This window comes from Ambystoma mexicanum, chromosome 13, assembly GCF_040938575.1.
Source record: "Ambystoma mexicanum isolate Mex_15411 chromosome 13, UKY_AmexF1_1, whole genome shotgun sequence".
Lineage (NCBI taxonomy): Eukaryota > Metazoa > Chordata > Amphibia > Caudata > Ambystomatidae > Ambystoma > Ambystoma mexicanum.
In genome coordinates this window covers 30,969,360-31,113,538 of record NC_090938.1, presented here as the reverse complement: position 1 = coordinate 31,113,538, position 144,179 = coordinate 30,969,360, and positions in this window count along the sequence as shown.

Sequence of the window (144,179 nt, the reverse complement as noted above, 5' to 3'; positions counted from 1 at the left end):
GGCCCGTAAATATGGCTGTGTGTGTGTCAACATAGGTCACACAATTGCAATCGGCTTGTTCACACTGGTTTCATCTAGTTCCTTTCTGCCAGGATATATGCAGGGCTTTAACTGGGCCATGGCCGGGCCTCGGTAGTCTCCAGAAAGGGCTCCCGAGCCGGGGCCCACCCCCGACTAGTCCCAGCCAGCGGACACCTCAGGCAGCCTGTGTGGAGGCTGCATGGTTACATGAGCTGCCTTCAGAGAAAAGGTACGCCTTTTCTTTTTTCTAAACCGAAGTACTGACACCTGCAAGCAGTGGGTGTAACTGTGCAGTGCAGGCTGCCTGATGGCTATGTACTCGAAACAGGAGGAGGGCTGGACTGCTCAACTCTCCTTTTGTTTTGCGTTACTAGTCATCACTAACTAGTTCCTCAGAAACAAAAGGAGAGACTGGGCTCTCCAGGCCTTCTACTGTTTCACGTACAGCGACACCAACAGCAGGCAGACGTTTCATTCAAGGAGCCCATGGTTAAAGCAGGCTCCTTGAATGGAAGGGCTGCCTGCTGCGTGCATGAGCTGGGGCACACTAGTGTCACACCTTTTGATGCCCCCAGCCCCTTCTTTTGTTTAAAAGGAGGGACTGGGTGCATCTAAGGTAATAGTGCCAGTGTGCCCCAGCTCCACCTACTTTACCAGCCGCCCTCCCACCCCCGCCCTTAATCGAAAGGGGGGGTGCTCTCGTTAGGGGGCATGTGCTTAGGCCACACCCCCAAACTAGAGCCCCCTTTGATTTCCAGTCCCACTTATAGCACGGGATATATGGATGTCTACAACTATATGGACTGCACATTTTGCCCATTATGAAAAGGATTTGGTACCAGCTGCGCACACGTCACCATCTAAGGTCAGGCTGTGAGCACTGTCCTCATTCCTTTTGTGCAGTTAATGCGGTTTGTGTATTTTGTGTTGCTCCTGAGAAGTGCATGCAGACTCGTGTTTCCTTGGGGATTTGCCACCTTTACGAGGCATTCCCAGTTTGCGGGTTTCCTCCTCAGCGGGCAGCTCCTCGCCTCTCTTGTTGAGTGCATCGAAGCTCAACACTGAGTCCACTCCTGGGGATCTCAAGAGGCCTCCTGATGTGCGCCCTCAAGGTAACTTGTTTTATTCCCAGCAGCTTTGTGGGGGCAGGTGGTAGGAAGCTGGAAAGACTTTCTTTATTTGACCGTGTGGCAGCTATTGGCTGTCCCCAAAATAAACAACAGGAGTGTGATGCTGGCACTGGTAATAGTACAGGAATTTTGGAACTTTATTTGGATATCATATTCCATTGGTAATTATTGTTAACCTCCTTTCATAACTAGCTTACATAGACAACCAGGTCAGGTTCCCTTTAATGCGCCCTCTAGTAGGGTCACTGTTAGAAGAAAGGGCTATGCTTTTACCGTCCCTTTACTTGTTTTTAAGGCATGCAACTTTTTGCCAAAGCATTCAGTCTTTCACTCACCGTTCACATTTTTAATAACATAATTTAAAAGAATAGGCTGAAACAATTGTTGACAGCTTAAAATTAAAGAGAGACTTGAAAGCAGCAGCAAAGACTGACCATGCAGTGGGATTCAAGCGTCTTCATAACCTCGGAATTTACTGCCTCTATAGTTATACTGTTTTATTTGAAAAGTCATGCCATATTCACTTTTTATGTAATTGGTTTTCAATTGGAGTACCGTCTGACTACTAGTGACGCCTGCATCGAGTTGCCTTTCTCTGGATGTTTATTCGTTGAAAATAATCAAAAATAAAAAATGTTTTTACTGATGACCATTTTTTTGTTTTATGAAAAGTACAGCTCTACAACCTTGAGCTGGCGTTGGAGATTGATTTAAAAAAGAAATGATGAAGCAAAATCTATTCCGTCTCTCTTTGAAGTCACTATTCGATAATGCAAGTAACTCAGAGGACCAATCAAAGTGAATGCCGGATTGGGTGGGCAGCCCAAGCCATGCTGGGCAGACTCTGTGCTGACCGCAGGAAATGTTGAGGGCTCCGGGTTTGGTGATAGTTTCATTATCAGGGCTGTTGATGCTTTTTGTGGCACTGTGCCTTAGTACTGTAACAGTCCCTTATCCCAGTGTCCCTACTTCCTGCTAAGTGAGGCATACATGCTAGAAACTCGTGACATCAGAATCCACGAAGAGCAACATCAGCAACCAGATCCTGCTTTCTAGAGGTATTCATGCCACATGTCAGGATCTTGACCCAAACCCAAGTCAGCACCTGATTCTACTGAACCTAATGCCAGCCATTCTTCCTCGGCACCTCTACCAACGCAAGTATTTCTGAACCCGGGATGCCTGATATCCCTTCACCGTGTTCTAATCCAGTTGACCTAAATGGGTAACCCGTGGCCCTGGTGTCGATTTGGTACTTGGGGGAATGTTGGCAGCCTGGATGGAGACTGGTCCTTTTGCATCACACTTCGGCCTAAATTCAGCAGTGTCTCCCCCACCATTAACGAGCTAGGACTTCAGTCCTGCTCTCATGTCTGCATAGATATAGGACTTCAGTCCTGCTCTCATGTCTGCATAGATATAGGACTTCAGTCCTGCTCTCATGTCTGCATAGATATAGGACTTCAGTCCTGCTCTCATGTCTGCATAGATATAGGACTTCAGTCCTGCTCTCATGTCTGCATAGATATAGGACTTCAGTCCTGCTCTCATGTCTGCATAGATATAGGACTTCAGTCCTGCTCTCATGTCTGCATAGATATAGGACTTCAGTCCTGCTCTCATGTCTGCATAGATTGTTGGCCGTTTGTACCATGAGGATGTGCTTGGGAGGGTGGGGGGTTTTCTGCATTGAGTAAAGTTGGATTCACTTTTATACCTCATCCATGTAAGAGCTCATTTGAGTCTTGCCCCCTCCCCGGTGTTTCATTCAGGAGATGGGGATATGACGCATTAGCCCTTGATCAAAAATGTGACCTGCAACGATATAAGTATTTGGTATGGTATTGTTTGAATTTTTTTGTTTTAAATAATGTTACTGCCATTAACAGATCATTAACGAGCATTTCTTAAAAGTAATAATGAACACAGGAGTCATAAAGATAGTAAAACAGATTTTTATAGTTTTATTAAAAAAATGAAATGTATAACTATAGAATCGTTCATAGTATCGGGGGATCGAACATGGAAGAGACAGGTAAGGGACGGAAAATAAAATATTACATAAAAGACTAAGGTCTAGGGACATTCATGAAGTTATAGGATTGGAAGGATGTAACAATGAGATAATCGGCATTTTAAAATGAGTACAATTCTGTCTTATATGGTCAATTCCTATCCTTTTCGGCACCTTATTTAAGCAGTACATGTCTCAGTTATGTGTGTGTCTGTAGAGCAGACACAATTCCACCAGCCCTCAATTGACAAATCCCCAGGCATTTCCACTTACATGGAATATCAGAAAAGGACATTCTAATAAACCGATTGAACAGTTTAGGGGATTTAATTGCATTAATGTCAGTTTTACTGAAAGGACCTGGTATACAGTTAGCGAAGGATAAAGGAGTATTGAATGTAAAACCTTTGGTAAAATATTCCATGTTATGGACTAAAAAATATGAACTGGTTTGCAAATCATGTGAAAAAGGTCAGCATTGGGTAAGTGACTTGTCCAACATAGTTTAAAACTTTTTCAGGGGAGAACCTGGATTCTGTAATGGAGAAAGACTTTTTATTGCTGTCATCTCTTGGCTCTCTACAAATTCTCGCCTTTCCTCTGGTCCGAACTCTCCCTCTGCACTGCTCTTCTTTACTTTCCATCACTCCCTCATGTCAGCAGTCTGCCTACCTCCCACAACTCCCTCTCTGTTTGGGTCGTTCTTTAATACGCCATTTACATTTGTAATTGGGTAAGACGTCTGTGCATCATTTAAAAGCAGATGTTCAGATTGGTTGAGATTGCTGCTGGCTAAAATGTTTCCATGTGAAGCTGTTATGAGCTTTGGCACAGGCTCTGCGTAATGGGGTAGTAAAGAAGCCTTCTGCTATCTTATAGTCGGCGTCTTCAATCTATTTCACCAACTTCGCGATGGCAGTGAAGCAAATGCAGTTGCTCACACTTTTAATGTGTATGTATAAAATGTCAACTTCTTAAAAAAGACACAAGCTTCTCCCTGTAACCTCCGTCATGGAGGGCCCAACTTGTGGACTCTTCCAGATACAGTGTTGGCTGCCCCGGAAATCGCAGTGCAGTATCACTGCTCATTGCAAATGCAGATGCAAGGGCAGTATGACCCAGAGGACAGTGATTGGTTTAGAGGAGAAATACAGTTTTTAATTGAAAGTGAAACTTTTTTTTTTTTCCTTTTACCGAGGATTCCCAGCCTACCAACAAGGAATATTCATGAGCATGCCAGGTCCATGCTGGAGAACAATAGTTACAGGTAAGTAACTTAAACCTTGTCTTTTGACTTGCCCACCAATATCCCAAATAGGTCATGTCTCTGGAAGTTACAGGCTTGAAGAGGAAGTGCCAGACATTGTCCGCATGCCAGCCACCCCCTTCGAAGTGTCGGGAACATTCACGCCAAAATACGTGACGTACGGAGAACAGTTAAACCAGCAGAGAGCCCCAGCGGGGCTGTGCCCAGTGCCTTTTCGGAATAACAGCACCCATTGAAGTACCGACACCCAAGCAAACCTGGACAGTAAAGTACCCACTGAGAAATCCATATCTACAGGCATGATAAAAGAAGGTTGTCAGAAGGGAATACCCGAAGAAACCAAGACGATATTAAAAGAAGATGACTAGTAATGTCATGAGAAATCAAACTGATTTTCATATAGAATATAATGACCTAAGAATGCTGATAAAGAGACGAAACCCTGTGGGTAAGTGACATCTGAAGCCTAAGGTGAAACCGGTGATTTCAAGATGAAGAAACTTAGGCCATATGCCCGTTGGAGACATTAAGTCAGTTAAAACGTGTGCATATGCAAGAAACTGCAAGAAGCATAGAAATCGTGGAGCTGGTTTACGCTTAGAAAAATAGATTGCGGCAGGTGCCAACTATACATCTATCTACATCAAAAGCACTTTTAGATGAGCGAAAATCCACTACGCACATGAGCAGAATTGAATAAAGGTTTCTAAAGGCCTCAAGAGGAGAGGGCTGCAGCCACAAATCAAGAAGGAAAGACAGAGAAAAACCCTTGCAGAAGATAACCCTGCAAAGAGGCCAAAGTCGTATCAGGCTGGAACAGGCTCGTAATGCCTACAGTTAAAGAGAAGAATACCAGAGTCTCCTGTTCAGCAAGGTCGAGATAAGCCGCAGATGGTAAACGACTGACAGAACTAAATCAAATACACAAAACTGCATGAAGAAGAGGCCAATTTCACAGTATCCTGGTCACGTGGCGAGACTTTCACCCCTACGCATGGAGCCTCGTTGTTCCAATACTCCTTACACTTTATCAGACCAAGAAGCAGGCTCGAGGCCAAACTACAAAGCAGAAATTGGCACACGGCCACTAAGGTGATCAACGGTTGTACCATAAATTGAAGGGAAGCTGGGGTGCAGGCTTATTCCCTGCACCTGGCTAATTATTCTGTATGCTGCTAAGCGCAAGTGGAAAAGAATGTGTGGGATCAATGCCAACGTAGTCACAGTGGACCATGTAATCTAGGGTCCCATAGAGAGTAGAGCCAATGGGACGTCGTACTTTTAGTTACATTTACAGTAGCCAGTTCGAAGGAAGGGCTTAGTTGCCCCACCTGACATTATTAGTCAATCCCTTCTCCCCGTTACCATATACAGATATAGTACCTATATTAAAGTTACCTTCCTATAACCAATCAAGTTGAATTTTTAAGATTACACATCAATGATGACAAGTTTTTTTATATAAATGTAGTTTTTCTGAAATTAATCGGAGTTTAAGCGAGAAGGAATATCGAGCAGTTGCTGATGTTCATTGACCTCCCCGTTTTTGTACTCGTCATTAAAAGGACTTCCTTTGCCAAACTATAGAGTTGTCATTATTATTTAATGCAAGAGTACAAATCTGCATCCCCATCTATCTCAAGGGTGCTGCTGCTCATCTTAAAGGGCTGTTTGGAAACCCCCAGCATTATGGGCCGGCTGGGGTCCATCCAGTTCACGTGGTAGCAGAGATTAGATGGTTAGATTAGATAAGACATAAGACACCCATTGACCGTCGACATAAGTAACTTCGGGTCCTCGGCAATATCACGAGTCCTTTGCCATCCGGCTGATAGAATGAGAAGCTCCCTGTAGATAGTTGCTAGTTTAATTTAAAAACCTGCAGGTTAGGTCTGAGGGAACCTTTGTTTTCCCCCAAGAATCCCTTCCCACTTCTACGAGTAGCCGATCGGACGAGCAGCATGGAAAGGCGATAACGAAGGCGGTGATCTTGAGCGTCCGCAGAGGAAAAAAATGTGAACGGTGAGTGAAAGACTGAATGCTTTGGCAAAAAGTTGCATGCCTTAAAAACAAGTAAAGGGACGGTAAAAGAGGGAGGCGGGAAGAAAAATAACACCAGAGTAAGAGTATAATGTATATAAGGGGAAAATATTAACTCAAGGGTGGCCGAGTAAGAGAGAGAGATACCAGGAGTAACTGAGGTGGAGAATATATGCCCAGTTTTCTAAGTTTTAAAAGAGCGGTAGAAGAAGCCTTCATTTAAGGTCCTGAATTAATAGGACGACGTAGAAGACCAGAATCGATTAAAGACAATCTGAAAAAAATGGGCTTACATTCCATGTCGGAATACAATTAGGGGCGCAATGCATCTGAGGAAGCAGATGGTATGAGATTTGTGTAGCCGGCCGGAGTCTGTCTTGTCCGTTTTATGTTTTTCTCCTATGACTCTGTAAGGTAAAAAAACTTTTTAAATTGCAGAAAAATTGCGCGATTGTGATGATATGATGTTGCATGGCATGGATTGATGGTTTAAGTTAACAAAAGTAAAAGTGGAATTTTGTTGAAAAAACGGGATTGGAGTTTGCGACGATTGGTGCTCGCTCATATTGTTCTTATTGGTGAAACGTAAAGCATAATAAAGTGTTATATAAGGATAAGATAAACAGGTTAAGAATGGAAGACATTACCCCATTGGCACACATGTGCAAACAGCTCCCAGAACATGCACCTAAGCTTAAACAGTACACTGCAGAATGGGTTGAAGGGGCTGCAGACAAAAGTTTATGCCATGGCCCCAGGGAGGATCGCTCTCAAACGGTCCTGCAGCATATGATGACATATTTGCACGCCACTTACACAGGCAGAAAGTTAGACAAACGCCTAGCTAGTTTAGAACTTTGAAAAATGTACCAACAAGAAAAGGAGGATGAGCCACCGTTTGCACAGAGGGGGGTGAAAAGCCTTCTGCGCCATCCGCCCCGTCTGAAGCGAAAAGCAAAACTAATAAAGACGAAGGATTATACCCATTGAGGGAACTAAAAGCAGCCACAAGATATAGCAACCCAGCATGTGAGTCACCTACGCAAAGTAGTGACGAAAGTCAAGAGAAGGGCAAAGACAGAGATATTACCTCCAAAGTCCCGAGGGACAAGGAGAGATGGGAAAAGGAAAGAGTAGACCAAACACCAGCAAGTACATCTCTAAAAACGGGAAGAGAGGGAAAGAGATGGAAAGGAGATGAGGATAGGACTGATGAGATGGCATTCGCTCGGAACTAATGGATGGGAGGTCAGATCTTATTGAAACTCAATGGCAAAGGCATTGAGGATATGAGACAAAAAGGTGAATGGGACAAATTAGAAAGGAAGGAAAAGGAAAAATGGTTTAGAGACGAAGGGGCTAAGAAAAAGGATAGGCAGAAACAAGAGCAGTTATATCATGATGAACAGGTCAGAAAACAGGAAGAGGCAGAAGAGCAGAGAAAACGCGATCATGAACAGAGAACAGCTGATGATCGCGATAAAACAAAGAAAGATAGAAGAAGAACAAACAATATGGGAGAAGAAAATAAGACGAAGGGAGGAGGAAATGGGAAGGGCAAATGAACAAAGAGATGCGAGGAGACAAGAAGAGGATAGGGCAGAGAGGAAGCGTAGAGAGTTTGATGAAAACATAAAACATAGGCAAAGACAGAGCACAGGATCTTGAATATCTGGAAAGAGAGGTTAAAAAAACAATCCAGTAGTAGACTGGGAAGTTATAGAAGAATTTTTCCCTGAGTACGATTCAGTACCAGGCAAGTGTAGGGCAAATATCGAAGATGACTTTGACACCAGAAGCATCGGAAAGAAGATCGATAGAATATATGATGAGATGGGGCTAGAAGGAGTACCCCAAAGGGAAGGAGAGGATGAGCGTCTGGCGAGCACTCGGTTGTACAATACTGAGGACCTTTCATGAAGTAGCAGATACAGAGAGTTGTCATTAGATAGGCTGGCCCTAACCAGAAATGAGGAGGATGAGAGAAGTTGCACGAGTTGGGCATGAACGATATCAGACGCAGAAAAAGAAGAATGTGAAGAAAGAGAAGACGCAAAAAATGCTTCTCTAGGGGAATGGGAGTAAGATGGTCAGATTCTAGTGGGTCTGCACCTAAGACATCAGAGGCAGCCACACCAGCAGATTGGCATGAAGGAGTGTCATATGGTCAGAGAGGGGGGTCTCTGCCTCCCTATGTGAGTGTCTAAGGACATTGCCAGGTAGACGGCGATGCAGGAATATTACCCCTGTTATAGACAGAAGAATGATGTGAGAGGAAAAGGAGGGTCATGTGTCACAGTTCCCTTTATAAGAAAAAGGAGGTGCAAGGTCACAATATATACCCTGGCTTCACATGGACCGAGAGAATCTGAAAAATAAGCTCCCAACGCTGACCTCGGGAGCCGGAAAATGGATACATGAATTAGAAAAAATGACAAGAGGGACCACGTTAGCAATAGGGAATATTAAGTGTCTTTTAATCGCCATACTTGGTGATAGAGCTGACGATGTGTGGGCACAAACAGGTTACCCTGGAGTGACTACAGTTTATATTGCGCATAACAGAGCGCCGTTTAACAATTGCAGAACTGAGGTATGGAAATCGCTTCGAGTGCTATACCCGGAGAGTTCTGATATGGCAGCTTTAATGTCACGCAAGATGAAGGAGTCAGACGATCCTTGGCTTTACATTCAGAATTTCCAAGACGCCTGGGTGTTGGAAACTCATGAATCTTGGGGAAAATATATACCAGTGTTTTATCATATATTATGCCAAGGGCTGCCAAACTAGGTACAGAAGCAGCTCAAGAAATTGGTAGGGATTGAGGCTAAGCCATGGTCTGAAATTCAGTTGACCATCGTGCACTATTGTAGGCAATTGCAAGAGTAGAATCGCAAAAAGGATGCTGCACAAAAAGGTGAAGAGGCTAAATTAGTGCACACAAAATTATCCAAGTATGCCATTGAGGGGGCAATGATAACTAATACAGATGGACCAAACATGCAGCAGACCAATAGCCAAAGACAGTTTGATCAAAACAATAACAAGCTTTACCCAAGGGGAAGAGGCTTTCGAGGAAGAGGATGGCAGAGTAATCAAGGAGGTTTTCAAAATATGCAACATGGAAACCAGGGTATGCAAAATGGGCAGATAATCAGTCCACCACCACCAACAGGTTGGACGTGTGGAATGACAGGGCATCTAGCACGTACATGCAGAAGTCAAGGCATGGTGCAGAACGACCATGTCACAAGAGGAGGGATGGTGAATCCATTTGTGTTCTTGCAGCAGGGTGGAAATGGAGTTGCGCAGAACCACACAGTGCAGCAGCACGTGCCGAGACTACATCAAAGTCTGCAACCCCCGAATGTGACACATTTTCCACAGGGTCAGTCTCAACAGTCACCAATGCAACTGTCACAAATAACAGGTACCGGACAGATACTGAATTCAGGAATGAAAAATGCCACAAGTGACAGCGAAAATCTGTTCACTCAAAATGGGACAAGACACATACCATAAAATCGGAAGTGATAAAAAGGAAGATGATGTTCATAAACACTTATTGGAATCCAAACGCAACTTTGGATGAAGATTTCGTGAATGCTATGGAAAATGCCATCGAAAACAGCGTCTGAGAAATTTGACATCGATCACATCCTGATCGGAGGTGACTTGAATATAACCTGCGAAGGGACTGACAATCAAAAAATTGTCTATCCGCAAAACACAGATATGGTAAGAAGAGCGCATCTATGGGACTCACTCATAACCTCCATGTAATATTTGAAACAACAACTGAAAAGATACCTACTTGGGAGAGAGAAAATCAATCAGGAACTATAGATCACATCTACGTCTCAAGAAATCTGCTCACAGAAATCAAATCCTTCAATGTAGTAAAAACAACTCATAGCGATCATAACATGCTGCAAATGAAATGGACATCCCCAAAACCATCGACTCAGAAAATCCATCTTGACTTAGAAGCAGATTGCAGTGCAGTCCGCCTTAGAATAATGGCAGTAGGGATTGTGCAGCTAACAAAACCGTATTCTAACACTGGTATGATTAACAAAACAATAGATTATCGTCCACTTCTTTTGACATTCAGGCAGCCAAATGGAAACCCAAAGAACCATACAAAACCTGAAAATCATACATACGACCAAGAATTAGTTGCAAAGCGCAAATGGATGCGCAAACTAAAGAGACAAGCAAAAAAAGACCCTCACCCGATATTATAGTGGACGCCTGCAAAGCAGAAAAAGAATACAAAGCTTGGGTAAGAAATCATAGAAGTAAAATGTATCAGACTAATTCTGAGGAGATGTTGAAAACTCTTTCTGGGAGAAAAACAAGTACTTTTTGGACCTTAGTAAAAACCACTACAAGATCAGAAAATGAGGCATTACAGAATAGTGTGGATTGACCATTTTGAACAACTGTACCAAGCAAGAAATACTTGCGCGCAATTAATATCGAATGAAGTTTCCGAGGCATGGACCATTTCGCATAATCCAGATCAAATAATGATCAAAATAAAGAAACTAAACCAATCCAGAGTCCCAGGACCAGACGTGGTGACCAATTTCGAAGGGAGCATGCAATAATCCCAAACATTACCGCCGTATTGCACTACTTGACACAATAGGAAAGAGCTTTGCCTCTTTTGTATTGGATCAATTTAAAATCTGGACCAATACCAATAAAATCAAGGACCCTCTACAAACCGGATTTGTCAGGGCTACAGGAACAACAGCAAATATTCTCTTGCTAAGTATACTTAAGAACAAAGTGCTGGAAGGCAAGCCAATAGTATTTATGGGATTCATTGACCTTGTACAGGCCTTTGACCAAGTCTGCCGGTCAAAACTGTGGAAAAACTTGTCTCTTGGAAATGCCCACCTCAATTACTGGCGCAAATCCGAGCACTATACTCTGGAACCGCAATCCAAGTACGTCTCAGCAGAGCGGGCCAATTAACAAAACCTATTGAAACAGCCCGAGGAGTAAAACAAGGCTGCGCTTTAGCACCGGTGTTATATAATGCTTACATCGCAGATTATAAGATCAGTGAATCTAAAATTCCAGCTTTCCCTCCAACCTTTGGTGGTGAACCACTACCGCGACTAATTTACGCAGATGACATTATCATCATTGACCAAACACAAGTAGGCCTCCAAAGAAAATTGAACAACTTGGTCTGCTTCATCAAAGAAAATGTTTTGGAAATCAATAACGCCAAAACTAAGATAATGTCTTTTGAATCTGCAAAAAGGAAAAATGAAAATCCGAAGTGGTTCATCGAGGGGAAAAAAGTAGACACAGTTACCAGCTTCAAATATTAAGGTGTGACCCTCAGTTCAAGTGGAAGGGATCTTCCAATGCAAGAGGCATTACAGGAAAAATTGAAACTCCTGATTGTTCAGACTAAAGCCGTAAGCACAAAAAATATGGAAGATTCTCCCTCCTACCGGTTCTGAACTTTTATAAAGCCAAAATCATACCAAGTCTGGTCTACGGTGTAGAAGCAATGCCTAATCTCCCGGAATCTCTGTGGGACATGCTAGAAGGGAAGTTTTGGAGAAAGGTTCTGTCACTCCCGCAATCAACACCCATAGCATTGATCCGGAGAGAGCTAACCATCCAATCAATTTCATCAACTGTAGCTCGAAACAGAATCATGCTATACAGGAAGATAATTGATCCTGCAAGCCCGCATATATTTGGGTTAATTAAAAAAGAACTTCGGGAAAACAGCACCAAGATCATGACAAGATGGGTGATTGATATACAAGAGAAACTTGATCAAATTGGCTGCTCAGAGAAGGAGAAGGATCTTTTGGAAAATACAGTAAAAATAAAAAATAAAAGATACTTATCCAGGATTGGATATTATCTCAAGACTGCGCTAACAGAAATAAATTGACAAAAGACATTCCTGTAATACTAAACAAAATCAACCAGCCACCAAATTACCTTCAAAAATTTCCCAACAAAACTGTAAGAGAAAACTTCATGAGAATAAGACTAAATGTATTAAAGACCAAAGAGGTGAAAGCCATAAGGAGTAAACAAAGTGAAAAATCCTGTCGGTTTTGCCACAACAAGGAGTTAACTGAAAATGTAAGACATCTATTACTAAACTGTAAAGCATTAGAACAGCAGCGTAAAACCTATTTCGGACACATCCTTTTTGACCTCCACTCTTACGATGAAAATGAATGGTGGCTACGCCTGCCGAGTGGGGAAAGAACTACATGGGTGATTGCTGTCACCAAATTCTTTGAGAACTTGAAGCTCGAGACCACTGGGTTGGACTGAAAGCCAGGATGGAAGACTGCATGAGGGGCTGGGGAGAAGAAGTCCTCAATCGACTAAGTGGAACTCTCACCCGGAAAAAGATACGGGATTGGCCGGGTTTTACACCAACAGAGTATCCGCTTTTGTAACTTGAGAAGTGTACCCTCGAACTATCTGTCTTGCCCTACCGTTTGTTCTTCAACCCCTGCCCCCTCCCTAGAATCCCGATATTCTTTTAAAAAAAAAAAAAAGAAAAAATGAAAAACTTCTTCAATTCTTGTAAAAATTGATTTTCAATTAAAACAAGTAACAATAAAAAAGGGACAAGATTATATATAGATTAGGACAGTTTACTGGGAGACCTGATGTGTTCTATCAGTGACACCGGACCCTCACCAGAAACCAAGGGTAGATGTCTGCATAGGGGATAAGGAATATTCTTTCTTAGTTGACACAGATGCGACACGCTCGTGTATACGTGAAGGCAAGTTTTCTTTGTCTGGCGACACCATAAATACTCAGGGCTTCACAGGAGCAACAAGTCGTGTTCCTTTTACAACAGAACTTCCACTCTCCATAGGAGAATGTGATATGAATGTGCCACTGCTATATTCAAGGCAAGCCCTGGTGAATATATTGGGACGAGATCTGATGACAAAGTTAAACATGACAATCTTGTTCACGGAGAAGGGCATCGTATGTTCAACTCCAGGAATGCATTATCTGAACGTGTGCGAAATGATTAAAGCATACGCAGCACAAATGGCTATGAGAGCTATTCCATTGGAACCAGAAATATTTGCTTACAGAGTGCGCGTATTAATGCCATGGCTACCAGGCCTTGCAGACAAAACCATGAACGCCAGATGAGTTTTTATTCAGACCAAGGATACCTATGCATGAGGAAAAGGGACGAGTGTTTCCCTTGACAATACAAGCAGCCATAGTGCGAAGAGAAATGGCTCTGCTTGACGGTTGTGATGATGAAGGCAGACAGTGGTGTGCAAAAATCACCATTGGGGAAGGTTACAGATTGACAGACGTCGCTGATGACGATCTGTTTGAAGAACAATCAGGTGAAGATGAGATGACAGTTTAAGTTAATCTCATCTAGTTGGTGAAAATGATCAACAGATAAGTGCCTCAGAGAATGATGCTGGCACAAAAAAGTCCTGAATATTTTGATGACGACATGGCAAAGGTGCCTGTTTATGGATTACAGGCCCCTATGACGTAGGCTTACTGAAAGGAGTTGGAGAAGTGAAGATTAAATTGAAACCAGGAGCAATTCTACCAAAAGCACGACAGTATCCCATGTCTAGGGAAGCAGATGAAGGGATTTTTAAGACAATTTCTGCCATGATGGAGCAGAGCATCTTAGTGACGTCAGAGTCGTCATGCAATACTGCGGTTTATCCGGTTAAGAAATCAAAGGTAGGGTCTTGGCGTTTAACTCAAGATTTACGACCAATAAACCAGATAGTCGAGGCCGAGGTCCCTCTAGTGCCTAACCTGTCCACGATTTTATGTAATATACCCGTTGAAGCAAGGTATTTCACGGTGATTGACTTGAAAAATGCATTTTTCTCAATCCCATAGCACAAGGACTCAAAAGATTTGACGTTGTTTACGTTCAGACAAGTTTGTCCGAAAAGCACAGGGCCGCCTGCCTCAAGGGTACTGTGAGTCTCTGTCAATTTTCAACAAAGTCGTGCAGATGGACTTGAGCAATATCGCATTAGAGAGTGTTGTCTAACAATAAGTGGATGACATTCTAATTTTCAGCACGACACAGGAAAAGTGCAGACATGATCCTATTCAGCTATTGACTATACTGGCTGAGAAAGGATATAAAGTGGACAAGGATAAGTTACAATATTGTCAACAAGAAGTGCTGTACATAGGCCAGCTAATCTCACATGAGGGGAAAAAGGTTACCTCTGAAGGAGCTGAAGCCATTTTAAGGACAGCCAAACTGCACACGATAAAACAAATGCAGAGCTTTCTCGGATTATGCAACTATGTCAGGGCATGGGTCTTTGACTATAGTTCATATATCAGACCATTGTTACAAGCCTTGAAGAAAGCACAGACAATGAAAGAAAACATTGTGTGGACCAAGACCATGGAAGAAGGGTTTGTTGAACTAAAAAAGGCCATTTGCACGGCACCAGTTTTAGGGATTCACAATTATGCAGAGGAATTCTACCTGTTTTCACACACGAATGGCAGTGTTATGACAGCAGTACTCACACAGAAAACCATGTTGGGGTACAAGCCCCTTGCATACTACAGTGAGAATTTGGACACAGTGATGAGGGGTCACTTCCTGTGCAAACAAAGTCTAGCTGCCGCAAAGTTCGCCATAGAGAAGGCTACAACCATTGTGATGGGATGCCCAATGACATTGTTGAGCACACAATATTTGCCATTTTATTTTTATTTTATTTTTTCATACGGTTTTTACAAACCTTTAAAAAACGTTCTTACATACATCAACGTTCCTCAAAATACTTCATTCGGGATCGCCATCGCCGTCTAACTTTCCCCCAGTTCATCAGCTTTCAAGATGGACAATGGCCCTTTATACATTTCCAAATCATCAACAACCATATTCAGCTGATGTTCAATTATTGCTAGAAATTGTGTCAGCGGAAATAACAGTTTTCAGTCCGTACCATTAAACATATGATCCCACCATTCTTCCGCACACAATGAAGGGTGATTGGCCCCTCCAAGGTCCCAAAAGCAATGTTCTGTTGTCCCGAAAGCTATTACAAAACAACACTAGATGTTTCAGCGTCTCTGCTACTTATTTGCCATTCTAGAGAAACCAAAAGGCACATTGACATCTCGGAGAGCTTCTGCTTATGAAGTGGTCATATCGAATCCAACGATTAAAATAGTTGAATGCAAAATAGCGAACCCGACTATGTTTATAGCAGAGCCAGTCACTGAAGGAGAGCCAATACATGATTGTGCGAACTATGAGGAATTCTATAATGAGATTCCCAGAGTGAAAGAGAATGCATTGGCAGGAAGAGAAATCCTCTTTGCTGATGGTTCTTCGAGGACCGATCAAAATGACGGACAAAGGTATACAGGCGCCACTGTGATGAAACACATGACGAATGGGGAATTTTGAGTCCTCATTAGTGCACGATTAACCTCACACTATTCAGCACAAGCTGCAGAATTATTAGCGTTGATACTCGCACTTGAGAATCACGCAGACCAGGAAGTGACAGTGTACAGTGACTCTGCCTATGTGACGTCAACCGTGCACGCAGGCCTAGCATGCTGGAAAAGGAGGAGCTACCTCCGAGCAGGCGGGACGCTAGTGCAACACGCAGCCTTATTGGACAGGCTTATTAAGGCACTACAGCTTCCAGTGGGCATAGCGGTCGTGAAATGCGCCACCCACAGGAAAGGGACAGATTTGATCTCATGTCAAGCAGCAGATGCTGAAGCCAAGCATGTGGCGACTAAAGACGAAAACAATCATGAGTGTGGAAATAAGTGATGTGCATGAGAAAATAACTGTTCCACGAAGCGAGCCTGAAGGTTATAGCAATCTGGCAAGAACTCAGTTAGTAGAGCTCCAAGGGGAGGCACCACAGGAAGAAAAGAACCTATGGAAGCGACAAGGGTGTTATTTAAACCCCTCCGAGAGCTTGTGGTGACAAAACAGCACTGGTAAACCGGTGATGCCTATAGCCTTAGTAAAGATAGACCTGGAACAGTTACACTATTCAGAGCAGATGACAAAGGAGAATCTAGCGTCGACGATTGCTGAAAACTGGTTTATACCGAACTTGGCAGAACACGTTGCATTTTCTATGGTGAACTGTATAATTTGTCAGCAGTTCACGGCTGGACATACACTACGTGTGATTAGAGGAGTTTTCGCAAGGCCTAATGGGCCTTTTCAGCACTTGCATATCGATTATGGTGATATGATTCAATTATGTAACGGGTACAGGTATCTAATTGTTGTGGTGTGTGCATTCTCTAGATGGAGAGAAGCAGGTCCATGTACACACCCAGACTCTACCTGTGCGGCCAAATTCTTGGTGAGGGAGGTGTTTCCCAGATGGGTAGTGTGTGAAGCATGAGGTCCGACAGTGGTCCTCATTTTGTCAATTCAGTATTTGAACAGATTGGCCTGTTGCTTGGTATAAAGCACACGTTTTCTTCGGCATATCATCCTCAAGGGAATGGCATATGCAAGAAGCCCAACGGCTTGTTAAAGGACAGGATAGCCAGGTTGAAGCTTACTCTGAAGAAGGGATGGCTACACTGTCTTCCACTGGCACTGTATGCACTCAGAAACCAGCCTGGTTCTGATCATCATCTCACGCTGCACAAAATCGTGACAGGCAGAAGGATACACACGCCATTAACACCTCAAAATAGTGCTAGATGTGATGCCCATCTAATAGGAGAAGTGTTAGGATTGGAAATGCAAAACTACTTGAATTGCATGACACCTTGTCTTACTGTAATTTCAGGACAGCTGCAGCGACGACAAGAAGGGTGCAGGGCAGCACAGAAGGAGATCAAGTTCAGAAATTACATGTTCCACCGGTTTTCCCTGGGACACAGTCCTGGTGAGAAACCACACAAGAAAAAAGTGGGACGAGCCAAGGTTCAATGTTCCCTTTAAAGTAGAGGACGTGACATCCTCTGCAGTCAAACTACAGGGAAGAAGAGCTTGGATCTTTCTGGGCGACATCAAGCCGTACATTGGAGAAGACCCTCTGCCCGCACCCCACCACGTAGACTACAGGCAATGGGGAAGAACCACAGCACGTGCAGATGAGATCCATGACGAGGAAGAAGGACGCATGACCAGCAAAACAGAGACACAGAACATTTTGTGCAAGTTGTGGCATGATGTGGACACTTCCTTTTTGTAAAATAAGGGAAAAAGGGACATAAAAACACAGACACTCTGTGCATCCTAGTTGCAGGGTGAAGAAGAAGAATTGCACGTAAGCCACAAAAAGTAGCTTGTTAATTTTGACTTTAGACTGAGGCACAACGAAGCCTTAAAAAAGATATGCCAGATTTTGATCGAGGACACGTAAATTGGAAGCTAATACAGTATCCTGAATCGTGGGATACGGAAGTCTTCTTTGGACTTACTCATTGTGGCACGCAATAGTGACCTCACCCAAGACGTTCTGATCTATTTCGAGTTAGTATTGAGGTGATACCCATCATTGGTGGGAAGAATCACGAGCTTAACAGAGTTTCTTCAAGACCAAGAAAACGAAAAGACAATCCGGAAGCTGCTCACAGTGATTGCAGAACAGTTCCTTCTGCTTCCGGAATGCAGCGAAGAGAAGACAAATGTCCATGTCACAAGAAGATAGCAGACTAGCTAGTAATGTTTTCTTTTGCTTAATTGAAGACTTTCCAGAACTTGTGGGGAGACATGCCAGTGTTGATGTCCTCACTTTCATCGGAGACCCAGCAAACTCTGTACAGATGAGTATAGTCCTGCATGGTATCATAAAGCAGGTCGAACTTTACAACCAGCAGCAGAATCACCGGAGAAGATCGTAAAACTTACCGTCGAGGGACAGATTGTGAAGGTGTTGCCAAGAACTTTGGGTTGTTGTTTATGCTGACAAAAAGGAACAGCATGTCATCCGGAGCGAAACAGAAAAGAGACATTGACTGGGAACTGGTCTATTTTGAACATGCAAATTAAAGGACTAGCTGAATTTAATGCCTCATTTTGGAACTTTCATTTTTAGAAAAGGAACTGTTTCCAGAGACAAGAGACAGTCTATTATTCAGACAAAAAGGATAAAGAATTAGAATCTGTAACCTGCAAACGGTGATTGCAGAATCCAGATAAAAAAGGCAACTATTAGCATGTATTAAAAATTGGGTTTGCTCTTTATGTGATCGCGATGGGAAACCAGAGCAGTAGCCTTGTCCTCCCTCATGAGGAGAGATGTTCATATTGGCAAAGGAACAAATGCTGTAAGCTCAGGTATAAGAGCATTATTTACATGTGTATAATATTAATTATCATAGTACTGTCATTGACGATTAGAACTGCATTTTTCATTGGTACACAGAACCTTCAGGTTCCCGTCCACCCACCTAATGATGTACGCATGCAACCTACAATGGTACCCACACCTTACATAGTAATTCCAGTTCTTAGAAAGAATGACAGAGTGACTGAACTTGAAATGGATGTGATAAATTATGACACACACAAAACTTGGGGTAACAAAAGAATTGCAACGCCAGAGACATGGTCGGCAAAGTAAATCCGAGAAGGGATTGGGGGAAGACACACATACACAAATAATGAGTACATACACACCTGGTCTAGTGTCAACAACTGCAGAATCGCATTCCAGAGAAGGGGAGAAGCTTGGACAAACAACAATGAAAGTTCCACATCAAGAGAAGTTGAGAGACAAATGGAGAAAACTGATCCTTTAAGGAGATAAAAGCCTCTAGAAAATGAACGAGCAGAGATAGCACCGACGAGCACACCTGATCCAGTAATGAAAGGGACGAGCACAAGGCCTACAAGACAATCGCGTGCAGAAATGATAGCAGAATCAATATGGCTGTTTATAGCTATTGCCAGAAAGAGGCAGAAGGATAAAGAAAGACTCGCTGAACTTTCTCCTACTCAAATGATAGAAGAAAAATGCGTGGATCAGTGATGAAGATACGTGAGAATCCTCCAGCAAGAAGAAGCTATACAGATGTGTTTAAGGATGTGATTATAGCAAACTACAGGAAGACCTTAAGAATTAGAAGGAGCACACAAGAAGACAATAATTAATTGAACAATTACTTGGACAGCACAGCACACTTGGGAAACAACATATGGTACCAACACATGAAGGAAGTGGGAAGACTAACTTCAGAGCAAGAATGCTTTGTGTATGCGCTCCTACCTTACAGCATGGGGAAGTCAAAAATCTTTGTGGCTATTGAAATAGATTTGCAGACAACACACTGTCTGCCACACATAGCAATGTGCAAGACCAGAGGTCAGTTCATGAGTAGTGATGCTTCACTCAAATGGGCAACTGAAGCGACTGATCCAAATGAAGATGATTATGTACAAGACATAAAGACAAGAAACAATGGCAAAACAAAGAACATTGTGATAAGATATGAAAAGCCTGGAGTTAAGGGGGCAGAAATCAGAAGAGAAACAAACAAAAACCTGAACGTCGAAGGGAAATCTACAGAAGCGCGAAGATGGAAGAACAGAGATCAGATGCAAATCTGTGCAACAGTGCTTTCATCAGACAGATGGAAGAAAAGAGTAGTGATCTGCAGAGCATGGTTGATCATTGGACACTATAAGGAAACCGTTGAAAATGCACAGAGGGTATTCAAACCATTATGGCCCAGACTGGTCAGACTGCTAACATGGGTCGAAGACAGAGGAGGACCCCTACAGGAGAATTACAAACTGTGCTTCACAAACAATGGTACAAGGAAAATGGGAGAAAACCAGAACTGTGGACGAATATTCAAAGCACCAGGAATGATGCATGGAACAGCAGTAATCATGGATCACTATTGGGCTTGTGAATCAAAAGCCTACATCAGACTGCCTAGAAATTGGGGAAGAATTTGCACATTGGTAAATGTCCATGTTCCAGCGTTGGTGACCCCAAAAGGTGACCTGAATATCGACAGTTTCCCGAAAGCAAATGCTCATATGAGGAAGAAGAGATCTGTGGAACTGATGAGCCGAATGAAGAGGGAAAACAACTTCTCTGCCAAATCAGAAGAAGCCTTTCATGCAATCCTATATGAACACATGTTGTTCAGATGGACCTCATCAGTGTTCACAACAATTCTGATGCCAAGAGTTCAGGTTGGAGCCAATACTAAATGGTTGCAGATAACCAGATGGGAGTTACTGCAGACCATCAACACCACAATAAAGGGATTCAATGCAATCAAAGAAGAGTTAAGAGCGATCTGACTAATGACTCTCCAGAACAGATATGTCCTAGACATGATCACAGCTATGGATGGAGACGTTTGTGCAAAAATCGGAGAATCATGTTGCAAATTTATACCATCTCACGTTGACGAAAATTGAACCTTAACAGAGGCCATAGGTTTGTTGACAAAACTACAGAATCAGATGATTGATGAAGTTGATGATGACAGTTGGTTTGGGTCACTGTTTTTATGGGTTCCGCAATGGATGGCAGATGCATTCAAGTTCCTAGGAGCCCTGTTGGTGATGAGATTTCTTAGCTTCTGTTTTATCAAGATAATAATCTATCAATGCCAGAAAACTGCAAAAAAGGCTATAGGAATGAAAATCATGATCGAAGTCAAGCCAGGATGGAAACCTAAGGACCTGACTGACGAACAAATAAGCGACTTTGTGAAGGCCAGCATTTATGCACCAGAAGGAAAAAAGTTTCGGTATCCAAAGAAACAGAGAAAATATGTGGGAAAAAGGATCTATTGCAATCCAAGTGGAGAATGTCATCTAATGACATAGAACAAAGACGAGCATGTAAGAACAGCAGGATGTTTAAAGGGAGTGATTAAGATATGGACCCCAAAGAAAATTCTCTGCAGACCTAGATGTCTAGATCGCGAGGATGACTGAAAAGGAAATACATTGAAAGAAGTAAGAGTGGTCGATGAATCGCCGAGAGGGGGTAGTGAAGAGGAAGTGCCAGACATAGTCTGCACACCATCCACCCCCTTCGAAGTGCCAGGAATGTTCACGCCAAAATATGTGATGTACAGAGAATAGTTAAACCAGCAGAGAGCCGCAGATGGGCTATGCCCAGTGCCTATCGGAATAACAGCACCCATTGAAGTACCGACACCTAAGCAAACCTGGACAGTAAGGTACCCACTGAGAAATCCATATCTACAGGCACGACAAAAGGATGGTTGTCAGAAGGCAATACCCGAAGAAACCAAGAAGATATTAAAAGAAGACTGGTAACATCATGAGAAATCGAACTGACGCTGACATAGAATATAATAACCTAAGAATGCTGATAAAGAGACGAAACCCTGTGGGTAAGTGACATCTGAAGCCTAAGGTGAAACCGGTGATTTCAAGATGAAGAAACTTAGGACATATGCCCTATGGAGACATTAAGTCAGTTAAAACGTGTACATATGCAAGAAACCGCAAGAAGCAAAGAAATCATGGAGCTTGCTTAACGCTTAGTAGAAAAATAGATTGCGGCAGGTGCCAACTATACATATGTCTACCTCGAAAACACTTTTAGATGAGCGAAAATCCACTATGCACATGAGCAGAATTGAATAAAGGCTTCTACAGGCCTCAAGAGGAGAGGGCTGCAGCCACAAATCAAGAAGGAAAGACGGAGAGAAACCCTGCTGAAGATAACCTGCAAAGAGGCCAAAGTCGTATCAGGCTGGAACAGGCTAGCAATGCCTACCGTTAAAGAGAAGAATAACAGAGTCTCCTGTTCAGGAAGGTCGAGATAAGCCGCAGATGGTAAACAACTGACAGAACTAAATCAAATACACAAAACTGCATGAAGAAGTGGTCGATTTCACAGTGTCCTAGTCACGTGGCAAAGCGGCAGAAAGGGATGAGACTTTCACACCTACGCATGGAGCTTTGTCGTTCCAGTACTCCTTAAACTTTCTCAGGCCAAGAAGCAGACTCAAGGCCAAACTACAAAGCAGAAATTGACACATGGCCACTAAGGTGATCAATGGTTGTACCATAAATTGAAGGGAAGCTTGGGTGCAGGCTTACTCCTTGCACCTGGCTAATTATTCTGCATGCTGGTAAGCGCAAGTGGAAAAGAATGTGTGGGATTAATGCCAACCCAATCATAGTGGACCATGTAATCTAGGGTCCTATAGCGAGTAGAGCCAATGGGACGTCATACTTTTAATGACATTTAAAGTAGCCAGTTTGAAGGAAGGGCTTAGTTGCCCCACCTGATATTGTTATCCATTCCCCTCTACCTGTTACCATATACAGATATAGTACCTATATTAAAGTTACCTTCCTATAACCAATCAAGTTGAATGTTAGATTTTTAAGATTACACGTCAATGATGACGAGTTTTTGGTATAAATGTGTCATGCAGCGCCCCTTCCATGTGAGGTTGTGGGACCGCTGGCGACGCGGCTGCCATGGAATTACTCCATCATGTTAGACCGCAACGCTTTCAGCGGTCTAGTGTTTCTTTCCATCATGGGCGCCGCTGTCTTTTTCAGGTGTTCCCAGCTGGCGGCGATCGCGTTGCAACTGTGTTACTGTTTCTACTTCGTTGCCAGCGCTCGCAGTGAATTTCCCTTGGCTCCGCTGAGCACCGCTGTTCTTCCGCATTCCTGCCCTCCTCTCCTGGTACTGCCTTCTGTTTCTCCTTACCTCTCTCTCCTGGCTTCCCTCCGCAGCTCTCCCTTTCTGGCGTTTCTCTGTTCGCCTTGCTTCCATCTCTTACCAACCCCTCTGGGCTTCATTACACGCTCGTTACCTTTTTCCTCTTTCAGAATACCTTTGGACTTTGCAATCGGGTTTTCCTGGAAACATTGCTCGGATCAGCCACTCACCTGTATATCTGGAGAATCATCGCATCTGTCCTTTGGGAGGCACTTTGGGGTTTTTTTGGCCGTGTGGCTTTTTCCCTTTTCGGTGGCGGCGGATCCGGGGCCTCTGGTTTCCGGATATTTCCAGTAACCATTGTGGCATCGTTCCACGGTTGGCCATATCTGCATAAAAAGAAATCTTCAGTTCGAGAAAGAAAGAAGAAGTAGTCACCCAAGACTGAATCCTCAGGTGAGGAAGGGTGTGAGAGGTCCGAATCAGACATTGAGGTTGATATACCTGACAGCTTGCAATGCCAAATATCTCCCGCAATGGCTACAGCCGAACAGGTCCAAGAGCTGGTTGGGCAGTTCAGTCCCTCAATATGGAAGTACGGAATTTAAACCAGGAAATGAAGAATATCAAGTTTGAGAATACTTTGCTCCGCCAGTTAGTGGCTTACCGGGAACTTCGCAGTACAGACCTCCCTCCCATGCCACTGTCAACAGGAAAGTATGACGGATAATCAAAACAGCTCAAGGAATTTATTGAAATCTGTAATGTACAATTTGCCTTTCGTCCAACAACTTCTTCCACTGATCTTAGTAAGGTTGGGTTTCTGGTTTCCAACTTGACAGGGAACGCTCTGGCTTGGGCTAGCCCCTCGGTTACTGCTGATGACCCCGTTCTACAGGATTAGAGAGCATTCCTTGAAAAATGTAAGCAAGCCTTTGAAAGGCCAGAAATCAAGTATATGGCCTGTGAAGAATTGTTAGAAGTCCCTCAAGGACAGATGGATCTCTTGTCTTACATTACCAAATTTAAACAATTAGCCACAGAAGCTAATCGGCAGGAACAAGCTCAATTTACAATTTTCAGAAGGGGACTGAAGGATGAGTTAAAAGATGAACTCGCAAGAATCCCACGCCCTGCTTCATTCGCGGAATTGTTACTCTACAAATTGAGCATTGCATAAACGAACGGAAGCAAGAGAAGAAGAAAGGAAGAGGGACATTCTCTCTTCCCAGTTCTTCCCCCCCACTCCAATATCATCTGGATCCTCTAAAGAAGAACCCATGCAGATCAGCTCCATGAGATCTCCCCTTTCTCCGGAAGAAAGGAAAAGGCGTAGAAACACAGGTCTCTGTATGTACTGTGGGTCCGCTTCTCATTTACTTCGCAATTGTCCCGATGTTCCACCAAGGCGTCCGGGAAATGCGTTGCCTCGAACCTAGGTGGGACCACTGTTCGAGGAGTTAATGAGGGTCCCTATGTTACTCTATCGATTGCTCCTTCTCGCCAGATGGAAAATGCGCGCCTTATGGTTGTTTCCCTGCAGTTGTCCTGGGGGAAGAAGTCTGTGGACACTCTGGCACTAATTGATTGCCGCGCCGCTGGAAACATTATGGGCCAACAAGATGGGGATCCAGCGAGTGCAGAATAAAGAAGATCTCAAGGTAGAAGGAGTTGATGGAACTCCTCTCTGTTCCGGACCCATCACCCACTTCACCGAGAACATCCAGGTTACCATCCAACACCACAAAAAAGAGATTTCTTTTGATATCATTAGGGTGGCTCATTTCCCCATCATTCTGGGCATAGCCTGGCTCCGTCGACATAATCCGACTATAGATTGGTCCACCAATACACTCAGTTTTCTCTCCCCCTCCTGCAGTCAGTCTTGCGTGGCATCCCAGCGGTACCAAACCGCCATTTTGCAATCTTTAGAAACTCACACTCGGTCAATACATTCAGTACCACCTCAGTTTTCTGAATATGCCGAAGTCTTTGTTGAGAAGGTGGATCATGAGTTACCTCCTCATCGTCCTGAAGACTGTTCTATTGATCTCGTTCCAGAGGCCCTTGTACCATTTAGCAGGATGTTTTCCTTGTCCCTAAAGGAGAAAATGGTTCTTTGCCAGTATCTGGATGCCAACCTCAAGAATGGATTGATTCAACCTTCTAAATCACCTGCGGGGGCTTCTCTGTTCTTCATCTCGAAAAGAGATTCCGACAAACTCAGACCTTGCATTGATTATCGTGGGCTTAACAAGGTCACCATCCGGGACAGATATCCCATGCCTCTCATTTCTGACATTCTTAATGCAGTCAAAGGAGCTGTGATCTTTACCAAGTTGGATCTCCGGAACGCGTATCATCTCCTGCGCATCCGAGCAGGAGATGAATGGAAAACCGCCTTTAGAAGACCTTACGGTCTTTACGAATATAAAGTGATGCCCTTTGGATTGGTCAATGGTCCTGCTGTGTTTCAACGGTTCATGGACCGCACTTTCTCTGATTTACTGTTTCACTCGGTCATAATTTACTTGGATGATATCTTAGTGACATCTTGGGATCAGGATGACAAGACCTATGCCACAGATCTGATGACGATACTTAGTTTAAACGTGTACAGATGCAATGAAACGCAAGCAGCAAAGCAATCATGAAGCTAGTCACATGCTTTTAAATAGATTGGACCGCGGCAAGCGCCAACATATTCATCATATATACCTCTATAGATACATATGGACAAGCAAAGGATGAATGTTTCTGCTACGTATATAAGCAGTACTGAACAAAACAGAAGGCCTCATTTCAGTGTCGCAGTCAAGAAAAGCAATTGAATTAAACAGAATAAGAGCTCAGCTAAGGAGTTGACTGAGCCAAGAAAGCCAAGGTCTTATCAAACTGGAATTGGCTGTCATTGGATACAATTAACGTGAAAGAACAGAGGCTCCTGTTCTGAGAGGTCAAGCAAAAACAAAAGATGTCAGAGGACTATTGAAAATAAAATCAAATACACGAAAAAGACTCAATTTCATGGTGTCCAGTCATCTGATAGAGGGAAGTTGGATGAGCGAGATGATCACACCTACACACGGAAGCCGGCTAGTGCCCATACTCCATAAAAAATCTCAGTGAACAGTACACACTCAAGGCCAACTTCAAAGCACTAATTCACACTGGACCATTGAGGTGATGATGGATGTTATTTTAATTGGTGGGAAGCTGGTGCAAAGACAAGCTCACCTGGTTGTTCAGTCTGCATGCTGCTAAACGTAGGTGGAAAAGTACTGATGGGGGTTAGAAGCCAACCAATTGTAAGGGACCACGTAGTTGGGGGTTCTATAGTGTGTGTAGCCAATGGGACATCGTACATTTAGTTACGTTCATAGTGGCCATTTTGAAGGGAGGGCTTAGTCGCCCCACCTGATAACTATCCAATTACCTCTTTCTCCATACAGATACAGAACCTATGCTTAGTTATTCACTTAGAACCAATCCCACCTCCCGATAGGTTTTTTAAGTTTGCCACGTAGGATGACGTTGGTAATGACGGAGGTCAGCACGTCAGTGATGACCACCTTTGGGTATAAGAACCCAACTTTTTATGAAGTAGTTAGAGTCAGAGTATCAAGCGATTGCTGATCTTCGTTGTACTCCCTGTTTTAGACACTTGATATTAAAACAGACAAACCTTTGCCAAACTATTTGTGCCATCTTGATCATTGATGTATGAATAAAATCTGCATCCTCCTCTATCTCCAGGGTACCGCTACTCATCTTAAAGGGCTGGACGGAGCCTCTAGTTCACTTGGTAGCAGAGATTAACCACGTTACTCACAGTAGTGACCACCTTACTCCTAGTCCATAGTCCCCTTTCCTCCATACTTATGGGACATCTCTCCGTCCTGTGGGACGGGACCGGAGCACTTTGTAAAAAGCATCCAAAAAAACATTTTCAAAAATGTGTCCTTCCTCTCTTTCTGCGCGGGGCCAAGCACGCGGCCGTAACCCCGCCCACCTTGATTCCGCCCCACGCATCAACCATCAGTCCTTTTCTATCGACAGGTCAGAGACCTATTAGCAATAACAGAGGAACTCTTTTAGAGGGGACAGCAGGCGGGCGTATGGAGGAAAGGGGACTATGGACTAGGAGTAAGGTGGTCACTACGGTGAGTAACCTGGTTATACCCCTACGTCCCGTCCCCTTTCCTCCATACTTATGGGAGATTCCAAAGCACTCCTAACTGGAACTACGGGTGGATGGAACTATCCCTTATTGAAAAAGGTTCTTCAGCACAGCCTGACCAAACTGAGCATCAGCTATCGAGCTCATGTCAAGACAATAATGCTTACAAAAAGCGGATGGGGAGGCCCAAGTAGCTGCCCTAGCGATGGACTCCAAGGGGACATACTTCTGAAAAGCAACCGCAGCTGCCTTGCCCCGAACCAGGTGTGCATGAATACCCTTAGGAGGTTTCAGCCCTTGGACGGTGAAAGACTCCGTAATGCAGGCGGCGATCCACTGAGAAATGGTCGCCTTAGATGCCTGCTTACCCTGAGGGTTACCGAAAGTCACACAAAGTTGAGAAGAACTCCTAAGCTCGGAAGTCCTGTCAAGGTAGAACTTAAGAGCCCTTCTGACATCAAAACACTGCAGAACCCTTTCTGCCTCTGAGGTAGGGTTCGGATAAAAGACCGGCAGGGAGATCGACTGATTCAGATGGAATTCAGTTACCACCTTCGGTAGAAAGGCATGGTTTTTCCGTAGGACCACCTTGTCCTTGTGAAAGACCAAGAAGGGATGCTCCACTGACGAGACCTGGAGCTCACTCACCCGCCTTGCTGAGGTAACGGCGACCAGAAAGGACACTTTCCATGATGGGTACTTGAAGTCCACCGTAGCCATGGCTTCAAAAGGCTTATGGCACAGCGCCATCAGGGCTAAATTTAGGTCCCACGGTGGGTGCGGACTACAAACTGGAGGGTAGAGGCATGTCAAGCCTGCAAAATGCCTCTTGACGACTGAGTTACTCAGAGAGTAGGAACATTGGTCTGTAGAAAGATAAGCGGAGACCGCTGAAAGGTAAGTTCTGCAGGACAGAACGTGAACACCTGACTATGAAGGACAGCACAGTGTCAATCGTAGCCACCCTTGGGTCCAACTGCTTTCCCAAACACCAATGACAGAACCTGAGCCATTTACTCCTGTATTGGGATCTGGTCGAGGGTTTCCTGGCTGCCTAGATAATGCGCATGTTATCCGTAGACAAGTTAAGATGCTCTAAAGACCTGAACTCAGGCACCATGCCGCCAAGCTGAGCGATTGTGGGGAGGGGTGCCATATCTGCTGTTCCCCTTGATGAAGATGATCGGGGGTCACCGGTAACCTGATCGGCGGATACACCGACAGGTGATGAAGTTCTGATAACTAAAACCTGGCCGGCCACCAGGGGGCTATGAGTAGAAGGGAGCAGTTCACCGAGCTTTAAAGTCTTCCAGCTTCTCGAGCGGGATAAACTCCTCAAACTCTGACAGACCTTTCCACATCCGCATATTAGCTCCAGCTAATAACAATTCAGCATTGGCCTGCCTGAGCTGCAAGGCCGAGTTAGCAAAGATTTTCCTCCCAAGGGAGTCAAGGAGCTTGTCCTCCTTTCCCAGAACCTGAGTAGCCGTCGTGGAAGAGGATGCTGCAGGCCTGGATTGCAAAGTGGCCGCGGCCACCACTGTGGAGGAGGGGGGCGGACAAGACGACAGGGCCACCTCTTCCGAAGAATGTAGCCCGTATCTCGCGTCAATCTTCTTATTGACAAAAAGTCCAGTGTGGCTTTTCCCAGACCCTGCGAACCTCGGCCAGAACGTCCTTCTGCAAGAACAGGCCGGTACGCTCCGAAGGAGACAGGGTGAAGGCCCCAGAAAGCACACCCTCCTGCGGAGTGGGTGCCTCGGGCACCGGAACATCTAAAAAGCACATCATGTCCAGTACCCGGTCATGAAAGGCTCTACTAGAGCGGGGCAGGTCCTCGTTGTCCTGATCGCCCTGCGCTTCATCCGACAGGTGAGAATCCTGCTGAACCGTGTCAAGCGCTGCCTTGTCCACAGGGGACAATGGGGGCAAAGGAGGAAGAGGCGGGGGAGGCACTGCAGGCAAGGGAGGCGCCGGCGGAACCACAGGAGGAACGGGTGGAGCCGGAGGCGCGGGTGAACATATCTCCCTGAAAAGCCCTTTCAAATATTCCCTCATGGGGTCGGTACGCATTAACGTTTGAAAAGTACAGAAAAAGGCCTCCTCCGGTGACTGCTTCAGAACCTGAGGAGGCCTCTCACAAGGTGGACAAATCCAGGGATGTAACCGGGAAGGGTGCCACACAGGCCCCTCCACCGACGTATCCACATGAATCAAAGGTGCCGACCCCGCAGGCAATGAAACATTGTGCGGAAGAGGCATCTGGGCGTACCAGTCATAAACTGGCTGATAAGGATGCTCACAAGGGACTCTATGTTCACCCAAGGAACCCAGCCCTACACCTGAGGCCGATGGCGTAGTTGTAGGCGTAGCACCCAAAATGGCCGCCTCTGTCGTGGCGGGAACGGGCGCCATTTTGTCATCGTCTGAGGGGAACGCCGGCATGTGAGGAAGTGAGGCAGGGGTCCCAGTCGATGGATCAGGGGTCTTAACTTTAGCCTTAACATAAGGAACCTCGGCAGAGCCGGTACTGTGAGGCCTAGAATGTTTCTGCAACATTCCAACTGCCAAATCAGCCTTCCCAGGAAGGACCTCAGCCTTTCCGGAAAAAAAAGAGCTTTCTTTCTTTGCCCCCTCAACAGATCTGGTGTCGATGCAAGAGCGGGAACGGTGAGAAACAGCCTTCACCGGTAAGGCCTTGCCAGGCCTCTCAGAAATGTTGGTAACTTTAGCCTCTGAAAGAGGGACCTCGGAAGCACGTCCGGTGACAGCCTTATCTGCGCGGGCCTCGAACATCTGTTCGGTAACAGCAAGCCCCACCAAGGCCTCGGGGCGCACCCTGGTCTTATTTTTGAGGGAAGCCGACAGAGAGGCCTCAGAGCGAGCTCCGGTATCCCACGATTGAGTAGAACTGGGTCTACAAACAGCCGCCACAGGAGGGGCCTCGGAGCATGCTCCGGTATCCACAGGCCCCTTACGGAGACCCTCGGAGAAAACTCTGCTACAATTATTAGGCCCACCTGGCAGCTCAGGGCGAACCCCGATGACAGAGCGATCAACGCCCCTCCCGGCCCAAGAGGAACCTGGAAAGGTATACCCCGGCCGGGGTGCTCTGAAAAGTAAAGAACTTACTGGGCGTTTTTTCTTCTAGTCGATGAACGCCTGAAAATGTGAAGGAGGAGTTTGTCGGAACACCTCCTCCCACCGCTCCAACCGACGTTGAAGTGCCCGGACCGAAAGGGAGTCGCAGTAAAAACAGGAGTACCAACGGAGATCCGGACCCAAGCACTCTAAGCAAAGAGGATGGGGATCCGCCCTCGCGAAATGACGGTGACACGATGAACAGTCTGGAAAGTCTAGTTTGAACAACATAGACAGACTAGTACACGATCGCTAGCGAGAGCCAGAGAGGAAAAAAGGGAATAAAATCTTCTGAGGATGCAAGTGCGTCCTGTCCCGAACGAGCGGAGAAAAGGACTGATGGGCGATGCGCGGGGCAGAGCCAAGGAGGGCGCGGTTACGGCCGCGTGCTGGGCCCCACGCAGAAAGAGAGGAAGGACACATTTATTAAAACATTTTTTTGGATGCTTTTTATAAAGTGCTCCGGTCCCGTCGCACTGGGCGGAGAGGTGGTCCCGTCCCACAGGACGGAGAGATGTCCCATAAGTATGGAGGAAAGGGGACGGGACGTAGGAGTATAGATGGTTAGATAAGATAAACCATCAGCCGTTGACATAAGTAACTTTAGAGTCTCAGCAATATCTCACAACCTTTGCCATTCTACTGACAGGACGTGAAGCTCCCCATAGAAGTGGTTAGAATAGGCAACTCCTTGCAAGGGACGGTTTGACGGGACCCCTATTTTAAGATAGAAACCCCTCCCACATCTACACGAAGCAGATCGGAAAACGTCTCGAAGAGGTGGTAACGAAGGCAGTGATCCCGAGGGTCCGAAGATGAAATAAAATGCGAATGGTGAGTGAACAGACCAAAGAGTGTGGCAAAGGGATACATGCATAGTAAATAACGGAGAGTAATGGAGGGAGGCGGGATAAAATATAACACTAGAGTAAGAGTGTAATATATATATATACATGGGAAACAAGATATTGACTTGAGTGTGGCTGAGCAATATATGAGGAAGACTAGTCGTGAGTGAGGCCGTGACAAAAGGATACGCCCTGTTCCTAGACTTTAAAGAGTGCTAGCAGAAGCTTTAATTCAGAGCCCTTTAGCGGGACATATAGAAAACGATACTGGTTAAAGACAATCTTGAAGAAATTAGCTTACGTTTCAATCAGAGCAGATTTAGACGGTAAGACGAGTCTTAAGAAACGATTGTGAGTAGTACATGTGGCCAGTCAAGTTTGTGTGTTTGTTTTATGTGATTGAAAGGTGTGATGTCAGAGTTGAAAGAAAAAAATGTTATATAAAGGAGAAGCGTGAAGTTGGGATGCAAAAATTGATTGTTTTATAATTGAACTTTTATGGTTGTTTTTTAGCAAGATTAAAGTAAAAAATGGTTTTGTGACGGGATTAGAGCTTGCGATGATTTGTGCTCGCTCATAAGTGTATTTTGATTAAGACATAAATTGGAAACTGTAACTAAAACATAAGCAAGTGGTAGCAAAGAGAAAAGTGAAGGTTAGAAATGGAAGAGGTTACTCCATTAGTACATCTCTGCAAACAGCTACCGAAACATGCGCTTAACCTTAAACAGTACAGTTCAGAGTGCGTTAAGGGGATCGCAGACAAAATGTTTATGCCATGGCCACAAGGCGCATCATTATCGAGAGCAGTTCTACAGCATATGACAACATATTTGCATGCTGCGTACACAGGAAAAAAGTCAAAAAAGAGCCTAGCAAGTCTAGAGCTTTGGAAAATGTACGAACACGAAAAGGAGGAGGAGCCTCCTTTTGATTGGATAATGAACATATGCAAAGAGTGGGGGTGGATAGCCTTCTGCTTCACCCGCCCCATCTGAAATAAAAGACGAAACTAAGAATGACGAAGTAAAGCAGCAACGGGACATAGCAATCCGTCATATGAGTAACCTACGCAAAGATACCAAGAAGGCTATAACCTCCAAGTCCCGAGGGACAAGGAGAGACATGATAAGGAGAGAAGTGATCGAGCAAGTACATCTCTAGATATAAGGAGAGAGATAGAGATGGAAAGGAGACAAGGATAAAACTGATGTGATGGCGCTCTTACAGAACAAATGGATGGGAGGTCAGATTTTACTCAAACTCGATGGTAAAGGCATTGAGGATGTAAGACAAAGGGGAGATCAAGACGAACAAGACAGAAAAGACAAAGAAAGGGAGGAACAATTGAAAGATGAAGGAACGAAAAGAAACGATAGACAAAGACAAGAACATTTATATCAAGATGAGTGTTACGCCTGAGAGCTACTATTACTTTAGACAGCACAATCAGTGGGATTCACTAACCTGGGCAGCTGGTAGATTCCGTAAACGGCAACACTGCAGAATGAAAAGGCTTCCCGGGAAACCCTGTTCCCTCCCAGCCGATTAGCAATCTCAGCCGCGGAGGAAACACAATCCCCAGGGAAAACCCTCCAGGGAAGAAAAACCCTGTGTAGCGGTGAAAGCAGATCAGGTCAGCAGTCGGCTTCCGGGAGAAATCTGCCTAGCTTCATCCAGGGAATCGGGAGCGGGCGAGACTTGTCCTGAGCAAGAGAAATAAGAGGTGAGTATCCGTCCACAGAATATAGTCTGAAGTTCAGATCGGAAAGTTATGACTCAAATTACTCTGGGTACGGAGTTAATTGCATTCAGTATGCTGGGTGGTGTCTTCCGAAAGGGAGTGATTCACTAGTCCTAAGGGGATAGAAAGTCCGTTTCCGGAGACAGGAAGCGGAGATCAGTATAACAGCTAAGGTTTGGGAAGAAAGTGGATGAGGTTCAAGAAAGATCCTAGGGAACTCATTCTTCGGGGCGGCAAAGGGACATAGCGGATGGGACGGATGAGCGATGGGCGGTCTAATGAAAGGAGAGGCTCTAAGGGAGAAATGACAGAAGGATCAGAAATTATTATAGGTCCAGAATTCGAAGGACAATAGAATGTGGAGATAAGCAATATTTCTTCGGAACGAACTTACGAAGCGCCGTGCTGGAGAGTAGCAACGCACTTGCTGAACTTCCTGGTCGAACTATATGGAGTCACATGATGGTTGCGGGCCGAACGCATAAAACGTGCAACCTCTGCACCGTTGCCCGCACAGACGGATTCAGGGGTGTCGGCCATCTTGGATGAGTAAGATTGTAGCACATTACAAACACGTCGTTGTCGCCAGAGCGACCATCGGTGCAAAGGTGTAACAGTATGCCCCCTCCTACGGGGCGGTGAACCCGGTTTCCCTGGGTGAAGCCGGAAAAAGTGTCTGACCAAAGAGGGAGCAAGCACTCCCGATGCCAACTCCCATGTCCATTCGGCTGGAGAATAACCCTTCCAGTCTACTAGAAATTGCAACTGACCCCGATGATATCTGGAGTCACAAATTCCTGCCACCTCATATTCCGGACCAGTATTGGTCATTATTGGTGGGGGATGCGTCACAGGGGCGCGTTGAAACCGATCTTTCATGGATAATTTAATCTGAGAGATGTGAAAGACTGGATGAAGACAGACCCATGAGGGAGGCAACGCCAATCGGACTGCAACCGGACCGACCATTACCTTAAATGGTCCAAAATATTTAGGTGATAACTTGGACGACACCAAATGTCTCGGGAGAAACCGAGCAGATAACCAGACAGTATCACCAACTTGAATGGAGGGCAAGTCTTGTCGACGGCGGTCCGCTACCTTTTTGGCTCGATCTTGAGCAGCTTGCAGAGTTATTCGAGCGAGCTGTTGTCCTTTCTGAATACCGTCGACAAGATTGTGTATTCCAGGACATCTGGAGGAGGACTTAGAGGCAGAAGGTTCAAAAGATGGATGGTAGCCATATGAGCAGTAAAAAGGACTGGTCTTCAGTGCCGAATGGCTGGCATTGTTATAAGCATATTCTGCCACGGGCAGGAGATCTCCCCAATCGTCTTGTGCAGCCGAAACAAAACAACATAAATAAGCTTCTAATGTTTGGTTAAGGCGCTCTGTTTGTCCGTTAGTTTGGGGATGATATCCTGAGCTGAGGGCTCTGTTAATCCCCAACGCCTGGCATATACCCTTCCAAAATTGCGAGATATATTGGGGACCCCGGTCAGAAACTATAATGTTAGGAAGACCATGTCTGGAAAACATTTCTGATATAAAGATCTTCGACATCAGAGCAGCCCCAGGGAGTTTTCTTAATGGGGTGAAATGGGCTATCTTTGTGAAATAGTCAATAGTCACCATAATGGTGGTGTAGCCTGAGGACAACGGGAGATCGACAATGAAGTCGGTGGAAATGACTTGCCATGGTTTGTCCGGAATAGGCAGACAGGTAAGTAAACCAAAAGGTGGACACCTGGGTGTTTTAGATTGTAGACAAACAGTGCATGCTGATACGTAATCTTGTACATCCTTGGTCAGACCTGGCCACCAAAAATGACGTGTAATTAACTCAAGGATGTTTTGATACCCTCGATGCCCTGCTGCCTTTGAATAATGACACATGAACAGCACTTCCCTTTGAAGTGCTGGGATTAGAACGAACACCCGATCATTGAAGAAGTAGTATCCTTTCTCCATGGTAAGCGGATGAGTTTCTTGTAGAATATTACAGATCGGATCAAGACGTTCAGTTTCTTGCCTGAGTGTCTGTAGAAAATCAGTAACTGTAGCCAGAAATCTAGCTTTAGGAAAGAGTAGCTCAGGGTGGAACGTCTTGATTGGAGGATCCTTTCGTGAAAGGGCGTCTGCTCGAAGATTTTGATTTCCCGGAAGAAAAGTAAATTCTATCCGAAAAGGTAAGAAAAAGTGGGCCCAGCGAGCCTGTCGACTGTTAGTGGTGTGGGCCTGTTGCAGCACTTTGAGGTTGCGGTGGTCGGTACGGACTTTGACCGGGTGGGCCGACCCCAGCAAAAAATGTCTCCACTCTTCAAATGCTCTCTTAACTGCCAACAGTTCTTTCTCGAGGACAGAATAATTTATTTCAGAGGAAGATAAGGTGTTGGCGAGATAAGCGACTGGTCTTTCTACTCCTGACTCATCTTTTTGCAGAAGGACTGCCCCTAGAGCATGGTGAGATGCATCTATCTCTACGATGAATGGTCGTGACTGGTCCGGGGTGAGCAAGAAGGAAGCTGAAGTGAAAAGGCTCTTAAGTTCAGTGAATGCCTTTTGCGCGGGGTCATCCCAAACAAAAGTCTTCCCTTTCTTCAAAAGACTGGTGATGGGAAGAATGATTTTAGAGAATCCTGGGATGAACTTTCGGTAGAAATTTGTGAATCCCAAAAATCGTTGGATCTCTTTGACATTAGAGTGGGGAGGCCAATCCAAAACAGCTGACATCTTTCGAGGGTCCATCGAAATTCCCTGGGCTGACAACATGAATCCTAGGTAAGTAACTTGTTCCTTGTGGAACTCACATTTAGCCAGTTTGCAATACAGTTGGTTGGCTTTAAGACGGTCCAAGACTAAATTGACATGTCCGATGTGTTCCTCTATATTATGTGAAAAAACTAGAATATCATCCAAATAGACGATTACATAATGAAGGAGGACGTCGGCGAATAGATGGTCCATAAAACGCTGAAAAACAGCGGGAGCATTAGCTAACCCAAACGGCATTACCCTATATTCATAATGACCGAATGGGGTCCGGAATGCAGTCTTCCACTCATCGCCAGGGGCGATACGAATCAAGTGATATGCCCTGCGTAAATCCAGCTTGGTATACATAGAAGCCCCTTGGACGGCTTCAAGAATGTCAGGGATTAGCAGCATTGGATATTTATTAGGGATAGTAACTTTATTTAGCCCTCAATAGTCTATACATGGCCGTAGTTCTTCCGTATCCCTCTTGGGGATAAAAAACAAAGAGGCTCCGGCTGGTGATTTGGACTCAGTAATAAGACCATTTTGAAGATTAGTCTGAAGATAATCTTTGAGTGCCTTCTTTTCCGGCTGCGATAATATGTACATTCGACCGAAGGGTATAGCTTGATCCGGGAACAAATCCAGATGACAATCATCCCGACGATGAGGAGGTAATTTAGGGAATTCTGGCTGAGAAAATACCGATTGGAATTGTCGGTGGCACCTCGGGATTTTGCCAATCATCCCTATCGATGGACCTACAGCGGGTTCTACCATCATGGAAGGAACTTGAATCCCAACAGAGGTTTAAGAAAGACAATGGGATACGCAATATTCAGAACCCAAAATAAAGTTCCCGCCGCCCCCAATTTATAAAGGGATTATGGGTTTGCAACCACGGTAACCCCAATATGATGGGAAAATGAGCAGTCTTAATCAAGTCGAACACTAATGTCTCCTTGTGTGCGGCAATCAGGCATGTTAGAGGGGTTGTCTGTTCTCTAATGGGCCCGGATCTGAGAGGGCACCCATCCACCCCCTGAATGGGAGTAATACAGGTTTTGGCAGATCTGTTGATCCCATGCTTAGCAGCCCACTGGTCGTCTAAAAAGTTGCCAGCAGCTCCACTGTCGATCAATGCTGGCACTCCTTGTAACACCAAGTCTGGTAAATTTATGATATGGGGAAGTACTAACATAGAGTGTTCAGTCATATCGTTCTTCAAAGAAGTACCTAGTCTCTTTGGGGAACTCAGTTCAAAACTTCCTGCCGTGGTTCCCCTTACGGCAGGGTCTTGGCGTTTCCCTGCATCGTATTCTTTGTCCGAGAGGTGGAACGATGGGACAATCCCTTAACACATGAGACGAAGCCCCACAGTACATACATAGGCCCTGACTCATTCGTCTTTCTCTTTCACTAGCTGACAAAGGGCCTCGGGCTATTCCTATTTGCATAGGTTTGTCTGTAGTCTGAGGTCTGGAAAAAGGGGAAGGAGAACCGGACAAGGGTTTGGTGATTTTCCCTTTCTTCTTCTCATGAGAGCGCTTGTGGAGACGGTAATCTATCTGCATAGTGAGCATAATCATCACAGCTAAATTGGCTGGTCGAGGCACTTTAGAAATTCCGTCTTTCAGGTCCTCGGAAAGACCTTTACAAAATAACGTAAGGAGACCCTCGTCCGGCCACCCAGTTTCGGCCGATAGTTGTTTAAATTGAGTAATGTAACTCATGAGATCCTTATTGCCCTGCCTTAAATCTAATAATTTCTCCTGAGTGGATACCGATATTTCCTGCCGGCTAAACATAGATCGTAAACTATTAGTAAAGGCTGTGTATGAGTCTAATATGGCATTCCCCGAAGTCACTAGAGGAGTCGCCCAGGCCAATGCAGGACCCGTTAAATGTGATATCAAATAACCTACCTTGTCCTTATCGGTCGGGAAAAAATGGGCTTTAAAGGTAAATTGAACCTTACAACTATCAAGGAACTCCTTGAGTTTGTGAGGATCTCCGTCATATTTGTCGGTATGTAAAGCGTAAAGGGGGAGCTTCTGAAAAAGCTCGAGCAACTAGTTGTCGTAACTGAGCATTGTCTTGTTTCAGAGATTGCATCTCCAAAGACATAGGGCCTCATTACGAGTCCGGCGTTAACCGAGGCGGTAAAACCGCCTGGTTAACGCCGGACTCGTATTACCATTCCGCCTCCGTGATTCCTGGAATTACCGGGGCATCACAACCCCGGTTTTCCGGGAATCACGGAGGCGGAATGGTGTAAATCCCCATTCCCATTGAGTCCTATGGGACTCAATGGGAATCGGGATCATGGAAACACCGGCAGCATCTTGTAATGCTGCCGGTGTTTCCTCGTCCGCCTGCAGGCGGGCGGTGTTAAACCCGCCAGGTCAGACCTGGCGGGAACATCACCTCCCGCCTGCAGGGGTCGGGATCAGGCGGTCCGGAAACAACGGTGGCGGCGGGTTTACCGCCACCGTTATTTCCGGACCGCCACGGTCGTAATGAGGCCCATAGACTGCATGGCAGCCATCAATTGCTGCATCTGTTTCTCCATCGGAAGTCTGCCGTCTGCCCAGGGGCACCGAAGGTAAATACCCCAAAAAATATATATATTTTCTTTCCTTTTGATATTTTTTGGGCGTCACTAACTGTTACGCCTGAGAGCTACTATTATTTTAGACAGCATAATCAGTGGGATTCACTAACGTGGGCAGCTGGTAGATTCCGTAAACAGCAACACTGCAGAATGAAAAGGCTTCCCGGGAAACCCTGTTCCCTCCCAGCCGATTACCAATCTCAGCCGCGGAGGAAACACAATCCCCAGGGAAAACCCTCCGGGGAAGAAAAACCCTGCAGAGCGGTGAAAGCGGATCAGGTCAGCAGTCAGCTTCTGGGAGAAATCTGCCTAGCTTCATCCAGGGAATCAGGTGCGGGTGAGACTTGTCCTGAGCAAGAGAAATAAGAGGTGAGTATCTGTCCACAGAATATAGTCTGAAGTTCATATCGGAAAGTTATGACTCAACTTACTCCGGGTACGGAGTTAATTGCATTCAGTATGCTGGGTGGTGTCTTCCGAAAGGGAGTGATTCACTAGTCCTAAGGGGATAGAAAGTCAGTTTCCGGAGACAGGAAGCGGAGATCAGTATAACAGCTAAGGTTTGGGAAGAAATTAGATGCGGTTAAAGAAAGATCCCAGGGAACTCACTCTTCAAGGCGGCAAAGGGACCTGGCGGATGGGACGGATGAGCGATGGGTGGTCTGATGAAAGGAGAGGCTCTAAGGGAGAAATGACAGAAGGATCGGAAATTATTATAGGTCCAGAATTCGAAGGACAGTAGAATGTGGAGATAAGCAATATTTCCTAGGAACAAACTTACGAAGCGCCGTGCTGGAGAGTAGCGACGCACTTGCTGAACTTCCTGGTCGAACTATATGGAGTCACATGATCGTTGCGGCACAAACGCATAAAACGTGCAACCTCTGCACTGTTGCCCACACAGACGAATTCAGGGGTGTCGGCCATCTTGGATGAGTAAGATTGTAGCACATTACAAACATGTTGTTGTCGCCAGAGCGACCATCGGTGCAAAGGTGTAACAATGAGCAAGTTAAAAAAACAGGAGAGAGCAGAAGAGCAAAGAAAACGTGACAACAGAAAAAGAATAGAAGATGAACAGGAAAGGATTTGAGAGAAAAGAATACAGAGACGAAGGGATGAGGAGATACAAAGGGCATATGAACGAAGGGATATGAAAAAGAAAGAGGAAGACAGAGTAAGAGAGGAAGCGAGAAAGCACAGAGAAGTTGATGACGACATGGAACGCACAAGAAGACCGAGAGCACGCAATATCAAGTATTTGGAAAGGGAAGTAAGAAATCCCAATCCACAGGTAGCATGGGAAGACATCGAAGAATTCTTTCCCGAATCCGAGTCGTTACCAGGCACGTCTAGGTTAAATCTAGAAAACTAATTTGACTTGCAAAGTATTGGGGAAACGGATATTAAAATTTACCAAGAAATGCAAGCCCTGAAGGAATCACACGGCAACGGAAAAAATGAGTGTCTCGTAAGCACTCAGTTTATGACACCGAAGAAGCCTCCTGTAGTGCGAGACATAAATAGAGATGATGATGAGAGAAATTGCACGAGTCAGGTACAAGAAGTATCAAACGAAGAAAGGGAAGCCTTCCAGAGGGAAGAGAGAAGAGACAAGTGATATATGTGATCCAGAGGGATATTCGCCTTTGGAAAAAGGAGTAAGATGGTCAGATTTAAAGATTCCTATGTCTAAAGGCACCAGAGCCACTGGCACAGTCAGACCGATATAAGGGGCAACCCCACAGTCAGAGGGGGGAGTCCCTGCCTTATGTAAGTAGGTTAAGATCATTACCAGGTAGACGGCGATGTGGGAATACTATTCCGGCGGTAGATGGACAAATGATGAGAGATGAGAATGAATTTGGAGCATCACAGTTCCCCTTCTTAGAAAAGGGAGGGGCCAGGCCACAGTATATACCGTGGCCCCATATGGACAGAGATAATTTAAAATGTGAATTCCCAAGTTTAACTTTCGGCACTGGAAAATGGATACATGAGTTAGAAAAAAATGATGTGGGGTATATATTCGCTATAGGAGATATTAAAGGTCTTCTAATCGCCATACTTGGTGAGAGAGCTGCTGACGTAAGGACACGGGCAGGGTACCCTGGTGTGACTACAGTCAACACTGTGCATGGTGGTGCACCGTTTAACAATTGTAGAGCAGCAATTTGGAAAGCGCTTCGAGTGCTATATTCAGACACGTCCGATATGGGAGCTATAATGACAAGAAGGATGAAAGAGGGAGAAGATCCGTTGCTTTACATTAAAAGTTTTCAAGACGCCTGGACGCTTGAAACTCTCGAGGCTTGGGGGAAATCTATACCTGTATTCTATAATATATTATGCAAAGTGCTGACAGAGCAAGTACAGAAGCAGCTTAAGAAATTTGTGGGGATTGAAGCTAAACCGTGGTCGGAAATCCAGTTGACCATTGCACATTACTGCAGACTCCTGCAGGAAAAGAATCGCAAAAAGGACGCTATGCGAAAAGGTGAGGAAGCAAAATTAGTTCAGAAAAAACAGTCCCAAGTACGCCATTGAAGGGGCAATGTTAACTAGCGTAGGCGGATCAAATTCATTACAGGCAGTGAGCATTCCACAGATAAATAACCAAAGACAGTTTGATCAGACAAATAATGGATATGCTCCACGAAGAAGGGGATATCGAGGTAGAGGTTGGCAAGGTAATCAAGGGAATTGGCAGAATAATCAGGGAGGTTTTCAGAATATGCAAAACGGTAATCAGAATATTCAATATGGGCAGGTGGGGAGACGACCGCCTATATGTTGGACATGTGGAATGACAGGACACATGACTCGAATGTGTAGAAGTCAAGGGATGGTGCAGAATGATCAGTTTTCTAGACAGGGAATGCCAAATCCACCTGCATACTCGTAGCAGAGTGGAAATGGATTTGCGCAAGAACAAACAGTGCAGCAGCAAGTGCCGAGAGGGCTGCAAGGCTTGCAATCACAGCAAGTGACAGGTAATCAACTGCAAGGACAATCGCAGCAGTCTCCTATGCAACTTCAACAGAACACAAACACAGAATCGCCAATGACGCGCAGAATAGGAAGTGTCACCGTTGATGGACGAAATCCATTCACGAGTGATGGAGTGACACTATACCCGAAATAGGACAGCTCACTGGGAGACCTGATGTGTTCAGTGCTATCTGTAATGCTGAATCCTCATGAGGAAGCGAGGATAGACGGAAATATAGGTGGCAAAGCTTTTTCCTTCGTAGTGGACATGTGTTAAAAACGCTCGTGTATGCGTGAGTGCAAATTTCTAATGTCTGGTAATGCGATGAATACTCGGGGCTTTACAGGAGCGATGAGTCGAGTTCCTTTTACAGAAGAATTACCAGTCTCCATAGGAGTATACAATATGAAAGACCAATAAACCAAATTGTAGAGGCCGAGTTCCCTTTAGTCCCGAACTCGTCTACAATTCTATGTAATATACCTGTTGATGCACAATATTTCACAGTGATTGACTTGAAAAATGCGTTTTTCTCAATCCCACTGCACAAAGACTCACAAGATTTGACATAGTTTACTTTTAGACAAGTGCGATTAAAAAGGTACTGTGAGTACCCATCAATTTTCAACAGAGTCCTCCAGATGGACTTTGGCAATTATGCTTTAGAAAGCATTGTGCTGCAATACGTAGATGACATTTTAGTTTGCAGCACCACAGAGGAAGAGTGCAGACGCGATTCTGTTCAGTCAGCTGATGATCTACTTGCTGACAAAGGATGTAAGGTTGACAAGGAAATTTACAATATTGGCAACAAGAAGTGTTGTACATAGGCCAATCAATTTCACATGAGGGAAAGAAGGTCACCCCTGAAAGAGCTGAGGCCATTTTGAAAACAGCTATGCCACACATGATAAAACAGATGCAAAGTTTTCTAGGACTATGCAATTATGTCAGGGCATGGGTCTTTGACTACAGCTCGTATACACTCCCTCTTTTACAGGCCTTGAAGAAAGCACAGGCAACGCAAGAAAGAATCGCGTGGACTGAGGCAATGGAAGAAGGGTTTGATGAATTGAAAAAAGCCATATGCACAGCCCCAGTTCTAGGGATCCCCAATTATGCAGAGAAACTATTTTTATTCTTGCATACAAACTGTACATTTATGACAGCAGTACTCACACAGAGAACCACATTGGGGTACACGCCCTTTGCATATTACAGTGGAATTTTGGGCCCAGTAAAGAGAGGTCACTTTCCATGCGAACAAAGTTTGGCAGCCGCCGCTTTCGCTTTCGCCATAGAAAAGGCTACAAGCATAGTGATGGGATGTTCTATGATGATATTTGTTGAACACGCACTATTTACCATTTTGGAAAAACCGAAAGGCACATTGACTTCTCAAAGGGCTTCTGCCTATGAGGTAGTCCTATCAAATCCAGCGATTAAAATAATTTGATGTAAAATAGTGAACCCAGCTATGTTTATAGCTGAGTCAATCACAGAAGGAGAGCCTATACACGATTGTACAAACTATGAAGAGTTTTGTGATGATCCCTAGAGTAAAGGAGAATGCACTCGCAGGGGGAGAGATTGTTTTCATTGACGGGTCTTCAAGAATCGAGCAAAATGATGGACAAAGATATACAGGTGCCACGCTAGTGAAACATCTGGCGAATGGAGATTTTTGAGTGCTCTTGACTACACGATTGCCATCTCATTATTCAGCGCAAGCTGCAGAATTATTGGCATTGATACTAACGATTGAGAATCACGCAGACCAGGAAGTGACAGTGTACAGCAACTCTGCCTACATGATGTCGATGGTGCACGCAGGACTAGCGCGCTGGAAAAGGAGGGGCTACCTCTGAGCGGATGGCACACCAGTGCAGCACATTGCCTTAGTGGGCAGGCTTATTAAGGCACTAGAACTCCCAATGGGCATAGCAGTCATTAAATGCGCAGCTCACACGAAAGGGACAGATTTTATCTCGCTCGGTAATCAAGCAGCAGACACTGAAGCCAAGCGCCTAACAAATACAGATACAGGGATGATGACTATTGAAACCATTGATGTGAATGAAAGAATTAATGTAATGATGATTGTGGCTGAAGGATATAATCATATGTCTAAAACACAGATAGTAGCGCTCCAAGGGGAGGCACTGCAAGAGGAAAAGAATTTTGTGGAAGCGAAGAGGGTGTTCTTTAAAACCCTCTGAAGCATTGTGGCGACAAGACAGCACTGGTAAACTAGTAGTGCCTATAGCCTTATTAAGGGTGGCGCTAGAACAGTTACACTACTCCGCGCATACAACTAGGGAGAATCTTGCTGTAACTATTGCTGAGGATTGGTTTGTACCAAACCTGAGGGAGCATGTTGCATTTCTTATGGTAAATTGTATTGTTTGCCAACAATTCAGGGATGGGCATACAATGCGCATAGTGAGGACAGTCATCCCAAGACCCAATGGCCTTTTTCAGCACATGTCGACATGATACAAGTTTGCAATGGATACCGATATTTGCTTTTTGTAGTGTGTCTACATGGATAGATGGATAGAGGCAGGTCCATGCACACACCCAGACTCTACCTGTGCAGCTACATTTTTAGTGCGAGAAGTGTTTCCAAATGGGGAGTGTGTGAAGTAATGAGATCTGATAATGGACCTCACTCCTCACTTTGTTAATACAGTTTTTTAACAGATCAGCTTGTTGCTTGGTATAAAGCACTAGTTTTCTTCGGCTTATCATCCGCATGGAAATTGAATCTGTGAAAAGCTCAACGGCCTGTTAAAAGAAAGAATAGCAAGTTGAAGCTTACTCTGAAAAAAGGATAGTTGCATTGCCCATCACTGTTATTATATGCATTGAGGAACCAACCAGGGTCTTACCACCTTTTTACGCCTCACATAGTCATTACAGGAAGGCGATTGAGAACACCTTTAATGCCTTCATCCCGTAATGCTCAGCCAACATCAGAGGTTTTAGCACTTGAATTGCAAAACTATTTGAACTGTTTCACATCCAGTTTTTCTGTAATTTCAGGACAGTTGCAGAGATGAGGGTGTAGGACAGTACAGAACACAGAAGGAGATGCTTCAACAACCCAACCTATTGAATTTCATCTTCCCAAATTATACCCGGGAAATGCGGTCCTAGTTCGTAACCACGCAAGGAAAAGGTGGAATGAGCCCAGATTCAACGTTCCTTTTGTCGTTGAGGACATAACGCCATCTGCTGTTAAATTGCAGGGTAGGCGTGCTGGGATCTTCTTGGGAGATACGAAAATCTACTCTGGAGAAACCCCTCTGCCTACACCCCTCCGCAATGAAGCTACAATCATCAGGGAAGAACCACAGCACGTGCAGGCGAGATTTATGATGAAGGACGCATAACCTGATAAGTGGAAAGCGTGAAGAACCTTTTAGTTGGACTGTGGCTTGATTTTGGACACTCCCTTTTGAGCTGTAAATAAAGGGGTAAAAGGACACATTCGAACACTCTGCATCTTAGTTGCAGAGTTAAGAGAAGATCTGCATGCTTAAAAACCACAGTAGCTATTGACTTTGGACTGAGGCATACTTAAGCCTTGATAAGAATAAGGATATGCCAGATTCTGATCGTGGACACAGCAATTGGAAGAGGGTACAATACCCCGATTCCTTCTACACAGAGTTCTTGTTTGGTTCTACTCATGGTGTTGCCCAGTGATGACCTTTCTAGGCACATAATTACTTATTTTGAGTTGGTGTTACGCTCTTATCCTACGTTGGTAGGGAGAATTTGCTGCATTCCAGCTTTTATTCAAAATCCTTACAATGAAAAGCTCATAAGAAGATTGCTCATAATCATTACTGAAGAATTTTTGAAGTTGCCTGAATTCAGTAAGGAAACACAAATGCCCTTATCAAACAACGCAGCACATAGACTGGTCAGTGTGGTGTTCTTTCGTCTGATTGAAGAATACCCGCATCCTGTTGGAAGACACACGGATGTGGTAACTTTTCTGAGAGATCCAAGAAACACTGCAAACTTGAATGTGATCCTGGAAGGCATAATTATCCAGGTGAGCATTTATTCTGAAAGAAATCACAGAGCAGTGTTGGAACTTTGCTCCGAAGGACAGATTCAGGAAGTGAATAAAATACAATACTTTTGTTCATGCTGATAGGGAAGCAACATGTCATCTGGACTGAAGCAGATTTGAGGCATCGATTAGGAACTGATAAATGAAGCAAACCTTGTAGAGGCTTGCAGAGGAAATTTTTCTTTACGATAAAGGAACATTCACATCCAGACTGGTGAAAAATCTGATTCCAGAAAGGAAGATAGTCATTTCTAGCATATAGTTGGTTGAGGACAAATGCTGAATGAAGACAACAGCTTCCAGAAAGCAATCTAATAAAGCAGAGCCATTAAAGTTTGTTTTTCCTTCCTTAGCATCAAATGATCGAGATGGGGAACTTTAACAGCAACGTTGTGTTGCCCTATGAGAACAGACGCACACATTGTCCAAGAAGTAGATGCTGCAAGCTCACGTACCACTGCATCATCTACACATGCATTATATTCATACTCATATTGCTTTCACTAACAGTAAGAACTGCATTTTATATAGGAGTGCATGATGCAAAGACTCCAGTATATGTTTCTGATCAGAAGCAAAAGGCAAGCGTTGCAACTACAAGGCAGCCTAGACCCTACATAGTCATTCCCGTCCCAAGAAAAAATGGGAAGATACCTGAGCTTGAAATGGATGTTGTTAGTAATCAATCAGACAGAGCACTTGGCTCAGAAATTGCATTTAAACAGGAGACAGGGTCGGCGGATCAGGCAAAGTAAGGGGCTAATAAAGGTTAGACCTACACAGATAATGCACACAGACACACCTGGTCCAGTGACAAGAGGACCAAGCACGAGACCCAAAGAAAGGTTATGCGCAGAGATTATAGCAGAATCTTTATGGCCATTTTTAGCTGTTGCTAGAAAAAGACAGATGGATAAAGAAAGACTTGCTGAACTTTTGTCTACGCAGGGAACCTGATTGGATGTCCCTGCAAACAACCCAACAAGAAGAAGCTATGTGGATACATTTCGAGATGTGGTCATAGAAAACTACATGAGTTTGAGAACCAAAAGAAGTACCCAAGGAGATAATTATGAACTGAATGATTATCTGGACAGCACAGCACATTTGGGAAACAACATACGGTACCAACACATAAAAGTTGGAAGAAGGACGTTAGATGAAGAATACTTCGTATGTGCATTCCTGCCATACAGCATGGGGAAATCGAAGATCTTCATAGCTATTGAAATAGATGTCCTAACAGCACACTGTATAGTGCACCTAGCTTTCTGTAGAAGAAGAGGCCAGTTCATGCGTCGAACAGCCTCTCCCAAATGGCAACTTAAGGAACAGATCCAAATGAAGATGACTGTGTTCAAGATATAAAGACGAGAAACAATGCCAAGACAAAGAATATTGTGGTCAGATATGAGAAACCTGGAGTAAATGCAACTGGAATAAGAAGAGAACTAAATAAAAAAAAACAGAAAGTTCCAGGACAATCTACAGAAGGCATCCTCAAATGGAAAAACAGAGGCCAGATGCAGATTTGGGAAACTGTCTTATCACCAGAGGGCTGGGAAGAAGGAGTAGTAATCTGCAGGGACTGGGTAATAATCGGTCACTACCAACCAACAATCGAGAATGCACAAATGTGTAAACCATTATGGCAAAAAATTGCTAAACTACTGACATGGGTCAAAGACAGAGGCGGACCCCTTCAGATAGTACCAATGGAAAGTTCTAAATTATGCTCCAGGAATAATGGTACAAGAACAATGGGGGAGAATCAGAACTGTGAACGAATCTTCAATGCACCAGGAATGAACATCAGAACAGCAGTAATGATGGATCGTTATTGGGCGTGTGGATCCAAGGCCTACATCAGACTGCCTAAAGATTGGGGAGGAATCTGCACTTTGGTGAATGTCCATGTTCCTGCGTTGGTGATTCCTAAAAGTGACCTGATAGTTTCCCGAAAGCAGATGCTCATCTAAGGAAAAAGAGATCTGTGGAACTGATAAATCGAATAAAGAGAGAGAACAACTTTTCAGCCAAATCAATAGAAGCTTTTGACTCTGTTGCATATGAACATAATTGTTCAGCCAGACTTCTTCAGTGTTCACGTTGATCTTCATGCCAAGGATCCAGGTTGGAGCAAAACCAAATGGCTTCAGATTACCAGATGGGAATTACTGCAGATGATTAATACTACCATAAAGGGATTCAATGCCATCAGAGAAGAATTGAGAGCTGTAAGATTGATGACCCTCCAGAACAGATACGTCCTTGATATGATTATAGCAATGGATGGAGGTGGTTGTGCCAAAATCGGAGAATAATGTTGCATATTTATGCCTTCTCATGATGACGAGAATGGAACCTTAACAGAGGCCATAGACATGCTGACGAAGCTCCATGCCAGATGATAGAAGAGGTTGAAGGCATTGCTGATGACAGCTGGTTTGGATCACTCTGTTCTGATCTTAATGGTCGTGCAGATTAATAATGACCTTTGTCCCCAAGTACCACACAGGAAAGATAGCCAATAACTGCCTGTGCAATCTTTGAGGCCACAGGATTAGTGAGCCGTCAATCAGGAACCAGGAACGCCGGAAGGACCCCCTGACCACTGTAAAGCAATGAGTGGTTATTGGCAAAGGTGTAATAAGGACAATGTGCAATGTAACAAGGAATAGGAGTAAGGCTTACCCGAATGCTGTAACACTAGCCTTAGTGTCGTGAGAACAAAGGGAGGGTGGCAAGGCAGATATCCTGTGTGGCTTGGGGTATGAAACAACACCTGGGGCGGAAGAGCACCAACAGCAATGTACTGTAGTCCAGAAAACAAAATGTGGTCAAGAACGGTAGATTCAGAGTTCCAATATTCAAAGTTCCAAATGCAAAGTTCCTGAGCAAAGGATAATCCAAGGTGCAGTCCAGAAAAACAGTTCCAGGGTCAAGAGCCGATGATAAGCGTGAGCAAGGTCCAAGGTAAACAAGCAAATGAAGGGAATCAGCAGAATCAATCCGTTAAACAATCCGTGGTCATAGTATTCAATAATTTGAAGGAAAACACAAAACGCCAAACAGTCCTTGCGAGGTCAGCTGTGAAGCACCGCTTCCGTATTGTTTGTTGCATTTAACTGCTCGAGGCAGTCACGTGATTCGAATCACAGAAGCGTGAGGCGAGGGGAATGTCACGTGATGATGGATGACCTAGACCGCCGTGACAGCCTCCTTATGTGATGCGTGGATGTCCTTGGATACCGGAGGCAGCGCCTGCCACGCGGGAGTTTCCATGGCAATTGCCATCGAATGGAAGGTCGGAACACTCCCGGACTGCCGGCCGGTACTTTCCATTGTTTGGTAGGATGTTGGCGCCCCTGTGTGTGGGCGATGGCTGCTCTGCCAGGTGAGTGTGGGTTAGACAGCGTGAAAGTAGGACGCCCAGCAGGGTGTGCATGTGGAGACGTGACAGAGCCCCCCCCAAAGGCCCACGTCCCCGTGGGCAGGAAGGGTTATCCCGATGAAAACGGGCAACCAGACGAGGGGCATGGACGTCCCGGGAAGGGACCCAAGAACGATCTTCAGGACCGTAACCCAACCAGTCCACGAGATACTGGAGGCGACCCCTGCAGAGACGGGAACCCAAAATGGCACTGACCTCAAAGACATTAGGGGAGGACACAGAGACAGGGGCAGGAGACTGGACGAGACGAGTAGGCACAGGACAGGGCTTGAGTAGGGAGGCATGGAAAACTTGGTGAATGTGGAGGGAATCGAGAGTCAGAATGCCACCGGGTTCAGGACCTTGACTATCTTGTAGGGACCCACAAACCGAGGTAGCAACTTGCAGCAACCAGGGATATGCAAATGACGGGTCGACAACCAAACGCGATCACCCACATGATAGTCAGGGGGCGCTACCTGTTTCTTGTCTGCTTTAGTTTTCATGGTAGCCTGGGCTTCCCGCAAATGGAGGCGTCTGCTGCAGGAGTAGTGGTGGAAACAAGGTCCAGGAGAGGGAGAGCCCGGGGATGTTGTCCGTATAGAGAATAGAAGGGAGAAAAACCCATAGATGAATGCCAGGAATTGTTATAAGCAAACTTGGCGAGATGAAGTAAGTTTGACCAGGTAGCCTGAAACTGGAGGGTCAAACAACGTAAGTACTGTTCCAGGGCCTGGTTCACTCTCTCTGTCTGCCCATCGCTCTCAGGGTGGTACGCTGAAGAGAAGCGGGCATCGATACAAAGAAGCTTAGTGAGGGCTTGCCAAAAACGGGACGTAAACTGCGAGCCGTGGTCTGATACAATGACTTGAGGGAGACCAAAAAGACAGAAAACGGACTTGAAAATCAAGCGAGCAAGTGTGGGAGCAGAAGGTATGCCTGTGCAGGGTATGGAACGGGCCATCTTAGTGTACGAATCAACCACTACCCAAATAGTGTCGTAACCTTGTCTGTGGGGTAGATCCGTGATGAGATCCATGGAAACTGTATGCCAAGGTCTGGGGGGAATAGGTAAAGGTTGGGGAAGGCCCAGTGGATGACCGCTACGTGATTTGCACTGTGCACCCATGGAACAGGTGTTGACATAGTGTTCCACGTCGCGCCCCAACAAAGGCCACCAGCACCATCGTTTCAACAATTCTAAGGTGCAACGCTGTCCAGGGTATCTGTTGATGGCGGCGTCGTGGGACCAAGCAAGTGCTTGGTTACGTACATCGCTTGTGGGGAGAAACAGTTTGTCTTGAATAAACGGTAACCCATCCTGAAGTACCAAATCCCATTCTGCTAATGGGTGTGGATGTTGTATAACCCACTGTCGGATGAGGGATAACATGGGAGGTGATGGGGTACACATGCAGATGACATGACCTGTGCCTAGTAGAGTGTTGGGATATAAGGGCAAGGAGTCTCCCCCAGGTGAAGGGGAAAGAGCATCGGCCTTACTGTGAGAAACCCCCGGCCTGTGCTTCACCACAAAATCGTATGCTGCAAAAAACAAATGCCGGCGCACTTGTCTGCTGTTTACGCACTTGAGGGAGGCTAAGATTTTTATGATCCATGTACACCACGGTCTGATACTTAGCTCCGATAAGGTGATGGTGGCATGTCTGTAGAGCATCCTTAATGGCTAATAGTTCCTTTTCGGTAACAGTGTAATGGGACTCCGAAGATGTACATTTCCTAGAATGGTAGGCTATAAGGTGCAAATGGCCCGTAGTTTGACAGGGTTGTGAGAGCACCGCGCCTAATGCATAGGAGGAAGCATCTGCTTCCAGGACAAATGGTAGTTCCGGGTCAGGGTGTTGAAGCACCGGGGCGGTAATGAATCTGGATTTCAGCTTTTCAAAGGCGTTTTGATGTTCGGAGGTCCAACGGAACTGCACCAGAGGACTAGTAAGAGCAGTCAGTGGAGAAACAATGGAAGAGAAACTGGCGATAAACCGGCGATAGAAATTTGCAAAGCCGAGAAACGACTGTAACTGTTTGAGATTGGTCGGGGAAGGCCATTCTGTGATAGCACTAACTTTTGTCTGGTTCATGGACAAACCTCCAGGCATTATATGAAAACCTAAGAAGTCCACCTCCCTTGTATGAAACAAGCATTTCTCTGGTTTAGCAAATAGGGCGTTTTTCTTAAGTCGAGACAGGACTTCTTTAACATGGAGTATGTGTTCCTCCAAGGTGGGCGAGAAAATCAAGATGTCATCCAAGTAAACAACGACGAATACGTCAAGGATATCATTGAACACATCATTGATAAAGCACTGGAAGGTGGCAGGCGCGTTGCAGAGACCAAAAGGCATTACCGTATATTTGAATAGGCCTTGTCGGGTTCAGAATGCCGTTTTCCACTCATCTCCGTGACGCATACGGACCAGATTGTATGCCCCCCGAAGGTCCAACTAGCTGAATATGGAAGCACGAGTCAATCTGTCCAGTAGCGTGGAGATGAGGGGAATTGGATACCGGTCTTTTATGGTAATAGCATTCAGTCGTCTGTAATCGACACAAGGACGTAAATCTCCCTCCTTCTTTGGCACAAAAAAGATCGGACTAGCGGCGGGAGAACAGGAGGGTCGTATGTGACTCAACCTTAGGGCTTGATGAAGCTCCTGCTTCAGGGCCTGTTCCTCTGCTTGAGACAGAGAATATATCCTGCCCTTTGGTATCATTGCGTTGCGGACTAGATCAATCGGGCAATCAAAGGGTCTATGCAGGGGTAATCCTTCTGCCGTGGCCTTGTCGAAGACTGAAAGGAATTCATGATATTCTGTAGGTATCCCCGCCATAACAGCCCCCACGGTGTGTGATAGTGTAACGGATGGAACTGCGTCATCTATACGGGAAGACGCCATAGCCCCTAGTATGGTGGCGGGAGAGGAGAGTGCATCAGATTCAGTTAAACAGAAATGTTGACAGATATCGGATTCAAAAACAACCTGTCCGGTTCCCCAATTGATTAATGGATTGTGTTGCCTCAACCATGGGATGCCCAGAATGATGCCAAACTGCGGAGTGGTGATGAGATCAAACGACATGGTTTCCTTATGGGTGTCCTGGATTACCACTTCCAGAGGGGCAGTTTGGTGCTTGATTGGACCAGAAGCAAGGGAGGAGCCATCCACTGCTTGCACTGGTTCTGGGTGTTCTTTCTTAACCAAGGGTATATTGAGTTCATGTGCCATTGCAATGTCGATGAAACAGCCAGTGGCCCCGGAATCGATCACGATGTGTACAGGGTGTGTGATATCTCGTGTGGGTTTCAACACTGCCTGGACTGTAATAGGTCTAACAGGACCGAATACAGGTTCAGTGGGGGTCAGAGAAGGGCCCGCCCGTGCCCCCGATCTTAAGGGCGAGCCTTCCGAAAACCTGGAGTCTTATTTCTGCCTTACGCTCGGATCTACGAGCGTCCACCTGCAGGGCTAAATCCACTAACTTGGAAAAAACAGAGGGAAGAGAAGGGACCATGGAAAGGGCATCTTTCATGGCATTACAAAGACCTCGTTAGAACACGATAGCATTTTTTTCTTCAGGCCAAGAGGTCTCTGTGGCCAGCTGGTTGAAACAGGTTATGTATTCAATAATTGATTGTTTGCCTTGCGTGAGGTCTAGTAGTTCCATGTCCCTAGATTGAGCTTTATACCTGGTGTCGAATACCTTTGCCATCTCCGTTACTAACAGGTCGAAATCATACAACGCAGGGTGGTCATTTTCCAGCAGTAGGTTCACCCAAATGGCTGCCACACCGGATAGATGGGAAAGAAGAAAAGGGGCCTTGGTAACGGAGTCGGGAAAAGCCTGGGGTCTACATAGGAAGTGAAGCTTACATTGGTTCAAGAATGTGCAATGTTTTCGGGGATCGCCCTGGAAATGTTCTGGAGCAGCAAGGGGGAATGAGATTGGAAGGACCAAGGGGGTAGTGACCATGGAGGGCGCTGGTGGTGGTTGGACTTGGGGGCTGGTATCACCAAACTCGGCATCAGGGGGTAAAGGGTGACGTGCACTTTGCAGAGCATCGAGTCGGTGGTGTATTGCTGTCGTGGCTGCAGCCATGTCGGTCCTAAGGGCTGCCACAGCCTGCATTAGAGCAGTCATTGGGTCCCCGGTGGAGGGATTCATAATCTGAACAACCAGGAAGGCTTCACAGTCTGTTCTGATCTTGATGGTCGTGCAGATTAATAATGACCTCTGTCCCCAAGTACCACACGGGCAGATAGCCAATAACTGCCTGTGCAATCTTTGAGGCCACAGGATTTGTGAGCTGTCAATCAGGAACCAGGAACACCGGAAGGACCCCCTGACCACTGTAAAGCAATGAGTGGTTATTGACAAAGGTGTAATAAGGACAATGTGCAATGTAACAAGGAATAGGAGTAAGGCTTACCCGAATGCTGTAACACTAGCCCTAGTGTCGTGAGAACAAAGGGAGGGTGGCAAGGCAGATGTCCTGTGTGGCTTGGGGTATGAAACAACACCTGGGGCGGAAGAGCACCAACAGCAATGTACTGTAGTCCAGAAGACGAAATGTGGTCAAGAACGGTAGATTCAGAGTTCCAATATTCAAAGTTCCAAAATCAAAGTTCCTGAGCAGAGGATAATCCAAAGTGCAGTCCAGAAAAACAGTTCCAGGGTCAAGAGCTGATGATAAGTGTGAGCAAGGTCCAAGGTAAACAAGCAAATGAAGGGAATCAGCAGAATCAATCCGTTAATCAATCCGTGGTCATAGTATTCAATAATTTGAAGGAAAACACAAAACGCCAAACAGTCCTCGCGAGGTCAGCTGTGAAGCACCGCTTCCGTATAGTTTGTTGCATTTAACTGCTCGAGGCAGTCACGTGATTCGGATCACGGAAGCGTGAGGCGAGGGGAATGTCACGTGATGATGGATGACCGAGGCCGTCGTGACAGCCTCCTTACGTGATGCGTGGATGTCCTTGGATACCGGAGGCAGCGCCTGCCACGCGGGAGTTTCCATGGCAATTGCCATCGAATGGAAGGTCGGAACACTCCCGGACTGCCGGCCGGTACTTTCCATTGTTTGGTAGGATGTTGGCGCCCCTGTGTGTGGGCGATGGCTGCTCTGCCAGGTGAGTGTGGGTTAGACAGCGTGAAAGTAGGACGCCCAGCAGGGTGTGCATGTGGTAACGTGACACACTCTTCTTGTGGGTTCCACAATGGATGGCAGATATGTTCCAATTTCTTGGAGCTTTGTTATTATTAGTGATGCTTGGATTCTGTGTGATCAAGATAATAATCTCACAATGCAAGAAGACAGCAAAGAAAGCCATAGGGATGAAGATTGATTGATGTTGAACCAGGATGGAAGCCTAAAGATCTGACTGATCAAGAAATCAGAGACTTTGTGAAGGCCAGTATCCATGCACCTGAGGGATCAAAGTTCCTGTATCCAAAGGACCATAGGAAATATGTAGGAAGATGGATGTATTACAGTCCAAGTGGACAGTGCATGCTCATGACATGGAACAAGGATGAGCATGTGAAATCAGCTGGATGCTTGAAGGGAGTCATACAAATATGAATTCCGAAGAAGCATTTCTTCAGACCAGGCTGTCTGGATGTAGAGGATGATGTGAGAGTGGTCGATAAAACGCCTGGGGCGGGGGAGTGTAGAGGAGCAGCCAAGTACCCCCACTTCAACTGCCGAACCTACTTTACCTGAAACGTATGAACCAAAGCATGTGACATATACTGAACAGATAAACCAGCAAAGAGAAGAGTATGGACTCTGTGCAGTACCCATAAGAATACCTATACCTAAGAGAATATGGGAGGTAAACTACCCATTGAGGAAACCATACCTGCATCCAAGTAAATATGATGGCCATTTGAATGAGATTCCTGAAGAAACAAAGAAACTAAATGACCAGGATGAATGGTGACGTCATATAAAGTTGAATCGACACCCATATAAAAAGATAACCAGACCAGAGAGGCAGACAATTTATAAAGAACAAAGAAGTACCAAGTATAAGTGACATCTTGGGATCAGGATGACAAGACCTATGCCACAGATCTGATGAAGATACTTAGTTTTAACGTGTACAGCTTCAATGAAACGCAAGCAGCAAAGCAATCATAAAGCTAGCCACATGCTTTTAAATAGATTAGACTGTGGCAAGCGCAAACATATACATCTATAGATACATATGGACAAGTAAAGGATGAATACTACCGCTACGTATATAAGCAGTACTGAACAAAACACAAGGCCTCATTTCAGTGTGGCAGTCAAGAAAAGCATTGAATTAAACAGAATAAGAGCTCAGCTAAGGAGTTCACTAAGCCAAGAAAGCCAAGGTCTTATCAAACTGGAATTGGCTGACATCGGATACAATTTACGTGAAAGAACAGAAGCTCCTGTTCAGAGAGGTCAAGCAAAAACAAAAGACGTCAGAGGACTATTGAAAATGAAATCAAATACACGAAAAGACTCAATTTCATGGTGTCCAGCCATGTGATTGTTACGCTTACCTGGTCTCTGCGGAGGCGTTGGGGCACGGTTTCAGCCCACCCGGGGGTGAGGTCACTGGGGTCCGACTTCGCCCTCTGCGCTTATGTAGTGACTGGTGGTAATAGGTGATGCTGCTAGGGACTGCTCCTGTTAATTAGTTTTGGCGAGCACTCCATCCTGCTGGTTATGGCAGGGGCACTTGTATTATCTGGACCGAGTTCCTTCTCTGGTCCCTTGCATGTGGTAGTACAGTCCTGCTGCGACTAAGCTACTATACGTCAGGTAAGTGTTCCTGTTTGCCTTTGGCTATCCGTGTCTGTTTTTGTTGTATTGTAAAGTTTGTTGTCTTGTATTGCTGTCCATTCCACTTTTGATGTTTGCGCTTTTGCTTTCTTCCCTTGCAGGTAATGTTGCCAGCCCGGCAGAAGCTGCAGAGCTCGACGCAGCAGCCGGAGGAAATGAGGAACAAAGCTGCAGTGGTACAGTAGCTGGTAAATTGTTACCTAGAGGGCACACAGGGTTCAAAGGCAGCGCGGCCCTAGGACGGATGTTCTAACCTTGTTGTTCTTCTTCACAGGATCCAAGTTCGTGGATGCAGAGTGCGGTACTGCGGCGTCAGGATCAAGATCACTGGATGTCAGAGAGAGTCTGCAGATGAAGCAATGAAGCACCGGTTTCCTGGAGGTGAGTATACAGGAGAACGCTTGGTTTCAAAGGTAAGTAAACTAGTCCAAGCAAGGGTGAGCGTCACATTGCACGTGAGTGCACAGTAACGCGAAGCACCGGCCTTAAGGATGGAGCAGCTTATAAAGCTGAGCTTCTGAAGCCATGCCCACCAGGTTCAGCCTGCCTGCCACACCCGATGAGTCAGCACATGAAGACCAGGCCTATGGAGCCACACCTGATGAGTCAGCACATGTAGATGTTCTCTGGAATAAAGTGTCATGCGCCGCAGTCGTTGGGGTGTATGGTCGCGGTGGAGACTGGGCTGCTATTAGCTGCCCTTCACGTCCCACCACGCACCTCTAGCAGCAGTCTAGTTGTTTCCGCGGCGTCTGCCGCTGTACGCTTTCTTTCCTGTCCCACCCGGAAGTCTGCGCGTTGCAACCCTTTCGCGTCAGGCTCCGGGTGAGACGCTCTTAGTTTTCTCCGTCCCGTGTTTTCTTTGTTCTGCCTCCGCCTGTCTTCCTTTCCTGTTCTCCTTTTTTCCCTCTCATAGGTTGTTTTTGCTGTTATTCCTACGGGTCACCCCGTGTTTACCCGCCTTCAGAACCATACTCTGTTGTTTTTCCCTGTTATTATATTTCCTCTCTTTGTTGTCATGGCTGCTCGTCTCTTCTGCTCCTCCTATTATTCTTTGGCAACTACCCAACGTACTGGACCTTCATACATTCTACTGTGGAGAGGGTTTTTTTTATGCCATCTGGCTTTTTCCCCCAATTGGCTTGCTCCGGCAGAGAGGCCCCCACTAGAACTCTTTGTACAAGGTCAGGGTGGCTTCCTTCCGGGGTAGGCCCTATCCTCCGACAAAAAAAACACCTTGGTGGAAGAAGAGACTTGAACAACCCGAGGTAACCAACACCACAGGTGAGGAGGAGGTTGGAGAGTTGGAGTTAGAGGAGGAAGAGGGTAATTCGGAGGTTGGCTCTGACAGATTGCAACGCCCAGAAAGATCCATGGCTACCCCAGAACTGCTTCAAGAGCTGGTTCAAGCAGTTCAGGGAATGAGTGTTGAACTGCAGAATGTCAAAGCCGAAAATGCCGCCCTGAGACAGATGATTACGGCTCGAGAATCAAGGGAGACCGATCTCCCCCCCATGTCTTTGTCTTCTGGTAAATATGACGGATCGCCACCGCCCATAAGAGCGCTCAGATCAGTCTGGCCTCGGCTAGGGAAAGGTATAAGACGCAGGCCGACCTTCACCGTCAGCCCTGCCCCCTATGGAAAAAAGGTGAACGCGTATGGTTATCCACTAAGTACCTCCCTCGTTGGCTGCACCCTACTAAACTTTCCCCCCGTTTTGTGGGGCCGTTCAAGATCAAACAAAGGATTAATCCAGTAACATTCAAACTCAGGCTTCCCAAAGACATGGGACGTATACACCCAGTATTCCATTCTTCTCTCCTACACTCTGTTGATCCCAATATCCCCAAGAACAGTAGTCTCTACCTCCCTTCGGGTCCTTCCCCCATTCCGGAAGAATATGAAGTTTCCCACATTAGGGATTCCAGATTTAGAAAGGGAAGACTGGAATATCTGGTGGCCTGGAAGGGTTATCCCCGTTCCGAGGATTCCTGGGAACCGGGGTCCTTCGTTCATGACCCCCTTCTCACCCAAAGGTTCCATCGTTTTCACCCGGGTAAGCCAGGATGGTCCAGGTATAGAAGGGGGCATACTGTCATGCGCCGCAGTCGTTGGGGTGTATGGTCGCGGTTGATACTGGGCTACCATTAGCTGCCCTTCACGTCCCACTGCGCACCTCTAGCAGCAGTCTAGTTGTTTCTGCGGCATCCGCCGCGGTACGCTTTTTTTCCTGTCCCACCCGGAAGTCTGCGCGTTGCAACCCTTTCGCGTCAGGCTCTGGGTGAGACGCTCTTAGTTTTCTCCGTCCCGTGTTTTCTTCGTTCTTCCTCCGCCTGTCTTGCTTTCCTGTTCTCCTTTTTTTTTTCTCTTAGGTTGTTTTTGCTGTTATTCCTACGGGTCACGCCGTGTTTACCTGCCTTCAGAACCATACTCTTTTATTTTTCCCTGTTATTATATTTCCTCTCTTTGTTGTCATGGCTGCTCGTCTCTTCTGCTCCTCCTATTATTCTTTGGCAACTACCCAACGTACTGGACCTTCATACATTCTACTGTGGAGAGGGTTTTTTTAAGCCATCTGGCTTTTTCCCCCAATTGGCTTGCTCCGGCAGAGAGGCCCCCACTAGACCTCTTTGTACAAGATCAGGGTGGCTTCCTTCCGAGGTAGGCCCTATCCTCCGACAAAAAAAAACGCCTTGGTGGAAGAAGAGACTTGAACAACCTGAGGTAACCAACACCACAGGTGAGGAGGAGGTTGGAGGGTTGGAGGTAGAGGAGGAAGAGGGTAATTCGGAGGTTGGCTCTGACATAAAGGGTTTCAGCTCCTGGAAAGTTCTTGTAAAATAAAAGCACTCCTGCACTGAAATAAAGTAAAAGCACTCGTGAACTGAAATTAAGTGTTCCTGCTAACATCTCTTTAGGAGCCTGGTGCTAGTCTAGCCAGGGCCCCTGTGTTTATTGGTCCCAAAGGGACATAAGTGAATCAAGTGACCCATTGCCCCATCACTAGATGGTGTGGTTTTTGTGTTCTGGGACCTATGGCCATGACAGCACTCCCCCTCAAGGCCCCTCTCATGGGTGGTTTCCCCCCTGGCCTTGGTTTAATGGGGTTATTGTGGTGGAACTGCCTGATTAATTGTGGAGCGTGGGCGTGCTCACTGGGTTCCCAGGTCCGATCTTGGGGTCCATAACCTTTCCAGTCTATAAGGTAGTATAACTTGGACCAGACAATCGTAGAGTCTAAGATACTTTTAACTTTGTATTCTGATTCTCCTTCAACTATTTTGGGATCCGGTGGAGTATGGATCCGCGTACCTGGTCTCAATGGTTTTAGGAGGGAGACATGAAACACAGAGTGGATCCGCATGTGGGCTGGTAATTCTAATTTCATGGCCGCAGGGTTGATCACAGCCTTGATAGTGTAGGGTCCCAGTTATCCAGGACGGAACGCCTGTGGTCCTTTCAGGGGGATGTTTTTGGATGCTAACCAAACCTCGTCTCCGACTTGGTAGTTGGGAGCTTCCCTTCGGTGTCGATCCGCAAACTGCTTCTGTTTCTCTTAGACTCTGGCACGATGCTCTGCTGCTTCCTTAAAAACCTGGATGATGGTTTTGTGTAAGGTCGTTACAGCAGGCATTTCTAATGATTAGAGTGGGTCGAAAACGGATGTCTGTGGATGTCGATCGCACACTATATAGAATGAGCTTTGTCCCATACTGGTGTGAATGGAGTTGTTATATGCGTATTCTGCTAACCAAAGTATGTCCTTCCAGGTATCCTCGGTTTGTTGCAGCATACACCTTATGTATTGCTCAAGTGTCTGGTTCATCCGTTCGGTCTGGCCGTCCGTTTGTGGTTGATGGCTTGTAGATAACTGGAGGTCGATTTTGGCAATTTTACAACACATTTTCCAGAATGCAGAGACAAACTGAGTTCCTCGGTCTGATATCAATATTGATGGGAACCCGAGTAGCCGGACGATCTGTTCCAAAAACACGGTAAACAGAGTAGAAGCAGTTGGGAGACCTTTCAGGGGAATAAAGTGGGCTATTTTGGAAACAGATCTAAGACCACTAAGATGGTATTGTATCAGTGACAGGAGGGAAGGTCTGTAATAAAATCCATTGATAGCGTATGCCAAGGTGCTGGGGGTACTTTCAAAGGATGTAGCAGACCTGCAGGACTTTGTTTTTGGGACTTGTGTTATGCACAGGTGCCACAGGTTGCGATGAACTGGACAAAGTCCTTTCGCCTAGTTGGCCACCAGTAATTTATCTTTATTTTAGCTTGGGTTTTGGCTATTCCCGGATGCCCTTCTACTAATGAATCGTGATAGTTTGCGATGATTTGATTCTGTAATTTCTTATCCGGGATGTACAATCGTCCTTGGTCGTTTGGTAGGTTGTCCACAATCGTATACTGGTCTCCCTTCCCTAGCCATTTCTGTTGCACTGGTGGACTCATCAAGTATTGCAGGTCAGATTTTAAGTAGTATAGAGTGGTGGTTGTGGCAATCATGCCTTGGATTCGTCCTTCAGGGATGATGGCCAAGGGGTCTGGTGTAGTGAATGCCTCTTCTCTCTCACTCATGCGAGGCAGGGCATCCGCTTTTCCATTGCGTACTAAGGGTCTATAGGTGGTGATGAAGTTGTATTCCGCAAAGTAGAGAGCCCCTAGCGGAGTTGGTGGGCTGATTGCGCTTTAGCGGTCTTCAGATATTGTAGATTGCGATGATCCGTGATGACGGTAACTGTATGTCTAGCTCCAAGACGATAATGTCTCCAGGCTTTCTACCCTGCCTTAATTGCTAGCAGTTCTTTATCAGTGATTGCATAATTCAATGCAGGGGCTGAAAACTTGCGATACCAGAATGCCACAGGATGCAACTGTCCTGTTTTGGGGTCTCGTTGTGACAGGACTGCTCCCATTGTCATGTTGGAAGCATCAGATTCGACAGCATATGGTAGTTATGGTCGAGGATCCCGTAGAATTGGTGCTGTGGTAAATGCTTGTTTTAGCTCCTGGAAGGCTTTCTCTGCGGATTAATTAAATTGTTTATTTTTCCATAGTAAAGAGGTGATTGGGTGGACGATCTGGGAGAACCCGGGAATGAACCAGTGATAAAGGTTGGCGAACCCGAGTACACGCTGTACCCCCTTTATGGATGTCGGTGAGGGCCAGTTAAGGATAGCGTCTACCTTGCGCGTGTCTATGCATACGCCCCGTGGTGTGAGAATAAAGCCGAGGAATTTTACCTCTGTCACATGAAATAAGCATTTCTCCAATTTGGCATATAGCCGGTGTCACAGCAGTTTCTCCATAACTGCCTGGACATGGTTGACGTGGTCCTCCTTGGTGGTCGAATAGATAAGAATGTCATAAATATAGACAAGAGCGCAGACGTCCAACCGTTCGTGGAGCATGTCATTCATGAAAAATTGGAACGCCGCCGGGGCATTACATAGTCCAAAGGGCATAATCTGATATTCATAAAGGCCATATTTCATGTGAAAGGCCGTCTTCCATTCGTCTCCTTTTTTGACTCTTACTAGATGGTAGGCCCCTCGTAAGTCTACTTTTGTATATATCTGAGCATTTTTGACTTGATCCAAGAGCTCGGGGATAAGCAGTAACAGGTATCAGTTTTTTACCGTGATCTGGTTAAGTGCTCTGTAGTCAATGCAAGTTCTCAGGTCTCCCTCCTTTTTAGGCACAAAAAAGAGGGGCAGGGATGCAGGGGACTTGGACGGACGAATGAAGCCATTTGCCAGATACTGATCCGGGTAGGTTTTTAGATGCTGGTTTTCCTGTTCTGTTAGGGCGTAAATCCGGCTGCAGGGAACTTGAGCTCCAGGTAACAGTTCAATTTGGCAGTCATACAGTCTGTGCGGAGGTCGGGTGTTTGCTTGCTCTTTTTGTAAGACATCTTGGTAATCTAGGTATTCAGGTGGTAGTGAACTAGCGGGGCCCAGTATGGACAAACCTGGGTTGGTAAGACCTTTTAATGAGAATCCCTTCCTATAACAGGTGTCTGCACAGTGTTCGGAAAAGGTCAGAACTCGTTTACGCCAGTCAATCCTGGGATTGTGGGTCTCCAGCCAGGGCATTCCCAATATCATCTGGAACTGAGGAGCGCCGATGAGATCGAAGGTGATGTCCTCTTGGTGACCGTCCTGATACAGAAGCGTGACCTTCTCTGTGTAATGCGTCAGTGGGCCGGATGATAGCTCAGATCTATCAACTGCTGTGACATTTTCCGAAACCTGCTTCTGTCGGAGAGGAAGGCCTATTCGGGTAGCCAGATCTTGGTCCATGTAATTTCCCACAGTCCCACTGTCAATGTATGCCTCCAGGGCATGTATTTTTGAAAGGTTCTTGTGGTTTAACCGGAGCACAGGGATGACTAGATGTGAGGTCTGTATAGGTTCCTTCTCACCGCTCAACCAGTGGACCACTACGCTTGCCGGGCGTTGGAGTTTCCCGAGTGCTGTTCTTCTTCACCCTTGTCAGTGGCTCCAACTGCTTTCCTGGGTGGTTTCACTGGGCATTCCCGGAGAAAGTGACCTGCCTTACCACAGTACAAACAAAGCTGCTGCTGTCTCCTTTTCTCCCTTTCTGCCTTGGTGAGTGGGCTCCGCAAGCCTCCGATTTGCATTGGCTCCGACTGATCGTGTGATTTCGTTTGATTCTTACGGGGTCGCACGTAGACCGACCGCCCCTCGACCTTAGCCCGATCCATCTTCAGATCCCGCAATCTGTGATCGAGCTGCACATCAGGTCAATGTATTCAGCGCATCTTTCCGGGGATTTACTACTTGGGCTAATACATCCTTAAGTTCCCCTCACAAGCCTTGGTAAAAGAGCGTAGTTCTTTTCTCCTCTGGCCAGTTAGTTTGTGCTATCAGACGATTGAAGGAAGTGATCTATGTTAGTAAGTCTTGATTACCCTGCCGTAGTGATAACAGTTAATTGTCCACAGCCCGCCCTTGAGTGTGCCATGCAAATAGTTTCTCCATTTCATGCTGGAAACCTCCGAAGTCTCGAAGCAAAGGATCATCCTGGTTTACCAAGGGTATTGACCAGTGCGCTGCACTACCTCCCAAATATGAGAGTACAAATTCCACTCTTGCTTGATCGTTGGGGAATGCCCCAGGTCTGCACATAAAATGTAGGCAACATTGATTCATAAAGATGGCGTACTTATTCGGGTCACCTGTGAAGCGTTCTGGTGGGGTCAGGGGAACCCCCCCTGGAAGAACCACCTGTACTGGCGTGGACTGTGGAGACACGGCAGGAGGGGCATACCCGACAGTGGGGCCTATCCTGCCTGTGCCTTGAGCATTTGCCTTGCTAGTTCATCTGTCCGCTCCCGGTTCACAATTAGATCCCCTCCTTAGGGCATTGGTTTCCTGTCTTGAGGCATGAACTTCAGCCCGTAACTCTCCCAGTAATCGGGCCAACTGGTCAGTTTCAGAAGTTTCCATAACGCCCAGGCAGAGATTCGAAGTGGCTTTGCATTCTGTTACGCTCACCTGGTCTCTGCGGAGGCGTTGGGGCACGATTGCAACCCTCCCGGGGGTGAGGTCGCTCGAGTCCGACTTCGCCCTCTGCGCTTATGTGGTGACTGGTGGTAATAGGTGATGCTGCTCGGGACTGCTCCTGTTGATTAGTTTTGGCGAGCACTCTGTCCTGCTGCTTCTGGCAGCGGCGCTTGTATGATCTGGACCGAGTTCCTTCACTGGTCCCTTGCACATGGTAGTCCAGTCCTGCTGCGACTAAGCCACTATACTTCAGGTAAGTGTTCCTGTTTGCCTTTGTCTTTCCTCATCTGTTTTTGTTGTATTGTAAAGTTGTTTGTCTTGTATTGCTGTCCATTCCACTTTTGCTGTTTGCTCTTATGCTTTCTTCCCTTGCAGGTGATGTTGCCAGCCCGGCAGAAGCTGCAGAGCTTGAGGCGGCAGCCGGAGGGAATGAGGAACAAAGCTCCAGTGGTATAGTAGCTGGTAAATTGTTAACTAGGGGGCACGCAGGGTTCAAATGTGGCATGGCCCTAGGACGGATGTTCTAACCTTGTTTTTATTCTTCACAGGGTCCGAGTTTGTGGATGCGGAGTGCGGTGCTGCGGCGTCGGGATCAAGATCACTAGATGTCAGGAGATGAGTCTGCAGATGAAGCGATGAAGCACCAGTTTCCTGGAGGTGAGTATGCAGGAGAACACCTGGTTTCAAAGGTAAGTAAACCGGTCTAAGCAGCAGTGAGCGTCAGGTTGCACGCGAGTGCACAGTAACGCAAAGCACCAGCCTTAAGGATTGAGCAGCTTATATTGCTGAGCTTCTAAAGACATGCCCACCAGGTTCAGCCCGCCTGTCACACCCGATCAGTCAGCACATGAAGACCAGGCCTAGGGAGCCACACCCGATGGGTCAGCACATGAGGATGTTCTCTGGAATAAAGGCTTTCAGCTCCTGGAAAGTTCTTGTAAAATAAAAGCACTTCTGCACTGAAATAAAGTGTTCCTGCTCACATCGCTAAATGAGCATGGCGCCAAAGGCACCAGGACTGAGTCCAGCCAGGGCCCCTGTGTTTATGGGTCCCAAAGGGACATAAGTGAGTCAATTGACCCATTGCCCCCATCACTAGATGGTGTGGTTGTTGTGTTCTGAGTCCTGTGGCCATGACAGTGATAGAGGGAAGTAGGACGAGCAAGATGATCACACCTACGCCCGGAAGCCGGCTAGTGCCCATACTCCTTAAGAATTCTCAGAGAACAGTACAAACTCAAGGCCAACTTCTAAGCACTAATTGACACTGGATCATTGAGGTGATGATGGATGATATTTTAATTGATGGGAAGCTGGTGCAAAGACGAGCTCACCTGCACCTGGTTGTTCAGTCTGCGTGCTGCTAAACGTAGGTGGAAAAGTACTGACGGGGGTTAGAAGCCAACCAATTGTAGGGGACCACAGAGTTGGGGTTCCTATAGTGTATGTAGCCAATGGGACGTCGTACATTTAGTGACGTTCATAGGGGGCATTTCGAAGGAAGTGCTTAGTCGCCCCACCTGATGTTAACTATCCAATTACCTCTTTCCGTTACTCTATACAGATTAGCACTGTGCCGAATAGCATATGTAGTATTCGGTCGAATACCGAATAGTTGCTTTAATTAATAAATCATGTTCCAAACATGAAAAAACACACTTATAAAAAAAAAAGCACAAATACATTCTATACTTGTATTTCTCTTCATTGTAATCAATGCAGCAACTTTATTTAAAGTATAAAATACAGAAAAAGAAGATTTAACCTTCATTGTCTGATTGCTCCGAGTAGGTGTAGGGTGTTATCTCTTTGCCTGGTCTGGTGAGGAGGGAGGCCATGCAGGCATTTATATTTAGTAGGTATGGGCAAGCAGAATTCCAGGTAGGGGATTTGTGTTGTTAGGGTGGGAGGTGGAATGCCATGTATGGTATTTGTGTAAGGGGTTCGGTAGGACATTTGTGGAGGTCTTGGGGAGGCAGGATGCAAGTAATGGGGGCTTGCACTGTATGCCAGCAGAGTGTCAGCAATAATGTCTTTGGTTCCAAGACTTACATGCTAATTTTGCTGGTTCAGCCCACGATTGCCACTTGGAGCCAAGCTAGACTCTAAGGCTCGGCCCAGACTTGGCCTATCCCGGAAAATCTCTGACTCTCCCAACTCTACATCCTACAAATTCCACCAACAAAGCATACCTCTCAGATTGTTTTATACAGAGTCCTTAGAACTATCGTCACCCACTGGCCCACTTTGGAACTGGAGAGATTACCCAACACACATTCCTCAGAGAGGCCTGTTAGGTGCGGGCATATTACTCTGCCTGACATAACACAGCCCTGCTAGTCCCCACTACTTATTGTGAATTCTTAATGTTTCTCCATTGGCATGGCCCATAGGGACAAATGCTGCTAACTTTTCACTTATCCTCGCCACTCCTTCTTGCCAATACACAAACATATGCACTTTACCGTTGCTGATAAAATATCAGATATCAGTGTTAAACTCAGGACTCAAGATATTAAAAAAAAGAAAATAGGGAACTATGACATATGCAATGGGAAGTGACATGATAGGAACTGAATGTATCCTAAGGTGAAGTATGCACATTTCTTTCAGTTTGTCTTTTCCAACTGAAGAAAGTGTAAATTGCATATAAACAGTCTCCAAAAGAAAAGATGTTCCTGTATGGTTGCTGGCTAAGTATTAAAGGTGAGCAGCTTTCATGTCTAAGAATATGTAACAAAACATGCCCTAAAGAGCAGATTACAATATAAGATATTTTACAGCTGTTTGATAGCAATTTGTCTGGTTTGATAGCTAAGTGTCTGGGCTAATTCTATTCAGTTTTGCAAACTGAAGTCTATATGTGCCTTTCTGAGTTCTTGTTGCATTGTATTCAAATGAGAATGACAAAGTATTCGGCAAGAGCCGAATAGGAAGAAATTATTCGTCCAGAGCCGAATAGCTTTTTAACAGTCGGAATTTGGCCAAATACTTACTCGAAGCCGATGTTCGGTACACTCCTAATACAGATATAGATTCTATGCTTAGTTATTCACTTAGAACCAATCCCACCTCCCAATAGGTTTTTGTAGTTTGCCACGTATAATGACGTTGGTAATGACGCAGGTCAGCTAGAAGAACCCAACTTTTTTATGAAGTAGTTGGAGTCAGAGTATCGAGCGATTGCTGATGTTCGTTGTACTCCCTGTTTTAGATACTTGATTATTGATGTATGAATAAAATCTGCACCCCACCTATCTCCAGGGTACTGCTACTCATTTTAAAGGGCTGGACGGAGCCTCCAGTTCAAGACGACAAAAAAAGGTGAACACCCACTTGATGTGTGCATGGTGTTGTATGCAAACTCCGTGGAATAGTGTACAGCCAAGCAAGCGTCTCGGTGTTGTAGACACAAACAGAAGATACTGTTCAAGGGTGGTGTTCAGCCGCTCTGTTCGCCCATTGGTTTGGTTGTGGTGGGCAGAAGAGTACCTAGAGTCAATTCCCAGCAGAGCCATCAGGACGTCTAAAGAATTAGGGTAAACTGGGAAGCCTGGTCTTTAACTATTTCCGTAGATAGTACAGTTGAGCCAGTTCTGAAGCAAAAAGCAGGCCTTGGCACAGGACAAATCGGGCCATTTTCGAGAGGGAGTCAACAACTACCCAAACGGTATCGAAACCATCAACCAAAGGGAACTCAACAATAAAATCCATGGTAATCAAGCACAATGGCTTCTGAGGTAACGGTTGTAAATGCTGCAGGCCTTGCCAGTGAGGGGATTACGCTGTGCACACACCACACAAGTGTGTATGTTATCAATGTCATGTTGAATGGTGGGCCACCAAAACCAGCGCCTTAGGAGCGCCAATGTTTTATGTTGCCCAGGACGCCACGATTGGAGTCGTGACACCATTGGAGAATCTGGGACCATGTCGCCTTTGTAGGTATATAAAACCGCACCTGAATGTGGGTTAGGCCATCAATGATATGAGCGCAAGTGCATTGATATGGCCTTGATGTTAGGCAGTCCCTTGACTGACCTTGTCTACCAAGGATGGAACAGATGCAAACCGTAGAATCAGGAGTTAATAAATATTCCTCAGAGGTCTCAAGTGGGTATTCCACACGGCTGTGCGACAAGGCATTGGCTTTGCCAGGTTTCCCTGCAGGCCTATACTGGACAGTAAAGTCGGACATACCAAAGAACTGTTGCCAATGGAATTTCCACACATTGATGCAATTTGAAGAGGCCATAGATGGTTTGTGTAAATTACCACCAGGTGTTTTGTCTGGTCTGAGTTTATTTACGTGAAAAAAGGCTTGAAGATGGAGTCTGCCTGTAGTTGAGCACTTGTGTGAGAGCGTGGTGCCTATGGCAAAAGCAGAGACATCGTCCTCAACTATGAAAGTTGCTTTCAGATCCAAATGTTGCAACACTGGCTGAAAAGAAGGCTTCTTTCATTGCCTCAAATGCCTTTTGTGGTGTGAGAGGTCAGAAATGAGAGGCGGGAACAAAGTTGTAATGTTCTCAACATCAGACATCTTTATTAAAACAAAAGGGTTGGATGAAGGCCTCTTTGTCCCTATCCTAACAAGAGTTTCCCTACCTAGGAAACTAAAACTAAAGATCAGTCTGTCAAGTCATCAAAAACATGTAAACTAAACTAGTGTCCAAAACCTACTAATCTGAGCCTCACACTAGACCTGTTCAACTAAGGGTGCTTTGAAATATACCTATCTTTGGCAAAAAGTGTTCATAATCAAAACAAATAAATACCTCCAGTAGAATTAACTTTCCCCAAGGAGAACTCCTTGTATCCAGAGGGTGGTTCCCTGCTCCTGGATTTAGGTAGGATGGCAAAAAACATGTATTTCAAACAACAGTTCCTTTAGGATGGCACACATGTCTCTTTTAAACAATACTTGTTTAAGGATGGCAAAACTGTCATTCAAATAATTCTTTCAGGATAGCAAATGCTTCTCTGATATACCACTTTACCATGTGCTCTGTAAAATAAGTACATTTCTCTATACTACCTTGATGGACCTCTTGGTATACTCCCCTGCTAGGTATCTGGCTACCAAATGTTCACTGCCCGATATATTCCTTTTATCAGGACTTCACAGTCTTTTAACATAACACAGTTGCATCACTTCGCTGTATTTCTCTTTGCTTGAGGTATGACTTGTTCCAACCTTCCCCACATTGATCTCTCATACATGGGGATTTGTTCAAGTCCTGGCGATGTGCTGATTTCTTTAAGCTTTATTTGCTTATGGTTATACATGCTCCAGCTTTCCCCATATTGCCATCCCATAGATGGAGACTTGTTCAAGTTCTGCTTTTGCACTTCATTTGTTCAGTATTCAAATATCCTTATATATTTTATTGGTTTACATGCCTGTCCGTGCGTCCAGGGGTCCCCTATGGCTTGGGGTGGACTCTCTGGTATTTCGTAGCATTCCCGGCCCTTGGCACATTGTAGCAATGAAGCTTCCTTTCTGGGACTGCTTCTGTTACTCTGTAGACCTTCCGGATCTCCATGCAGCTTCTTGTTCACCCGCCGGCTTCTCTCTGAGACCGGGATCAAAGACTGCTGCCTCTCAGTGTGAACGCGTCCCCAGTAGCTCTGTTGCTGCTGCCAGTGTTCTGTCGGTCTTGCAGCGATCCCTGCAGCCTCTCTCCTGGTCTTGTGCTACACCGGTAAGCAGCTCAGATGATTGTGTGCTGCTTTCTGGACTTCTCTGCTTTCTCGTTCTCCTCCAGTGCGGTCCTCTCGCGTACTGCCTACTTCTCCTGCTCTCTCAGCAGTTCGAGTGCAGACAAAACAGCTAGTTCCCTCATTCAGATTGGAGTTTTCTTCAATTTGCATAAAACGCTCACTCCACTTCCTCGTCTCAGTATCTGGGGCCTTATGGGAGTTGGAGGTCACATAATGTTTAAGATTTATACAGTGATATTGTTCAGAACTTTCACTTAAGAAAATATTAGAAACAGGAGATGTTAGGTTCGTGTTGTGTTTGAAGTATGGATGGTATCTTGACTCGAGTGATAGTATGCCATCAGAATTTTAGGCATCACAGGAGATTGGTAAATACTGCTTCTCTTCCAGTGGAGTTATCACTTCCTCCCACATGATCCTCTCTCATAAAGTCACCCCGAGGGCCAGGATCAGGTAGCGGCTGCCGTCACCTGGCCATGTGGGAGGCAATTGTCAACAGGGAGTTAGTGATAACTCCATCAGATTCATCACATTAGTCTGACCAGAGAAACCTAACTGTAGGGCTGGTCAGATCTGTCAGTGGTGCTGCCATGGAGGAAAAAGAACCGATAAAATGCCTGTAAAAGTTGGCAAATCATAGGAAGGATAGTAGTGCTTTAATCAAGGTGGGAAAGGCCACTCCAGGACAGCTTTAATCTAGGATGCTGTGTGAGGACAGCACAGAGCCCAGGAACTTCACCAGAGAGGCATGGACCACCCACTTTTCCAGTTTTGCATACAGTGAGTGAGCTCTTAATCTTTAAAGAACTTTCGTATATGTGTGACGTGGTTCTCCATTGAATGAGAAAAGATAGATATATTGTCAAGTTAGACGATTACAAAGAGGTCTGCCATATCCCGGAAGACATTCATAAAATGTTGAACTGTTGCCAGGGTGTTACATAGCCCAGACAGCATTTAAAGATGGTTTTCCACTCCTCGCCCTGCTGGATGCGTAACGAATCGTAAGCTCTCCTCTGGTCCAAGTTGGTGAAAGTCACTGCTAGTTTTGGGTGATCCAATAGCACAGATATCAAAGGATAGCATTTTGTTTACAGTAACAGGATTCAATGCCCGATAATCAATACAGGGTCTGGAATCACCATTCTTCTTAAGTACGAAGAACAGAGCAAAGGCGGCTGGGGATGAGGAGTGGCATATGGAACCATTCTTCAAGGCTTGTTCGATATAGTCTTCCAAGACCTTAGGCCTCATTCCGAGGTTGGAGGTAGCCATGGTGCTATTAGCACCATAGCTACCCCTTACCACATACCAGGTCCGGGTTCCCTGAATGGGGAATTACCGGGCCATTCCAACCTTGGAGGACCCGGTATTTCCCCATTCAGGGAACCCCTTCCCATTCGAGCCCCCATAGGTCTCAATGGGAATGGGGACCATGCTAACAACAGGACCGTTAATTGTTAGCATGCTGGTCCTTTAGCAGCTCCCACTAAGGGCACCTGGTAAAACCAGCCGCCCTTAGCGTGACCCACTAAAGGACCTCGTAATGCGGCGGTAAGGGGTTAACGGCACCGGCACCCTTACCGGCACCGTTAACCCCTTACCGCCCACCTCGGAATGAGGCCCCTTGTCTTCTCTTTGGATTAGGGAATACACTTGGTCTATGGGGAGGCAGCCGTTTGGCCTATTTATTTTATCAAATTCATCCGGGTGGTGCTGGTATTCCCCAGGTTTCAGGGTAACCGCTCCTTGTGGCAGGGCCCCTATAGTTTGCATCCCTGCCAACCGGAATCCAACATGTGGTGCCATGAACAATGATTTAGTCAAGACAATATTTGTTCGCAATACTTCAAAGTGAACTGGACAGTGCTTTGGGACCAGTCTATTCTATTCTAATTTATTTTTGTATAGCGCCAACTAACCCACAGGCCTCGGAGCGCTCAGTTGATTCAGGGATTGTGTTTTTGTAACCAGGATGATGCCAAACTGAGGGGTGGATATCAAATTGAAAGACAACACCTTTCGATGGCCCTGGGAGGTGGCCATATAGACCATCTATGTTTGCTGTACCACTGGTCCTGAGATCAATCATGAACCATCCATGGCCCTTACGGACTCTGGGTGTGCTTTGGTACCAGTGGGAACCCATGCAGGTTAGTGAATCGAATGCCCATTCTGAAGAATCCATGGATGTCGTCTTCTTTTCAGCCACTATAAAAGGGAAGACAGACTTGGGAAGTATGAGAGAAGCCCTCCATGGAGGAGCAAGGAGCAGGAATGCTGTGCTGAAGCAGAAGTGGAATCAGGAAAAGCTGTGGACCAGAAGCTGTGTCAGAAGGAAGGGGACCCTTTGCACGCCGGTGAAGTGCTGAGGACTTGGGGGAGCCCAGGAGAACCTCTTTTCAAAGATCCTGACAGAAAGCCTAACCTTCCCTGGGGGAACCACATGCTGCAGAGTTACCACTGCACACCTGAAAAGGGAGGAAGACAGCAAAAGCCCAGAACTGAAGCTGGAAGACCCCAAGACCGACTGAGACTGCCAGGAGAGACCCCAAAGATACAGGGGTGACCAGGACAGTTGATAGGGGCAGAAGGGAGCAGTGGGATACCCTGACCCAGCCAAACAGGGAAAGACAGGAAACTCAGAAGCAAAGTAACCTTCCCGAACCCCAAGAAAGAAACCAAGGAAGACAGCGCTGGGACTCGCACCCAATGAAGATTACCGTTGTCAGTCATCTCATCTTCATAGTCGCAGTACTGGGCAGGATAGTGAACCTGGTCTGCCGCACTATCACAAGAGAACCTTACAGGTTTGGAACCCGTACCGCAAGACTTAAAAAAAAGTGGGAGAAGAAGAGGCCAGGGGAAGGGAAGCAACCTCCCTGGTGTTGTGAGAACAGCATGAAAGAAGTCATGAGAATGAAGGCATTCTTGACATTTTAGGAAGCCTAAAGAAAGCCAGGGAAAGTCAGTTCTTTCTCCTGGTGTTTGCAACCACAGTGAGAAGCTTGAGCGATACCAAGAGAAGGGAACCATTCTCTTGGCGTCAACATTTTGAGTTGAGTTTAAACCCGAGAACTTGCTACTTTGTTTATGTTTACATTGGAACATTGTTTTGATACGCTTTGGAACTTTGTGTTTCCACAAACTGGAACTCTAATTCTTCTGGATCAAGAAGACCCACATCCTTTCTAGTTTAATTGATAAGCTAAGGGACCGATATAGGTTTTCCGACACAGGACGGTGGACTATATACTTTACGGATATCCTGAAAGAGTCCTTAGTATTTGGTTTGAGGCAGGGAAACCCATCTTTGTAATAAGGCTAGATAGGATTTCCCCTTGTATTCTTGTGAAGAAAAGTTTATGCCAACAAACATGCCACCACTGTGACCGAGCCTTACTCCTGCAGTCCTTAGACCATATAATTCCCACTAGCTCCTGAGTATGGCATGGCCTGTGTAGTGATTTGGTTGTTCGTCAGGTAGCAAAAAGGAGAGGCCAAAAAGTGTTTGCTTTGCATGCTCTTTGGAAAAGGAACCCTGAGGGATATGGCCCCTTCTGGAAACAGCTTTAATTTTACCCGCCCTTCAGGTTGGTCTCTTAGGGCACGCACAAATGTAATGACCTGTTTGGCCACAATGCATTCTCAAGTTGGCAGCCCGGCTTTCTGATAGTCGGCCATCTATTTTTAGGACCAAGTCCAACAAATCTGGGAACGAAGCAGGGATAGTGGGAACCACTGCAAGGGCATCCTTTAGTTCATCAGAAAGTCCCCTGTAGAATACAGCAGACTTCTTGTTTTCAGCCCAGGTGGTCCCGGCCAAGAGCTGGTTGAAGCATGTGATATATGTAAAGACACCCTGCTTTCCTTTTGGTAGATCCAAGAGCTTCAGGTCAGAGGCTTGTGCCTTATAGGGGAGTGTCAAAGACCCTGTTCATTGCTGCAAGCAGTGCCTCAAAATCATATAAGACTGGGACATTGGCCCCAAGAAGAGGGTTTGCCCTGGCTGATGCAGTATTATTAAAAGTGAAAAGACGAAAACCGCCTTTGTAGTAGTATCTGGGAAAGCAGGGCAACACAAGAAATTGCAATTTACATTGGTTGATGAAGGAGTGGTATCCTTTTGGATCACCCTTGAATCATGCTGAAGGAGCCAAGGGAAATGGGGAAGGCACTATCCTAGGGACCAAGGCCAGGGTTAAAAGCAGCAACAGGGACAGTCGGAGCTGCATCAGCTGCTGCTACGTTAAGGTCCTCGTCCAGGGGTAAGGGATGAGCGACGCTCTGTATGGCATCAATCCTCTGATGGAGTGCAGCACGGGCCGCAGCCATGTCGGCATCCAATTACCTGGAGCAAGGTAGTCATCAGATCAGCTGCAGCCTCATTTTGGCTTTTCAAGATGCCTGTTCCTTCCACTGGGAACTTCCCCTCGAAATCATCACAACCAAAGTATACACAAAGAACCTGGTTGTTAAGGGGTCGAGTGAAAAGGGTAAGCAAAACCAAAACTGGCCCTGTCTGCCACTGTAATGGAAAGATGTGTCAGGGAGAGAAAGAATGCTGTCATTTGTTGATACCTCGACTGCTGTTGTAGTGCAAAGTTTGTAGGATATCAACCTATGGGTTTAAGCAACACTAAATCCCATTCTATACTTTTATTATATGCCAAATAACACAAAGACACAGCCTCCAGGAATAGAAAAATATTATTCCACATTAAAAAATTGATAAATGTAAAACAAAAGAGCACAAAGCATAAATTGATCCATACAACAAACACAAAAACGTGATCAATGTTAAATTTAAAGCGAAAAAGGTGTTGATCTATATAAACAGTGTGGAGAGCCCACACTTGAGCTGAGATAGTGTAGATTAGTGAATAGACAAGACCCAGTGTGAGGACAGTGTGGGTGCCCAGAAGGTGGCCACATAAAGTACAGAAAAAGGGAGACGACAATATTACAAAAACCATGATTAATCAAACAGTTGTTTGCGATTAAATCAAAGCAAAACAATTCAGAAATTGTTACATCAAGGTTACACTCTCGACTTTTTCAAAATGTAATTTCCATTTCAAAGTCCAATATATCCGTCTTTTGAAAATAAAGACTGCTAAAAAAAACAGTAGATTTCCTTATGTGCAGGTAGATGTCGTTACATTTCCATTACTGGAGCATACCAATGTCAATGCACTTATTACTTGGAGGAAAAAACCCATTGGGTCTGCCTACGTGGACAGGGGAAAATGAACAAATGAGCAAGGATTGAGCAAAAATTCTTGTTCAGTGACGGTGGTGTTAGGAGAACCACCTATGTCCCCTTGTGATTATCGCGTTTCGGTGGCGAGTTGGGCAGGTAGAGCCACCTTCATCAGGGCATAATTTTGAGGACCCTGTGAGGAAAGAAAAGGGGTAGTAAATAAATGCATGGGCTGTGTGGACGTGGTGACACATAAACATGGGGCTGAGTCTAATGGAGAGGAATTATAGCTAGAATTGGGGTTGTGGGCAATCAGGGCCCCCCCTCTTAGGCATAAATAATTCTTACCATGAGTGGAGTGCCAAAACTCCTAGAATTGGATGCTGGTTCCCTCAATAGGCGGGCGCCGGGGTGTCGAACTCATTAGATGCACTGTTGTGGAGAAACCGGCTAGTGCTGCGGATTTGTGATGCATATGTGTTTATAAATCTAAAAGTACCCCAACGGGTGACATTCAGGGAGAAAGGAAAACACACAGGTACTGTGTTTGAGTGGTGTCTCCAAAATTCCATATGGTCAAACATTCAGAAGAAAAACTTTTTTTATATTTAGTTAGAAGTCTTCATAAATGACTGACCGTGTATTTCTTTCTCGAATTCCATTCGTATCTACTCTGTGGAAAAGGTAGAAAGCCTTCTTGGCAATGGGTGGTGTTCCCTTAGTGGCAGGAAAGTCCTTGGGGTTGATTTAAGCATTAGTCCTATAGTTTCAGCCAAGCTGGTCTGTGAGAGAGAAAACAGACAGAGGCCATAATAAGAATCACGAGTGGCTGAAAAGATACTGACTAATGTACAGAGGGGATGAAAAAACGAATGTCGACATAAAACCGTAGGTTCGTGTGGCGGTTACCTGCTGGTCGAGTAATGCATGTGCCACACATGCTGCCGTCTGCTGGAATCAGGTCCACGGGCAGAGGGCCGTGTTTCAAAGTTGCTGCAGGGCTGGTGCAAATGCTCGAAATATTTCGAGCGTGTTGTTTGCCGGAACGGCAGCGAACTGTATATCCAAGAAAAGTGTACATCAAACACCATTGCTACAGACGAGAGCATCCGGGCTCATGTTGTCAGCCCTGGACGCATAGCTCTGATACCACTGTGCCATATTGCTCATAAAATAAGGTAATGGCATGTGTGTACTGAGACCTGAGCACACATGGTGATAATGAAAAATATGTGTCCAGAAGCAGTATGTAATTACTGGCATCGGGTAGGCACAAAATGGTGCTTGCTAACCTCTGCACCGAAAAATGGGGACAAGGTGAGAAGCCCTTCATGCGTAGATGAACACACGGGCAAGCCTTAATCTAAGTGGTAGTTCAGGTGCCATCTTGTGAGTGGCAGCTACTGGGGAGTGTCCCCCTTCAGTGGGAAATGGTTATATATTTTTTTATTTTATTGTAAAACTTCAGTTCAATATACAATATCAAACTTTTGCATCCAAGTTCCGTATTAGTTGCCAAATCACCTAAGTCATCTCAGACTTCTCCTCTATGAGATTCATCTGCTTTTTATCATGAAATTTCAATCCAAAGTCACCGCTTTCATGAAGACAAGAAGTTCGACTCAGATTGGATCGGCACGCAAAATCATGTCGAGGAGGTTAATGAAGGTATATGATAGCTTAATGTTTCTGCCAGCTACAACGTATTCCCACCAATAATCTGTGTCGTAGATTTGGGATTTAAATGTGCTCAAGTGCAGTTCTCGTTGAGCAATGAGAGTAAGGCACGCAGTTATGAGGTGTTTTAAGGACTCAACATCCGTTAATTTACAAAACCGGCATTTGCTGTTCGTAGTTTCCTTGTTACGTCGTATCCATAGCATTTCTTTGGTGTTCAGGGCGTTTAATCTGAATCTTAGAAACGGGCTCCTATGGTGACGTGAGGGACAGTTCGTTGGGTATTTTGGTTGATGATGCAGTTTCAAAATTCCTCGAGAGGCAGGCAAAGTTGATTTGAGAGATAACCGCTGATTATAAGTTGAGATCCCCCATGCCTCCAATTTTTTTTTTGTGTGGTGAGGCCGACTGAGAAGCTCTGTGCCGCTTATGTCTGCAGCTTCCATTATAGCTTTTAATTTGGTCTTCCACGATGTTAGAAGTGTTGAATAAGAACCTTCATTTCCAGAGTTAAAAATGTTGTATGCTGGAATTTCAGAGCCAAGTGACATTTTTTGCAGAGTAGATAATGATTTCCAAACAATCGTCATGTAGAGCGAATTTAGTGCAAGTTCATATCTCAAGGCGGCAATTGAAATGTAGTTGGGGAGGCCAAGGACACGTCTCCAGAACTTTCCTTCAAGTCTATGCCACAGGCTATGGTCAAGATTCCATCCTGATTCGCCTCCGAATGTTAGTGTAGGAATTACTTTCTGAAGATAGAACGTTGTTACAAGAGTAATTGAGAATTTTCCATATTCTTTATTCATTTTGGCTCCTTGTAAACCCAGATTGTTTGCTCTATCAATTAGATCACTGGTCGAGGCGGCTTCATATATGGAGTCGTTTATCAGGACTCCCAGATAGTGTATGGACTTCACGATGCTTAAACACTTGTTTTCAATTACCCATCTAAATTTTCTTTTCTTGAGATACTTTGCCCAATACACATGATCCTCGTCTTTTCTGTGTTTAAGGTCAACTCGTTTGCTTTCAAGTAGTCATTTAGACGGTGTACAAGATGTTGTAGCCCAATCTGTGTTTGATCAATCAACACAATGTCGTCCGCATAGACCAGGCATTTCACTGCGATTCCATTTATCTTTGGCGGAAAACAATGAACCAAATCTAGCCACTCTGGCAAATCAGCAAGGAATAGTTTGAAAAGGTCTGCTGCAAGAGGACAACCCTGCTTGACCCCTTTATGGGTGCCTATTGGTTGAGTCAGGTTGCCTTGTGAGTTCTCTTATTTGAATAGATGTATTGGTGTATAAGGCAATAATTAGGTCTAGAAGCTGCTCCGGACAGTTCCATGATCGTAGTTTGGCCCATAATGTTTCGCGATTAATTGCGTCAAACGCTTGCCGCAAGTCGACAAAGGCGAAGAAAACTTTTTTCTTTGACTTGAAGGCAGTCAGTTTTAGAATGGCAAGTAAAGTGAGATTTACATCCACGCCTACTTGCGCCGTAAAGCCAGTCTGACGACAATCAGTTATGCCAGCCTTAAATGCCCAACAAGCCAATTTTTGACTCAAGAAGGAACCAAATATTTTTCCAATTGTGTCTAGAAGGGCAATAGGACGATAGTTTGCCGGGTCTGCTCTACTGCCCTTCTTATAGATTGGGACCACTATTGCCTTAGACCACGAAGTAGGTATTTTCTTGATGTTTGAAATTTGCTGAAATAAGCCTTGAATAAATTTGGCCCAATGAACTTTATGTTTTTTCAACATTAGTTTAGAAATTTGATCCGGGCCGGCAGCTCTCGAGTTCTTTAACTTTTCAATGGTTGTTTCGAGGTCTTTGCATGAAGGTGTTATATCCCAAGCATTGACTGATGACACTTGGTGCTTTCTTGTAGCGTGATTTGAGTTTTCATAGATCAATGTAAAGTACTCAGACCATTTTGTACTTGATATTTCATTTGAGATTGGGCATATGGATTTAGAATTTCCATGATTCAAGATTGCCCAGATTTTGCGTGTATTTCTGGTTATTAGTAATGTTAACATGAGTTCCGCTCTATTTTGATCTATTATCACTGAGTGAGATCTTAGCCAGTTGCGGTAGATCTGACGCCGTTCTTTAACTTTCCTTAGTTTAATACCTGGATGAGTCGTAGCTTTCTTTATCAAACGGAGATCTTTCCTTAACATCTTTTTAGCCACGGCTACGTCATGACTATATAGATGTTTTGGCATATACCCAACTGTTCTTGAATTTGTAGTTTTCAACGTGAAGTCTGCCAACAAGGGTGAGTATTCAACGTTGTTTGTTGCAGAAAGTCTAAGGCTTAAATTAGCAATTCGAGGGCCAGTTGTTGAAAGCCTGTTTCCTGCGGCGGAGGTTGACAAATGAATACCCTATTTGTCATACGAAGCAAAAACTTCTTCCTTCCATACAAGACGTAACATGTCATGGTCGCTGTGCTTCATTGGCACCATATTGAGGGAAACTACTCTTTCGAAGAAGTTATGAGATGCCCAGATATAATCAAGGGTACTGCTTCCTTGCATACCATTCCACGTTGGCCTGGATGGTTGATCACCTTTGATGGTTCTGTTGACCATCTGACAATTTCGTAAAGAAAGTGCTTGAGACCAAGCGTGGCCTCATAAATTCATTCTCTGAAAGCTGAATGTTTGTCTTATTGTGATGGTCATATTTCAACCAGCTGCAGTTGAGATCGCAGCATACAAGAAACAGATAGATTATTGTAAGCAAGAAAAGTTTCATCAATTAGATTTGTTACAGTGTGTATAAAGTACTCTGCAGTAATCATCGCAGGGTTCCAATACCCATTGATTATGAGTAGATTGCTCTTGATATTAGACGAGGTTATTTGCACCAAAGTGCTCTGCACGAATGGATTTGGATTAACTGACGCCAGAAGGGTCCACCAATTTTGGATTTTCAATAAAGTTATTAAGCCTGAAAAAGGGCATCCGTTGGTGTTTTTGCCAGCTGGATTCATACATATAGTGAACCCATCCCGGGTCGGTGGATCTTGAAGCCATGTTTCCTGTAGACAGATTGCAAATACATTCACATCTGCGAGTATTCCATAAGATCAAAGTCAGCTCACAGTTTGTCAGAATCACTCATTGTTACTTTCGGGATCTATTTATCGATTTTCTCCCATGTCCACTTCTTCCTCTGATGACATGATGGTCCAAGTCGTGACAACTTGCCTGGGGGAATGATATGATATGATATGGCATTTGTAACGCGCCTATACACAAGTGTTTCAAGGCGCGACGAGGCGGGGGGGAACAAGGGGAGACAGACAACGATCCTACTAGGCAAGGTGTCATTCAGATCGCGCAAGTGCAAAGGTAGAGGGGAAGAGAAAAAGTGCAAGGGGAAAGGGAGAGGGGAAAGTGCAGTACAGGGTTCGTAGAATACAAGATAAATAATAAGGGCCAGCTGGTGGCAAGTGCAAGGTAAGTGCCGGGAGGAGGGGCTGTAGGGATACAGAGACAGTCCCGCAGTGCAGGGGTTGCCAGGGAGGCAGTGCGGGAAAGAGTGGCTGGGCCAAGGACTGAGATCGGTGAGTGGCCCAGTTGTAGATTCAGTGCAGGTTCAGTGATTTTAGCAGGGGAGAGGGGGAGAGACAGCGGAGGATTTTCGCAGTGCAGTTCGCCAATCTACACGTTGAGAATCTTCCCTGCTTGAGCAGTTCGATGAATTTGCGGGTTGTCTCATAGTATCGGATTCCACGGTGAGATCGAATCGGTACAGCAGCATATCTTCGGTTACCTCTAATAATAGATTTTTCACAGCCGAAGAGGAAATATACTCGACAATTTTGATATCATCCGACGATATTGATCGAAGTTGTGGAATACAAGCAAATAGTTTTAAAACATTTGATCGATTTAAGTTTACCTCATTCTCATCTGAATGGATATTTTGTAGCCAAAGTTTCCATAAGGAGAGATTTTTTTGTTGACTTGTGTGCCCATGAACTCTGGATAGGTGATAATCACCAGTTTTCCTCTGATTCAACGTTTGTTTAGGGTTTAGCCTAGAACTTAACGTTAAGACATGCTCACCTTTCACATTTGCTTCATCCCTAGATTGTTTTTTAGGCACTGCAGCGTTTGCTGGCATTTTCGTCTCTTCGGGTTGTAGAGACGGAGAAGCCCTTTGGACCTCTGATGAACCATCTAAACTGTCTTCAATGTGAATTGAGTATGTAGATAGATTGCATAGGTCGACAGAGTTATCGGCGACAGTACTGGAAATACTGATGTCACTGGAATCCACTCGCCGACAAGACCGGACTCTGTTCCGAAGTCCTCTTAACGAGGCTAAGTTGTGTACCAACAGAACTGAGAGGCCTGTAAAGGTCTTGTCTGTGAGGTGGATTCCTCAACTTTCCCGAGCTCGCGGTGTTACCGGTTCTGTTGAGGGGGCACAAGGAGAGGTCGTCGACCATAACTCCTCTGTTACCAGCAATGCTGAGGTTGCTCCTTTGGAGGCTAATTTCAGGGACAGGATGTCCAGTAAACATCTGACGCCCCATAGTACCGGCTCTGCCCAGGATCCTTGTGTAAAGGCTACAATTTCAGTCAAGTCCCTGATAAATCTGTGGAGTTAACTGCCTCATCTACACATGTGACGCAGTTCTCCTCAGATGTGGCGGGCGTTCCTGCGTGGTCTACGCAGCCATTTTGGATTCTTCCCTCACACCCACGCTATCTTTGGTGGGTGTTGGGAACCTTCTTTTTGGTGGACAACCTTATCCACACGACAGTGTGAATCCGTTCCGCTCTTCCTATGACTGGCGTGCTCGGATGCCACTACCACATTCGGTCTCGCTTCCTCCTACATCTGCCCCATTGGTCTATGTAGACCCGGTTGGTAGCGGGCCCTCTTGGCAGTCCTCCTCTCTACGTTTGTGGGGTTATGTTCCCCATGAGAGGCCTCTGCCTACTTCGGCGCCTAAGGTCTCGCCAGAGAATACTTTTTTGGGGAAATGCCATAATCTAATGAACTCTGATCCCATGAGGGAGTACTTTAAGGGCCTCTTTAGGGAAATCTGCCCTCAGACTCCGTTGCCTGCCCTGACAGTTCCTGTCACGGTGCCTGTTGCCCCGGCGGTAGCACCTCCTCTGCCTCCCGGCCCTCCCCTGGCTCTTCTGCCTCTGCCTCCCTTGTAAAAGGTGAACAAGTCTTCAGCATAGCGTGATGTCAATCTGACCCCTGTCGCGTCGCAATCGGGGGATCCGGATGCTCTAGATGACCCTTTGGCAGATCAGGACAGTGAGGACCAGCCCCGCTCTGTCCGAGCATTTCACGACTGGGTACTGGACATGCTTTCACTCCTTGACATACCAGTGCCTGAGGCACCCGCTCCGCAGGAAGGGGTGCTTTTGGGGGTGCTAACCTTGTCTCCACAGGAGCGCACCGGCCTGTTCCTTCAGAGGGACGTCCTGGCCGAGGCCCGCAAGGTGTGGGATAAACTCCACACCGGGCTGCACATAAATAAAAGAATTGATGCCTGTTACAGGCTTCACACCTCCGAGGAAGTAGCCTTGGCAGCATTGCCCGCTTCCGTCCTCGACAGTGGTAGCGGCCACCACTCTGCAATCTAAGCCGGCCTCTGCGACTTCCGCAGCTACGGCTCAAGTTCTGTCCAAGGAAGACAAATTGCTCGATTCCTTGGGAAAGAAGATTTTTGCCAATTCGGCACTGCAATTGCGTCAGGCCAACGCAGAGCTCATCCTGGCGGCAGTGAATATGAAACTGTGGAGATATTTGGCTGACTTCCAGGAGTTCATTCCTGTAGACAGGATAGAAGACTTTAAAGGCGGCTTGTCAGACGCTAGAGTGTTGGCGCAGGATATGCTGGAGGCTGCTGCACATCATGTTGACACCTCGGCTTGTGGCCTCATGCTGGGGGTGGACATCTCTTGTCAGGCTTGGCTTCATGCAATGAAGTTTTCGAAGGAGGTCCAAGATAAAGTTCTGGTTGATGGCAAAGAGTTGTTTCATTCTTCAACGGATGACAAGCTCACCAAGACTAAAGCGAGCATGCAAACTGCCAAGTCTCTGTCACTGCTCGTGAAGGCCCCAGTCAAAGGTCAGTGATCTGGGTCTCTATCTTGATCCTCTTCAGGCTTTAGAGGGTTCCAAGATCGCAGGTCACGCAGGACTGATCCTCCGCCGGGTAACTCAAGCCGGAGGCAACAACGTGGCCGTTTTTTCTCTCGGTCGTCAGCCTCTTCTTCAGGGACAGGTTGTCTCTCCAACGAAAAGTCTGCACAATGATATGTTTTGGTGCTCGCATGAGACTCCGGAGTGAGGACGAATCTCGTCTCACCTGGAGGCGTGGCAAACCATCACCGATGAACAGTGGGTTTTGTCCATCACTCGGGCGGGCTTCCGCTTGCCCCTCCCCCTACCGCACCCTTCATTCCTCCATTTCAGCAGTCGGGGACGCCCTCCCTCAGAGCCTGCGCACCATTCTAGACCTTTCCCAGTTCAACCTTTCTCTTCCCCTAGAGAAATTCAAGATGATTACGCCCTGCCAAATAAAGTCCTCTCTTCAGAAGGGTGACTGGCTCAGCGTTGTGGACCTTCAGGATGCTTCTATGCATATCGTGATTTGTAGCCCGCATCAGAAATGTCTGCGGTTCTCACTGCGAGAGGAGAACTACCAGTTTCGAGTGCTCCCTTTTGGTATAAGCTTGGCGCAGCATGTCTTCACAAAGATGTCAGTCATCGCTGCCTTTTTAAGGCTACAGGTTATTCATGTGTATCCATATTTGGATGACTGGCTTCTGCGCAGTCCTTGTCCGGTGAAAGCCTCAAGCAATCTTCAGTCTCTCCTTCAGCTCCTGTTCAGTCTTGGGCTGTCGGTGAACTGGTGGAAATCCTCCATGATGATATCTCAGGAGCTGATATTCCTGGGTTTCCGTTGGAACACGATCGACTGCAGAGTGTACTTGATGGTGGACAGGATGGCGGATCTGTTAACCACTTGTCAAGTCTTCATTCAGTTGGAAAGCATGTCCGCCTGGTGGTTCCAGAGGCTTCTGGGCCTTATGCGTGCTTGCTGTTCCCCTCACGCGTCTGAAGATGTGACTTACACAGTTGGCTCTTCGGAGCTCCTGGCTTCAGGCAGTGGACCCGGACACCAAGTTGGTTCCGGTTCCACCCTGCATGATGACAGATTTCCTATGGTGAACTTCTTCCAGCAATCTGTCGGTGGGTGCACCCTTTCAGGAGCCCTCCCCTCAGGTGACCATTACGATGGACTCCTCCCTTATCGGGTGGGGAGCGACTATGGATCATCTTCAGGGTTTCGACCTTTGGTCGCCGCAGGACAGACAATTTCACATAAATTATCTGGACCTTCTGGCGATTTTCCTGGCACTCAAAGCTTTCAAGCCAGGGAATGTGAACAAGGTGGTCCGCATCCGCACGGACAATGCAGTATTCATGGTTTACGTCAACAAGTAGGGGGGGTACCAGGTCACCTCCCCTTGTAGATCTAGCCATTCAGATTTGGGAATGGGCCATTCAGCACAGTGATTGGCTGTTGGCGATACACATTCCGGGCCAGCTGAATGTAACAGCAGGCGCTCTCAGCCGGCGAGCAGTGGTCAGCTACTAGTGGGAGCTGAACACGGAGATCCTTTCTGAACTTTTTCACCATTGGGGAACTGGAGAAGTGGACCTCTTTGCGACGTCTTTGAACAGGAAATGTCCTCTGTATGCTTCCAGGAACGAGCTCGGAGCTTCTTCCCTGGCGGATGCTCTCGATATTCCGTGGCCTACGCCTTCCCGGCTCTTCCTCTGATTCACTGAGCGCTATGCAAGCTCAGGAATATGTCGAATTGCACTCTCCTGTTCATAGCCCCGTGGTGGCCAGCTAGATTCTGTTTTTTGGAGCTTCAGCATCTGTCAGTCTGCTCACCGATCAGACTCCCGCTGATTCCCGACCAGCTTCACCAGAGCGATCAGCAGATGTGGCACCACTCCCCACAATCATTCAGCTTGGCAGCCTGGTGCCTGAGTTCAAATATTTAGAAAGCTTAAATGTGTCAGCGAATAATATGCATATTATCGAAGCGGCTAGAAAACCTCCGAGCAGGTCTCAGTATAGGAGCAAATGGCTAAGTTTCTGTCACTGGTGTTTAGCAAAAAAGCTGGATCCCAGAGAAGCTGCAATCAACACAGTGCTGTCTTTCATTTCTCATCTGGCAGCTTCTGGCATGCATGTTTTGTCGTGCAGGATTTATTTGTCGGCTATTGCTGACCACCGACTCTTGCTCTTTTTCTTTGACAAACCCTGTCATTAAAAGGCTCTTTGCAGGTCTTTTTGCATCAGTATCCACCTGTGCGCAGCCCGCATCCTAAGTGGGAGCTGAATGTGGTCCTTACTGCTTTGTCATAAACCTTTCAAGCCCATGGCTACGGCAGACTTGAAATTCCTTTCATCGAAAATGGCCTTTCTGATTGCGGTAACTTCAGCAAGGTGTCTAAGTGCGCTTCAGGCCTTGTTGGTAGAACATCCATTCCTCACCTTTCACAAGGATGAGGTTGTCCTCCGGACCAATCCCTCTTTCCTTCCAAAGGTGGTATCTGATTTTCATCTGAACCAGTCTATTTCCTTACCAGTTTTTTTCCCAGAACCGGCTTCAGATGCTGAGAGGGTTCCACATAATTTGGATGTAAGGCAAGCTCTTAAGTTTTATTTGGACAGAACATATAATCTTCGCAGCTCTTGGTGACCTTCGGTGACCCAAAAGGAAAGCCGGCTTCGAAAGCAACTATCTCCCGATGGATTGCTTCCTCTATCTCTGAAGCGTATTCCGTTCAGGGCCTTCAACCTCCAAAGGGAATTAATGTCCATGTTGTGTGGGGCAAGGCAGCTGCCATTGCCTTCCAAAAATGGTACCTGGGAAACCATTGCCAAGGCAGCCATGTGGGCTTCCGCATCGGCTTTTGTGAAACATTACTGCTTAGACCCGAGCTCCAGGGCTGATGCTCAATTAGGGCAAGCTGTTATAAAAAAAACTCTTTCCGTAAAGGAGTTCCATCCACCCGTTATCCTGTAAGGAGTGCTTGGTAATCTCCCAAAAGTATGGAGGAAAGGGGATGGGACGTAGGAGTATAATAAAGTTACTCACCGTAGTGACTACCTTACTCCTAGTCCGTAGTCCCCTTTCCTCCATACGGCCGCCCGCCGTCCCCTCTAATAACTATTCTCTATTATTGCTTAAATGGTCTCAGACCTGGTGATAGAAAAGGACTGAAAGGCGATGCACGGGTGGAGCTAAGGAGGGCGGGGTTACAGCTGCGTGTGGTACCTCGCGTAAAAAGAGAAGACGGACACATTTTTTCAATTTGATGCTTTTTTACAAAAAGTTCTATGGTCCCGTCCCACAGGATGGAATGTTCCAAAAGTATGGAGGAAAGGGGACTATGGACTAAGAGTAGGGTAATCACTACAGTGAGTAACTTTATTATTCTGGTGTTCTTAGGGCTCGTGTGGGATACTCATTGACTTGTTGGGCTCGCTGGCTGAGGTTTCCTAGAAAATAAAGAGAAATCCTGGTGAGCATTATTGAGAGGTATGGCCTGAGTTAACCATCGCCTGTAACCACACATGCGCAAAGGGTAAGGTTTGGGTCCCTCCCAGCTCCAAACTTACAGATCTGCGATAGGGCTGCTCCTGACAGCACCCCTCCTCCGATTGAGCAGGGCCCTTACCCCCTCTTGAAAAGCCCAGGTTACTGGCCTGGCCATAGGCATAAGGCCTGTGAACTGGCCGCAAAGGCGTTACAGGCCCTGCTGAAAGATTTTGGACTTGAAGATGTCTGGAGGCAGCTACACCCAGCAGATAGGCAGTACTCACATTACGCAGCCCCACATAACCTGCACATGAGGCTGGATTGTATGTTTGCTGCTGCTGAGTTGGTAGGAGAAATGATGGGTGCGGAGTATAAGGCCAGAGTGCTCTTGGACCACACCCCCTTAGTCCTGGAGTGGCGACACCAGCCCCCTAGAGCGCGAATACCGATGTGGAAGCTCAGAGATGAGCCCCTACAGGACTCGGGATTCCGGGAGGACCTGAGGGAGGCGATTACTGAGTATTTTTTTTTTTTTTTTAAACATGTTTTTATTATTTTGTAAGTGATACAAAAGGTAAACAGTCCCTCAACTCCCCATCCCGCCTCCCCCGCCCTCCCTCTTCCGGAAGCATAGTCATTGAACCAAAGATCTCGCAGCTAGTCACTAGGTGAAAAAGTCAGAGATTTTTATAGAGTGCGGGCACCACTGTGCCATGTAGTCTGACTGGAGATATTCTAGCACTCCACCCCATTCTTTTATGAAGGAGCCATGTGTTCCATGGAGATTGTGTGTGATTTTTTCCATGGTCATTTGGGACCAGACCTTGTGTAGCCAGGTGAACAGCATCGGTGAGTCTCTATTTTTCCATCCCTGTGCGATGGTTGCCCAGGCCGCGATGAGTAGGCTCATGAAGCATTTTCGCTGCGCCTTGGTGAGTGTGTTGACTTTGTGGTCCGTGAATCCACAGAGCCAGGTTTTCTCTGTATACCGGTCCACTTCTGGGAAGATCTTCTTCAGTTCGGCTATTACTCCTGTCCAGAAGAGTTTAACCTTGGGGCAGTCCCACCAAATGTGTCTCCACGAGCCTGCATCTGTACAGCCTCTCCAGCAGCGGTTAGGTGTAAGTGGGAACATACTATTTAGCCTCTCCGGGGTGTAGTGCCATTGCGTGACGACCTTAATCCACATTTCTTTGGTTTGAACTGCTCTGGTCAGTTTGTGGATATCTGACCACAGCGACTGCCACTGCTGTGCGGTGATGGCTGTCCCCAGCGTTTTTTCCCATCTTTTCATGTATGCCCACTTGATGTCTTCTCCCTGGGTATTCATGAACCTGTAGAGGTTGGAGACAAGTTTTCTGTCTCCTGAGTTTGTGAGGAGAAACTTTTCAAAGGCGGTAAGTTCTCTTGTCGCCGCATGGGTGATCTCAGGCGTGATCAGCCAGTGTCTAAGCTGCTCATATTTGTACCTGTCCGCATTAGTGAGGTTCCAAGTTGATTTGCAGTTGGCAAAGGATCTCAGCTCCCCGTCCACGAACATCTCCCCTATTTTTCTGCATCCAGCTTCCTCCCAGTTCCCATATGCCCCTTGCTCAGTCCCCGGGGGGAACTGCCGGTTTCTACAGATTGGGGTGAACGGGGCCGTAGTCGTGGTAATATTCTCTCTCCGTGTCTGCTCATCCCAGGCATTCAGCGTGGTCTTCATGATCTCACTAATGCGAAGATTCGGGTGCCTGTGCTGCTTAGGTGTCCATAATAAGTCTTCTAGTGGGGTTCTGGCGACCGCCCGGTCCTGTGTCACCCATATCGTTCGTTGATTATCTCCTAGCCATTCTCTCAGAATCCTGAGCTGGGCCGCTTGGTAGTAGTTCTTAAAGTGTGGGAGTGCTAGGCCACCTTCCCTGATGTTGGATGTGAGGATTGTTCTGGATACTCTGGGGGGTTTCCTATTCCAGATGAAGGATGAGACCGACTTGGCTAGGGCTCTGAAAAAGGAGTCTGGGACCCCAACCGGTAGGGACTGGAAGTGGTACAGTGCTTTAGGGAGAATGTTCATTTTTATCGACTGTATTCTCCCCCACCAGGAAATATTTAGGGGATTCCACCTCTCTAGATCTCTTTGAATCTTGGCTAGGAGTGGGGGATAGTTCTTGGTGTACATCGTCTCTACCTTGTGAGTCAGTGTTATCCCCAAGTATTTTATGCCCTCTTCCGCGACCTTTATGTCCATGTGGTCTGCCTCTCTACCCAGTGTTACGCTGCACCCTGCCAATATAAGCATTTCTGATTTTTTTTTATTTATTCTTAAGCCAGAAATGCTCCCAAATAGCTCCAGCAGGTGGAGCGCCGCTAGGGCTGAGTGGGTGGAGTCCTCCAGTGCCAAAAGCATATCATCCGCATAGGCTATAACCTTGTGTTGTTTCCCCGCCATCTCAATCCCTCTGATTTGATCTGTTTCCCTAATTTTAATGAGTAGGGGTTCTAGGAACAGCGCATACAAGAGTGGCGAAAGTGGGCAGCCCTGTTTCGTTCCCCTGGATATTTCCACCCTCTCTGTAATTTCTCCGTTTACCGCTATCCTGGCTGAGGGGGAGGAGTAATTGGCTTTGATCATGTTAATATATTGATTCCCAAATCCCATGTGCGCCAGAGTTTTAAAGAGCATTGACCATTCTACACGGTCGAACGCCTTTTCTGCATCTAGAGAAAGTAGTACTGCTGGGGTGCGGGAGAATTTTATTTTCTCTATAAGGTGGACTAGTCTTCTGGTGTTGTCATGTGTCTGTCTTCCCGGGATGAAACCCGATTGATCTAGGTTGATTAAGGAGGGAAGCAGTGGGGAGAGCCTAGCCGCTAGGATTTTGGTGTAGATTTTTGCATCTAGGTTAATTAGGGCTATGGGTCTGTATGAGCCCGGGAGGGAGGGATCCTTCCCTTGTTTATAGAAGACCAGAATTTTTGCCTCGTTCATAGATGGAGTGACATTCCCACTATCTTTGAAGGTGTTTAGAAGTCTAGTGAGGAATGGGGCGAGGATGTCTACGTATTTTTTATAGAATGTGGCTGTGAAACCATCCGGGCCGGGTGCTTTGTTTAGCGGGAGGCTCATTATCGCCTTCTTCACTTCGGTTTCGGTTATCTGGGCCTCTAGGTCTGCTCTGGTTTCTTCTGAAATTTTCTGAAAGGGGATCGATGCCAGGAAACTGTTTTGGTCAGCTTCCTTTGGGTTCTCTGTGGAGTACAGGTTCTGATAGAATTCCCTGAATGTGTTCCCTATGTCCTCGGAGCTCGTTAGCGTTTCCCCGTTTGCATTTTTGACTTTCTTGATGGTCGTTGCGTTCCGCTTCGACGAGAGCAGTCGGGCGAGAAGTCGGTCTGCCTTGTTGGCTTTGATGTAGTATTTCTGTTTGAGGTATAGGAGAGATCTCTGGGCTTGTTTGCTTCGGAGCTATTCGAGTTGACCCTCTGTGTGTTTGAGTGTCCGTTTTAGGTCTCTAGTGGGGCTTGACATTAATTCTTCCCGGATATCCGACAGCTTCTTTTCCAGTTCTGATTCCCACTGCCGTATTTGTTTATCCCTGGTCGCTTTGAGGGCTATTAGATGGCCTCTGATTACTGCTTTGGACGCCTCCCATACTGTGCTCAAGGGGACCTCCCCCGTGTCGTTATGCTCAAAGAATTCTTCCATTTTTTCCCTTATGGATTCTCCCATCACTGGGTCGGATAGTATTTCTTGTGGGAGTGTCCATCTCCATAATCTCCTTTCGTTCCCCGGAGTCGACAGTTCCAGCCAGATAGGTGCATGATCCGACAGTGAAATGGGGCCCAGCTCCAAATCCTGTATTTTTCCCAGGATCCCCACTGACACCCAGAAGTAGTCTATTCTAGACATTGTGTTGTGAACGTGTGAAAAGTAGGTGAATCCCTTGGTTTGGCCTTTATGTTCCCTCCAAGCGTCCCACAGGGCCATGCCTTCCATCTGTTTCCTCAGACGCTGAGAGGGGGCGCTCTGGTGGAGGGGTCCGCTCGCACTTTGGTCTGATTGGGGGTGCCAGGCCATATTTAGATCTCCACCTATTATCATTTCCCCCTTCGCGAACCCCTCCAGCCTCCCCATTGTGTCCCTCAGAAAGCCATCCTGGCCCGAGTTTGGAGCGTAAATGGATGCCAGTGTCATAAGGGCGTTGTGTAGTTTGATATTGGCAAAGACATACCTCCCGTCCTTATCTGAGGTTTTGTCAATCACCTTTACTTCTATATTTCCTTTCACAGCGATCAGCACTCCCGCCTTTTTTTCGGCTGCGTTGGATTGCGCAATTATCTCGTATCCTCTCAGGCGGATTTTCCCCCTATCTTGAGCTTTAATGTGGGTCTCCTGGAACATTAGCACATCCGCCTTTTCTCTTCTTAACATGATCTCTACTTTTTTCCGCTTCACCGGGGAGTTCAGGCCCCTTACATTTAATGTTACAAGTCGAATCTTCCCCATTTCAAATAGTCTGATTGTACCAGTGTAGAGCTCGAGATGCGTTTCCCCTTCTCGCTTCCGGAAGATCTGCCCTCCCCTCCCCAACAATAAACAATTCCCCCAACCATAAACTTTGTTGCAACTTTACACCCGAGGAGGGCACGGGTACCTAAGGTAGCTCTGGCGTTCCGCCTGTCGCTCCCTGCCCTCTGTAGGCTCGAGGTTAACTTATTGGGGAGTCCTAAACCCCTCATTGTTCCTTGATCTTTATGTGGGTTGTTCCAGCTCTGAGCCGGGCCAACTAAGACTGTCGTTTGTGACTTCCATCATTGGGGGCCGTTCCCTGTGCTGTCTTCAGTTATTGGGCCCCGGGTCTTTGTGGTTTCATCTTTGCATCCTCTAATTTGTTACGGTAGTCCCATCTCTACCCCCTCCACGACGTTTTCTTTTCTGTCGGACCCGTTCCCATCCCCCCGGCCTGTTGTGTGGTTCCCCCATTTTCCTGTCTTTTCTGGCTGAGGATTCCCTCGGCTGGATGTCCAGAATGGATAGCCCCTCTTCCATGGTAGTCACCCTCCTTTGTTTCCCTTCCCAGTCGAACAGCAGACCGAAAGGGAATGTCCATTTATATTTTATCTCTCTTGTGACCAGTTCCCTCGTGAGAGGGGCCATCTCTCTTCTTTTTAGGAGTGTAACGGCTGATAAGTCCTGGAACAGCTGAATGTCTGCCCCATTCATCCTGATTTGATCCAGCTGCCTTGCTCTTCGTAGAATAAGCTCTTTTTGTGGATAGGAGGACAAAGCCGCCAAGACGTCTCTGGGTCTCTCTCCCGGTGCCCCCGTGCGTCTCGGGCCTACTCGATGTATGCGATCGATCCCCACAGTCTCCGGGTCCTGAGCTTCGATGATATCCCCGAAAACCTCCTGAACAGCTTTCTTTAGGTCCCCGTCCAGGACCGATTCTGGCATATTTTTGATGCCTATATTCGATCTGCGGGACCTATTCTCGAGGTCTTCGCACTGAATTTCTAGGTTATGTGTCAGGCGCACCAGGTGTTCTTGTGTTTCGGCGCGCTGAAGGGCCTCCTCTTCTGCGTTTTGCACAATCTTCTCTAGGGTGTCAGTCCTTTCCTCCAGGTTGGCAATGTCATGTTGAACTCCTTGAATTGCCTGTTGCATATCCTGTTTAATAGCTGCAAACTGGTCTTGGACCGTTGACATTAATTTATCTTGTAGTTCTTTAAACCAGGAGTGCATATCGTCTTTTGTCGGAGGTTGGGCGCCGGGGGCCATGTCCCTCGTCTCGGACGAGTTCGCGGCCTGTTGAGAAGAGTCCTCCTGTATCCTGCTCCTGGTCGACACTGGGGTGTCCCCTGCCCACATTTGTATCAGGTTGGAGTCTTGTTTGGGGGGCTGCTGTGTCTGTAGGGATCCCCCCCTCTCCCCTTCGCTTTAGACATGTCTTCCTTTAAATGATCTTGTCTTGGAGTCCCTCCGGACGGACCCGTCCCCTCTCCTATTTCTCTGGCCGGGGGGAAGCCTCTTGTTAGGTGTGCCTTGGCGCGTCCTGCTGATTTCGTGTCCCTTCTTTGGTTGTTTGTCGTTGTTTGTCGTTGTAGGGGGTAACTACTCGGGGGGAAGGGGGGTGTATAGTCCACCCCGGTATGGCGCCTGTTGTAGAGACCCCACGTGTGCTGCAAAGTTGGGGCTCCGGTTAGTGCGGCCCTCGGAGATTGCGCCGCACTCTGTTACCCTGGGTGGATCTATCTACGGTGCTCTGGTTTGTGGCCACCTCCACTTATCTCTCAGCTGTGGGGTGGGGGGGGGATGGTCCCTCCCCGCTTCGGCCTGGTGGGCCTTCGTGCGGTTTCGCCGCCGGCCCTCCAGATTCACGTGGCTCCAGGGGGGCGTGGGGTGCACCCGGGGGGGGGCCTCACCTTGTGGTCCACCGGACTGGGGACCGCCGCTGGATTCCGGCGTCCCGCTCTTCCCGCGGGGTCCGCTGCTGCCGAGGGTCGCCGAGCCCGTGTTCCTCGGGGCTGCCGGAAGTTTGCCCGACCCCCGGGCGCCGCAATGCTGGGGCTCCGTTCCGAGGGGGGCTCCCCGCTCCTCGCTCCCCCCGCCGATGGCCTCCTCCTCACGTCTTCTGGGGGGCCTGTGATGGTGGTTCGTGGAGCGCGGGCCGCTCCTTGTCCCGATGGGGGAGGGGGGAGCGCCGTTCCTCGGCGCTGGAGGGGGCCGATGTGACCGCCTCCTGGTGCCCGTGACAGGGGCCGTACCCGGGGCTATTTGTGGGGTACAGCCGCCCTCCGGCTCGCAGCTTCTACGGTGCTAATGTGTGGCCCGGCGGGAGCGAGACTCACTCGCGTCTTCTCGCTCCGGCGGCCATCTTGGAATCGATTACTGAGTATTTTGACACTAACACCGGAAGCGTTCAATGGGTGGGAACCTTATGGGAGGCATTCAAGTAGTAGTGCGGGGCGTAGCCATATCAAAACCCAGAGGGCTCCAAGGGGGCATAGAACGGGAGTTGAAAGAAACGGAGAGGGTATTGGGAAGACATAATGCGTAAGGGGGGCACCTCACAGGAGGATGAGGCAAGGATGAAGCAGCTACAACAAGCCAGCAGTGAGCACTGGGATAGATTATGTAAGTTGAGCTGCAAGTAATATGTCGAAAGGCAGAACGCGGGAGGAGACAAGCCGGGCAGATTGCTGGCCTGGTTATATAAAAATGAAACATCACAACCAGTGATCAGGGAAATCAGAGGGGGCGAGGGCCAGAGCAGGGATACCCAGGAGGGAGTAAATGAATAGTTCCTTAGATACTACAAACGTCTTTATGGGGACGCAGGGGAAGAAATGGATCAAGAGATTCAGGAAAAATTAGAGGACATAGGCATGCCCAAATTAGACGAACAGGAGCGGGCAGACCTGGACGCCCCAATCACCTCAGAAGAATTCGAGATAGTGATTCAGCACCTGCCCACATGCAAAGCCCCGGGGTCGGACGGGCTCCCCAGAAAATTCTATAAAGTATACAAACAAGAGTTGCTTCCCCTGCTGCTGGCCATGTTTAATGAGGCGTTTGAGCACGGTAGGTTGCCAGAGTCCCTACGGGAGGCGGTGATCATCCCGCTCTTAAAACCAGGTAAGCCAAGCACAGACTGCTTAATCAAGACAGCACAATCCTCACAGCAGCCCTGGCAAACAGGCTTAAGCGAGTCATCAGTAAACTAATACCCCCCAACCAAACACACTACGTTCCTGGCAGGAACATAACCGACAATCATAGGAGACTTCACCACATTATCGACCAAAAACAGAAGGACCCCGGTGAACTGGTAATTGTCTCGCTGGATGCCATTAAGGCCTTCGACTCAGTGAGATGGCCTTGGTTGCTAGCGAGAATACGGGATGGGGCCGGGGTATCTGAGGTGGGTCAAAATGTTATACAGTTCCCCAATTGCTAGGGTCAAAACGGGTGCTACAATCTCATATAAATGGCAAGTCAGCAGGGGCACTAGACATGGTTGCCCATGCTGTATATCCTTGCATTGGAGCCACTGGCAGTCTGCCTCAGACAACAATACGGAGAGATAGGGATCCATACGGCGGGAGGTTCGCATCTCATATCACTGTATCATGTCCCCCAAGACTCTCTTGGAGTCCCCCCAGACTCTATTGGAGTCGGTCCTGGTGCCTTTGGCGCCAGGCTCATATGGCAGAAGAGGGAGCTGGAGCTCACAATGGCAGTATCACAAAATGGATGCCCCCACATGGTTCAGTTCGAGACCTGAACCATGCGGTCTAGCATTTAGGGTGTGGTCTGGCCTGAAGGCACCTGGGATACCTGCAGGCTATATAAGACATGCCCAAACTAGAGAAAACGCTTTGCGTTGCTCTGCTCTCGCAGCGTGACGTTCACCACGACCTGTCGGATCTTCTTCAGCATTCCGGGCCGATACCTGCAAGAGGAAGCAGAAGAACACCATTAGTACTCTTACCTGTTAACGAGTCCAGCTCCTGTCATCCGCTCCAGTGTTGTGTCCAGAACATCCAGCATCTCGGCAAACGCTCTCTCTCCCTCTTGGAAGCCGCAACCTGGGGGAAAACATAGAAAGGCAGCATTAGTAAGCGTTTATTCTTCACATTCAAACAACAATCGGCAGTCTCACGCTTACCTGAGTTGATCTTGCTTCTTGTTCAAGGCCATTCCGGTCTTCCGACAACCTGCAAGAGAAAAGGCAAGACTGATTAACTCGCAAAATTACTCAGAGGCAATTCGAACAACACCTACTCACCGCTCCGCATCCTCTCAGCAACTTATCATCCGGAACATCACGGCGGCCTGCAAGAGAGGGACAATACAGGTTAGCACACCGCAAGAAAAGCGCATAGCGCCGCACTCCACGCTTTCACCTACCTTCTCGAGCACAGCCCCAGCCAGCACGGCATCTTCAGAACTCCTTCCACACCTAAGAGGAAAGGAAAGACATTAACAGGGGCAACTGCAATTAAGGACAAGCTGTCAAAACAGCAGACTTACCTGAGGAACTGAGTCGCAGCAGGACTGGACGCACAGGGCCCGCACCAGTGAAGCAACTCGGTTGCAACACGCCCATCCACGATGCACCCCTGCACAGAACAGCAGGACAGAGAGCACACCATATCGAAAACCAAGGTGAGGAAAAAACACTAGTGGGGTCGTTGGGTCCACAAGGGAGGTGGGCTCAGAGAAAGAGACTATAAGCGAATATCAGAACTCCTGTATTCAAGACTAGGTCCTCAGCAGAACAAGAACCAGAGGGAGTGGGTCCAGGTCGAAGTAGTCCAGCCAGATTGGGTGGCGCCCCTGTGGATACCAGATGAGCGTTACAGAACGCAAAGCCTCACAACCACTATCCACCCGGGCGTTAAGCATGGAAACCTCGGAAAACGATCAGTTAGCTCAGGTGCTGGGGCAGTTACGCACTGAGGTGCATTCAGCCAGGCAGGAGACCAACGCCTTGCAGAGAGAATTAATAGTGACCAAAGAACGCACTGATGATTTGAGTAGACAACTCCTTCAATCACAGGCCGGACAAGTCACATTGCCTGGGACCATTCCATCAATGTCAGCACCACTGATCAATCCGGTGCAGATTACCCTCCCAGGAGCAGTTCCTTTAGCCCCACTGGAGCGTTTCACGGTGGATCCTAGGAAGTATGCGACTTTCATGAACCAGTTTTGCCTACATTTTCTTTGCAGGCCTGGGCCCTTTCCTAATGATCAATCACGGGTGGCCTTCGTGTTGTCTTATTTGAGTGGCAGTGCTGCGGACTGGTCTGTACCTTTCGTCAGTAGGAATGACCCACTGCTACGTGACTTTGGGGGCTTTCAGCAGGAGATGGAAAAGCTCTTCGCCCGTCGTACCCATGGACAGGCACTAGACAACAAACTCTTGTCCCTCCGTCAAGGAAACCAAGACCTATTGACATACATAGCCACCTTCAACAGGCTTGTGGTCGAAGCAGGGTGGCCGGAGGAAAAGAGAACCATGCTATTTCACCGGGGCGTAAGGGGGGGGCTAAAGGATGTTCTTGCCAAGTAGTGGATCCACTAAAAGACTGTGCCAAGTTTATCAACCTTGTGGTTCAACTGGATCACAGGTTGCAAGACCGAAAAGCAGATCGGAGCAGACCAGACACTCGCCCTATGTTTGTGCGCTTGAAGGACCATGTTCCAAGAGGAGCAGACAGTTCCGTGGAACCAATGCAACTAGGAGGGGTAAGACCTCCTTTAACCAAAACTGAAAGGGACAAAAGGAGAGAACAGCAGTTATGCCTATACTGCGGAAGAGCAGGTCATTTCCTCAAGAAGTGTCCAGTAAAGCCACCAAGTAGGACCGTAGGAGCCACGGATAAGGAAAACCCAAGTGAGGAGTCTGAAAACTACCGAGCCCGGCAATTATAGGGGTCCATTTCTTGAGCGAAGAAAGTCAACTACAGACCTCCCAATTTGCATTGCCAGTGATCCTAATCAACCACCAACAGCCGTCTAGGATGCATACGGTAGAAGCATACATCGGCAGCGGAGCCATTGGGAATTACATGGACCAGGATCTTGCAGCAAAGATGGGTCTCTCTCTCTGCCCTAAGTCAACCACCGAGCGAGACAGTGAGCACCGTAGACGGTACAGAACTCGCTTCCAGCCCTGTATCCAAATGCACAACAGTTCGAACCCTCCTATGAAAGGATGGCCACCGGGAATTTATCGCTTTTGATCTCATCAAGGCACCTCAGTTCCGGTTAATCCTAGGGATGCCATGGTTGGTCACACACAAACCGCACATCAACTGGCGTGCAAGGAAATTGGTCTTCTCCGAAAGCTGTACACGCACTTGCTATTATAATGGAAGGAAGTCAATGAACACAAGCTCGTCTGCCCAGGAAAAAGCGGCAATTACCCTAGGTGTGATCGGTACCCTACCAAGCGAATACCAAGACTTTCAAGATGTGTTTCAAAGGGAACAAGCTAACACCTTGCCACCACACAGGCCCTACGATTGCCAGATCAATCTGATACCTGGTGCACAAATCCCTTGTGGCCGAATCTATGCGCTTACCGAACCAGAGAATCAACATTTAAAGTCCTACCTAGAACAATATCTGGCTAAACGGTTTTATCCGCCCATCAAAGTCACCTGCAGCATCTCCCCTATTCTTCGTGCCGAAGAAGGAGATTTGAGGACTTGCATTGACTATCGCACACTGAACCAAATCACTGTTAAAAATCGTAACCCCTTGCCCCTTATTCCGGAATTGTTAGACCAGGTCCAAGATGCCCAAATCTACACGAAATTGGACCTTAGAGGGGCATACCATCTTGTCCGAATTAAAAAGGGGGACGAATGGAAGACTGTGTTTCGTTCCAAATATGGCTTATATGAATACCAAGTAATGCCAATTGGCCTTTACAACACCCCCACCGTATTTCAGTATTTCATGAACCATGTCTTAAGAGAACTGATTGACGTCTGTGCCCTGGCCTATATAGACGATATTCTAGTATACTCAGCCTCAAAACAGGACCACGTCAAGCATGTTCGTTCTGTCCTCACCAACCTCTGCCAACATCACCTCTATGCCAAACTCGAGAAATGTTCATTTCACGTCACCGAGGTAGAGTTTCTTGAGTTCATCCTCACTCCAAAGGGAATCTGAATGGATGTACACAAGGTTGACGCCATTCTAAAATGGCCAGCCCCAAGTTCATTCAAAGGGATCCAGAGCATGTTTGGCTTTGCAAACCTCTACCGCCGATTCATCCTGGGATTTTCTCAAATAGTACATCCAATCACATCTTTATTGAGGAAGTGTAACAAGAAGTTCCAGTGGTCAGAAGAGGCAGAAAAGGCCTTCCAGGAACTCAAGGTGAGATTCACTTCTGCCCCAATCTTACGGCACCCTCGCCCAGATCTTCCGTATGTGGTAGAAACGGACGCCTCCAGCATGGCGATGGGTGCTGTTCTATCGCAAAGGGACCCACAAACCGGCCAGCTACATCCAGTAGCCTTCTGGTCGTGCAAGTTTTCACCTCCAGAACTTAATTATGCCATCACGGACAAAGAGCTCCTGGCCATAATATCAGCCTTCAAGGCCTGGCGACATTATCTGCTAGGTGCCAGGCACACTATCACCGTGATAACTGACCATCGAAGTCTACAATACTTAAAAACTGCGAAGGCTCAATCCTCACGACAACTACGCTGGGCCCTCTTCTTTGCGGAGTATGATTATGTAATCACATTTCGACCCGGGGTAAAAAACGGAAAAGCTGATGCCCTTTTGCGCATGGGTACTGATGAACTGGTATGCACGACCCCTGATCCCGTGGCCATCATCCCGAGTGACAAACTCCTGGGCATTACAACCATGTTGACTCAAGATGAATTACTACAAGGAATCCGACATGTGATGACTCCTGAGTTATTGCAAGAATGGGATTCGCGAGGAGAACACTATGCAGTTAAAGACCAACTCCCATACTTCAGGAACCGTCTATTCGTGCCCAAGAAAGAGCTTCAGGAACTGGTCATCTCAGGATATCACGACTCCCTCATGGAGGGCACCCTGGAATTGCTAAGACTCTAGCCAAAGTGAAACAAAGTTACTGGTGGCCCACGTGGTGTAAAGACGTCATTCAATTCATTATCTCTTGCGGTATTTGTGCACAGAATAAGTCATCTAAGCAGAAACCAGCTGGACTCCTCAGACCACTAGAAATTCCACCAGCACCCTGGCATGCATTATCTCTTGACTTTATCACCGACCTACCATCCAGACAAGGATACAATACCATTCTAGTGGTGGTAGACTTGTTATCTAAAATGGCCCAAATGCATCCAGCCTGGCGAAGACGTTCCTGGAACACATCGTAAGGCTCCATGGATTCCTGTCAGTACTGATCCCGGATCGAGGTACCCAATTCGTATCCAACTTCTGGAGAAAATGATGTTTAATGGCTCAAATCGACATCAGACTATCCACTAAACACCACCCTCAAACGGATGGTCAAACGGAAAAAACAAACCAAACACTCGAACAGTACTTGCGCTGTATGCTCCATCAAGTAGAAGGGAATTGGAAAGACTTGTTGTGGATTGCTGAGTATGCTTATAATAATTCCCGGCACTGCAGTACTGGACAGACCCCATTTTATACAATATACAGCAGACACCCACGCACGTCCAAACTGGATGTCCCCACGGCTCTGGAAAAGCCACCCATCAAAATCTTATGCACCACCATTTCTCAGGCCTTCACAAAGGCCGTCGAACATTTACATCAGGCCAAAGACCACCAAAAGAAATACGCAGACCAGCGTCATGAAAGGGCCCCCAACTGCCAGGTAGGAGACAAAAATTTGGTTAGCATCAAAGAATGTACCTATAAAAGGGACCCGGATACTTCACCCACGATACCTAGGACCTTTCATCATTGAATCTATCATAAACCCAGCTGCAGTCAAACTGGCCCTGCCGACCAACATGCGTATTCATCCTGTGTTTCATGTATCTCTCTTGAAATCAGTTCAGCCTGGAACACGGGTAACTACACCACCCGAACCGGTAATGGTCACTGGGGAACCTGGAGTTTGAGGTCAAGGACATCCTGGACTCAAAGGACATCAGAACAAAACTATACTACCTATTGGACTGGAAGGGATATGGCCCGCAAGACCGGACATGGGAACCCTGTGATTACATCCATGCACCACGTTTTATATGACGTTTCCATCGTGATTATCCCACCAAGCCAGGACAAGATAGAACCATCCTGAGAGGGGCCTGGGGGGGGGGGGGGGTGGGTGCTGTCACAACCACTATCCCTTGCCCTGGCAGTCAGGCCCCCTGGGCCGCACCACAGTGTCTCATCATGGCCCCAAGGGCCCACTCATGTCCCACAAGACTCTATTGGAGTCGGTCCTGGTGCCTTTGGCGCCAGGCTCATATGGCAGAAGAGGGAGCTGGAGCTCACAATGGCAGTATCACAAAATGGATGCCCCCACATGGTTCAGTTCGAGACCTGAACCATGCGGTCTAGCATTTAGGGTGTGGTCTGGCCTGAAGGCACCTGGGATACCTGCAGGCTATATAAGACATGCCCAAACTAGAGAAAACGCTTTGCGTTGCTCTGCTCTCGCAGCGTGACGTTCACCACGACCTGTCGGATCTTCTTCAGCATTCCGGGCCGACACCTGCAAGAAGAAGCAGAAGAACACCATTAGTACTCTTACCTGTTAACGAGTCCAGCTCCTGTCATCCGCTCCAGTGTCGTGGTGTCCAGAACATCCAGCATCTCGGTGAACACTCCCTCTCCCTCTTGGAAGCCGCAACCTGGGGGAAAACATAGAAAGGCAGCATTAGTAAGCGTTTTTTCTTCACATTCAAACAACAATCGGCAGTCTCACGCTTACCTGAGTTGAACTTGCTTCTAGTTCAAGGCCATTCCGGTCTTGCGACAACCTGCAAGAGAAAAGGCAAGACTGATTAACTTGCATAATTACTCTGAGGCAATTCGAACAACACCTACTCACCGCTCCGCATCCTCTCAGCAACTTATCATCCGGAACATCACGGCGGCCTGAAAGAGAGGGACAATACAGGTTAGCACACCGCAAGAAAAGCACATAGCGCCGTGCTCCGCGCTTTCACCTACCATCTCGAGCACAGCCCCAGCCAGCACGACATCTTCAGAACTCCTTCCGCACCTAAGAGGAAAGGAAAGACATTAACAGGGGCAATTGCAATTAAGGACAAGCTGTCAAAACAGCAGACTTGCCTGCGGAACTGAGTCGCAGCAGGACTGGACTCACAGGACCCGCACCAGTGAAACAACTCGGTTGCGACGCGCCCATCCACAACGCACCCATGCACAGAACAGCAGGACGGAGAGCGCACCATATCGAAAACCAAGGTGAGGAAAAAACACTAAGGGGGTTGTTGGGTCCACAAGGGAGGTGGGCTCAGAGAAAGAGACTATAAGCTAATATCAGAACTCCTGTATTCCAGACTAGGTCCTCAGCAGAACAAGAACCAGAGGGAGTGGGCCCAGGTCGAAGCAGTCCAGCCAGATTGGGTGGCGCCCCTGTGGATACCAGGTGAGCGTTACAGGTTTCCACATCTGCTCAAACTGGCGATCTGCAACCCACTCAAGCTCTCGTGCCCAGTCAAAATGCTCACCCAACATGGGGGGACAATGTTACACCCACATCCTCAATCTATGAACATGCCAGCTTGGCTCCTGAACTCATAGACTTTGGTCATTTAAAACTACCTCAAATGTGTATGGAAATCCTCAAGGGGGCATGTAAACTTAACACCAGACACTGATACTTTAACAAATGGAAAATATGTGTAATATGGTGACAGTAAAGAAATGCAAACCCTATTGAATGTACTCCATCACACATTCTTCACTACATTCTCCACTAACTTCAACTCCATCAAAGTTCACCTAGCGGCTCTATCCAGGTACACCACTTCACAAAACTGCTTTTAAGGCTTTCATGGAGGGAGTAAATTCAGACCCTCCAGTTTATGGCGATTTTGCGATCCCGCAAAATGCCGCGAAAACGGCTGTTTTGCGCAAAATGCAGCGAAAACGTCCGTTTTGCGCAAAATGCCGCAAAAACAGCATCTTTTTTAAAAAAACTTTTTTTTTTGTACTTTTTTTTTTTAAAGTAATCTGCAAAAATTACTGTTTTAAGAAAAATTAAACTCAGGGTGCCAGGTTCTCAACGTTTTTTTTTTTTTACACAAGAAATGAAATGCGCTAACACATCTCATCACTTGCGCACCAAAAAAGTGCAGCCCAATCAACAAGGGACACATGAATGGGCACATTTTATGTGCGCGCCCATTCAGATGGCCTTTTTCACCTCCTTGATCAAATAAAGTGGCGTTTCTGTCAATTTAAAAGTGCATCCCTCATTTCCAAGCAAAACGCACTTTTAAATGTGTAGAAATTGTAGGCAACCCTACGCCCACGGGATGTGGGGCTGCCACTGCATGACGGGGTCTTTCCTGACCCTGTCATGCATTTCTTTTAAGGTATGAACCACTGCTCTATCGCTTGCATTTCTGTTCCTCAAACAGGATAAAAATGAATTTTTTGGGTCGCATTTTACAGCGGCAGGCACCTGGAGGGCCTGTCCCTGTGGTAGGCGCTGGGAGCTTGCAGAACACTGTCGGGAGAGCGATTCCATTCAAAGTACTGCCCATTTTGATGACAAAAATCTATCGAATGTTCCAATTTGACCTATTTCGTCCAGTACTATTCGATCGATTTTTATAAATACTGAACATGTGTTGCGGGGGTGTCACTCGCTCCCCATGTTCAGTATTTTTGGTCTAGGGTGGTTGCAGAAGTGTTTTCCCCTTTTTCTTCAAAATTGGAGGCGGGGACAGAAAAAAAGAAAATAACGAAAAAGGGACCCTGCGGAGTCAGATCCGACCTGCGTTAGAGGGACGGATCTGGCACCGCAGGGTTGCAGGGGAAGTGGCAGCGACCAAGCAGTTAAGTAGGGGAGGGGGTGGGTGGTGGTGAAAGGTACATTTTGGCTTGTTTGGCAGAAGTGCAATCAATTTGCAGTGAAACGGTGTCCTGTCAAAGGATCGAATTCAAAGGATCGATGGGTCAAAGGATCAAATTTTTTTTTAAATTATATATTTTTGGGGGGTTTTTTGTTTAGGGAAAAAAGTGGTTTTTACCACAAAAACAGGGGATGGGGGGGGACCGCCCCCCCCCAAAAAAGTGGAATTTTTTTTTTTTAAATTCGATACTTTGACCCGTCGATCCTTTTGTGTTGATCCTTTGACCCGTCAATCCTTTTGTTGTCGATCCTTTGACTGGGAACCCAGCGAAGGTGTCCGGTCAAAGGATCGAATTCAAAGGAGCGAAATTGACTACGGTCAATTCCGCTGCAAATAATTACACTTCGGTCAAACAACCCATTCAAGGCAGCTAGCCAGCGCACAATTTGCGCTACAGCTCAAGCCTGTGGAAATGCGCCGGTCACCTTTGAGAATAAGGTGACCTGCTCATTTCCAAAAATGGGTTGTCTAAAAATAGCATATCCTCCGTTCTTTTTTTAAATGCCCCATTATTTGAGGAACTGGGTCAAAATGTACATTTAAAAAAAATGTTTAAAATGGTTACACTATGAGTGAGAGGGAGAATGATGGGTGAGATGTGACGTGATAGGCAAGAAAGCAGAGGGAGAGCAGTGGGTCAGAGGAGGAAGCGCTGCACAAGAGAGCAGAGGAAGCAGTGATGCGGTGGGCCAGAAATCTGAGAGCGAGCAGAGGTACAGAAAGTAGAGGGAGCATGTGGTCAGTGAGCCAGAAAGCAGAGAGGAAGCAGTTGGCCGGAAAGAGGCAGTGAGCTGCAGATTGGGAAAAAGGATGAGGGAAGAGTGCAATAGAATGGGAGAAAGGATGCAAGATGCAGAAGCAGCACAAAATAATGAAGGACTGTATATTGCGGGAGGAATTGTAGAGTGAAAGGTGTGAGTTGGGAGTATGATTTGGAGTGTGGCAGGGGCTGGGCAGTGCAAATTGTGACTTGACAGTGTGACATAGCACGTGAGTATTTGTACGACAGAGTGAGAGGTTAAGGAATACAAGTTGTGATGGAGAGTTGGTGAGATGTGTGTTGGTGAGAGAGGTGTGTGGGTGTTTGGGGGATTGAAGAACATAGAAGGGGAATATTTTCAGCATTACAATTGATAATGATCAATTTAGTTAATACTATTAAATAGGCATGAACATGAAACCAGAAATGTAGCCAAATCAAAAACTGTTCTGCCAAGCCAGAGACATCTGGGACTCTTCCTATTAAATGAATACAAAAGATACATAATAATGATACCCTGGCTCTCTTGTAGCCTTGCACTATGCCTATTTCCTGCAATGTGGCAATCTTACACCCTCCAGTTAATACAAAATGTCCCTAAAAAATGCCGCAATAAATAAAGGTTTGTGCCGCAAAATTTGCCATTTCATGCCGCAAATAAAGAGACTTTACCCCCCCCCACCCCTATTTCCAACCCATCTCCAGGGTGGGATCTCAATGTAGTATTGGCAAAGCTCATAGGTCCTCCCTTTGAGCCTATGCACAAATCCAGCCTTAAACACCTAACATACAAAATAGCTTTTCTTGTGCCCATCACCTCCATAAGAAGAGTCAGTGAGCTACAAGCTTCGTCATCGCAAAACCCTTTCTTTGTTAACCAAAAAGACAAGTTGGTACATAGAACACACCCTATGTTTTCACTTAAGTTCATATCCAATTTCCATATTGATCTATCCTATGAACTATCCACTTTCTTTCTAAATCCTTCATACTCAGCTGAGAAAAACCTCCATGCACTAGATGTAAGGAGGGTGGTTCTTTACTATGTAAACAAGACAAAACCACTAAGAAAAACAGACCAACTGTTTGTCTCCATATCACCTGGCAGGGAAGGTGAACACGTAAAAAAAATGCCATCTCCACATGGATAGTGAAATGCATACAGCTCTGCTGCTACTCAACTCTTCCTTTCACACCAAGAGCTCACTCTACCAAGGGTACAGGAGCTACTTTGGCCTTTTTGCAAACGTCCCGCTGGACACCATTTACAAAGCAACTACATGGAGTTCCATACATACTTTTACTCATCATTACTGCATTGACACACCTTCTAAAGCAGATTCACAGGTGGGACAAGCTGTGCTAAAACATCTATTTGCCACTGTACCTTCTCACAACCCACCACCTTCTCCAGACACTGCTTGCTAATCTATGCATAGCATGTGATCTAAGCAGATCCACAAGCCTCAGAAGGGATACATTGCTCACTGTAATCGTATTTCTGATGCTTGTATCTGCATAGATTCACATGTGCCCACCCTTCGTCCCCTGTGATGTATAAGGTGTTTAGATGTTTTCTGGCTTTATCTACTCTTATTTGCTTTATTGCATCTGTACTCATGGTACACTTCATGCTACCTGATGTCAGAAAAAAATACAATCTGAGGGTCCTCGACGCGTGAAGGACCGTGGGTATAGGAGATGTCACACTAGGGATAGTATTACTGGCACACCCTGTCAACGTCTCTTTTTTCGAGTTTCGAAAACAGAAAATGTAATACTCAGCTGCTACTACTAGATGTCGGCCTTTGCATAGCATGTGAACCTAAGCAGATACAAGCATCAAAAATGCGATTATGGTGAGCTCTTTATATATATATATATATATATATATATACATTTCCGGTATACACTTCCTCTCTGCCTATAGCCTTTTAGTTCTTATTCTCACTTTTCCTTCCACTTCTCTACTTTGCCTCTGGGGCACACTCCTTCTCTCCACTCTTCTCCACCCTCATGATCGTATTCCTCCTCTCATTCCTCCTCTCTCTGCTCTGCTCCCACGTAGTCTTACTCTGCCTCACTCTCAGACACACACAGACATCAAGCAAAATTGGTGCCACCCTCCCAATCCCAACACCTTAACTTTGCTCTCTCCAAACATGCAGGTACCCTCCTCCAACAACTCCACCACCTTCTTCACAATCCTCTCTGGGCTCTTGGTCCTGCTGCACCTTTTCTGACCTCACCGAACACCTCACACAGATGACTCTCCCGAGTTTTTCCTAGCCTTCCCCTTCCTGTCTAGAAAATGCTTTTAGCTCCCATTGGGTACTTGGATAAGCTGTCTCCCTGGTCCAGTTGCTGCCTTGTCTACCACAACTGCTCCTATATCCCCTTCATGTAGGGTGGGATTTTTCCTGGGAGTCCCCATAAGGGCTAATAACCCAGTCCTTTTTTTCAGCCTCCATTTCCTTCCTGCCTGCCATGCTGCCTGACATCGTGTTTGCTCTGTGTTCCTCTCCTTTATCAGGTAAGCCTCTGTCTAGAAGGATTTGGGGGAATATTCTCTGGTCACCCATAATGCTCTGGTCACCCATACTACTGTGCTGCTCTCCACTTTCTCCAACTCTGCCGCTCCTGTTCCACTACTTCCTTATTGTAATTTTGGGGAGCGTGTAGTAGGTGTTGGGTCTCCCATGCAACTCCTGGATGAGTGAGGAAAGTCCATTTTCAACAGGGTAAACATTTCTGACCGTCTGGCTCGGTTTTGGCTGTTTCACATGGGTGCATTGTGGTTCTTGTATTCTTTTTGTTGGTGTATGGGAGGTCCTTGGGGGCCATTTCATGGTCATATCTCTGACCCTGCCATACACCTCAGTCTCTTTAGGTCTGTCACTTTCGGCATATATAGTTATTTCCTCTTGCAACCATGCTCCATCTCATATATTGCCTTCTGCACCCTTCTGATGTTACCACCTCCTTTTTCAATCTCACAACATGTACCACCCCCTCCTTCACCCTCTTTCTTTCTGATGTTACCGCCTCCTTCTCCCTCGCTCCTGAGTTCATCACATCTTCCTTCACTCTCTCAGCTCTCACCACAACGTCTTTCCCTCCACGTGTGCTACCTCTGCTTCTTTCAAGGCTTCACAATCTCCAGCCACTGCCAAATGTAGGCCTCCTGCTCCTTATACAATGCTGATCAACTGGAGCATTGTTTCTTTACATGGTATGCTCCACTCCCCCTGGGTTGGACTCTTTGTGAAGGTTTGCACCTGTGGCTTGTAATTGGGTGAGTGCTGGAATCGGTTATTATCCCAGAGTGCATTTAGGTCTTCTTTGAACTTAAGAGACTCAACCAAGACTATTGCTGGACTGCCCACCATCTGTGAAGATATGTGTCCCCTGTAATCCTCATACTGAATTGAGGTTTTTAACATAAACAGGAGATGTTAAATGTGTTTTAGGGGTGTTATGTACACATGAAGAGTGAATAGTATTCTGTCTGGAATGTTTGACAAAAGGATTTCTCAGAGTCGTACAACTAAATGGTTCTGAATAACGACAACCCTCCATCAGGAACCCTCGAATTAGAGGGTCTTCTTGACAGGAAAGGGAAGAATACCACATCTCTCCCGTTGGAGTCATCCCTTCTTCTCGATATTCATCCCCTCTCACATGACCCTCCCTCGTGATACCACTCCAGTGTCGGGATCAGGTAGAGCGCGCCTTTCCCAGGCCACGTGGGAGGAGACAACCACGGGGAATCGGTGATGACTCTGGAGGATTCATCTCACTTAGCACAAAAACTGGTTCCTTATCACATGTTCCTGTAACATATTTAAATGACATTCTTGGTACCAAAATAGCAATATTGAATCATGTTCAGAGCTTCCCGCTGGCTACAGGGATTGCAAAAAGACTCTGGGGGCCCTTACGAGTTGGGTGGTAGGGGTTTACCGGCACCGGTAAGGATGCCGGTGCCAGTAAACCCTTACCGCCCTATTCTGAGGTCCCTTAACAGCTGGTCTGACTAGCCGTTCTTTGCGGGACCCGTTAAGGGACCTTGGAGCTAATAACAGGCCTGCAATTTGCGAGCCCGTTATTAGCGCCTTCCCCATTCCCATTGAGTCCTATGGGGGCTCAAATGGGAATGGTGAATGGTTTACTGAATGGGGACTTACCGGGTCTGCATAGGTCGGAATGTCCCGGTAAGTCCCCATTCAGTGAGACCAGACCCGGACCCGGGTTTGGAGGCAGCCATGGTGCTAATAGCCAAACTCGTAATCACCCCCTCTGTGTACTTTGTGACCACATGCTCATGTTTACCTGGGGGTTCCCCTCTCCCCCCAGTCCCCTCTGCTCCCTCCAGGTAGATCATTGTCTTCTCCGTCATAATTTGTTGGGATCTGGTGCACTGATTTCTTTCACATCCTGCTACCTCTTCAGTGATATAAGTGCCCAGGTGTTTTAAGCCGATGGCATGTCAACCGAAACTTAAATAGCCAGTGGTTCTATATATGACTGCACTAGGGCTGAATGATGCATTCTACTCCTTGGTTGTTTGCATTGAACTCAACGTGCTTTGTAGCTGAATCTTGATACTGGCCTCACTTCACGACTTGATATTCTTAGTGGGACTGGAGGGCCTGGGTGCAAGCCTACTTCCGGAAGGTCTGGTATGCCTAGCAGAGCTGCATCATCTGGAGCATTAGGAGGCTTAGTCGCACTATAGCTATCTATGTCCTGCTTGCTGACATGGTTTCTTGGAATATTCTGGCGCAATCTGGAATGTTGGACCAGATGACCTCTTGTACCCAATTGGAATCATCACTATCCCTGGAGTCCGATTTGGAATCCACTTCCCTTGCCTCTGGCTTACTGAGATCTACCGTGACTGTCCTTTATTCTTTTGCAATGGCTATTCGACCTCTGTGGCCTGGCTGTGATTCTCCTCTGGAGCCTGCAGTCTCTGAGTGGAAGGTTCCCTATGGAAATTAATTCAAGAAATTGCTATGGATTTCATCTGCAACTCTGCAATTTCGTGGCTTTCCGTCTTCTTGAATCATGTTCTCTCTAAGACTAATTCAGTGGTGTTCCAAAATGGGAGGTCTTCAGTGGTCTGCCTAGTTTGTTCCGGCCTCCCCTTCCCAAACTTCGAACTAAGACTTGATCCTCTGGTTTCAGTATTGCAGTCTGAGTTTCTTATTGTATTGCTGCTTCTCCAGCATTGGATCTTTCATAGATTCACATGCTGTAAATATTCCCCGTCTCGGTAACATAGAGCGGTTTAAATTTCAACTGAAATTCTCAGTCACTTTTGAGCTCTATTATAGTCCTTTTTGGGCCATACTGCCCACAGCCAATCTCAATTTAGCTCCTCCCCTGTCAGCCATCTTCAGATTTTTTACCGCACCTTAGTGGAGGGAGGGTATCGGGTAATAATGTCCCCATGCATAATGTTGCTGGGAAAAGCCATTGGCGGCATTATATATGGTGACATTATGTATGGGGACGGGTTGCGGGGATGTCCTGTGCTCCCCTTGTAAAAAAAATAAAAAAATGATTCCGAGATTGCAGTAATCTGTGTACTTTGTGACCACATGCTCATGTTTACCTGGGGGTTACCATGCTATTACTGTCTCATGTCTCCACAAAAAACGGCGACTTTTTTGTCCAGAGACATTTTTGCGGGGACATTATTACATGGAACCGCTGGTGGTCCTCAAAAATCATCTCTTCGAATGTTCTACTTGTATATATCAAAAATAACCTTTTTTCTATGAAAAATACATATTTTTCAACATCTACTTGACGACCGGTATCAGCGGTGACAGTGCTACTTCCATGGACTGTTTCCACTGCTGGTAATCTTCGATAACGCTTCGTCTGCGCAGTTGGGCCTACCTCATGGCGTCTGAATCCATGAGGAAGAGTCTGTTCAAGGCCTGTGCGGCAGTGGTCTGAAGAATGTCTACATAGAGTATCACCACGACGACTGCCTCTACTACCTTCACCCTCACCACATTATCCAGAACTGTGAAATCTGCCAGTCGTTCTCCAACAAGACGCTGAGGGATTGTCACCGTCGTCTCAGCGCGTGGCTCGAGGATGCCGGAAGGGGCCTCTGACTCTGTTTCAGGATGGACTCATGCCTCGTTAGGGCGGACAGACCAGCGAACCAACTCTAATAAGAGGTCAACACCACCAGCAAAAGGAGGCATAAAGAAACATTCAGCGACGAGCCCAGATCATTGCCGATAGGCCGGCCTCCACCAAAGGTCAGTGCCCAATGGAGGTCGACAGTGGAGAAAAGCCAAGGCCTTTTCCATCTCCCGGGGAGGTTATGTCTTCTAAGTCCACTGGCCACTCTTCGCTTTCAAGGTCGAAAAAGCTTGTCCAAATCAGCTACGAAGCTGTCATCGCCCCCCTATACTCACATGTTATGGTATAAATCGGGCCTCTTGCTGATGGCAAGAAGCCTTGGACATCTTCCATGAAGGCGAGTTAGCATCAGACCATGCTATTACTGCCTCTGTGGACATCGCTGACACTGGCTTTCACCAGCTTGGCAATGGAGCGGTCTTCCATAGGCAGGGTTGGCTCAAGGCCACAGAATGTCGGCCCGATGTCCAGTCCAGGGACGTGGACATGCCTTTTTGACGGCTCCTCCCTATTTGGGAAGTAGGTGGATGAGGCCTTACAATCCATAACGACGGCGACCGCTCCCTCCCTGGGGACACTAAAGCAGAGGCACCAGTCCTTTCGTTCTGGAAAAGGATGCTATGGCAGGACTTCATGGTATAATCACGCTACAAACCAGTCTTTCTTCTCCTACAAGACCCCATATTCATCAGCTGACTGGTACAGGAAAAGGTACCAGTACTACAGGGGTTCTCAGCAATGCTGTGGCTCTTCCAAATCTAAGGGCCAGTCCGGCAAATAAGCATGACCAGCCCGGGTCAAGTTCCTCCCACTTCAACACCCCAGTGGGAGAACGACTCTCAAGGTTTGTCGAAGAATGGTCACACATCACCAGCGACAAGTGGGTGTTATCCCTCCTTCAGCAGGGCAACTCGTCGGAGTTCATGGACTATCCACAAGACATTCGTCCTGTGCACATACCAGAGAAGTTGCAACACCTCTTTATTGAAGAAGTGCGAGCACTGCTGCAGAAGGGCACAGTGGAGAAGGTTCCCAGGGATGAGCTGGGCACAGGGGTATACTCCTGCTTCTTCCCAGTAAGGAAACAAATCACTGCACAACATGTCAGGGAGTTGGAGACCCATATTTGATCAGAGTGTGCTCAACAAGTTCCTAAAGGCACAAACGTTCCGCATGGTCACGCAGGTGCTGTCCCGGCTGCAGCAAGGAGACTTCCTAGCATCCCTCGACCTCGAGGATGCATACTTTCACATCCCTATTCACATCTCACATCGGTGCTGTGCTATCTATGGTTCATGATGACAGGGGTGCATTATCAGTTCAAGGCCCTTCCGTTCGGCTTGAGGTCTGCTCCGCGAGTATTCACCAAATGCCTTGCGCCAGTGGTGGGTCACTTGCGGCGGAGCAGCGTTCACGTCTATATCAAGATGACTGGTTGGTAAGATCCTCCTCCTATCCGCTGGCAGAAACCAGCACCACCACCAACATCCAGTGTCTACAGCACCTGGGGTTCCCCATTTACTTCCCGACGTCGTGCCTGGTTCCATCTCAACAGGCACTCTACCTCGGAGCAAGGCTAGACACCACGACCTGCACCGCCAGACCCTCAGACGAAAGGAGAGCAGCCCTTCTGCACAAGGTGCGCTGTCTCAACGGCGCCCAGATGACATTTCACAACTACAAGTCCCTCCTGGGTATGTTATCATCATGTATCACATTGGTCATCAACTGCCGGTTATACATGAAACCGTTGCAGGAATTCCTGGATGCCCCCTGGATCCAAGCCTCAGTATCCTGGGACGACTGCATTGCTCTGACTCCAGTTTTCAGAAGGAGCCTTTGCTGGTGGTCAGTAGGGCGCCTCCTTCAGGCTACCGGACCATCAGGCCACCGTCAGATTCTTCACTGGAGGGCTGGGGCGCCCACTGTCAAGACCAACATACCAGAGGCCTTTGGCCGGAGAAGACCCAGCACATGAACCTGCTGGAGTTACGGGCTATGTTTTGGGCCCTGAAATCCTTCCTCCCCCTCCTGATTCGGATTTACACTGACAACACAACATCTATGTTTTAGGCCCGCAATCAAGGTGGAACGAGGTCCCCACAGCTTACCAAGGAGGCTCAAGCCCTATGGCATTGGGCCCGACAGCATGACATGTTTCTTATTCCCCTCCACCTGCGGGGGATTCAGAACACTCTGGCAGACTCCCTCAGCAGGAAGTTACACTTCTATCATGTGTGTGAATTGCACGACGACCAGCTTCACCTGTTTCAGACCTGGGGTACTGCTGAGATCAACCTTTTTGCCACCTACGACAACAGTCTCTGCAAGACCGTTGCCAGCCGCTTTCCCCACCCGGAAAGCTTGGGGGACGCCTTTGCGTTTTCATGGGAGGGGATGTTTCTGTGTGGATTTCCCCCAATTCCTCTGGTGCCTCGAGTCACAATTTCAGACTGTATCGGTGAAAACTGATATTAGTGGACCCTGCGTGGCCAAGACAGTTTTAGTACTCCTTGCCCTCTCGTCAGCAGCGCCAATCAAGCTGCGCCTGCATCTGTCGCTCCTGTCCAGGAACCAGTTCTGCACCACAACCCGGCCTCCCTCAATCTGACAGCCTGGCTCCTGTGTTCTTAGAGTTCAGGGCTCTGTCACTCCCGCAAGCTTGCCAGGGGGTTCTGGCCAGGGCAAGAGCTCCGTCCACCTTGAAGTGCTACAAGAGCAAGTGGAAACGTTTTCAGGTGTGGTGCAAGTCCCATCAACTGCAACCTCACACCATCCGGCCGGAGGAGCTGTTGCCTTATCTGTTGTCCCTGGCTGAATCTGGCTTGTCACATTCCTCGATTAAGGTGCACCTGGCAGTGATCTGCAGGTCCAACTGCTCCACGGGGGTGCTGTCCTTATGGTCTCACTGGCTGGTGAATGAGTTTATACCTGGGCTCCTCTGGTCTTTTCCACCTGTTTGTCGCCCTGCACCAGCGTGGGAGCTAAATGTGCTACTCGAAAGGCTCATGAGGCCACCCTTCGAGCCCATGCACCAGGCATCCTGCAAACATCTTTCATGGAAAACAGCGTTTTGCTGGCCATACCATCAGCCCGACGAGTGGGTGAGATCCAGGTGTTCTCTTCGAAATCACCCTACTTGACGTTTCACAAGGCCATTCTGTGTACTAACCCGACGTCAAAGGTGCCATTCTCTTTCCATCTCAATCAGCGGGTGGTTCTGCCAGTATTCTTTGGCATGCCAACTTCTCCAGCGGAGTGAGCCCTGCACACGCTGGAGGATGTGGTGCGTGCCCTCAAGCATCATGTGGCACGCACTGAATAATTTTGTACGACAGATCAACTGTTTGTTGCATTTAGACCTTCTGGGGCCGGGACTTCTCTCTCCAAGTCTACCATTTCAAGATGGATTGCAGCCTGCATTTCATTCTGCCACCAGCAGGACTCTCCCGGGTAGGCACCGGGTGCACTCCACCTGAGAATTGGCTGCAACTACTGCCTTTCTCTCTGGGATCCTGCTGCATGACATCTCCCTTGCAGCCACCGAAAGATCGGTGCATACATTCACCAGGTTCTTTTGTGTCGACGGAGATTCCGCAGAAAAGTCTAGAGTCTGCCAGTCGGTTCTGCAGAACCTTTTTGTGGGAGGTTAATAAGTCTCTGATGGTAAGTTATACTGTATGCTTGCCTTCGCCTATTTGTATTGTTGTAATACTGCTTTGTAATCTATTCACAGCATGTGTATCTATGAAAGATTCGATGCTGAGAAGGAATAAGTTACCTGTAACTCAGGTTCTCAAGCATTGGTATCTTTCATAGATTCACATGCTGTGAATATTCCCCGTCGTCAGGCTGGGAATATTCGGTAACAGAGCAGTTTAAATTTAAACTGAAACTCTCAATGGTCAAAGGTTCAATGGTCTTTACTGTACAAAAAGAAAAACTAAGCTTACCTGAAGCTCCATCGCTCCAACACTAAATTCCTACTGCTAGCCAACAACAGTGAACACCATGACATCCAGACCTGGTTCTCTGCTATGAAACTCGAGAGCTTCACACCCCAGCTGTACCCCTGATCTAGGTCCCTTGGGTTCCACATCGATTGACACCTCTCCTCCAAACAATACATAGTAAGTAAGTCACAGATGGCTTGGTACCAGCTTTCTCTCCTGCGGAAAAACATGCCCTTCATCCCAGCAAACAACTTCTGATCTGTTGTTCAATCCTTGGTTCTCTCCCACCTGGATGTTGTCAATGTGCTTTTGGAAGACTGTCTGGTGACTACCCTGGCACTCCTGGGGTGTGTCCTGCATGCTGCAGCAAGAATCATAAAAGGGCTCTGTAAATTCGACTGCATTACCCCAACCCTCATCAAACTGCACTGGCTCCCGTTGCAAGCCCGTACCGCCTACCTGCACTTCAAAATGTCCAATGTTGGTTGCCCTTAATCTATTTATGTCCACTTACGTATTGTCCCCCGGTGACTGTTTGTTTTTCTCCCCTCCACAACCTGGTCAGAATGTGCGTCAAACTCACCCCATTGTAAGAAGCTTGCTGCTTCCCACCAAATCTGATTTCTTATCTATTGTATATTCTTTTATGATCAAAACAGCATTGTTCCTCCTGTATATGAACAAATAAAAATAAATCTTCAAATCATGTTGCATCATCTGAAAGACTGTCACCCTGAAGTCCCCATGCTACCTCACTGAGAAACTCTGCATCTCTGGAGGCCTGTGATCCACCAGAAGTAAGGACATGTGCAGACTTGAACTCTGCCGCTGCAGGAAGGAAACAGTCTTCTCTGTCAATGCTCCAAGACTCTGGACTCTGGAACCTCCTCCCCATCAACATCAGACTTGCTACATCGCTTCTACAGTTCAGGAAAGAGTTCTTTAGGAAATGGCTCATCCCTAACACCTAGTTCCACACACTGTTAACTTTCCACCCCACTTGTGACTATGTGATCTGCTCTCTACTGTCTCCTCCCCTGGTTGCTTGTAGATCTCTTGCTGACAATTGCTCACCCTTGACCTCCTCTGTTAGCTCCCCACTCCCTTTCCTCTGCTTCCCACACCATGTTCTTGCCCTCTGATTGTAAAGTGCTCCATTGCTTCCCGAAGCTAGGTCTGCGCTCAATTAATATCCTAATAATAATAATAATAAGAGAGAAAGTTTCGCTCTGATAACTTTGTGGAAAATTACCCAAACATACATTTGGTCTTTCTTGCTTTCCCTTAGTCTCTTTCCGGGTGGCAAAATTATTGCTCAGTCTTTGGGGTTTTAAGGTGATTGACACTTTTCGAAAAGATTCCGTTTTTGTATCTTGCCCCCAGTGGCTGGAATTCGGGCCCTTGGCGTATGGTATTTTTTTATTTGTTATTATTGTTATCTGGTTATAAAATAACTTTTAACAAGTTTTTTATACATCATTGTTGCATACATTCAAAACACCTTTTAAAAAATAACAAGTTATTTAAAACCTTTACAGATTAAGCAGGACCTTTGAAATTGAATTAAGAACATCTTAATGAAATTCAGTTAAGAACTTCTTAAAAGTAGAAAATGACAACACAGGCTCGATCCCCGGGTCCGCGCTTAGAAACCTTTGGTATTAAGCGTGTTATAAATAACCAACTAACTAAGGGCGAATAGTTCCATGTATAATAAATGCAAGGTAGCTTTACAATTTAAAGTCTGAGCATTAGAAACACCAATAGAAGCATAAACCTACCGACCTGTTCTGACGCCACCGTCGTGGCGATTATGAGTAGCCCCCCTGGTGGACCCCTTCCTCTCCTGCGGCTTAAATGGCCAGGAGGGAAGGAGAACTCCAGGGAAACCCTCTGGGGAAGAAAACCCTGTCAGCTCCGGGATGATGCCTGTTCTCGTGAAGAGCGGAATGTGATTCCAACGGTGTTCCAGGAATATGGTGTCTAGCACAAATGGTAAGAAAAGAAAGGAAAAGAGATTAATATGGGAAAGAGAAGCAAAAGGGGTTAAATGGAAGGAAGGTGGGAATAGTGGTAAAATACCCTCAAAGAGAATGGAACGTTTGCAAGGTGTCTATTCTTTCATATGCCGTATTCTGATCTGATGAGGCTGTTAGGCAATCGTAAAGGAAACGTGGTCAGACTGAGAAGGCAACTAAATGAATGTGAAAAGAAGCTGGATAGAAAGCAGGAACTATTCGGTATACCTGAAGCCATGTTCTGATCTGATGAGGCTGAAGTGGGATATGCAAAGGTAAGGCGGAAGAGATTTGTACCCGCTGCAGATATATCAGATTTTTGACAATCTCCCTGTTACCGAGGTGCGGAAGTGCGACTCGGAAAGAGACGCGAGGCGGGGTGAGAACGGTATGGAGTCCCCGCGTGCCACGGGGAGAGTTGCGAGCCGAGATGGTAGCTGATCAGGGTTTCTAAAGAGAAGGAACAACATTGAGAAGATGAGGAAAAGTGGGTCTGAAGACAGAGCAAATAGGTCAGCCTAGGTACGAATTTACGAAGCGCTGGTATGGGTGAAGAGCAACGCGCTCGAGCGTTGTCCAAGAAGGTAGATATGCTGATCCTTGCAGAGGGAGCAGAGCCCTAGTGTCTGCTATGCTTTGCAAGGGTGGAACACTGCAGCAACAAAGCCCCGCCATCTTGGAAGAAGAAATGGACGCTATACGAGCATGGGACCAACAGTGCCACAAAGACCATCGCCTCCTGAGGGATATGGCAGTATGCCCCCTCCAAAGGGCAGAGGTACCGGGCTTTCCAGGATGGCACTGATGGAAACGCCAGACCAACAGAGGCGCATGCACAGCCGAGGTCGGCTCCCAAGAGCGCTCAGTGGGGGAATACCCACCCAATCCACCAGATACTGGATGCGGCCCCGATGATACCAGGAATCACAAATCAAAGCCACCTCAAACTCAGGGCCCAAAGGAGTAGAAACCGGGAGAAGTTGGGCACCAGTACGCCGAAAAACAAAATGATCCACCACATCCTTATTGAGTTGGGAGATGTGGAACACCGGGAAGGAGGCAGCCGGAGACAGTAAGCAGCAGCACCCAGCTGTTGAAGTACAGGAAAAGGCCGCCAAAAAACCTGGGGGAGAGTTTAGAAGACACCAGATGTTGGGGAAGAAAACGAGAAGCCAACCACAGTCTGTCGCCCGGCGCCAATACCGGAACCGGTGTCCGGCGCTTGTCAGCAAAATGCTTGACACGTTCTTGAGCACTCAGAAGCGAGGAATATGCAGTCTGATGACCATTCCGGATTTCCAGTAGGAGCGCATCGACATCAGGAAATGAAGAAGCAGACGAAAGGCCAACAGGGAAACAGGTGGGATGAAACCCATAGGTGCAATGAAAAGGGCTGGTATCCAGGGACGCGTGGCGGGCATTGTTATAGGCAAACTCAGCTAAAGGCAGCAATTCAGTCCAATTGTCTTGAGACGCAGAGATGTAACATCGGAAATGCCCTACAAGCGTCTGATTCAGATGCTCAGTCAGACCGTTGGTCTGAGGATGAAATCCAGAACTTAGGGCGAATGTAATGTTAAGGTTCTTGCAGATATGCTGCCAATATCTGGAAGTATTCTGCGGCCTCCTAGACGATAGTTTCTGGAAGACCATGCAAGGAAAACATTTGTGCAATAAAGATCCTTGCCATTTGGGCAGTGGTAGGGAGACAAAATGGGCCATTTTAGTGAAATAGTCTATGGTTACCATTACAGTCGTACAGCCCTCGGAAACAGGAAGATCCACTATAAAATCGGTTGAAATAATTTGCCATGGGCAGACTGGAACCGGCATCCTAGTGAGATGCCCCAAAGGATGACAGCGAGGCGTTTTAGATTGTAAACAAAAAGAACAGGCCGAGACGCTTTGTTGCACATCCTTAGGCAGATCCGGCCACCAGAAATGGCGTTGGACTAGTTCACTGGTGTTAATAATTCCCCTGTGACCGGCCACCAGTGAGTCATGACATAACAGAAGTACAGACTTCCGAGCCCCAGGGCACCAAAAGCACCGGGATCTTCCCTTTGTAGTCGCAAGGTGGCTTCAGAAATGGACTGGAGAAAGTTTGTAACCACATGTATAAACCGAGCCTTGGGAAAAAGGGGTTCGGCCTGGAATGGAGATGAATAAGCAGACTCTTTCCGGGACAAGCCGTCTGCCTTAAGATTCACCCTTTCAGGAATAAAGATGAACACAATCTCATATGGGGAAAAGAAATGGGCCCAATAGGCCTGTCTGCTGTTGCTGGACTGGGCATACTGTAAAGCACAGAGGTTGTGGTGATCCATTCAGACTTCTATAGCGTGCTGAGCACCCAACTCCTTCTCGAAGATGGTGTAGTTTAGCTCAGAAGGAGAAAGAGTCTTAGATAAGTAGGCCGTCCACCAGCCACTCCACACCCTGGTCATTTTCTTGAAGGAGAAATGTGCCCAGAGCGTGATGGGAAGCATCTGACTCCACGATAAACGTCTTCCTCTGATCGGGTGAGAGCAGTATAGGCCCAGTAGTAAAGCGGTCCTTAAGAGTGTTAAAGGCCCTTTGAGCCCCGCTGGACCACAGAAAAGGAACCCCTTTCTTGAGGAGAGCAGTCAATGGTAGAATGACATCCGAGAAGTTAGGAATATATCGCTGATAAAGATTGGCAAACCGCAGGAATCGCTGGATATCCTTGACACAAACAAGTGATGCCCATTCTAGAATTGCTGATACTATCCATGGATATACCTTGCACAGATAGGATTTAACCCAAATATGCCACCTTTTCTTGATGAAACTCGCACTTATCCAATTTGCAGAACAAGTGATTGTCCAACAATCGTTGTAACACCTCCTTGACATCTAGCACATGTTCTGCCAGTGATAATGAAAAGACGAGTATATCATCGAGATATATAATGACTGAAGATATATAATGACTGAATGGAGCAAAATGTCAGAGAAAAGGTGGTCCATGAAACGTTGGAAGACGACCAGGGCGTTAGATAACCCAAAGGGCATCACGCGATACTCGTAATGTCCAGAGGGTGTATGAAAGTGCGTCTTCCATTCATCCCCAGATTTGATCCGGATGAGATGGTAGACTCTGCGAAGGTCCAGTTTAGTGGAGAACCTTGCCCCATTGACCGCCTCCAGTATATCTGGGATCAATGGCATGGGGTAACGATTGGGGATAGTGATCTTATTTAACCCGTGAAAATCTATGCATAGCCTAAATTCTGAGGTGTCCTTCTTTGGAACGAAAAAATAATGAAGCCTCTGCGGGTGAGGTAGATTCTGTGATCAAACCGTTGTGCAAGTTCTTTCGGAGGTACTCGTTAAGAACCTCCTTCTCTCTAGTGGAAAGGACGTACATGCATCCAAATGGAATGGGTTTATCCGGTACTAAATCAATAGAACCATCATCTCTACGATGCGGCGGGAGTACGGCATGTTCTGCCATGGAGAAAACACTCTGGAAAGGGTGATAGGGTTCGGGAATCTCCTGGAATTGATTGAGGACTGTAGTTCTTGAGCCTTGCGCAGGGTGCACAGAGGCAGGAAGAAACCCCACAGCTCCACTGGAGAGACAATGTTCAGAACCCAAGAAAAATGTTCCTGCAGTCCAGTTAACGTACGGATTATGGACCCGAAGCCAATGCAACCCCAAAATCACTGGATAATGGTCTGTACGGATAATATCCAGTATCACTGTTTCTCCATGGGAAGCGATATTCATCAGTATGGGTGACGTCTGTTCTTTAATAGGTCCAGAGGCTAGCAGACTCCCGTCCACTGACTCCACAGGGATGGAAACAGACTTTCTGGAACAAGGTATCCCCTGATTAGCTGCCCGGAGATAGTCAATGAAGTTACCAGCGGACCCACTGTCCACCATAGCATGAACCTCAATAGACCCAAGGGAATCCACAGTAAGAGAGACCTTGAGGACTACGATGGGAAATTCAGGGGCATATGTGACATGAGATGACAATCGTGACGTAGGGGAACTGCTCATTCAATCCCTAACCGTGGTTCCCCTGACGGTCAGGTTTGAGCGTTTCCCTGCTTCCTAGGAGGCGCAACAGGACAGTTCTGAACCGAATGGTCCTTAGAGCCACAGTACATGCATAATCCTAGGGCACAGCGTCGGTTGCATTCCTCCGGAGACCAAGCACCCCGGCCGTACCTATCTGCATGGGCTCATTGGTGACCTGGGTTTTGGGAGCCACCGTTGAATAGTCAGGAAGGGTACGGGAACCCCTTTGCCTCCACCGTTCGTGGTACCTTTCCTGAATCCTATAGTCCATCTGCATGACTAATGCGATATGTTGCGCCAAATTGGGGGGACGAGGTACACAGGAGACTTCATGCTTTAACTCTTCATTTAAACCACACATGAACAACGTGATAAAACCGTCATCTGCCCAAGCATTGCCCGCGGCTAATTGTTTAAATCGAGTGATGTATGTTAACAGGTCTTGGGAACCCTGCCGGAAATCTAACAGTTGTTCCTGAGCTGAAATAGTGATCTCTTGCCTACCGAACATGGTCTTGAGGCTATACACGAAAGCGGGATAGGAATCGATGAGAGGCTTATTGGTCTTTACTAGTGGGGTAGCCCATGCCAATGCCAGACCCGTAAGGTGGGCAATCATGTGGCCTACCTTATCTTGATCGCTTTGAAAGAAGGTTGCCTTAAATGCAAACTGCACCGTGAAGGATTCCAAAACTTGCTTCAATTTGTGGGGATTCCCATCAAACCAACCCCCTGGTAATGGACCAGGAGGGAGTTAAGAACAGCTAGGGGACCTCCCCATATGTTGCTGTAGAACAGCATTCTCTTGTTTGAGTGACTGCAGTCGTTCAGCCCCTAACGGCCAAAGTGCAATAAGCTGCTGCTGATGCGCTAGATCCATGTCGGAAGATACTTCTATTGGTGTTCATATGGTTCCACTTTGGGCGTTGCTAACTATAATAAATGCAAGGTAAGCTTTACAATTTAAAGTCTGAGCATTAGAAACACCAATAGAAGCATAAACCTACCGACCTGTTCTGACGCCACCGTTGTGGTGATTATGAGTAGCCCTCCTAGTGGACCCCTTCCTCTCTCGCGGCTTAAATGGCCAGGAGCTAAGGAGAACTCCAGGGAAGCCCTCTGGGGAAGAAAAACCCTGTCAGCTCCGGGATGATGCCTGTTCTCGTGAAGAGCTGAATGTGATTCCAACGGTGTTCCCGGAATATGGTGTCTAGCACAAATGGTAAGAAAAGAAAGGAAAAGAGATTAATATGGGCAAGAGAAGCAAAAAGGGTTAAATGGATGGAAGGTGGGAATAGTGGTAAAATACCCTCAAAGAGAATGGAACGTTTGTGAGGTGTCTATTCTTTCATATGCCGTGTTCTGATCTGATGAGGCTGTCAGGCAATCGTAAAAGAAACGTTGTCAGACTGAAAAGGCAACTAAATGAATGTGAAAAGAAGCTGGATAGAGAGCAGGAACTATTCGGTATACCTGAAGCCGTGCTCTGATCTGATGAGGCTGAAGTGGGATATGCAAAGGTAAGGCGGAAGAGATTTGTACCTGCTGCAGATTGCCGAAAGCTGTATACTGCTACTACAGTGAATCGAAATGAGAAGGAGGAAATGAGCATAGATAGGATTGATTCCCAGATTCCGTATTGTCGTAGACAGGGGGCACAACTCACGTACCGGATTGTTGACAATCTCCCTGTTACCGAAGTGTGGAAGCACGACTCGGAAAGAGTAAGCCTAGGTACGAACTTATGGAGCGCTAGTATGGGTGAGGAGCAACGCGCTCGAGCGGTGTCCAAGAAGGTAGATATGCTGATCCTTGCAGAGGGGGCGGAGCCCTAGAGTCTGCTATGCTCTGCAAGGCTGGAACACTGCAGCAACAAAGCCCTGCCATCTTGGAAGAAGAAATGGACGCTATACGAGCATGGGACCAATGGTGCCACAAAGACCATCGCCAGCTGAGGGATATGACACCATGTATCTCTGGAAGTAAGTTAGTCTTGTTGTCGTCAATGCAGGGCAAGAGGTAATTAGGTGCCTCAACATTTCCTTTTAGTTTTCCACTTGACAAAATCTACAAAAGCCCATCTCAGGAAGCAATTGCCCATATTGGATTAAAACCTCCTTGGTAGGTAGCATGTATCAATTAAATCTGAGAAAATTACCTCTAATTCTGGTGTGGGGATAAATCGTTAAATAACCGCTTTTTTGTAATCCACCCTCAGATGACTCAAGGATTTATACGCGTGCATCCCCTCCACAGCGGTAGCCCAATCATGCTGTAATAGATGCAATTTTAACCTTCTCCGGATTTATAGCTAATTCCATTGCGGAAGACCCAATCTGTTTGAGAGGATTGTTGCAGAATGTTAAAAATTCCTTATCAGAATGATCCCCCTTATTTTCAAGAATTTGACGTAAATCAGCATATAGAGAATCCTTCAGCGGATTAAGAATTCTGTGGTAGAAATTAAAACATTTCCAATTGTCCTTTGCTTTAAGAGAGTAAATGCCCAGCACAAAACGAATCAGTGCAATAGGTGTACAATTTGGTAGCCGCAGGAGGTTTTTCCAAATAAGGTTTTCCAACAAAGGTAAAAAGTCTAACACTCAAATTGCCTGAATTTCTGAACCATATAAAATCTTAGGCACAATTTCCCCCTCATAAAATCGGAATGCAGGGATCAATGAAAATTTGCTATACGTGCTATCGATTCTGCGCAATTGATTCAACAGATTAGTCATCCGTGTCATTAGCCAAGCTTTAATGAATTATTTTTGTGGTCTCGCTAAAAGGGGAAACCCTAAATAAATGAAATTGTCTACCAACTCTATAGGACTAGATTCAACATACCAGGTACAGTTTGTCTGTGCTGGGTACTTTGCATGACTTTTGTTTTCTCTGTGCAAAGTTCCCAAAGGCATTGATTAGACGCTGTAGCACTATTTCTGTGCAATCAAAGATGATGAAATCATCTGCGTGGGACAACCATATAACTTTCAGATTACAAATTTTGGGAGAAGCAGAGGAGGCAGAAGTAAAGAATCCACCAACATCCAACATATATAAGTAAAAAGGGGTCAGCGGCAGCACGCACCCGTCTCACACCCCGAGATGTCTAAATTGTTCGGGATAGGGAGCCCTGCCAGTTTAGTCTAATTTGAACGTTCGATCATTCATAAAGACCAATGATGAGACATAGTAGCCCTTTAGTAATCAATCCAATTTGGTCCATAAGAGGCCAGATCAACCACGTCAAATGCAGCTGATAGATCAATAGTGGCCAAAAAGATGGCATCATATTTTGAGGACCACACCTGACCAATAGCTCCCTTCAAAACAAAGCTGTTGATGAAGGTTCCCTGGTGTTTGCAGAACCCTGTCTTTCATTTTCAGATCCTCCCCGTCACTGACTGCCATTTCTCGAGATTTACCAACGGCAAAACCGAGAAGACCTTGCTGTCAGCATCAAGAATAGCAATAGGGTGGAAGTTAAGTGGCTCGATCTCAGCCCTTTTTAAAGATAGATAGAACAAAAGCAGTAGGCCAAGAAGGAAACCGATAAGAGGAAGCAATCTGATCAAAAAGGACTGCCAAAATCCCCGCCCACAACTCAGGACTTCCTTTGAATAACAAATTGGACAATGTATTTGGGCTAGGGGCCCTTGAGGAGCAGATGTTCCTTATAATCTCCTCAATCTCTTTAGGGACAATAGGAAGAACTCAATCATTGTCTCCATACTCGCTACACCAGTTCCCATTCCCAGTTGTACCATTAGGCTGGGCAAAGCGAGTTGTAAAATGAGAAACCCAAGTTGATTCCATAATAGGATTTAACAAGCTAACTGATTGGCATCCGTGTCATTAAATATCTGCCAAAAGGCCCAGGAGTTTTTATTGTTCAGGGTAGATGGCATATGTTCTACTTCACGTTGATCTCTCAAAAATTGGTGACCCTTAAGCCAGTTTTTATGTCTGGTTAGCTTTTCTAATTTTCTTGATTTTTGCCAAAATTGGAAGCTTGGAGGATCTCTGCTACTCTGATTACTGCCCTCAAAGTTATTCTTCGTCCAGCTACCTCCCCATCACAAATATGCAGATGTTTCCTTCACAGGTCTTTGGTGGTTGTTTTATACATCAGCACACTTTGCTCAATTAATGAGCTAACTGACTCCTCAAATGCATGCACTGAAAACCAGGAGAGAAGAATATCATGGGAGTTAGAAGTCACAAATGTGGCGAAGTAGAGTTAGCTCTTCTCACTATACAAGAATTCCAGCTAACTATATTTCCAGCCTTATTCACTCTGATATCCGTGGTCATGGTTCCGATTTCTATACCAGCGAGATCCCCCATCACAAACTTTGCAGATTGTGTGCAGTGATTACTAAATTCTGTATGCCTGATATTTAGGCTATAGCATCTATCAAACAGACTTTGGCTAACAAAGATGTAATCCAGTGTTGATTGACACAAGCTATTAAGCCATGAATAACTGCTCGGAACTTCCCCACTGACTGCTCCATTTAACAATACTAGGCCAATCCCAATAAGTACTTTAGACCAAATATGGCCCATATAAGCTTTTCCAACTTTCTTTGCTCTGTCTCATAAGAATACCAAAGGAGACGTGCATATAGCATTGGGGTCACCGAGAAGAGTATTTATCCTCGCTCCCAGATGTCGAACCAATCATCAATGCATTCCAAGATTGTTTCAAGGAAGTCACCAATGTTGCCCACCCCACATGCCAATATATGTTTCATTAAAACATCAATTATGGAACAAGAGCGACTCGAATGTGGGTAGCCAAGATCCCAAAAGAGACCCCAACTTGTGCAAATATAGATAATATACTAGAAGATTTAAACAGTGTCAAGAGTCCACCGTATGGTCGTCCTGTGGAACCCTTTAGAGTGGGTTGAAAAGAGTACCCAAAACCATCTATCAATGGAGCATTAGTAAGCCACGTTTCATGAAGATTTATTACCATATTCAGTTTGAATAAAAAAATGTACTGCTGGATTTTTTAACGGATGGGCATGGCCCTTTGTATTCCATGATAAAAAGGTAATTTCAAATCGTTTGGCGTTAGGGAGTTTGCAGAGGCCCTAACCAAGAGCTCCCATTTAACACAACTGATACCCATGACCAATCCCTAGACAAATGTACCATACTAGTTCTGCTCAGGAGGATATGGACCGATCTAGATGTACTAGCACCCAGGTTCAGGGAAACCATCATGTCCCCTGTCAAGACCTTAGGAACAACTCCTACTGTTCCTAGATTCTAATAATTACCCGTATCCAAATAGTGTAATATCAAAACCAGGGGAAGGTGAGGCGCGCACTCCAGTTCCCAGTCAAATATTTTCCTTACAATCGCCACCAGAGGTTCGTGACCAGGATCGAGGAGGAGAAGGCCTCTGGCGCGGCATTCGGGTGTAGTCATGCCTCTTCCAGGGCCGGAAGATCTCCCTCTGTTAAGAAGAGGTTGAGGTCCTTTTCAGAATGTTTCCTCTGTGAAGATCCAAAAGAAGATGAAATCCAAAGTTCCATCAGCACCTTCATCAACGGTCTCCGCAGCTGCAGGACCAATTTTTGGAAGGGGTTGGTCACTATCACCAACCCTGTCAACAGTTAACCTGCCAGCTAGTGGGTTGCCTCTGTCAGTGAGGAAGCCACTGATACTGTCCAAGCATAAGAAGAGCGAATCCTCGAAGCCCCTTCACCGGCATGGCCGTCATCCTCATGACGACCACGTCGCCCAGGGTCTCTCTGCCTCCTAGATCCCTGTCATCGATGCTGAACAGGATCCCGTTGATGGCTGCACCTATTCCCACTGCACAGGCTCCTGTCTTAACCTCCTTCCCGAGAGACTTGGATCGGTTGAGAGAGTTGCCTCCAGCTCTGAATTTTCTGCCCATGACTAAACAGTCTATCCCTCTGGCTCCTTTGGATTCCCCAGAAGATCAATACATATATACACCAGTTCTGAGGAGAATCTGCCTGAAGATGTTTACTCAGACCAGGAAGGGGGCCAAGGACCCCTGCCTCATGAGGGTTCATCGTCCCATGAGCCTTACAAGCCATTTAGCCCTTCAAGAGGATTGAGCCCGGCTCCTGCTCTGGCTGCGCCACCTGCACCTACTCCTGCATCAAGGGACATGTCCCTGGAAGTGTTCACCACCTTGCATACGTTGGTGGCAGAGATTCAGCAGTGGTTGCCTGCTGCTCTTGTGCCTGGTCCAGCCAGAAGTCCTCCACGGCCTCCTCAGCATCAGCTGAAACCACCCCATAAGGCACCATCACCCCCTGGACTAGTGTTAAGGGCTCTACCCCTTGTGGCGGAGGAGTCAGCTCACACAGATGCTGGCACAGACACGACTGGCACTCATTATAATTGTTTTTCTTTTTTTATTAGTTGTTTTTAGTTTGAAGTCAAACTTTTACAACATAGATTGATCAATAAGATAAATGAGTTTACATAGCATTCCATCATGTGATCATACTAAAACACTTCAATTTCAACTAAAAAGCATTTATAATGTGCGCATAAAAAGAGAAAGCATCACTTTGGTTATTTATAACGTGCTTAATACCCAGAGGTTTCTAAGCGTGACCTAGGGATCGAACCTGTGTTAATCCACGTTGTCTTGCTTCCAAGGCGAGCGCGTTGCCCCTGAGCTATCCTCCCGAGACCAACTCACACGGATGAATACGATGACTACGCTCCCGTAAATGGGGAACCACCAGATGTTGACGAGCCCGCAAGGGTTTCACCGCCAGACGAGATTGGCTCCTTCAACTACATAATCTCGCAGGTGGCAAAGCTCTTCAATCTGGTGCCAAAAGAGAAGAAGGAAGGCTTCCTTTTTCAAAGGTGAGAGTCTGCAAAGAAGACCATTGTGTCGGTCCCGTTGTTGGACGTCATTTGGGAAGATGGATTGGCAGTCATGAAGACTCCAAACACCATGCCAGAAGTACCAGGTCCCAGATTCAGCCCCCCAAGTGTCTCAGCCTTCTCTGGACTTGGTGGTGTCAGCTGCCGACAAGAAAAGGTCATCAAACCCCTCATTGTTGTCCCTGGTGCCTCCTGACTAGGAAGGAAAGAAACTTGATGCGGCTGACAGGCGCATCGTTACCACATCAGCCACCACCTTCAAGGCTGCAAAAACGCCTTCCCCATCTTGTCTACGTACAACAGGGAGCTGTGGTACAAGCTCAGGCCCATCCTGAACTTCCTCCCTGATGACAAGAAGGCTGAGCACTTGACCCTATTCCAGGAAGGAGAGGTGGCTTCAGGCCATGCCATCATGGTCGCGTTCGACATAGGCGAATTTATGGTTCCGGCAGATGGGGAATGGTGTGGCTCACTGGCGCCAGGGTTGGCTGAAGGCCACGGATCTCCACACAGACATGCAGACCAAGGTCGTTGACTGGGGAAACCTGTTTTGGAAGGCAGTGGATGACACTCTCCAGGCCATCAAGCCTGACATGGAGACAGCGCGTGCTCTGGGGACCCTGCAGCAGAGAAGGTCGTCCTTTCATATCCCGAAGGGAAGAGTGTCCAGATCCTCCAAGGAGTACACTACCCCCTAACATTAGGCCTCCCGCTCCACCACCCAGGAAGCCTACGGCAGTGGCAGCCAACGGCCTCGTCCACTGTCCAAGACACAGACAACCAAGCAGGCCTGAACCGGCCAAGGACCCATGCCCCCACTTTCGCACCCCAATGGGAGGCCGGCTATCAAATTCTGTTGATCAGTGGTGAAAGATCTCCACAGACAAATGGGTGCTGGATGTTCTTTAGGCAGGGCATGCTTTCGAATTTCAAGCCAGAAGCCCCTGCATTCCTCCTGTAATGCGTCAAGAACTTCAAGTGGCCCAACTGCTACAGGAGGTTCAGGCCATGTTACATAAAGAGACAATAGAACCAGTCCCTCAGCGGCTCTGGGGTGTACTTCAGATACTTTCTGGTAAGGAAAAAGTCAGGGGGGTGGCAACCGATCCGAGACTTGCTACACCTAAAAAAGTATCTAAAGTCCCAAAAATTCAGCATAGTCACGTTGCAGCACATGCTCCACCACCTGGAGGAAGGTGATGCAACTCTTGACCTGCAGAACGCATACTTCCACATTCCCATTCATCGCAAACCCTGGAAGTTCCTGCGTTTTGTTGTCCGGGGATGGCACTTCCAATTCAAGGCCCTTCCCTTCAGCCTGAAATCAGCTGAGAGGGTATTCACCGAACGCTTGGCCATGGTAGCAGCGCATCTACTCCACAATTAATCCACGTCTACCCTTACCTGGACAATTGGCTCATCCGGTCCCGCTCCCACGCACTGGCAACCCAGCACACGGCAGAGACCACACACCTTCTGACTTTGCTCGGATTCTTCATCAATTATCCGAAATCCTGCGTGGTGCCATCACAGAACGCTTTGTTTCTGAGCACCCGGCCCAACACAATCTCGTGGCTATCCCCTTGGAGGAGAGGGTGAAAGCCTTACTAGGGAAGGTTCAGCGACAGCCTACTGAATCGATCGCAACAGTCCGGTCCATCAAATCCCTGTTGGGAATGATAATAATAATAATTTAGCATTTATATAGCGCTACGAACCCTCAGGTACCTGAGCGCTACTTATTATTACCCACGGTGAGTGGTGCTCATTTATCGATCTCGGAAGGATGAAAGGCTGAGTTTGCCCTTGACGGGATTCAAACCTGTGTCAGTAGGCTCTGCACAGATGTCAAAGCGCGCTCGGTACTCGCTGTGCTATTGGACCGGTAGATGATGTTCTCTTGCATCATCTGCTTCCCTTTTGCAGGCTCCAGATTCAGCCCCTCCAGGAATTCCTAGACACCAGGTGGCAGCAGGTCACATGGACGGACAAGATAACCCTCAATCAGGCATTCCATCAAGCTCTTCAATGGTGGTCAGTTCGGCCACATCTCACTCAGGGAGCCCCCTTTCAGATCCCTCCGTACCAGGCTACAGTCACTGCCGATGCCTCTCTGGAGGGACGGTGGGGGCTCACACAAGACAATCTCACTCCAGAGGCCTCTGGCCCCAGGAGGAGAAGGACTAACACATAAACGTCCTGGAACTACGGGCAGTCTTCTGGGCCCTTAAGTCGTTTCAGCTTCAGCTACAGAAGGTGGTGTGGATCTTCACGGACAACACCACCACCATGTTTTACATCCGGAAACAGAGTGGGATGTGCTCCCCAGCTCTCTTCCTAGAAGACAAGTCCCTGTGGTGATGGGCCATTCTTCAAGACATGTTCCTCGTCCCCTTTTAAATGGCAGGAGTCAAGAACACCATAGTGGACTCGCTCAGCAGGGAGCTGAGGCCCTGTCACGAGTGGGAGATTCAACAAGTGTAGGTGTCTCGCCCCTTCAGCGAGTGGGCTCTTCCCCAGATCAACCTCTTTGTGAGAGCTGCCAACTCCAAGTGCCAAAAGTTTGCCAGCAGATATCCTCAGTCGAGAAGCCTAAAGAATGCCTTCTTGTTTCCATGGGACGGGCTCCTCTTGTGTGCTTTACCTCCGATTCCGCTACGGTTACATGTGATCAGCACACTCTGACGTTGTGCCACTGCAGGATGATCCTCATCGCACTGTTGTTGCAGAGGCAGATCAGATACTCAGATCTTCTCCACCTGTCTGTGGTCCTAGCCATCCAGCTGCCTCTACTTCCTGACCTCCTCTCCAGAGAAGGATTGATCCTGCACCACGGCCCTTCCCTTCAGCCTGAAATCAGCTCAGAGGGTATTCACCGAACGCTTGGCCATGGTAGCAGCGCATCTACTCCACAATTAATCCACGTCTACCCTTACCTGGACAATTGGCTCATCCGGTCCCGCTCCCACGCACTGGCAACCCAGCACACGGCAGAGACCACACACCTTCTGACTTTGCTCGGATTCTTCATCAATTATCCGAAATCCTGCGTGGTGCCATCACAGAACGCTTTGTTTCTGAGCACCCGGCCCAACACAATCTCGTGGCTATCCCCTTGGAGGAGAGGGTGAAAGCCTTACTAGGGAAGGTTCAGCGACAGCCTACTGAATCGATCGCAACAGTCCGGTCCATCAAATCCCTGTTGGGAATGATAATAATAATAATAATTTAGCATTTATATAGCGCTACGAACCCTCAGGTACCTGAGCGCTACTTATTATTACCCACGGTGAGTGGTGCTCATTTATCGATCTCGGAAGGATGAAAGGCTGAGTTTGCCCTTGACGGGATTCAAACCTGTGTCAGTAGGCTCTGCACAGATGTCAAAGCGCGCTCGGTACTCGCTGTGCTATTGGACCGGTAGATGATGTTCTCTTGCATCATCTGCTTCCCTTTTGCAGGCTCCAGATTCAGCCCCTCCAGGAATTCCTAGACACCAGGTGGCAGCAGGTCACATGGACGGACAAGATAACCCTCAATCAGGCATTCCATCAAGCTCTTCAATGGTGGTCAGTTCGGCCACATCTCACTCAGGGAGCCCCCTTTCAGATCCCTCCGTACCAGGCTACAGTCACTGCCGATGCCTCTCTGGAGGGACGGTGGGGGCTCACACAAGACAATCTCACTCCAGAGGCCTCTGGCCCCAGGAGGAGAAGGACTAACACATAAACGTCCTGGAACTACGGGCAGTCTTCTGGGCCCTTAAGTCGTTTCAGCTTCAGCTACAGAAGGTGGTGTGGATCTTCACGGACAACACCACCACCATGTTTTACATCCGGAAACAGAGTGGGATGTGCTCCCCAGCTCTCTTCCTAGAAGACAAGTCCCTGTGGTGATGGGCCATTCTTCAAGACATGTTCCTCGTCCCCTTTTAAATGGCAGGAGTCAAGAACACCATAGTGGACTCGCTCAGCAGGGATCTGAGGCCCTGTCACGAGTGGGAGATTCAACAAGTGTAGGTGTCTCGCCCCTTCAGCGAGTGGGCTCTTCCCCAGATCAACCTCTTTGTGAGAGCTGCCAACTCCAAGTGCCAAAAGTTTGCCAGCAGATATCCTCAGTCGAGAAGCCTAAAGAATGCCTTCTTGTTTCCATGGGACGGGCTCCTCTTGTGTGCTTTACCTCCGATTCCGCTACGGTTACATGTGATCAGCACACTCTGACGTTGTGCCACTGCAGGATGATCCTCATCGCACTGTTGTTGCAGAGGCAGATCAGATACTCAGATCTTCTCCACCTGTCTGTGGTCCTAGCCATCCAGCTGCCTCTACTTCCTGACCTCCTCTCCAGAGAAGGATTGATCCTGCACCACGACTCGTTGTCACTGAGCCTCATGGCCTGGCTCACGCAGTCCTAGAGTTTGCGCACTAGTCCCTGCCATTGGAGTGCAAGAAGATCCTGGCCAGGGGTCCTTCTACGTTGTCTTGGTACAGGCGAAATGTTTCACAGTGTGGTGCCAGGCACGGAAGATCACGCCACTGCAAGTAATGGCTCCATAGGACTTTCATCTCAACAAGCCTTTGGCTCTGCCAGTTTTCTTTGTGAAGCCTTCTATGCCTGATGAAAGGGTGTTGCATTGTACCTGGCACACACTAAGGACTTTCGGAAAACGTCTCTGCTTTTTTCAATTTTGGACCTGTGGGACACTGGAAGGCCCTGTCTAAGGCTTCCATGTCGAGGTGGCTCTCCAGATATATCATGCCCTGTCACTGTCTGGCCAATTGACAACTCCTAGGTCGGCCGGGAGCCCACTCCACCAGAACCATTGCAGCAACAACAGCATTTCCTTGTGGTGTTCCCCTGTCTATCATCTGTAGGGCTGCTACGTGGAGGTCCACCCACACCTTCATGAGATTCTACTGTCGACAGGGATTTCAGGGAGGAATTTTTGTCTTAGGTGAGTCGGTTCCAGAGATAAGTGTATTGCTTCTGTGAGCCATGACCCAAATGACACTAATAGGCTATAGAGGAGTTTAGCAGTTTTAAGTTTAAAGCTGAACTGCTTTGTTTTTTTATCAAGGATTCCCAGCATGATGACGGGGAAAATTCAGGAGCATGTGAATCCATGCCAGACCCATGCTGGAGAACAAGAGTTACAGGTAAGTAACTTGGACCTTTAATAGAACAAGAAAACACCCAAAAGAGACATAGAACACTAAAGCAACAGAACATACATATATTCCTCGCATCATCCATTCTGTTCCGCCAACCACTGTGAGTGAACACCCACTCTGCACCCAACCCATCAGTGTCCTTGCATGCAAAAACCCAGCGGGACAAATCAACTCAACCGCTACCACCCCCCTGCATTACTAAGGAGAGGGATATGCTACCACCACCCTGCACTACTAAGGAGAGGGATAGCTCACTTAAAAAAAGAAAAGAGACCAAACTAAACTCCAGGACTCACATCGGCTTCCAGCCGAACCGTACTCTTCAATCCTACTCATATGTGTCAAGTAATACAGCAGGTGTCTAACACCTCCACCTCTGGTGAAACACACTCAGGCAGGTGACTGGTGTCCAACAACCCAAATAATGGCACGGTGTCCCACACCCCAATTAGTGCTGTGGGCCCAACATACCAAAATAATCTGCTGGCTGTTACACCCCAAATATGGCAGTGGTGAGCCACAACTCCAATTTGTGCCAGATGTCCAACACCCCAAGCACAGGCACGGGTGACCAAACCCCACGAAATGTGCCGGATGTTATGTTAACTTAGGCACATGTGACCAACCCCTCCAAATATGTGCTGGGTGTGTCATCCCAACAATGGCAGTGGTGTACCACACCCATCTCATAATAGGAACAGGTCCAATCATGCCAATCGAGCTGCAACCACGCCAGTACACACCCGCACGCAACACCTCATATCAACAAGCAATAAGTAGAAGTTTAAACACATGGTAATTGAAAGTCATCCCTGGCACTTTACAAGTCTGTGCCCTAACTCTAACGTTTGTCATTGTTGACCGATCCTATGGAGAAAACATAGGCTAACAAACGTATAACATTCTAATGCTCAGTATCTTAAAAATAGTTCTGTTGCATAACTCTAAAAAGAGGCCGCGACATGCGTCCTATGCATGCACCCATCACCCCCCAAAAAACATCTTATGACCGGCCTTGCATCACTCCAACATCATAACTGCACAGTGTAACCAACAACTGAAGCAGCACCATTGCTGTTAACCACAGCACTCATTCTCCCTGGTCTGAACTGAAATTTTCCTAAAGAAGAGCAACAAGTCTGGGTCCAACTCATCCAGCACAGCATCCACACGAGTGGCAGAACCACACCTGCGCATCTGATTTGTTGCTGGCATCCCCAGCCTGGTACACCCCCATTTCCTTTGCACAGTACCTCGGGGGAACTCGACCTCAGACCAGACTCCATTGCCCCCATTTTCACACTGCCCCCTCCTCCCCCCTTAGTAAGGATCTTCTGGCTGCTGTCGACGTGCCCCACCACGTTAGCCGCTCTACTGGTATCAGGCGGCCTCCCTCTCCATGCTGAGGAACTGCCTGCACCCCAAGTGATCCTCACGCGCCACACTTTGCCTCATGGCGGTGGCAGTTAGTTAGTACCTCATAGCCTCGCTTAACCGTCTGCGCGATGGTCTCGAGCAGAGCAACGGTTCCCGCCTGCAGCCCACGCCTCGCGCCGCACGGGGATTGGCCTCTGAGCATGTAGGCCAGGGATCGATTGGCCCGCAACCCACTGACGTCATCATTCGGAGCTCAAGGGCCGAACAGGACGGAGCGTGGCCAGCGCTCGCAAGGCCGCAGCTGCCTAATCCGCCGCCTTTACTCGACGCCCGACACGCCGTGACGGGATCTCCCGCCAGAGTAGTCCAGGACACGCCTTCCATCAAGCAGGTAAGACGGCAGAGGGTGCCGCTCTGCCTCTGTCCCCCTTTCTCAAGATTATGTTCCCATTGGAAACTGCAGTGGTTCCGTTTTTTTGTAGTAGGTCTTTATAGCTGGCAGGCAGGAATGCACAATCTCACACAGAAAAAATGCTGCATTTTACAACTTAAGAGAGTGTTAGTTTCTGATGAATTCATTATAATGTGTTTCTTTGAGCAGTAACGCATACATGCCAACCCTCCCGATTTAGGCGGGAGACTCCTGATATTTTTGTGGAAAATAATGCTATTTTTCACGTTCTCCTGCCTAAAATAAATCTTTGCCCAATACATTCCTATGGGAAAATCTTTGTTTCCCGATTTTTCAGACGTAATCTCCCGCACCGATGGGTTGAAATGTTGGCATGTATGGAAACGCCCCCTTCTCTTCCAGACGCTACTCAAGTCTAGTGCCTTGACGGCCACTTTCAAGAGTCCTACTTTTATCTTAGTTACCCTGTTCTGGTTTTTTACTTTTTAAACTGGTCACCCTCCGCTGTAGCTTGGCTGCCTCTCGCGGCAACGACACACTGCACAGTGGCTTCACTCTGCTGTAGCTTGGCTGCCCCTCGCGGCAACGACACACTACACAGTGGCTTCACTCCAATATAGCTTGGCAGCCTCTCACAGCAACAACACACTACACAGTGGTTTCACTCCACTGTAGCTTGACTGCCTCTCGCAACAATGACAGTCAGTTCAGAGGCTGGCACTCACAGAGAGGGTCTTTTTCTGGGTTTAGAGGGCGGTGGGAGTCCCTTTCTTCTGCTGTCCCCCATGCCCAGCCCATGGCCAATTGTAAAGTGGTCCCTTCTCAGTACAGATGACACGGTACCCTCCAGTATAAAAGGAATTCTTCACTTAGATGAAGGTTTCATAGTTACAGGTTACAAGTCAGGTTCAAAGGACACATATCCACCGGCCACCGTCTTTCTAAGCCACCCTCTCATCAGCTGTCATTTCCAGAACACGCAGCAGAGAACATTCACTCAAAATCCTACATCCAGACACCCAAGACCTTGCATACATAAGAGCTGACTAGAAGGAAGCGGCAAGTCACAACAGGGGGGAAAACACCATTAAGCAGATGCGGACACGTATGGATTTGGAGGTAAAAACGAAGCAAGTACATCATTCTAAGGCCCTTTTGGGGACAGATATTTTGGTTCGCATGGAGCCTGTCTGAGTACTCCTGTAAGGGTGCTAGATTAAGTATATTGCGGCAATCTTTACGACTGACTTCAGGGTGGCAGATGATTTCTAGGGAAGACTTAACCCTGATGCTTTCCTCGTGGTAGATATGTTTCAGCTGGCCCTGAGGACTAGACTGATAGGAAAGTAGGTAGATGTGCTGGTGTAAAATAAAGTAGGGGCAACAGGTAGACTTGGTTAGGACACGCAGGAGAAGGGGGGCCAGCTGCCGCAGCTGAAATCGCCTGGTAGAGTGCAAATTATCTATGTGTTATGGAACATGAGTTACCCACTGGGCAGTTGAGCTCTTAAAGTCTTATAAAGAGTGAAAGTGCTAAGAGGGCGCGAAAGGCACTAGATAGCGATTGAACAGTTGCCCTGTGTGATCAACTAGCCGAGATAGAAAGGGAACTCAGCGAATGGACTAGCTCAGGGACCATGGTGGGCGGCAACTGAGGAGGAAGAGCTCTTGACCCAGAGGTCCTGGTACTATTTGTTGACACTGTGGACTCCCCCTGCCTTCTGACCTTAACACAAGTTAATCTTTGTAAAGAGGCTCTTCTGAGTTACACACATCTCAGGCTGTTCACATCCATCTTGGGCAGGCTGTGAACCTACGGCTAGTGGTGGACTGAGGATCGGGGAGGTCCTCTCGTACTGCCTCTGGAGCCTGCATCATGGAGGGAGTGGTTGCACCCAGTACCCCAAGTCTCCACTCTTTCGTCTCCCAGCCTCTAATCTACTACATTCAATTGCGAGACTGGAAGGATATCGCCATAAACCAAACTACACGAAACCTACCAGCATTAGTCCCTCGATGAGGAGTGTGAGACAGGTATGGTATCAAGAGAGACACAGACTCAAAGATAATCGTTTCAAAACCTTTTATTTTACTAAAGTTCTTGGGTTGGTTTAATGCCTAACTGGCCCTAACACTAAAGGGATGATTTCCTTAACTGATGTTTCTAAGGGCTGTCGAAATCTGGAAGTCCAACATAAAAATCTGTCTGTGTCTAAACCTATGCCTGCCCTCACTCTTTGACAAAAATGTGTTAGGAAGTCTTATAAAAGTAAAAAGTGTGGTTCAACAAAAATAGGAAAACCAGGTTGGTTTCAGGTGGTCTTCTCACCAGTTGTAGGTTGTTCAGCTTCAAAAGTTCGAATTTATTCAAAACGGACTGTTCATAGGACCTTCATAGTTCAATCAATGTCAATGTTCTTAGTGCCTTGGGGTTCCCTTCCCCAAGCTTCAATTCGTTCAGTAATCAAGATTCCACTTTGATGTGCCTCTCAGGGTTCCCTTTCCCAAGATTAGGCCTCTTCCAAGTTCAAATACAGGTTCAGCTTTTCCCCTCTCAGGGTTCCCTTCCCCAAGCTTAGGCTCCTCTTATGTTTCAAAGCACTAGTTCAATTTGTCAGGATGTACCTTTCTTTCATATACAGTTCTTTAAAGGGGTAGCATCAGAGACTTTTGAAAACGCCGCCAAGTTCTATGCTCCTCCCAAGCATGACCAATCCAAGCTTTAACTACTCCCTGTTCTCTTGACTTCTTACTCGTGCCCACTGGCACCTTCCTCTCCTGCTTGTGCCCTATGACACCTTCTTTAACCTTCTCTGTGCATGCGTGCACCTTCTTCTACTTCTACCCACTGGCACCTTCTTTAACATCCCTGAGCAGACTTGCACCTTCTTTGTCTTTTCTGTGCCCACTGGCACCTTCCTCTCCTGCTTGTGCCCTATGACACCTTCTCTAACCTTCTCTGTGCATGCGTGCACCTTCTTCTACTTCTACCCACTGGCACCTTCTTTAACATCCCTGAGCAGACTTGCACCTTCTTTGTCTTTTCTGTGCCCACTGGCACCTTTCTCTCACTTCGGGTTGCGCATGTCCTCTTTATTTAATGTTCTTTCGCATTGTGCGCTCTGCTCTTCTTGCTTTCTCTTACTTTCTCTTTATCTTATCATTCCTCTCCAGTCTATATAACTTTACTGATTTATTTACATTTCTTTCTCTTTTCTGCTCTGTGCCGCTTTATGCATTTTCTTTTGACCCGCTCCATTTCAGTCAGCCGCATGCTTTCTCTCTTACTTTCACGAGACTCACCCGGCAGCAACACAGTGACAAGTAATCTCTTCTGGTTATGCGGGCCTGCGGTCAGGGTCTCACCACCTGCCCCTCAGATACCCTTGGGGCCGGCACAGCTCCCAAGGGAACGAGCAATGTTCTGACCACCAATAGTAGCCTGCAGGGTGCTACGCTCCGGTTCTCTGGAGACACAGCTACCTAGCCACACTGCATCCCCTCAAAAAACACTGGGCAAGTGTCTCGGCACGCTGTTCTCATCTGGGCTGTCAATCCTGCTGCTCTCTACTCCGTGGCTTCTATGGTCCAAAACACGCCCCCAACTCGCTTATTCGCCTGTGTAGAACCGCACCTTTTGTAGTTGGAAAAACAGTGAAGTGGAGTCAGGTGTGAGTTATAGTTGGTAAATGCCCGACTCTTCCTAACTGTATCAATGGGACAACTTAAGTTCTTTCTATAGCCGGTTTCCCTTCTACTCCCCATGAGGAGGCATGGGCGGTGGGGAACGAGGTGGCTTCAATAAATTTGATGGAGGAGGTCCCCGAGAACAGAGCGGTCCTAGACATGATCTTGGTGGTGGTGAGCAAGACAACTCTGACAACACCATCTTTGTACAAGGTCTTGGAGAAAATGTTACCATTTAATCCGTTGCTGACTACTTCAAGCAAATCGGAATAATTAAGATATTTTTTTAGCCTTTTAAATGCTGGCTTGTTTAATTTTTGCATACCCATTGACTCCAATATGGTACATTAATTGCACGCTTTGGGTAGAATACCCACTTTACATATTGCATTGTTGGGGCTGGTTTGTCGCCTGCTTCTTTACACCCCTATAACCATGCCTGGAAACCAATTGCCGGGAAAAGGCTGGCCACTCGGGGATGGGGGGAGTGACATGTTGCATGGTAGGTTTCCACAATAGGTTCCATGCCCTTGAGCTGTTAGTGTGCCTAGTCTCCCCAAAGCTTGTCTCCAATACCACTGCCTTGTGACAGTCGTGTCACTGGGAACAGTTTTTGCATAATCAAACTTTTTACACAGTGCGTGGCCTCCTTTTGGAGATGTTCCCAATTTTTATATGCCTAAAATCGTATCCCATGGTCGACCTCTGCACATCACTCCTTTGCAGCTGGAGCCTTCCTCTCCCCACTGATGCACTCTTGTGCACACTCTTCTTAAGAAACGCTCAGCCGACCCCCCCCCCCCTCTGCCCCGGTTAACTATCGCCCGATCCGTCACTGCTTTCCTGGGCAAACTCGTTGTCTTCTCTTCAGAGCGGCCCAGAAGCACAAACTGCTAATTTGAACATCTCAAGACATGTTCTACAACCTTGGTTCCAATCTCCCCTCTGTACTCCTACTCGATTTCTTTTCTGCCTCTCCATCCCTGCCATCTGACCTGAATTTTGCCGAAATTTTAGCCTACCAAGGCCCGTGATCCCTCTGCTGCCCCTTCCTGGTTCCCTTCTCCCTCCCGCCTCCCACTCCGCCCACACTGACGTGATTGGCTGTATTGCCATAGCATTCAAGTCTAACGACTCGTGCAGTGTCCGGGACCCTCTTTCCTCATGAGGAATAAGGTGAGTGTCCTGCTCCATCCCCGCCATCTGACCTGAATTTTGCCTACATTTTAGCCTACCAAGGCCCATGATCACTTTGCTGCCTATTCCGTTCCTCTATTGAGAGTCCACCTAATAGCACATCTGTGGTTTAATTGCATTTAGAGAGTCCACCTAATAGCATATCTGTGGTACAATTGCATTTAGAAAGTCCACCTAATAGCATATCTGTGGTACAATTGCATTTAGAAAGTCCACCTAATAGCATATCTGTGGTTTAATTGCATTTAGAGAGTCCACCTAATAGCATATATGTGGTTTAATTGCATTTAGAAACTATGCCTAATAGTATATCCGTGGTTTAGTTGCGTTTAGAAAGTCCACCAATAGCATATCTGTGGTTTAATTGCGTTTAGAAAATCTGCCTAATAGCATATCCATGGTTTAGTTGCATTCTGAAAGTCTAAATAGAAACCGTGATATAGTGAATAATCTCACCCTGTAGTATAGCTGAATTTTAAAACTGTGATTAATTTCACCCTATGGTACAGTTGAATTTAGAATTGTGAATAATATCACCCTATGGTATAGTTGAATTTGGAAACTGTGACTAATCTCACCTTGTGGTATAGTTGAACTTAGAAAGTGCACCGCTAAACATGTTTTCACCCATAGTTGAATTTTAAAACTGTGACTAATCTCACCCTGTGGCATAGTTGAACTTAGAATATGTGAATAATATCAGCCTGTGGTCTAGTTAAACTTAGAAACTGTGAATAATCTCACCCGGTGGTATAGTAGAATTTAGAAAGTGCGAATTATCAGTACAAATAGTACAGTTAATATAGTTGAAGTGGGAAGGTGTGAACAAAATCATCCAACGCCAACTATAACACAGTGGAAACTGTGAATAATCTCACCCGGTGGTATAGTTGAACTTAGAAAGTGCGAATTATCAGTAAAAATAGTACAGTTAATATAATTGAAGTATAGTTGAAGTGGGAAGGTGTGAACAAAATCGTCCAATGCCAACTATAACACAGTTCAAACTAATCCAAACCATGATTACACCCACCGAACCCACCGAAGTCTGCCGAAAATGACCCTCTCACACCCGCCCCCTTCACGTCCGCTCTACCTCCCACCCCCCCACTCCCCAAACCATCCTGCCCTCCACAACATCCCCTATCCAAACACCAAGCCAGAGGAGCACGATGGCGAGCCAACCATCCTAAAACCACTCTCCTCTCAGCCGCCTACTATCATCATACCCGCTCCCCCGACTAACGGCCCTCCTAGCTTCCCAAGCACACCCAGCCTCGCTACCATCCACCCCCCACTCCCCTCATCAACTCCCACCATCATCCCCCTCCGACCCCTCTCCTTTCCCTGCCTAAAAAATTCACGCCTCGCACTGGCAAGAACAGTAGCTGCTTCCCTTTCGCCCTCCGACCCCCCTACCCTCTCTCACACACCAACCGCAACAAAAACACTGAAGAGAAAACGTACTTGGTTTCCCTCAATCTCTCAGTGCTCATCGCCACTCCTGTCTCTACCCCCAATCTCGATCATCACCACCCTCCACCCCACCTCACCCTACCTGAAACCCCTCTCCCTCAAATTCTCACCGACCACAACTGAAACTCCTAACCCCCCACCTTCAAATCCTCCGACCCAAATCCGATCAACCCGTCACACCAGTCCAACCCCCCAACCCACCAACTCAACTGCCCGCCTACTCTTCCCATCGACCACGCCCCTCTCACTTCCCATCTTCCACCCTCTCTCCTCCCACCCCCCCACCTCTGCAACTCCCTCATCATCCTCCTGTTCCGAAGTAAATTGCATCCTTTTTAATGCCCGATCTGTAGCAAAAAACAGACACAGCATCTTTGACCTCCTCGCCTCTGACAACCAGACCTGGTCTTTATCACCGAAACCTGGTTCTCTTCGCCCCTATCGCCAATGAAACCGTCCCTCTAGAGAAGGAGGAATAGCAATCGCCTTCAAGTCTCACTTCTACGCCTCAGTCACCGACAACCAGCCATCCATTCCTTCCTGCGAATCACTCATAAAAATATCCCTGACCCCTTCGTTCGCCCACAGCTTCCTAATCAACTACAGACCCCCAAGCTATGATAGACAATTCTTAAGCAATCTCTGCGACTCTATTGCCACCCTCCAACTAAACCATCCCACCCTTACCCTTCTAGGAGACTTCAACATATGGCTTGACATCCCCACCAACCCTATGACCCACTCTCCGGTTGATGGCCTAGACGCAATTAACCTCCATACCCACATAAACAGGCCGACTCACTATAAAGGACACACACTTGATGCCATCTTCAGCTCCCACAACCTGATGCATCTAAACGCTCCGACCCCTATCATCTGGTCCGATCACTTCATTGTTTCTTTCGCCATTCGCTCGCCCAACCCACTCCCCTAACCAGAACCTCAGAATTTACGCAAATGCTGGAAGAAACTAAAAATCCTTCCCGACCTAGCTGATGCACTCCTTCAAGCTCCTCCCCCTACCTGCCTACCCAATGAACTCCTAACCTCTGACGCCTTTGACTCATGGCTCATCACCTCACTAATCCCGCTCACCCCCTCTTGCAAACCATCAGCTCGCCATGGCCTTTTTCCTATGGTTCAACCCCAGAACTGAAGTCCACTAAACAGCTATATAAATCCATAGAACGCAAATGGCAGAAAGACAAAACAGTCCTGAGCAGATCCACCTTGGCCCGGCACCATCGCCACTACAAGGACGAAATCCAGAAAGCTAAAAAAGCCCATTACAACTCCCGAATCCTAAACTGTAAAAACCCCGGCAAAGAACTTCACAAAATCATTGCCGAATTCACCAAACCATTATGTACCACCACCTTTCCCACCCCCTCACAATCACTGTGCGACTCACTCTCTCTCCACTTTTACACCACAGCTCTAGAAGGAACAAACTCTCTAAACAACAAACTTGCTCTCTTATACCCACCACGCAATCCACCCACCTTACCTGGCAATCCACCGCCTGCGACCATTACCCAACCGACTTTCGACTCCTTCATTCCAATATCAACTGACCAATTTCTCAAACTTCTCTCTGCCCGCAAACCATCCGGTTCCCTGCTTGACCCCTGCCCAGCCACAAGCCTCAAAGAAATTTTTGCATCTACCTACGCAGGAGAACACGCAAGAACCATCATAAACGACTCCCTCTCCTCGGGAATTTTTCCCGACACGTTCAAAACTGTTAATGTCAAGCCTCTTCTAAAAAAACCTTCCCTCGACCCTTTCGAGCCCAAAAACTACCGCCCCATCTCAAACACCAGGTTCCTTGCCAAACTCTGTGACCGAACCGCCTACTCCCAACTAAACCCCTTTTTTTTTTCGAAGCTAACACAATCTCCTAGACCCTGCTCAATCAGGTTTCAGAGCCCGACACGGAACCGAAACCACCCTAACCTCAATCTGGGATGACCTTGAAAACACTGCTGATAGTGCGGGATGCGCCGCACTAATCCTTCTTGACCTATCCGCCGCCTTCGACACAATCATCCACTCAATCCTCCTTGACCGCCTCCACTCGCTGGGAATCTGTGGAAACGCTCTCAAATGGATAGCATCCTTCCTCGACAATAGGAACCACATAACCCTACTCTCCACCTATGCTACCCAAGCCCGACCAGTCAACACCGGAGTTCCACAAGGAGCATGCCTATCAGCCCTCCTGTTTAACCTTTAATAATACGCTCGCACAATATCCTGTGTTACAACTATGCCGATGACACACAACTAATCCTAAAACCTCTGAATTCAAAACCCATCTGCCAACCCGACCTCGCTTCCTGCCTCCTCGACATAGATCACTGGATGACCACAAACCACCTCTTGCTAAACCCCTCCAAAACTGAAATCATGGTATGTGGCAACACCGAACTTCTTCCGCACACGCTACCCTAGCCATCTGCCATGGGCAATTCCCCGACACCCTCAAATTCAGTAAAAAACCTTGGATGCACCCTAGACTCAGACCTAACCTTCTCGCTCCAAGTCAACGTCTCCAAGTCCTGCCACTATCACCTTAAAACTCTTAGGTGCATTTTTCAATACCTCTCCTTTCCCAACAGACTTTCCGCGGTCCAATCAATTGTTATGTCAAGACTGGACTATGCTTAACCCCTCTTCCTCGGAGTCCACGCGTACCATCTGACTAAACTACAAAGATCACAAAACGCTGCAGTCAAACTGCTACTAGCACTTGGCCCAAGAGATCACATCTCCCCAGCGCTCAAAACTCTGCACTGGCTTCCGGTTGCCCGAAGTGTGACCTTCAAAACCTTATGCATCTCTCACCGAGCAATGTATAAAACCGGACCTCAATATCTTCAAGACAAACTAAAACCCTACCATCCTCCACGCACTCTAAGATCAAGCTCTGCTGGCCTCCTAGTCATACCAAAAACCAACTCAGTCAGGTTAGGTGGATCATCATTCTGAGCCCTGGCCCCTACTCTGTGGAATGCACTTCCACCCCACTCAGAGGACCTCATGTCTTTCCGCAAATTACTGAAAACATGGCTCTTCCCCTAAAATTGACTCTTAAATCAAACTCGATAACAGCAATCAATGACCTTACCCCAAAGCTGCTTCCTCATTAATAACAACCCAGCAGCATGATCCCAGTGAGAAATAAAAAACGAATAACCGCTAATGCAAATTAAAACAGATAAACTGAATAGAGCGAGTGGTGGATGAAAGTAGTGAAGCGGATGGAAGGAATAAACTATGATAGCAGTGAAGTGGATGAAATTAAGAAATGGATGAAATAAATTAAATAGACGAGAGGATCGAATGACGTGTGTGGAGCGGATGGCGTGTGTGAAGCGGATGGCATGTGTGGAGTGGATGGCGTGTGTGGAGCGGAAGGAGTGTGCGGAGCGGATGAAGTGCACGGAAAGGATGAAGTATGTGGAAGGATGAAGCCGATAGAACAGAGGAAGTGGGTGAAACGGATGAAGTGGGTGGAACGGCAGAACGCATGGATCGGACGAAGTGCATGGATCGGAAGAAATACATGGAACTGATTGAACAGTTGGAGTGCATAGAACTGAGGGTGTACATGCGACGGATGGAATGCATGGAACAGATAGAGGGCATGGAATGGACATTGTGCAAGAATGGTTGTAGTGCATGGAATGGTTGTAGTGCATGGAATGCATGGAGCATGAAGGCGCTCGATCTGAAGCACCTACTGAAAACCACCTTATCACATCACCACGCTTACTCTCTTCTATACACCACCACTCAACTAGAGCACAGCGATACTATGACACATTCGGTATAGCTGTTCTCATACCAACACCTGCCACATACTCCCCATCATCCTAACAAACACAGTTGGCTGCACACCTGCCAGCCTAGGGCGTTCTCCTGAGGCGTAACGCAGCCAGAATCAGTCTGGTATCACCCTGCCAGAACGAAAACATACTCCTGATCTCCCAACCACCACACCTACCGCTAAGAAGTACCTATCATACGAATGCCAGACCTGCTGCGCACACATCCGGTGCACACACACACCTTATGACTCTCTCTCTCTCTCTCTCTCTCTCTCTCTCTCTCTCTCTCTCTCTCTCTCTCTCTCTTTCTCTCTCTCCTGACTTGAACTATGGTTCCCGAGGGCGTTCAACCTACCAGTGCCTTGAGATCATACCAATGGTACATAATGCGCTATATAAATGCAAAGTAACATAATATAACATTATTCCTATGAGAAATCTTCACTACTCACGGTTACCTCTTCCTTGTCCCAGTATTTGTTGGAAATGGGGATGGGGTGCTCGTATGGGTTTGGAAATACCCCATGAAAGCTGAGGGAAAGGGTTTTGAGTTGGAATGGGAAAAGGGGGAATACCATGTCTCGTCCTTGGATGTTCTCCTCCCAGTCCCCTGTGACCCTCACTCAGGTGATCCTCCCTCGCTTTTCCACCTCCAGGGTCGGAATCCAAAAGTGATGGCCCTTCCCTGGCTTCCTGGCTAGAGGGTCCCAGTGGAGTAGGTGAGAGAACACTGTCAGGTTCCTCACAGAAGACACTTCAAGTCCAGGTCCCGAGCTCAGTGTAGCGCTGTCTCTGTATCAGACCGCAGAAGGTCTCTGCAGCACATCATGAAACCATCTCAAGGGGTGTGGCTAGTGGCCAAGAAAATGGCTGCCTGGCTCCAAAGCCCCCTCCTGGCTCACTCTAAAGCCCTCTGCGACCTCTCAATTAAGCGTGGATACTGTGTTACCTGGATAAATGCATGCAGAAGAAAAGCAGTGGATTCAGGGACTGTGCAGAGTTTGTAGAAGGATGTGCAGGCTCTGAAGTAAAGGGAG